The sequence below is a fragment of the Oncorhynchus nerka genome, linkage group LG27 (genome assembly GCF_034236695.1).
Source record: "Oncorhynchus nerka isolate Pitt River linkage group LG27, Oner_Uvic_2.0, whole genome shotgun sequence".
In the NCBI taxonomy this organism is placed as follows: domain Eukaryota; kingdom Metazoa; phylum Chordata; class Actinopteri; order Salmoniformes; family Salmonidae; genus Oncorhynchus; species Oncorhynchus nerka.
The window spans coordinates 60,436,004-60,580,182 of NC_088422.1; the positions used below are offsets into that span (position 1 = coordinate 60,436,004).

The 144,179-nt window shown below is 42.3% G+C and overlaps 5 protein-coding genes and 1 long non-coding RNA gene across 9 annotated transcripts; 4 read left to right on the forward strand and 2 right to left on the reverse strand.

Moving 5' to 3' along the window:
• Nucleotides 1–933: 933 nt before the first annotated feature.
• On the forward strand, nucleotides 934–20,994 carry LOC115112088 (hatching enzyme 1.2-like). The gene is made up of 9 exons (XM_065011850.1): nucleotides 934–1,002; nucleotides 1,113–1,152; nucleotides 1,878–1,955; nucleotides 2,044–2,193; nucleotides 2,341–2,461; nucleotides 2,624–2,802; nucleotides 20,189–20,270; nucleotides 20,451–20,575; nucleotides 20,835–20,994. Coding segments are annotated over exons 1-9 (846 nt in total). The 3' UTR covers nucleotides 20,837–20,994.
• A 7,603-nt stretch (nucleotides 20,995–28,597) lies between these two features.
• LOC135565343 (uncharacterized) lies at nucleotides 28,598–29,234 on the forward strand. The gene is made up of 2 exons (XR_010461556.1): nucleotides 28,598–29,046; nucleotides 29,144–29,234. It is a non-coding gene; the product is annotated as an uncharacterized LOC135565343 (long non-coding RNA).
• A 10,634-nt stretch (nucleotides 29,235–39,868) lies between these two features.
• Nucleotides 39,869–48,578, forward strand: LOC115112089 (high choriolytic enzyme 1-like). Its single transcript, XM_029638876.2, has 7 exons — nucleotides 39,869–39,979; nucleotides 40,074–40,220; nucleotides 40,325–40,442; nucleotides 41,232–41,410; nucleotides 47,758–47,839; nucleotides 48,024–48,148; nucleotides 48,406–48,578. Coding segments are annotated over exons 1-7 (744 nt in total). The 5' UTR covers nucleotides 39,869–39,888; the 3' UTR covers nucleotides 48,408–48,578.
• fadd (Fas (tnfrsf6)-associated via death domain) lies at nucleotides 48,557–50,195 on the reverse strand. The gene is made up of 2 exons (XM_029638877.2): nucleotides 49,768–50,195; nucleotides 48,557–49,321 (listed from the first exon to the last, which is right to left on the reverse strand). Exons 1-2 carry the CDS (start codon nucleotides 50,063–50,065, stop codon nucleotides 49,032–49,034), a joined length of 588 nt encoding a protein of 195 aa, XP_029494737.1. The 5' UTR covers nucleotides 50,066–50,195; the 3' UTR covers nucleotides 48,557–49,031.
• A 1,008-nt stretch (nucleotides 50,196–51,203) lies between these two features.
• Nucleotides 51,204–96,516, reverse strand: LOC115112091 (anoctamin-1-like). 2 transcript variants are annotated; one of them, XM_065011851.1, is made up of 25 exons: nucleotides 96,492–96,516; nucleotides 93,250–93,422; nucleotides 84,402–84,746; nucleotides 79,445–79,543; nucleotides 78,853–79,004; nucleotides 76,387–76,441; nucleotides 75,929–75,980; nucleotides 75,695–75,750; nucleotides 75,567–75,608; nucleotides 71,480–71,544; nucleotides 71,168–71,302; nucleotides 69,580–69,740; nucleotides 67,424–67,506; nucleotides 65,922–65,993; nucleotides 64,748–64,822; nucleotides 63,653–63,854; nucleotides 63,275–63,386; nucleotides 63,023–63,080; nucleotides 62,571–62,671; nucleotides 62,248–62,390; nucleotides 60,119–60,271; nucleotides 59,541–59,593; nucleotides 59,188–59,372; nucleotides 54,304–54,409; nucleotides 51,204–54,142 (listed from the first exon to the last, which is right to left on the reverse strand). In XM_065011851.1, the coding sequence occupies exons 2-25, from the start codon at nucleotides 93,355–93,357 to the stop codon at nucleotides 53,930–53,932; spliced, it is 2,826 nt and encodes a 941-aa protein (XP_064867923.1). In that variant the 5' UTR covers nucleotides 93,358–93,422; nucleotides 96,492–96,516; the 3' UTR covers nucleotides 51,204–53,929. The 2 variants fall into 2 exon arrangements, with proteins under 2 accessions (XP_064867923.1, XP_064867924.1); XM_065011852.1 differs by lacking the exons at nucleotides 51,204–54,142; nucleotides 54,304–54,409 and having other exon boundaries at nucleotides 59,286–59,372; nucleotides 60,114–60,271.
• Nucleotides 96,517–135,562: 39,046 nt separating this feature from the next.
• On the forward strand, nucleotides 135,563–139,914 carry LOC115112092 (apoptosis regulator BAX-like). 3 transcript variants are annotated; one of them, XM_029638883.2, is made up of 6 exons: nucleotides 135,563–135,902; nucleotides 136,577–136,625; nucleotides 136,721–136,882; nucleotides 137,803–137,935; nucleotides 138,060–138,164; nucleotides 139,350–139,914. In XM_029638883.2, exons 1-6 carry the CDS (start codon nucleotides 135,830–135,832, stop codon nucleotides 139,446–139,448), a joined length of 621 nt encoding a protein of 206 aa, XP_029494743.1. In that variant the 5' UTR covers nucleotides 135,563–135,829; the 3' UTR covers nucleotides 139,449–139,914. The 3 variants fall into 3 exon arrangements, with proteins under 3 accessions (XP_029494743.1, XP_029494744.1, XP_029494745.1); XM_029638884.2 differs by having other exon boundaries at nucleotides 135,566–135,896; XM_029638885.2 differs by lacking the exon at nucleotides 135,563–135,902 and adding an exon at nucleotides 135,911–136,426.
• Nucleotides 139,915–144,179: the final 4,265 nt, after the last annotated feature.

Here is a 144,179-nt window from a genome sequence, read left to right on the forward strand (position 1 = left end):
TAGAAAATCTTTGGAGGGAGTTGAAAGTCCGTGTTGCCCAGCAACAGCCCCAAAACATCACTGGTCAAATACTCCCATGGTCAAATAACATGCGTTTTCAAGCGTAAAACAACCTGCTAGCATTATGCCATAGTTTCCATGAAAACAATACAAGAACAAAGCAAAACATCAAGGGTAGTATTTCCTAACATAAACCACCTTTTGGGAGTTTGCATAAGTCTCAACCTGCCAAAGGCCATCTGTCTTGTCTGCTTAACGTTCACTGATACCTACGTAACCTGCAAACTAGACTGCAATAGAGTTTGTATATGATGTTAATGACCAAGTTCTTAAGTGACTATGTAATGAGACCCCATTATTTGTTTTTGAAAATGTATATAGCTGCCAGTAAAACAGGATCAAAATCACGTACAATGGCCAACTTCACTGCATCAAAACTCAGCATCCGCAGGAACTCTGTTTCTTCTGTCCAAGTCCAAATATCAGACATATGGAATGCCCACCTGAGAAACCAAGTAGGTTACTATTCTGTCCTCTTACAAGTAAAAAATAAATAAAATACACATCTCATTACTGTGTGACCTGAGTGCACTTATTCCTTTACGCAAGCACTTATTTCGTTTTCAATATTTGAGTTCAATGGCATTCTTACGTTATTGTACAGTTGGATAGTATTTCTTATTAATTACCAATGACATGTAGGCGTATGCAATATTATCACTCCCACTGTACATCAGAAAACCACACTCCCATATGTTTGAGAATTTGTTTGTTTTTGAATCAAGACTTTGGTTGACTTGGTCAACATCTGCTGCTTTTTTGTAATTGACCAATATTTTGAGGAACAACAGCATCTGTCAGCCTACAGTATATAAACTGCACATCTATCATGTTCACAACAGACTGATCCTAGGCATCCTGCAGTCATTTACCATGGCACCCGTCTTTGTGCCGACCATTTTCATCGCTGTTCTCTGCTCAGTTCAGAGCCGATCTACAGGGGTAAGGGTCTATCTGAGAATATTGGGAAAACCCTGTGCATGATGAATTATAGGAGTTTTAAATACATTTGAACCTTGTGTTGCATATTTCCTCCTGCTGTTGTCATACAGAAAGCTTCATTTGAAAGGAGTGAAGAGGACATGGAACTTGGTATGTTCATCCTGTCTTTATAAAAAATTTGAGTTGTTGACATTGTATCAAATTAAACCTGGTTTTATGAATCATTCATTGTTAGAATGTATAAGACATACAGTACCAGTCAGAAGTTTGGACACACCTACTTTTTCAAGGGTTTTTCTTTATTTTTGATGTCGTCACTATTATTTTTGTCACATTCGTTGAATGGAGGAGACCAAGGCGCAGCGTGATATGAATACATGTTACTTTTAATAAAGACGGACACTAAACAAACTATACAACATGACGCTATAATATAAATGTGCCGACACAGGCAACTAGACATAGAGAATAACCCACGGAATACCCAAAGAAGACAGCTGCCTAAATATGGTTCCCAATCAGAGACAACGATAAACAGCTGCCTCTAATTGAGAACCAATCTAGGCAACCATAGACATACATAAACACCTAGATAGTAAACAACCCCATAAACATACAAAACCCCTAGACAGTACAAAAAAACACATACATCACCCATGTCACACCCTGACCTAACCAAAACAATAAAGAAAACAAAGAATACTAAGGTCAGGGCGTAACAATTTTACAATGTAGAAAAGAGTAAAAATAAAGAAAAACGCTTGAATGAGTAGCTGTGTCCAAACGTTTGACGGGTACAATATATTATGTTATTGTAATATTAGGTATTAGGGACACAGTTGCATCTAAGAAATTGTTTTGATTCCATTCTGCAGACAGAACCAGCACGAACAGCGTTGAGGAGGAGGATTTTTCTGCTTCAACGCTCATTGAGAAGGCCAACAGAAACCTTGGTACGGCAGCCTGTATATTCCTACTCTGCATTTAATGACACCGAGAATGAAACACAGATAATAACCTTCACTTGGTGTTGTTTTCTAGGGAAAAGACTTGGCGGGGAAGGAATTTTTGGGGACATTGCAGTAAATACTGGGTTCATTAACGCTGACCCCTGCACAGCTCGCACCTGCAAATGGCTGAAGTCCTCTGATGGGAACGTTTACGTGCCCTATGTGATCTCTAACCCATACTGTAAATATTTTATTTTCTGAAATCATTTTATTGTGAGCCTAATGGTTTTGTTTTACGATACTATATAGAGTGTGTGTGTGTGTGTGTGTGTGTGTGTGTGTGTGTGTGTGTGTGTGTGTGTGTGTGTGTGTGTGTGTGTGTATTGAGTTTCGGACCGGGAGAGGTCCGTTATTGAAGGTGGGCTGCAAACCATTTCTGCATCAACCTGCGTCCAATTCCTTCCCCGAACCAATCAGAAGGACTTTGTGGACATCCAGTCTCAGGCAGGGTATGACCACTGCACATTACATTACGAGACCTGGTATACTTGTCTTCTGCCACTCTTAATTACTTTGTTTACATGACAATTTACTTTACTGCTACAAAAAAATTATACTTTATTGCTTTTAGAAAGGACCTTTATGTCTTCCGTATACACTCTTGTTTGTAGCTGTTTCTCGTATATTGGACGCCAGCGAAATGGCCAGGTGGTGTCTCTGCATAGGAACGGATGTGTCCATCTGTCTGTGGTGCAGCATGAACTGCTGCACGCCTTGGGCTTCAACCACGAGCATTCGCGCAGTGACGGTGACAGCCATGTTCAAACCCTGACTCTGAACATTTTGCCTGGTTAGTGCTTTCTACATCCATAGATGCTGAATTTATAATATATAATTTTAAAGAATTTCGTAGGTGAATAATAAATAATATTGTTTACAAGATATGTAAATATTTGTCCTGACCATTTTGAGGAAGACATATTAGTAAAACTTTAATAACTTGAATGTAAACTTTAGTGTACTTCCGTCTGATTATAATGATACATTAGTATTTCATTATTTGTAAACATATGACATATGAAACGCTGACATGGATTTATAAGCATGATAAGCTTTTCAATTAATACGCACTTATGACATTCACAATAGTCATTTTCCCCTTTCATAGTCTACTCAAAATAGTCTACTCTAATTTCAATTGATTGCGTGAGAGCTTTCTGCCATATGTTGTCTGGTTCCAGGTTTGCCTTCTCCAGGAACGAACAGCCCACCATTCTTCCAATCCCTGACAATAATGCAGTTATTGGCAGGGCAACTCAGATGAGCCCCATTGATATTCTGCGGATCAATCGTCTCTACAACTGCAGTAAGTGCCATTTTAAGAAGACCTGTTTATCATCACTGCAAAGAATAAGAGTTGTGATTAGTTTACCCGCCTGTAATCTTCACGATACCGTTGCTCCATCAATTTGAGATATTTGGGAATATAGTATTTGAATTGAATTTAGTGATATTCTGTTTTTACACTGTTATAAATGGGTGTACAGATTATTTTTTAAAGCCATCAACTCAAAAAGGCAGAAATACAGCATGTCAATTCTAATAATATTTTATTTTTCCGTTCTCTTTTATTAGGAAAGCAGCTGAACTGATTTGAGAAGTGCGATGGATCGCACTCAATGAATTGAGATGCAGATAACCATTTTTTTTGTTCAAGTCTATCTTTACGTCCGTGTATCAGATCTGTTATGGCTTATCATAGATAGAACATTGGTGTGGCAAAGTACTGTAGTCTACTGAAGCATTATCACAATAAACATGTGTAGCAACGTGTATTTGATAGCCCGTTCTACGTTTGTTATGGTTTATTTTTCTGATTGCAAAAGGTACATTGATGTTTTTTGTCATATAACGTGCGCAGGTGTGCAAGTGGATTAGTGGGTAAAACTACAACCTTTTTGTATTTTTTTAGGGGAGTTAACAAGGCAATCTCACCAAAGCCTACAGTAATAATACATGTCCCAACTCCCACACTCACAGAATATCCTGTATTATACAGGACACAGCAAATTTAACATTCTGTTACTTTTGCAATTTGGAAGTCTGAAACAATGACATGAGCTTAAATTCATTGTAGATTGAGTGTCCAGTACAGTCAAGGATAATAGCCTATTTTTTGTCTCTGTAATAGAGCTTAGATATACTGTACTTATAGGCAGTATTGGGTAATCATCACGACACACATGAGAGAAGATTCAACACTTTGTTAAACATATTAAGTCAGTGCACGATGGGTGTGATGACAAAAATATTCAACGTCCTCCACTGTTTCACCAACCAAAGGTATTAACTGTGTTTACATGATCTGGTAAGAGGTCATGTATTAGGAATGATTGAATAATGTACATTTGACCAGGGCATCAGGGTTTCAAAAGTGGGTCAAGACACATCATTAAAACCATCCTCCTCTGTTCATGGAACAGAACACCAATGCATCACACCCAAAACGATTTAACCTCATGGCTTGGTTTTTGCTCTGACATGCACTGTCAACTGTGGGATCTTATATACTGTAGACAGGTGTGTGCCTTTCCAAATCATGTCCAATCAATTGAATTTACAACAGGTGGACTCCAATCAAGTTGTAGAAACAACTCAAGGATGATCAATGGAAACAGGCTGCACCTGTGCTCAATTTCGAGTCTCATAGCAAATGGTCTGAATACTTATGGAAATAGGGTATTTCTGTTTTTAACCAGCTTTTGCGTTGTCATTTGGGGTTATTGTGTGTATACTGCTGTTTTTTTCACGTAATCCTGTTCTCTCCAGTCTCTGTTTTCTAGGGTCTTCTGGTTTTGACCATTCTGCCTGCCCTGACCCTGAGCCTGCCTACTGTTCTGTACCTTACTGACTCTGCTCTGGATTACTGACCTCTGCCTGCCCTTGACCTGTCATTTGACTGTCCCCTGTTTTGTCAATAAACATCTGCAATTCGAACTGTCTGTGTCTGGGTCTTATCCTAAGTACTGATACTAAAATGTAATTTGAGGGCACTTTTGGAGACTGCCAACGTGAATTTGATTACAAACTCCAAAATCCATCAGTACATTTTTACACTTATAACACAACTGTCACACCTCAGTGTATACCTATGATTTCTGAACATGAACAAATGCAATGAATAAAACCAGAAGGAAAATCTAACATTAAATATGAGGCTTCATTAATTGAATTACTTATATGAATCCTGAAAAGGAAGAATGACACACACAGAAGGGGACACTTGTTTGGAAATCGTCAAGGTCAAACATATTTAGCCATGATATGATGTCATGGTACAAAATGATAACATACACACATTGCATGTTTCACTCATGTTTCAAGGATTTCCTATAGAACTCCTACCTGATTTGCAGCAACCTCGACTCAAGTCAAAATGTCAGCATATTTTTTGTGCCCATATTCACTTATCTGGGGGTCCGTTATCTACTTGTATATGCCTGATGAAAGAGTATAAAAAACAAGCCTAGCTGCTGCCATTTCACCCATTCCTTGTCAGAGCTCTGAGGTAAGCGCTGTGCTCAGTATTCGTACTGCTTGTGTGTGAGCTGTAATGACTAACACTATGGCTGGTTTTAATGATTTTCCCTGTGTGTTTGTATTTATCCTACAGTCCTTTTGCTGTCATGTTTGTGTTCAAGTTCACTGTGGGTCTCCTGGCTCTGATGCTGGTGTCCTCTGCCTGGGTTGAGGAACTGACTGAGGTGAGTGACACAGGATACGAAGCAACCGTGCCATAAGATCACTGCTATGCTAAACTCAATCAAAGAGTCAATGCATTTTCAAAGTAACATAGGGACCTACTGGGACACCAGTAACAGTGGGACCTTGAAAATACTTCAAACAATAAATAGTGAGCTCCAAAAGTATTGTGACAGTGACTCATTTGTTGTTGTTTTGGCTCTGTACTCCAGCATTTTGGATTTGAAATGATATGACTATGAGGTTAAAGTGCAGACTGACAGCTTTAATCTGATGGTATTTTCATCCATATCACAAATATTATACCCCTAAGACATGCTAACGTCTCACCATTGCAATAATATGAGGTTAGCATTATTGGGGGGTGTATGATATCTGTAACTTTCTCACTCATCATTATGCCCGATTCATGCAGGATTATCCGTAATCACGGTAGCCTCCACATTAATGTAGAAGTTTTTAGAAACCTATTCTCCTCTTATTTAAAATAAAAGTAGCTCCAAAATGACAGATACATTTTTTACCATACATTTCTGCTGGCTACAGAAAAATGTGAAACACATCCATAACAAACTGTAAATGCATCCAACAAATGTGTCACAAGCTTGATGTAGTCATTGCGTGCTAGGAATATGGGACCAAATATTTGGACATGATTTGGAAAGGCACACATCCCTCTGTATAAGGCCCCACAGTCGACAGCAAATGTCAGAGGAAAAACCAAGCCAAGAGGTTGAAGGAATTTTCCTCAGAGCTCCATGACAGGATTGTGTCGAGGAACAGATCTGGGGAAGGGTACCCAATCATTTATGCAGCATTGCATGTCCCCAAGAACACAGTAGCCTCCATCATTTTTAAATGTAAGAAGTTCCTAGAGCTGACTGCCCAGCCAAACTGAGTAATCGGGGGAGAAGAGCCTTGGTCAGGGAAGTGACCAAGTGACTATGTTCACTCTGACAGAGCCCCACAATTCCTCTATGGAGATGAGAGAACCTTCCAGAAGGAAACCATCTCTGTAGCTATCCACCAATCAGGTCTTTATGGTATTGTCCAGACGGAAGCCACTCCTCAGTAGAAGGCACATGACAGCCTGCTTGGAGTTTACCAAAAGGCAGCAAAAAGACTCACAGACCATGAGAAACAACATTCTCCGGTCTGATGAAACCAAGATTCAACTCTTTGGCCTGAATGTCAAGCGTCTGGAGGAATCCTGGCACCATCCCTACAGTGAAACATGGTGGTGGCAGCATCATGCTGTGGGGATTTCTTTCAGAAGCGGGGACTGGGAAACGAGCCAGGGTCGAGGGAAAGATGAACGGAGAAAAGTACAGAGAGATTCTTGATGAATACCTGCTCCAAAGTGCTGAGGATCTCAGACTGGTGCAAAGGTTCACCTTCCAACAGGACAACGACCCTAAGCACACAGCCAAGACAACGCTAGAGTGGCTTCGGGACAAGTCTCTGAATGTCCTTTAGTGGCCCAGCCAGAGCCCGGAATTGAACCCGATCTAACATCTCTGGAGAGACCTGAAAATAGCTGTGCAGCAGTGCTCCCCATCCAACCTGACAGAACTTGAGACAATATGCATGGAAGAATTGTAGAAACTCCCCAAATACAGGTGTGACAAGCTTGTAGCATCACACCCAAGAAGACTCTAGGCCGTAATCAACATACATTTGCAAAAATGTCTAAAAACCTGTTTTTCCTTTGTCATTATGGTGTATTGTGTGTAGATTGGTGAAGGAAAAAAACTATTTAATACATTTTAGAATAAGGCTGTAACGTAACAAAATGTGGAAAACATCTAAGGGTCTGAATACTTTCTGAATGCACTGTAAGTGAATTTGTTCCAATACTTTATTGTCTCTTAAAATTGGGGGACTATGTACACAAAATGCTATAATTTCTCAACAGTTCACCCAATATTACCAAACAGGTAAGAACCAAATGTAATATAATACATTGGGAAAACAATTTTAATTGCAGTGATTCATAATCGTCATTCCGTTATTGGTATAGTGAGTATTCTAGCTAATTCAGACACACGGGTGTCTTTTTCTCCCCTTTTTAAGATTACAAGTCAGAATACAATTGACAGCAGATGAACTACAGTATTTAAAAATACAACATTAAACCTATTAAGGATCGGCACCTTTTTTTCAATTTTCGCCTAAAATGACATACCCAAATCTAACTGCCTGTAGCTCAGGCCCTGAAGCAAGGATATGCATTTTCTTGGTACCATTTGAAAGGAAACACTTTGAAGTTTGTGGAAATGTGAAAGGAACATAGGAGAATATAACACATTAGATCTGGTAAAAGATAATACAAAAGAAAAAAAATGCTTTATTATATTGTTGTCTGGATAGAGGAACTCTGCCTAGAAGGCCAGCATCCTCTTCACTGTTGACGATGGGTGTGATGCTTTGGTGCTCTGTTACAGGAACAGAAGAGGTTGGTTTTATGTGTCTTGAACCACCTTTGAAACCATGATGACCTGGCCAAATGTACACCCAGGACAGTATTACATTATTGTTCCTAATATATCACCCCTTACCAAATTCTATCAACCCACTTACCACTGATATGTGGTAGTGTAAGTATGGTGAATGCTCTGGTGTGAAATAGTAAACGTAATACCTGAAGAGGTGACTCCGAGAAGCTGGCCTTCTAGGCAGAGTTCCTCTGGCCAGTGTCTGTGTTCTTTTGCCCATCTGAGATATGGCTTTTTTTTCCAACTCTGCCTAGAAGGCCAGCACACTATTTAATGAAGCTGCCAGTTGAGGACTTGTGAGGTGTCTGTTCTCAAACTAGACACTCTAATGTACTTGTCCTCTTGCTCACTTGCGCACCGGGGCTTCCCATTCCTCTTTCTATTCTGGTTAGAGACAGTTTGCGCTGTTCTGTGAAGGGAGTAGTACACATCTTCAGTTTCTTGGCAATTTCTCACATGGAATAGCCTTCATTTCTCAGAATAAGAACAGACTGACAAGTTCAGAAGAAAGTATGTTGTTTCTGGCCATTTTGAGCTTGTAATCAAACCCACAAATGCTTATGCTCCAGATAATCAATTAGTCTAAAGAAGGCCAGTTTTATTGTTTATTTAATCAGGACAACCGTTTTCAGCTGTGCTAGCATAATTGCAAAAGAGTTTTCTAATGATCAATTAGCCTTTTAAAATTATAAACTTGGATTAGCTAACACAACGTGCTATTGGAACACAGGGGTGATGGTTGCTGATAATGGGCCTCTGTACGCCTATGTAGATATTCCATTCATAATCAGCAGTTTCCAGCTACAATAGTAATTTACAACATTAACAATGTCTACACTGTATTTCTGATCAATTTGATATTATTTTAATGGACTGAAAATGTGCTTTTCTTTAAAAAACAAGGACATTGCTAAGTGACCCCAAACCTTTGAACGTTAGTGTATGTCGTGATGACTACCCAATACTGCCTATAAGTACAGTATGTCTAAGCTCTGAGTGAACTCTCAAATCATCTGAAAATGATTTATCCACATACAGTGGGAAGAACAAGTATTTGAGACACTGCCGATTTTGCAGGTTTTCCTACTTACAAAGCATGTAGAGGTCTATATATTTTTTTATCATAGGTACAGTTCAACTGTGAGAGAAATCCAGAAAAAATCCAGAAAATCACATTGTATGATTTTTAAGTAATTAATTTGCATTTTATTGCATGACATAAGTATTTGATACATCAGAAAAGCAGAACTTAATATTTGGTACAGAAACCTTTGTTTGCAATTACAGAGATCATATGTTTCCTGTAGTTCTTGACCAGGTTTGCACACACTGCAGCAGGGATTTTGGCCCACTCCTCCATACAGACCATCTCCAGATCCTTCAGGTTTCGGGGCTGTCGCTGGGTAATACGTACTTTCAGCTCCCTCCAAAGATTTTCTATTCGGTTCAGTTCTGGAGACTGGCTAGGCCACTCCAGGACCTTGAGATGCTTCTTACGGAGCCACTCCTTAGTTGCCCTGGCTGTGTGTTTCGGGTCGTTGTCATGCTGGAAGACCCAGCCACGACCCATCTTCAATGCTCTTACTGAGAGAAGGAGGTTGTTGGCCAAGATCTCGCGATACATGGCTCCGTCCACCCTCCCCTCGATACGGTGCAGTCGTCCTGTCCCCTTTGCAGAAAAGCATCCCCAAAGAATGATGTTTCCACCTCCATGCTTCACGGTTGGGATGGTGTTCTTGGGGTTGTACTCATCCTTCTTCTTCCTCCAAACACGGCGAGTGGAGTTTAGACCAAATAGCTCTATTTTTGTCTCATCAGACCACATGACCTTCTCCCATTCCTCCTCTGGATCATCCAGATGGTCATTGGCAAACTTCAGACGGGCCTGGACATGCGCCGGCTTGAGCAGGGGGACCTTGCGTGCGCTGCAGGATTTTAATCCATGACGGCGTAGTGTGTTACTAATGGTTTTCTTTGAGACTGTGGTCCCAGCTCTCTTCAGATCATTGACCAGGTCCTGCCGTGTAGTTCTGGGCTGATCCCTCACCTTTCTCATGATCATTGATGCCCCACGAGGGGAGATCTTGCATGGAGCCCCAGACTGAGGATGATTGACTGTCATCTTGAACTCCTTCCATTTTCTAATAATTGCGCCAATAGTTGTTGCCTTCTCACCAAGCTGCTTGCCTATTGTCCTGTAGCCCATCTCAGCATTGTGCAGGTCTACAATTTTATCCCTGATGTCCTTACACAACTCTCTGGTCTTGGCCATTGTGGAGAGGTTGGAGTCTGTTTGATTGAGTGTGTGGACAGGTGTCTTTTATACAGGTAACGAGTTCAAACAGGTGCAGTTAATACAGGTAATGAGTGGAGAACAGGAGGGCTTCTTAAAGAAAAACTAATGGGTCTGTGAGAGCTGGAATTCTTACTGGTTGGTAGGTGATCAAATACTTATGTCATGCAATAAAATGCTAATTAATTACTTAAAAATCATACAATGTGATTATCAGGATTTTTGTTTTAGATTCCGTCTCTCACAGTTGAACTGTACCTATGATAAAAATTACAGACCTCTACATGCTTTGTAAGTAGGAAAACCTGCAAAATCGGCAGTGTCTCAAATACTTGTTCTCCCCACTGTATATAACTGCTAAAAGTATACCTTATTTTAAAGTGACAGACCTACAAACATATATGACAGTTATTAACTTCTATAACTGCAAAATTGTACCATATTGTAAAGTGACAATCCACTGACTATTAACAAATTAGTTACCAGCATTTAAAACTGCTGAAAAGAAACCTTTCAAGAAAGTGGAAACCTACTGACTATTTGTTAATGAGTTGCAAATATTTATAACATCATATAATCTCCTCAATCATGCAATACATAGTAAGAACAAATTGTAATTGAATTAGTAGAAGGATATATTGGTAAACAATTTGACAGTTTTTCCCAATTGTTTACACACTAAAATTGGAACTTGAGATGCAATCACTGAAACCTGAAACTCATGTACCAAATCCCTAAACCAAGTCTGCAAAATTGCAAGCACAATTCATGCTTTACACTCAGTTTTCAATTCCATATCACACGTTTTGATAAACACTACACATAGTTCTCTACATTAGGTACAACATTCAAAACTAATATTTCTTTAGCCCCTTTGGAAAGCAACGCCAATCACAATGCCAAGCTCTATACACCAGTTGGCAACACCCACTCCTCACAAGTGTGAACACTAGTTGCTGAATTGTTCACTTATGAATTGAGTATGAGGGAGGCTAACCTTGAGCCGCCACACGGTTACATCTATCATCTGTACATTTAGAAATGACAACCGATAAGTTACCTACCATCTACACTATGCTCTTTATGTATGTATACTGTAGTATACTGCAGTCCGACATATCAGTAGGCCTATGCTGCTCAGTGATTGTTGGCCAATGTTACAGTAATGCCATTTCATATGGAAAGAAAATAGATTATTTTAGCTTACTGTAACCAATCATATTATATTTGTGGATCTCCTGCAGAACTGAGAGACGGCCAGACCATGGTGAAAGACACTGGCTGTTCACACCAGAACAGGAGACCGCTATTGTGAACATGGTGGTGGCAAACAACACCATTAGACTACAAGAAATCGTGAACCACATAATTGCAGACAACACAATATTCAATAACATTCACCAGGTGGGCTTCTCTACATTGGTCCATGTATTACAACTCAACCGAATCCGGATGAAACAGGGTCTACAGGGTGCCATTTGAGTGAAACTCAGAGAGGGCTAAAGAACAGAGCTATGAATATGTGCAAGTACTATACTGTGCATTTACTATCATATCAGCACTGTATAGACACATTACAGTACTGTAATCCAGTGTATTGTGCCTCACCATATTGACTGCTCTAGGTCTATATTGTCTTGTTGTCTGTTTCAGAGAGTCTTGGTTTATATTTACATTTATGAGGCTGGTTTCAACCTAGCCAAAAGAAGGGGACATGGAAGGAACATTATTGGCCACGGTGCCATTGTGAATGTCCCTGGACAGCATGGAGGGTATATCAGCATGTGCACAGCCGTTAGCCAGGAAGGCGTCCTCCATCACCATGCCAACCTTGGTCCCTGTCTCATGGTCCCATTCTGTCTTCATTTGTTTCTTTCTTGTGAAGCATTTTCTCATCCAGGAGTGTGAGACTTTATGGGATATGTGAGAGAGAAGAGGAATATATGACAATTTAGCATAGACACTATCTATGTACTATACACATAACTCTATCCTCATTATCATGATTTATACAATTTAGGCTTAGCTAGTTATGTTATTCACTGCTAGCTAATAATAATAATATCTATCTGGTGTTTAACATTACTTGCTAAGACTAATATCTAGCTACCACAGATTAAAGGTGTTTGCTAGTTATCATAACCTTTGCTATTACACTAGCTAGTAAGTTAGTGTTTAAATTGGAACCACTAGTGTACTGTACTGCTGAGCAATTAACCAAAATGTTGGTTATTTTTTGTTTTTTCAACAACTAATTGACTAAAGTAGGTTATCTTGTTTTCTGTGAGCTTGATGTGCAGTTTCTGTAGAGATAAATCAGATGAAGTCTGAACTGTGCGTTTGTAACCAATGTGAAATGGCTAGCTATTTTGCAGGGTGCGCGCTAATAGTGTTTAGATCGGTGACGTCACTCGCTCTGAAACCTTGAAGTAGTTGATAGAGACCTTGAAGTACTTGCTCTGCAAGTGCTGCGGCTTTTGTGGAGCGATGGGTAATGATGCTTCGTGGGAGGCAGTTGTTGATGTGTGCAGAGGGTCCCTGTTTCGAGCCCAGGTAGGGGCGAGGAGAGAGACGGAAGCGAAACTGTTACACGATGTTGTTGTTTCCTACAGGCCAATATTATACATTTACATTTTACATTTAAGTCATTTAGCAGACGCTCTTATCCGGAACGACTTACAAATTGGTGCGTTCACCTTAAGACATCCAGTGGAACAGCCACTTTACAATAGTGCATCTAAATCTTTTAAGGGGGAGGGGGGGGGGGTGAGAAGGATTACTTTATCCTATCCTAGGTATTCCTGAAAGAGGGAGGGTTTCAGGTGTCTCCGGAAGGTGGTGATTGACTCCGCTGTCCTGGCGTCGTGAGGGAGTTTGTTCCACCATTGGGGGGCCAGAGCAGCGAACAGTTTTGACTGGGCTGCGCGGGAACTGTACTTCCTCAGTGGTAGGGAGGCGAGCAGGCCAGAGGTGGATGAACGCATACATAGTTTAGCACAGAAAACATAGTAATTAACTACAATGACCATAATCCATTGCGCTCCCATTTAAACTTGTCCTGTCTTTGCGGAGCAGACACGGAGACTGAGAGAAGAACAGGTGATCGAGAGGGATAGAAAGCAGTTGCTTCCTGATCCTGAAAATGCCTGATCTATGTGATTGATAGTTGGTATTCAGCAGTCATATACAGTGCTTTCACAAGGTATTCAGACCCCTTGACCTTTTCTATATTTTGTTAGTCAGCAGCATACCACCCTGCATCCAAATGCTGACTTCCTTCTGAAGCTTAGCAGGATGGGAGACCAGATCCTGCTGGATGTGGTGTTGGAGGACCAGAAGGAGGCACCCTTTCCTCTGGTCTAAAAAAAATATCTCAATCCCCTGGGCAATGATTGACCAGTGTAGGGTGCTGTCTTTTGGATGGGATTTTAAATGAGTGTCCTGACTCTCTGTGGTCACTAAAGATCCCATGGCACTTATTGTAGGGGTGTTAACTCTGGTGTCCTGAATAAATTCCCAATCTGCATCTCATATCATTATGGTCACTTATTCAACCCCAGCTTACAATTGTCTCATTCATCCCCCCTCCTCTCGCCTCTTAACTATTCCCCAGGTTGTTGCTGTAAATGAGAATGTGTTTTCAGTCAACTTAGCTGGTAAAATAAGGGAGAAAAAAAGATTACATTAGGTTACAGCCTTCCCTCATCAATCTACACACAATACCCCATAATGACAAAGTAAAAACTGAAATACATACATTTCAGTAAATTACACATTTACATAAATATTCAGATGCTTTACTTATACTTTGTTGAAGCACCTTTGGCAGCGATTACAGCCTCAAGTCTTCTTGGGTATGACTCTACAAGCTTGACACACCTGTACTTGGGGAGTTTCTCCCATTCTTCTCTGCAGATCTTCTCAAGCTCTGTCAGGTTGGATGTCGAGCGTTGCTGCACATCTCCAGGGATGTTCGATCAGGTTTAAGTCTGGGCTCTGGCTGATCATTCAGAGACTTGTCCCGAAGCCACTCCTGCGTTGTCTTCACTGTGTGCTTAGGGTCATTGTCCTGTTGGAAGGTAAACCTTCGCTGCAGTCTGAGGTCCTGAGAGCTCTGGAGCAGGTTTCCATCAAGGATCTCTCTGTATTTTGCTACGTTCATCTTTGCCTCGATCCTGACTAGTCTCCCAGTCCCTGCTGCTGAAAAACATCCCCTCAACATGATTCTGCCACAACCACGCTTCATCGTAGGGATGGTGCCAGGTTTCCTCCAGACGTGATGCTTGGCATTCAGGCCAAAGAGTTCAATCTTGGTTTCATCGGACCACAGAATCTTGTTTCACATGGTCTGAGATTATTTAGGTGCCTTTTGGCAAACTCCAAGCGGGTTGTCAAGTGCCTTTTACTGAGGACTGGCTCCCGTCTGGTCACCATAAAGGCCTGATTGTTGGAGTGCTGCAGAGATTGTTGTCCTTCTGGAAGGTTATCCCATCTCCACAGAGGAACTCTAGAGCTTTGTCAGAGTGACCATCGGGTTCTTGGTGACCTCCCTGACCAAGGCCCTTCTCCCCAGATTGCTCAGTTTGGCTAGGCGGCCAGCTCTATGAAGTCTTCGTGGTTACAAACTTCTTCTATTTTAGAATGATGGAGGTCACTGTGTTCTTAGGGACCTTCAATATTGCAGAAATATTTGGTACCCTTCTCCAGGTCTCGACACAATCCTGTCTTGGAGCTCTTCGGACAATTCCTTCAACCTCATGGCTTGTTTTTTTGCTCTGATATACACTGTCAACATTGGGACCTTATATAGACAGGTGGTTGCCTTTCCAAATCATGTCCAATCAGTGTAATTTACCACAGGTGAACTCCAATCAGGTTGTAGAAGCATCTCGAGGATAATCAATGGAAACAGGATGCACCTGAGCTCAATTTCGAGTCGCATAGCAAAGGGTCTGAATACTTATGGAAATAAGATATTTCTGTTTTAAATGTTTTATAAATGATATATATATATGCCTTATTTACTCCGAAGAACTAGGCAGCAGCTCTATAGAGATTAGACGACAAAGAAATGAAATCATAAAGTCATCAAATAAGTTTGATGGTTAAGCAAGTAATGTGAATAAATGATAGTTAATAAGTGATAAGCAGTAATGGACAGTCACTACCATCATGAGACTTTTATTAATTGTTCTATTCAATGTTCTTACAGCATTCAACCCAGATAATGCATAGTGCATTTAATGTCTAAAAAAATAATTGAAACCTAAATCAAAAACATGATTCTTTTTTAATAATCATAACCGAAACCAAACCGACCTCAAAGGGCACTCATCGCTCAGCACTACTGTGCTGACAAATGATGCAAACTAGCTAATTTACCAGCTACCTTAGCTAGACAGTACCTGACTTCACAGGTTAGATAATTTAGCTAGCTAGCGTGCTAATCCAAAAAAGTTGGATAAACAAATTGCATGGAAATTCTGTCATGTTGACGTTAGTTAGCGAAGCTACCTAGCCAGAAAACTACTTAGCTTGCTAACTGATTCATGCCAAAGATTATATCGTGCTAAATCGTCTAGCAGAATTTCTATATTCAAAAAAACGTTTCTGGTTTTACTTAATGCTAGCTAGCTAACTTTTCCGAGCTAGCTAGCTAGGTAAGTTTCTATCCCACAACTCTTCTGTCTGGCCTTTGCACACTAATCTCCATCCTTTCACAACACACTGTCACACGATGTCAGTGTCAACACAAAATTCGGGGCACATTTCAGGTTTCAAGAATGAATTTCAAGAATTTTTCATAGATGGGCAGATCTCACAAATTCGGGGTAATTTCTCCTAATCCAGCAAACCACACCAATAATATGCCTTGAAATCTTCAGATGAAGCCTTCCTTCCTGGAATAAGTAAGAGTACCAATGCATCGTCAGAGTTTCACATGTGGGGCAAAACACATCATTGGAGTTGACCATTGGTCTAAAAACCATCCATTTCTGTTCCTATGACAGCAACAATTCATCACACACAAAAGAGAGAAAAACTGTGCAACCATAGAAAAATAAGGTTGCATGAGGATACATAAGGGATACATATTATACGCATCTGTAAGTGCATTTATAAATTATTAATAGCTGGAGGTAAATAGTGACTCACTATTTGGCAAGCACTGACTGGCTTTCACACTATTTTGACCAATTATAACCAATTTATATAACCCATTTATTAATAGTTTATAATGCATTTACAAATGATTAAATAACTGTTAATGACATAATTACAAACCCTTTATAATCCCTTTTAAAATGAAACCTTATTGAAAAGTGTAGCGATTCTTTCTCACTACTTAGGTCTATTTCTTAAAAACCTCTGATAATAGTGTCGGTTGACCTTGCTGGAAACCATCACAATCTTATCCAGTCTGTTCTTGTTGAACACGTTCAAATGACTAAACCAGGCCACCATAGAGAAAGACTGAGTATATTATTTGTGAGAATTTGTGAGAGCTGCCCATCTATGAAACGCTCTTGAAATAAAGGCGAATAAGAGAACCCACTGACACGTGATGGAGTGTGTGGGCTACCAACAAAGATTTCCTAACAGCAGAGATTACATCAGAAGATTTCACAATGTGTTATTGTGGTCCCTTGTGGCTCAGTTGGTTTTACAATGCCAGGGTTGTGGGTTCGATTCCCACGGGGGACCTGTGTGAACAAAAAGGTATGCACTCATTACTGTAACTTGCTTTGGATAAGAGCATCTGCTAAATTACTCAAATGTAAACATTTTATTTGAGGGGCCTTTGGAAGATTGTCAACATGTATATATATATATATATATATATATTTAAAAAAAAAAATTCTGTTCAATGATGAAATCACAAAAAATGAATCAATAAATGTTAACACATGTAACAAACCTGTCACACCTCAATGCACAGCTACTATTTCTGAATATGAAAAAATGCAATGAATGAAAGCAGGAAAAAAACTTGAACTCTAACTTTAATTAAGAGGCTTCATGAATTGAATTACTTATATGCATCTTGAAAAGGAAGAATGACACACAGAGAAGGGCACACCTGTTTGGAAATCCTCAAGGTCAAACATATTTAGTCATGATATGATGTCATGGTACAAAATGTTTACATGCACACCTCCCACATGTCATGTTTCACACACGTTTCAAGGATTTCCTGCAGAATTCCCACCTGACTTTCAGCAACCTCGACTCAAGATAAAATATCCTTACCTGTCAGCATATTTTTGTGCCCATATTCCCTTATTTGGGGGTCCGTTATCTACGTTTATATGCCTAAGGAAAGAGTATAAAAAACGACCCTAACTACTGCTGTTTCACCCATACCTTCTCGGAGCTCTAAGGTAAGCGCTGTGCTCAGTATTCGTACTGTATGTGTGTGAGCTGCAATGTCTAACACTATGTCTGGTTTTAATGATTTTCCCTTTGTGTTTGTATTTATCCTACAGTTCTTTTGCTGATATGTTTGTGTTGAAGTTCACTGTGGGTCTCCTGACCCTGATGCTGGTGTCCTCTGCCTGGGTTGAGGAACTGACTGAGGTAAGTGACACAGGATACGGAGCTACCATGCCATAAGATCGCTAGTTTGCTAAACTCAGTCAAACAGTCTGCATATTCAAAGTAACACTGGGACCTTAAAAATCCTTCACACAATAAATACAGTGAGCTCCAAAAGTACTGGAACAGTGACACATTTGTTGTTGTTTTGGCTTTGTACTCCAGCATTTTGGATTTGAAATGATACAATGACTATGAGATTAGCATGCAGACTGTCAGCAAAAAGTTTAGGGTATTTTCATCCATATCGGGGGAACCGTTTAGAAATTGCAGCACTTTTTGTACATAGTCACCCCATTTTAGGGGAACAAACATGTATTATGTGTATTAAAGTAGTAAAATGTTAAGTATTTGGTTCCATATTCCTAGCACACAATGACCACATAAAGCTTGTGACTCTACAAATTTGTTGGATGCATTTGCTGTTTGTTTTGGTTGTGTTTCAGATTATTTTGTGCCCAAAAGAAATTAATGGTAAATAATGTATTCTGTCATTTTGGAGTTACTTTTATAGGAAATAGGAATATAATATGTTTCGAAACACTTCTACATTAATGTAGATGCTACCATGAATACGGATAATCCTGCATGAATTGTGAAAAAGACAAGGCTAGCTTTTTCAAGCATAAATTTGCTTCCTGCAACACAAACTCAAAAAAAGTTATTGGACACTGTAAAGTCCATGGAGAATAAGGGCACCTCCTCCCAGCTGCCCACTGCACTGAGGATAGGAAACTCTGTCACCACCGATAAATCCACTATAATTGAGAATTTCAATAAGCATTTTTCTACGGCTGGCCATGCTTTCCACCTGGCTACCCCTACCCCGGTTAACAGCCCTGCACCCCCCACAGCAACTCGCCCAAGCCTCCCACATTTCTCCTTCTCCCATATCCAGTTAGCTGATGTTCTGAAAGAGCTGCAAAATCTGGACCCCTACAAATCAGCCGGGCTAGACAATCTGGACCCTTTCTTTCTAAAATTATCTGCCGAAATTGTTGCAACCCCTATTACTAGCCTGTTCAACCTCTCCTTCGTGTCGTCTGAGATGTCTGTGGCAAAAGTACAGTGACGGAAACATCTGGGTGCCCTACGTCATTGCCAACCACTTCTGTAAGTGTTCACTTTCGTGTACATTTCATATCATATGTTGAGATATTGCACAAGCGATGCAACACTTTCACTATCGGTTGTTGTTCATTTGATCTCTACAACAGCATCTCGCGAAGTAGCCATCATCCTGCGGGGTCTTGACTCCTTCGCCGAAACCACCTGCATCCGCTTCTTCCAGCGCCAGAATGAGAGGGACTACCTCAGCATTGAGTCTCGCAGCGGGTGAGCCTGAATTTAAACAACATTATTAAACAAATGAAACATTATTATTTTATGGAACCTTCATTTAACTAGGAAAGTCACATCAATACATATGTAACTGAATTTCCCTTTGAAGATTATAATCCATACAAGAATAGTTGTTGATCCCCACCACCATGTATCTCTTATGAACCCATTACCCCGAGATTTCTGAAAAACCCTTACAATGAACTAGATGATTAGGTTAGGCCTTATTTCTGGCATTGGATTGGTGCACCTTGACTCTCCTCTGCTCTTCTTCCCAGATGTTACTCCTTTGTTGGCCATCAGGGTAATGCCCAGACTGTGTCTCTGGCCCGTCAGGGCTGCCTGTACCACAGCACCGTCCAACATGAGCTCCTCCACGCCCTGGGCTTTAACCACGAGCAGACCCGCAGCGACCGTGACAACCACATCCATGTCTACTGGGAGAACATCATTGATGGTCGATGCCATTCATTTATCCTGTTTCCCTTGAACTTACTTTCACTTTACATGATAAGAAACGGCCTCTATCTCTAACTGCTAATTCTAACAAAAGACTATATTTTGGGGGCTGCATAATGCTGTACTTGTCAGCATGCCTGCTTTTTGTTTTTCAAGCTGTAGTGTCATCTATAGTTCTATAGTTGTTCATTTCTGTTTAATATTGTAACTGAGTGATCTTGCTCATAAAGTAGGGTGAAACGCAGCCTATCAGCTCTATGAACATTTTGCCTTTAATCTGTTTATCCCAGACATGAAGTACAACTTCGACAAGATCGCCACCCTAAACCAAGGAACTCCCTATGACTACAACTCTGTCATGCAGTACGAGAGGTCAGCTATGTGATGTCTTTCGAATAATTACAAATATTTCTGGAATGGACCCCAATTATACGTAATGTTCCATCCCTTCCACAGTGTCCTTTCATTCAAGCCAATATATACTGTAGCTTCAGCAGTGACATTGTTGAATAGGCCTAAATTGTGTTGCATTGTGATTTGGTGTGGTTACAGGTACGCCTTCTCCAAGAACAACCGCCCCACCATGGAGCCCATCCCCAACAACAACGTGTCTTTCGGCGAGGCCACTCAGATGAGCAAGAACGACATCGACAGGCTGAACAGGCTGTATGGCTGCTGTGAGTACTGTCACACTGAACAACTTACTGTACTTGGGTTTGGATGATTCAATCTAGGTCAAGGCTGCTAGAATGGATCATACATCCTCATTACAACCTCCTGGATGCCTTTTCCCCAGAGCTAATATAGCTTGAATATATCTAGAGCTTAATAACTGTGAGAATTGTGACATTGAGGGTGGGAGGATATATTACAATGGACATAGCTTTATGTGTATGATTAAATAACCACTATTGTTTTCTCCTTTCCCCCCAATAGAAACCTGTGGTCTCACTTCCGATGGACTCAAGATCATTCCGCTGAAGGAGTAGAGTGACCTCTAGTGGTACAACTATTAGAATTCAATTTGCCTCAAAACATCAAGGCTGTGCCATCTCTAATAATCACAATAAAAATATGATCAACTGAAATCAAAAGATCGGTGTTGATTCCTTCCATTTCAATACAGTTCTCCAAATATGTGTCCATACATGCTTTACTCAGCATAAGTATTATAATGCTTTGAACAAGTATTACAGCTATGGAACATCTTCATAGTAACCCTAAACAGAAACAATTGTGGGCTGTGTTGAATAACAAATACAATCATAAAAGTATTTTGTGTTTACTTCTATGTAAGAAATGTATTATAACCAGTTTGAGGAAAACATCAAAAGTGACTTCTCCCTCAACATCCTACTCATCTCAACAGAGAAAACATCAATATAAAATTTGAATGCACAATATCATCTATAACAGTGTACAATATTCATAGTTTAGTTTTCCCTAATTCCCTTATACTACATAGTTGGAATTTAGACAGTGAAGCTATTATGTTTCATTTGGCTCTATACTCCAGCATTTTGGATTTGAGATCAATGTATTAATTAATATTAATTAATTAATTAATATGAGGCGACAATATGGAAATTCACATTTTATTTGAGGGTATTTTCATTCATATCTGTTTTACTGTTTAGAAATTAAAGCACTTTACGTATCTAGTGCCCCCGTATTCAATTTAGTCAAGTTCAGTATTTGGGCTCATATTCCTAGCATGCAATGAATACATCAAGCTTGTGACTACAAACTTGTTGTATGTGTTTCTTAAATTGTGTTTCTTAAATTCTGTCTGGTTAATCCCTCTTACTTCGGACGTGTCACTCAACAGACAGTCTAGGGGTTCAAACTCAATACGTATTGCAGAAGTCGCAGGTTATAACACGATTGAAATGTGAAAGTAATGCAGTCTCCGCAAACTCGGGAAAATTGACTTTTGATTATTATATTGCGCTGCGGCACGGATCTTCAGTGCTACGGACTGAATCGAGCCCTGGGTGATCTAGGAATAGGAACTCCAAAGTTGTCCTCCATGCACTTAGGCGTTTGTCCCATAAGGGATGCATCACCTGGCTTTCCCACAGTGCACGTAGTAGGATTCCTTTTCCTACCTTACATTGCCAACACACATCGTCTTGTGACAAACCCATCCTATTGTAACCTAAGGAGAGTCAAATCTAATTTATGAATAACTTTCAGCTGAATACCTTTTCCCTTGGCTTCTCTGACATTTTGTCCAATTATTGGATATAATATACAACCATATCTTCGCATCTATCTCACATTGTACATACCTTTGCCATACAATTCTCACATTTTCACGTGTCATTACTAACTTTGAAAAGCATTTCGTAACACAAGGGAGCTGATTGTACAGCGATGGCAGTGGGATTTTTTTTTTCTAAAACGTTGTCTTTTGACATTACTGCCCCTCCTAGTTGGTGTGTACCTGGTTGGGGTTATATTGTGCAGCCTAGAATTAGCCATTCAGGTGCGTACTTTTCCTCATTATTGTGGAATTAGTGTTGAGGGAAATCCGGCCTGTTGGAGAATATCTCTACAGTTTTCCAGAGAATAGATCATGGCATCCTCCAAAACCAACCAAACAGTAATCCTTTGTATTACGAGTAGTAATCAACAGGAATTAGCAAACACTATTCACATGAAATTCTAGGCTTCACAAAGGCTTTTAACACAGTATATAACCTCAGCCAGCTACATACCATCTAAAAACTCAGCAAAAAAAGAAACCTCTCACTGTCAACTGCGTTTACTTTCAGCAAACTTAACATGTGTAAATATTTGTATGAACATTACAAGATTCAACAACTGAGACATAAACTGAACAAGTTCCACAAACATGTGACAAACAGAAATGGAATAATGTGTCCCTGAACAAAGGGGACACAAAAGTAACAGTCAGTATCTGGTGTGGCCACCAGCTGCATTAAGTACTGCAGTGCATCTCCTCCTCATTGACTGCACCAGGTTTGACAATTCTTGCTGTGAGATGTTACCCCACTCTTCCACCAAGGCACCTGCACGTTTTCTGACTTGTCTGGGTGGAATGGCCCTAGACCGCACCCTCCGATCCAGCAGGTCCCAGACGTGCTCAATGGGATTGACATCCGGGCTTTTCGATGTCCATTGCAGAACACTGACATTCCTGTATTACAGGAAATTATGCACAGAATGAGCAGTATGGCTGGTGGCATTGTCATGCTGGAGGGTCATGTCAGGATGAGCCTGCAGGAAGGGTACCACGTGAGGGAGGAGGATATCGTCCCTGTAATGCACAGCGTTGAGATTGCCTGCAATGACAACAAGCTCAGTCCGATGATGCTGTGACCCCACTCCAGAGTACAGGCCTCGGTGTAACGCTCATTCCTTCGACGATAAACGTGAATCTGACCATCACCCCAGGTGAGACAAAACCGCGACTTGTCAGTGAAGAGCACTTTTGCCAGTCCTGTCTAGTCCAGCGACGGTGGGTTTATGTCCATAGGCGACTTTGTTGCCGGTGATGTCCAGCCTCCCTCAGTCTAGCCTCTTGTGGACAGTCTGAGCACTGATGGAGGGATTGTGCGTTCCTGGTGGAACTCGGGCAGTTGTTGTTGCCATCCTGTACCTGTCCCGCAGGTGTGACGTTCGGATGTACTGATCCTGTGCAGGTGTTGTTACACGTGTTCTGCCACTGTGAGGATGATCAGCTGTCCATCTGCAGTCCTCATGCCTCCTTGCAGCATGCCTAGGGCACGTTCACACAGATGAGCAGGGACCCTGGGCATATTTTTTTCTGTGTTTTTCAGAGTCAGTAGAAAGGCCTCTTTAGTGTCCTAAGTTTTCATAACTGTGACCTTAATTGCCTACCGTCTGTAAGCTGTTAGTGTCTTAACGACCCTTCCACAGGTGCATGTTCATTCATTGTTTATGGTTCATTTAACAGGCATGGGAAATGAAGATCTGTGAAGTTATTTGGATTTTTACAAATTATCTTTGAAAGACAGGGTCCTGAAAAAGGGACGTTTCTTTTTTTGCTGTATTTAGGATGCCAATACCAGCCAGCACCATGGCGAGAGGCATAAGCACTGTTTGTTTTAGTTTGTTTTTATGTTGTGTTATTGTCGTCCTATCCTCTGTTATTTTTTGCAAGCAAGTTATGCCTAGTAGCTAGGTACTGTGTGTAGCCTAACCTAGGTACTATGTTAATGTTATTTATTTATTTTCTGAACCACACCAAAAAGAAGTTCCCTTGCGGGAAAAATAAAGTTGTTCTATTCTATCTTATTTAATTCTGATGTCAATAGAATCTCAAGATACCTCATACCGGATTGCATCGACTTTAAATTAAAAGGGGTAAGTAACCATGGCTGATGCCATATTGTAGAAAATGGCATCTTCACTAACTCGTCTTTGCTCGCTCCTTGGAGTGTGGCGCCTCAACATATGGATTTCCTCCCCATCCTATTCTGGGCCAGGTCCCAGGCTGATCTGGTGCTGAGTCCAAGGTGGTGTAGGTCGTCATCCAACTGGTAGGACCATCTCTGGCTCTTGGTCTTCGTCTTTGGTGTGGCCATTTGGGGCATGGCTCCTTGAGGATAAGGGCAGGCTCCTAAGGTGGGTTAGATTGGCCAGGTGACCAAACAGTCGGAGACGTGAGAATCTAACCAGGATGGAGACAGGTGGTTGGTTGGTCTTTTGGAGTATTATAGAGTTTTGGATGTGGTCGCGCCATGTTCTACCCAGTACTCTGCGAAGGCCCTTGCAGTCAAAGGCGTCCAGGTGACATGTGAGGTCCAAGGTGAGAGTCCATGACTGATCCATACACCAGGATGCAGATGACCATGCTATTGTAAATGCAGAGTTTTGTTTTTAGAGAGAGGGCCCGTTGTTTCCAGATGTTGTCGTGGCTGGTCATGGTTGAGGATGCCCGGCCAATGAGTACTGTAGGTAGATGTCGGTGTTGCTCCTTCAGTTAGTTGTTAGGATTCTTCCAAGTTAGCAGAATTTAGGAACACATATCAATAGCAGGCTTGTTGGAGGGGTGTTCAAAATCACTTAAAGTTGCACTCTCAAACTTTTGTATAATTTCAGCCAGTGGTTTTGAAAGTGGTGTTCACGAGCCAGAAGTGGTCCCCATTTTTTGTGGATTATGTCATCCAGTTGTGTACTATGTCATCCATTTCATGGGATATTCCACAAATGTGTTGTGCTTAAAGATCCTGGAGTGCATCTTTAAGGACTAGATTTTTGTTTTGTCCAGGCTGATCATGTGCCTGAGCGGGTCTCCTCATCCATGATTTCAAGGGCAAGAGGTAACATGTCAATGAGTTTAGCCAGGATTGCAACGTGCATAGTCCAGGTCAGAGAAGCTGAGATTCCCATATCTGGTACCACACATACTTCAGGCGACAGTCCTTCCCATGACAAAGTCGATGGCTGTGTTGAAGATGGTAGGTGCTAAAATACAGCCCTGCCTCAAGCCACTGTTGATATTAAATGTGTGAGGGGTTCGGCCGTTGACGAGGACACAGGAGAGGGTACTCCTGTATAGCAGGGACAGCAGGCTTGTCAGCTTCCCTGGAACTTCCTAGGATCCTAAAGGATCCAAAAGGCTTCCCAGAGGGCTTGTTGCTTTGTTCACAGCACTGTTTTTGCAGAAGTAGGAGGTGTATGCGTATGTGGGTCAGTATTTTTCCTGGGATGCTGAGGAGTGTGATGCCTCCGTAATTGCGGCACTGGTCCTTGGGTCCTTTCTTCCAGAAAAGTAGAATGACTCCCAGGAGCCAGTCTTTGGGGATTGTCATCGTCTGCCAGATGGAGTTGATAAGGCTGGGAGAGGGGGGGGGGGGGGTGTTGTCTGCGCCTGCTGCTCGGGCCTAGCTTCAGTTTTCCTAGGGCCTTCTCAACCTCTTCTTCAGAAGGTGGCTCTGACTTGGCTGTGTAGTCTTCCACTGTGGAGAAGGAAAGCCCATCTAGTATTTGAGAGGGAGATTGAGGACTGTGGGGAAGTGTTTACTTCAGACCCATCGAGCGCCTTCACTGATGGACGCTCAAGGGTCAATTCATCAGGGTCAGTCTGAGTAGAACTACATTTTTGTCAAGGTTTTGTGGCAATGTCTTTTCCTGTGGTGGGTTGCTAGCCCAGTGCACAACCTCCCCATTCATTTATATTTCGCCCGGCGTCGGCGGTGCAGGTGCTATTAGCCAGCAGTAGCTCCTCCTGGATGTGGTATGGAATACTAGGGTCATTGCTGGGGTCATCGCTGGAGCCGTTGCCCGGGGAATACAGCAAGGAGGTTAGCACTCTGACTTCATCTGATTTAGTAGAGACGGGCATAGCCTTGTATTTATGCTATTATTTATGCCATCCAGAAATAACTGAAAACATCTCTACAGTTTTGAGCAGCGGTTGGATTGATGACATGGGGTTTTGAAGCAGCAACAGAATGTCACCATTATATAAATAAAGCACTAAACGCATTGTGAGAGCAATGAATGAATAGCGGAGACCAGGGTTGGTTATCACACGTTTTACTCTTCTGTGTATTTCTTCTCACCAGTATATCTTACAAGACTATTTTCAATATTAGGAGAAAGACCAAGGTCTTGTGTTGAAATGGGGACCCTTGTTTATCCTCATATCTTATTCCAACATGGAGTTATAAGCCATCAAACACACTCTGTCCACCTGTGACAACCAGCCCCATTGCCTTTTGTAACAGGAAATGAAGCAATATAGTATACAGTCTTAGAAATAGTCTTTCTTTGATAGAATGATATTCCTAACAAAATGCTGCGTTTTATGTCTCAAATTTGGTGTCAAATGAAAACTAAGTCTAGGCTATATTTTTTTTAAATGAAGGCGTACTGTACATACCGTTTTCAAGGAAAAAGCTTTGATTTCTGGTCTTCGAAAACAGTAGAGTATAGTTCAGTAGAGTACAGAAAAGTACAGTACAGTACAGTACAGTAGACTATAGTACTGTATAATTGACTGTATTGTACTGCACTGTACTCTACTCTATTTTGCTGTAATGTGCTGTGCTCCACTGTGATTTACTGTGCACTATTTGGATGTCCAAACCTGTGAAACTTAGACATCTATGATTGGTAAAGATTTGTTCCGGTCTGGGCCAACCAAATGTGGTCTTGTTTGGGGGCGGGGCTCATGAACATATTAGCCATTGTAGAATAATATCCAAACATGCAAAGGAAAATTCTAAAATATTCTACTTTGTGTACCTATGCAGGATACATCACCATGAAGAGAATGACATTCATAATTATGCATTTATGTATCGGGAACCCATGATGTCATTCTGTTACCAACATTATATTACTGTGGAATTGCCCATAATCAACCCCTAAAATTGTTAGAATGGAGTTGTGACAACCAACCCCACATTCCATGTGACAACCCCCCAGAAATAGTTTTGAATTATAGCTCTCCAGTTCCTCTTTTTAATAAACATAATTGCTGATGGATACTCCCAAAATGCATATATTACAAAGAAAGTACCTATAAAAAACACATTAATTCCTCTCACCCTCTGTTTTGTCATGCTGACATTAATTGACCAGTTGGAATAGTTCTTTCAAAGAATTCACACATTTCACCCTTAAAATGATTACACGGGAGTAATTAGGACTATGACAACCAACCACTGAGAAAACCAACCCCTGAGAAAACCAACCCAGGTCAAGCCTAACCCAAAGAGTAAACAACAAAATAAAGTTTTTCAAGTTCTGTCTGTATCAGATCAGCAGTTTAGTTCTGATCACAGGAGCGAAGGGCCTTTATCAAAGTGTCTGTTTTGGCCTCAGCTTTCTGCATTTTTCGCCAATCCTTCAAAAGCTCCAACACTTGCTCCTCCAGGAGATTAGGGTGCTTCTGTGCGATATGGTCCAGTTTGGCCTCTGGCAGGCCAAGTACACGGCCATGCTTGCCACCTTCTTTAATGTTGTCAGTGATCACTTTGGTTGCAATGTTGCAAAGTTTTTCTAGAAAAAAGAGAAGGTACCAACAATGTAAATGTACTGTATATCACCACCACAGAAAAATAATATTTCAGAGACATTCTTGATAAATTAATACAATTATATGTTCCATCTTTGTGTTTTCTTTTATTTGACAGGTGCTTTATTTACACGGGCAAACATTTACTGTATGTGAGATCAAATGGAAAGATTATCTCTCATAGTGGTTGTGAAAGGGTTCCATAATAGCAACTCCCACACCCACAGACAGAAAATCCAATGACATGAGGGGAGGAGGTTACAATCACTGTAGAGGGAGTGTCCAGTACAGTCAAGGATGGTAGCCTATTTGTTTTCCCAACTACTTAAGTCTATTTGTGAAAAACCTCTTATGATTGTGTCGGTTGCCCCTCTATGACCTTGCTGGAAACCGTTACAATCTTATCCAGTGTGTTCTTGCACACATTCAAATGACTAAACCAGGCCACCTTAGAGAGAAATAAAGTTGAACAAACCCAACAATAAGGATATAGCAAGCTACTTCTAGCCTCATCCATAGGCCTACCGTATAAGAGACAACATTTGATTACGCTAGGTGCACAAGAGTAATGAAACATCTATGTTGAATGAGAGAACACGCTGACACCTAATGGAGCGCGTGGGCTGCCAACAAAGGCTTTCACAGCAGCAGATATTACATCAGAGGATTTCACAGCAGCAGATATTACATCAGAGGATTTCACAGTGCGTTATTGGAGCAGCCTTTTGGAGATTGCCAACATGTTGTGTATTTTAAATATAAGTTGTATTCTGTTCAATGAGAAAATTACGAAAAAGATCCAACAACTTTTTGAGAAAAACATCAACCGTACACCTCAAAGTATAACTCCTATTTCGGAATATGAAAAAAGGCACCTGGTTTGAAGTCCTCAAGGTCGAACATAGGAACACAAAAAGTTGACATCCACACCTCACACATGTCACGTTTCACACCGGTTTCAAGGATTTCCTGCAGAATTCCCACCTAATGTCCTCAACTGTCAGCCTATTTTTGTGCTCATATTCCCTTATCTGGGGGTCCGTTATCTACGTGTATATATGCCTGAGGACAAAGTATAAAAAAACAACCCTAACTACTGCCATTTCACTCATACTTTCTCGGAGCTCTGAGGTAAGCAATGTGCTATGTATTGTGTGAGTGAGCTTCAATGACTAACACTATGGCTGGTTTTAATGATTTTCCCTGTGTGGTTGTATTTATCCTACAGTCCTTTTGCTGTCATGTTTGTGTTCAAGTTCACTGTGGGTCTCCTGACTCTGATGCTGGTGTCCTCTGCCTGGGTTGAGGAACTGACTGAGGTGAGTGACACAGGATACGAAGCTACCATGCCATAAGAATGACTGCTTTGCTAAACGATCGAAAAGTCAATGCATATCCAAAGTAACACTGGGACCTACTGGGACCCAAGGAACACTGAGACCTACTGGGACCCAGAGAATGGCAGTATTTCTGTTAAATGCATTTGAAATACGTACAGTATTTCCATTACCTTTGAGTATTTTGTAATATACAGTGCCTTCGGAAAGTATTCAGACCCAATTACTTTTTCCCCTTTTTATTACGTTACAGCCTTATTCTAAAATTGATTAAATATTATTTTCTCAGCAATCTACACACAATACCCCATAATGACAAAGTGAAAACAGGTTTTTAGAAATTCTGGGAAATGTATTCAAAATAAAAAAACAGAAATACCTTATTTACATAAGTATTCAGTCCCTTTGCTATGAGACTCGAAATTCAGCTCAGCTGCATTCTGTTTCCATTGATCATCCTTGAGATGTTTCTACAACTTGATTGGAGTCCACCTGTGGTAAATTTAATTGACTGGACATGATTTGGAAATGCACACACCTGTCTAAGGTTCCAAAGTTGACAGTGCATGTCAGAGCAAAATCCAATCCATGAAGTTGAAGGAATTGACCGTAGAGCTCCAAGACACGATTGTGTTGAGGCACAGATCTGGGGAAGGGTACCAAAAACGTTCTGCAGCATTGAAGGTCCCTAAGAACACAGTGGCCTCCATCATTCTTAAATGGAAGAAGTTTGTAACCACCAAGATTCTTCCTAGAGTTGCCCACGCCCGGCCAAACTGAGCAATCAGGGAAGAAGGGGCTTGATCAGGGAGGTGACCAAGAACCCGATGGTCACTCTGACAGAGCTTTAGAGTTTCTCTGTGAAGATGGGAGAACCTTCCAGAAGGACAACCATCTCTGCAGCACTCTACCAATTTTTTATTTTAAATTTTTATTTCACCTTTATTTAGCTAGTTGTTCTCTTGTTCTCAAGCTAGTTGAGAACAAGTTCTCATTTACAACTGCGACCTGGCCAAGATAAATCAAAGCAGTGCGACACAAACAACACAGAGTTACACATGGAATAAACAAGCGTACAGTCAATAACACAATAGAAAAAAAATTAAGTCTATATACAGTGTGTGCAAATGGCGTGAGGAGGCAAGGCAATAAATAGGCCATAGTAGCGAGGTAATTACAATTTAGCAGATTAACACTGGAGTGATAGATGAGCAGATGATGATGTGCAAGTAGTGATACTGGTGTGCAAAAGAGCAGAAAAGTAAATAAAAACAATATGGGGATGAGGTAGGTAGATTGGGTGGGCTATTTACAGACGGACTATGTACAGCTGCAGCGATCGGTTAGCTGCTCAGATAGCTGATGTTTAAAGTTAGTGAGGGAAATGTAAGTCTCAGGCCCTTATGGTAGAGTGGCCAGACGCAAGCCACTCCTCAGTAAAAGGCACCTGACAGCCCACTTGGAGTTTGCCAAAAGGCACCTAAAGATTCTCAGACCATGAGAAATAAGATTCTCCTGTCTGATGAAACCAAGATTGAACCCTTTGGCTTTAATGTCATGCAGCACATCTGGAGGAAACCTGGCACCATCCCTACGGCGAAGGGTGGTGGTGGCAGCATCATGCTGTGGGGATGTTTTTCAGCAGCAAGGACTGGGAGACTTGTCAGGATCGAGGCAAAGATGAACTTAGCAAAGTACAGAGAGATCCTTGATGAAAACATGCTCCAGAGAGCTCAGGACCTCAGACGGGGGTGAATGTTCACCTTCCAACAGGACAACAACCCTAAGCACACAGCCAGGACAATGCAGGAGTGGCTTTGGGACAAGTATCTGAATGTCCTTGATTGGCCAAGCCAGAGTCTGAACTTGAACCCGATCGAACATCTCTGGAGAGACTTGAAAACCTGAACTTGAGAGGATCTACGGAGAAGAATGGGAGAAACTCCCCAAATACAGGTGTGCCAAGCTTGCAGCGTCATACCCAACAAGACTCGAGGCTGTAATCGCTGCCAAAGGCACTTTAACAAAATACTGAGTCTGAAGGGTCTGAATGGGTCTGAAAACTTACGTAAATGTGATTTTTCAGTTTATACATTTTTTTATTTGCAAAAAATACATGTTTTTGCTTTGTCATTATGGGGTATTGTGTGTAGATTGATGAGTAAAAAAAATATTTCATCCATTTTAGAATATGGCTGTAATGTAACGAAATGTGGAAAAAGGGGTTTGAATACTTTCCGAAGGCACTGTATATTTCATTTACCTGAACAATCCAATGTATTTTGTAACAAAATACTTTCGAGAGCTACCATTTTTATTTAAAAAAAGCCAAAATACTTTTCTATAAAAAATTGTTTTTGTAGTGGTTCACAATTTAGTGACCCCCTTTCAGCCTGCGTTGGTATCCGAAGTCTGATCCCCGCAAACCGTGAACATTTACAGAACATTATCTTAAGATGCCTATTAAATTCTAGTTAGGGTTTTATCTAACATTAGCATGATAACATCACAAAAACATTAAAATAATGCTTTTGATAATTTAAAAAATATATTTTTATGTTTTAAATCAAATGTCCTTGGAATGCTCTAACATTCACTAAAATATTGTGCACAACATCTGTAACATCAATGACAAAACATTCCCCAAAATGTCTCATTAGGTTTCCAGGTAATCTAATAACACTATGTTCCAGTAAGGTTTTTCCAGCAAACAAAATTTGGTTCTGTAAAAGTTCCCAGATCATTTGTTAGGCCACAGCAAATAACACAAAAACTGTACAGTCGTGCTGATGATTATACACTGGTTGTATAAAACATTCACCTGATGTTGCAAGAATGTTCTACGAACACATTTTGTATGTTCTTTAATGGTTCCCAGAATGTTTCATTAGGTTGTGGTGACAGTCTGGTGGGAACATTGTGGGGACATCACAAAAAATATGTTTCCAAAACATAATAAACTGTCCAGTTGTGCGAATCATTTTACCATGTATATTTTAGTGCAAATAACATTCACCTGATTTTACAAGAACGTTCCCAGAACACATTTCGTCTGTTCTTTAAAGGTTTCCCAGAATATATCTTTAGGTTGTGGGAACAGTCTGGTGGGAACATTGTGGGGACATCAGAAAAGACATGTTCCCAAAACACAAAAACTGTCCAGTTGTGTGTAGGATTTTCTTTTAGTGTACAAAAAACATTCACCTGGTGTTTTTTAAAAGTTCCTAAAATGCCTCCCGAGTGGCGCAGCATCACAGTGCTAGAGACGTCACTAAAGACCCGGGTTGGATCCCGGGGTGTATCACAACTGACCGTGATCGGGAGTCCCATAGGGTGATGCACAATTGGCACAGCGTCGTCCGCGTTAGGGGAGAGTTTGGCCGGGGGGGCTTTACTTGGCTCATCGTGCTCTAGTGACTCATTCTGGCTGGTCAGGCGCCTGCAGGCTGACCCCGGTCGTCAGTTGAACGGTGTATCGTCCTACACATTGATGCGGCTGACTTCCGGGTTAAGCGGAAGAAGCACGGTTAGTTGAGTCATGTTTCAGAGGAACCATGACTCAACCTTCGCCTCCCGAGCCGTTGGAGAGTTGCAGCGATGAGACAAAATAAAAAAAGGGGGTAAAAATATTTTTAAAATCGACAAAAAAAATCCTAAACATATCTCTTTAGGTTGTGGGAATAATGTGAAGTTGTGACAGGAGATAGGTTCCCAAATCACAAAAACTGTTCAGTTGTGCGAGTCATTCTACAATGTTTATTTTAGTGCAAAAAACATGCCCCTGATGTTACAAGAATGTTCCCGGAATACATTTAGTCTGTTCTTTAAAGGTTTCCAGAATATATCTTTAGGTTGTGGGAACAGTCTGGTCGGAACATTATGGGAACATCACAAACTATATGCACCCAAAACACAAAAACGGTTCAGTTGTGTGGATGATTATACAATGTTTATTTTAGGGAGACGCTGTAACGGAGGAGTGTAAAATGCTTTTTTTTAGGCCCCATCATGTTGTTGTGTTGTATTGTTGTATGTTTTAAATATGTAATGTATTGATTGTTGCTGCCTCCTTGGCCAGGTCTCTCTTGAAAAAGAGACTCTGGGTCTCAATGGGCTTTTCCTGGTTCAATAAAGGTTACATTTTAAAAAAGGGTGCAAAAAAACATTCACCTGATGTTCCAAGAACGTTCCCAAACAAATAATGTGTAGCTATGACAAGAGATAGGTTCCCAAAACACAAAATATGCTCAGTTGTGATGACATTCATACAATGTTAAAGTTAGGTTGCATAGGATATTACGCTAATGTTGTAAAACTGTTAACAGAACACTTGGTCTAAGTTATTTAAAAGTTTGCAGAAGATTTAATTAAGTTATGGGACTTGTCTGGGATGTTGCAAAAATATGATTGTGCTATTCACAAAGGTTGCACGAACATTACCACAATGTTCCACAATTTTCAAACAAGTCATGCCGTTTTTATGATGTTCATAGCATATTTGTTTTAGGTTTAACATAATATTCTATTGATGTTCACGCAATATACATTTTACTTTGTCTCGGATGTCTTCAGAACATTTAGAAAATGTTATATTTACCACAGCATTCTCAGCATTCAAATTTGTAGCTCCTTAAAGCTTGTTGGAATATCAGTGGTGTAAAGTACTTAAGTAAAAGTACTTTAAAGTACTACTTAAGTAGTTTTTTGGGGCATCTATACATTACTTGACTATTTATATTTTTTGACAACTTTTACATTTACTCCAATACATTCCCAAAGAAAATAACGTACTTTTTACTCCTTACATTTTCCCTGACACCCAAAAGTATGTGTTACATTTTGAATGCTTAGCAGGGCAGGAATTCACACACTTATCAAGAAAACACCCATGGTCATCCCTACTGCCTCTGATCTGACAGACTCATTAAACACAAATGCTTTGTTGGTAAATTATGTCTGAGTGTTGAACTGTGCCCTTGGCTATCCGTAAATATAAAAACTTGAACATCGAGTCATTTAGTTTGCTTAAATGATTTATACTTTTACTTTTGGTACAACCAAATACTTGTAGTCTTTTACTGGGTTATTTTCACTTTTACTTGAGTCATTTATTTGAAGGTATCTTTACTTTTACTCAAGTATGAAAATTGGGTACTTTTTCCACCACTGTGGAATACATTCCCATTAAGTTTTCTTTAAAAAAAGAAAAACCTTACATGTTGACAATCTGCAGCTTATTTAATTCATAGGACATAATTTGGGCTCCCAAGTTGTGCAGTGGTCTAAGGCACAGCATCTCAGTGCAAGATGTGTCACTTCAGTCCCAGATTCAAATGCAGGTTGTATCACATCCGGCTGTGATTGGGAGTCCCATAGGAAGGCAGACAATCGGCCCAGTGTCGTCCGGGGTAGGCCGTCATTGTAAATAAGAATTTGTCTCAACTGACTTGCCTATATATACATTTTTTACATCATACAAACACAATCATATTTTTTGCACATATTTTTTGTTGACAATGTGCACATGTGAGGTTTCTTTCCCAAGCCAGGTCTTTCAGCCTCTGCACCACCAGGGAAGGTCTCTTACATCTTCTTTTTCAGTATATAGCCATGGCAATATGTGACCCATTTCAGGAAACTATGTGTATGTCGCATGTAACTACTTCGAGGGGGGGGGGGGGCATTTGAACTTAATAGATATATTTTCTTTTTTAAATCAAAATGCATTTTTTTGGCAAACTTGTATGCCATCTGTAAATAAGAATATAATTGTTAAATTACGAGCCTAGTTGGTTCAGCCCCTGGAAAAAGACTGGAACCTTCCCGCTAGTTATGATTGGCTGAGATAATAGCTGGGCTGGACATGCCGAAAGATGAGTTTGGATTGGTGGTCAGCCTCAAGATCACGATCCCGCACTGGCTGACTGTGTGCAGGCTCATTGATTTAACGTTACATTAGCCTACATGTTACACTAGTAAAGTTATAAATTATATAGCTGTTGGCTATATTAGCTACGACTTACCGTTCTTTGTGCAGCTTCAAATGTCAAACAAAGTTGGAAATTGTTGGCCTCCATCTGTAATTTTCTTCCCGCATGTTTTGCAAGGTGCAATTAGTTTTGTTGTTGATACAGCGTCGTCTTTATATCCAAAAATAATAATTTGGGGTATCATCTTTCCAAGGGCTCCATCTGAATTCACCCACCGACGTTCCTCTGCACTGCCACACACAACTTTTTCTCAGCTGGCACAATTTGATTGGCTGCTGTCCGATTCAAACTGTAATCCGTTAAATGAAGAGTCGATGTGCTGCACACTTTTTAAAATAGCATTATTTATAATATTTGGGCTTGGGGAGGGTATCAAGTCAGGTCGAGTCAAAAGGCTCAAGTCCAAGTTAAGTCACGAGTCATTGGTGTTAAAGTCAAAGTCGAGATGCAAGTCATGTCAGGTCTAAGTCCAAGTCATGTGACTCGAGTCCACACCTCTGGGAATTAGCACTGCCAGACACAGAACACCACACGGGCATGATGACAAACGTTAGTGGAAAATAAACATTAAAAAAAATATATTGCCAAGAGAAGTTCTGAGATGATTGTGTTGGTCGTTTGAAGTAAACAATTATCCAAGGTTGTGGGCACCCCCATCTATCTAGCAGGTGGTATCTGCATTCACTATGATTGCTAGACTGTGTGGTACACTATGAGCAGAAGATACAGAAGAAATTGTAACTTCCCGATTCTACCAGAGAAATGTAGAAATGATACATATCAACATATCAACTTTCCCACAGTAAATTTAAAAAAATGCTGTGCCATTATGCAGAATTTTTATTGAATGACCTTTTAACTTGTAGGGATGGGCACTCTCGAATGTCTTATTTATAGGCTACCCTGAGTTCCTTTGTTTCATATTTCTATCATATTAAATATTAGCCACTGTCAATATTGACACTCTGTAGGCCTAACCACGCATATTCAACTGCCAATTTACTGTTAGTTCCCTTCAGCTGTATTGCCCACATTATCATTCAATTTAATTACATTGTTTGGTTTAACTTGATTTGTTTCCTTGCTGAGGACCATTAGTAACAGTTGATAATATAAAAAAAGGCATGTTGTTTAATGAAATCATTTTCGAGCAGAGCGCAGACCAAGCCGTAACAGTTTGAACCCTACTCATGGTGCAATACTTGCCCTTGTCATCACACAGTACCATGGTTAGTGTAGGCAATAGACAAGGGTATAGCCTTCTATTGTACACTATTATCCCTATTATAATTCTATGTACACTAATCTTCCAACCAGGGGTTGGAACCGGTTCAGGGAACAGAACAGAAAACCGTAACAGAAAGACATTTTCAGAGGAACAGAATCACAACCTGGAATGCAAGTGATCTACAGTCGTGACCAAAAGTTTTGAGAATGACACAAATATTAATTTCCACAAAGTTTGCTGCTTCAGTGTCTTTAGATATTTTTTACTATGGAATATTGAAGTATAATTACAAGCATTTCATAAGTGTCAAAGGCTTTTATTGACAATTACATGAAGTTGATGCAAAGAGTCAATATTTGCATTGTTGACCCTTCTTTTTCAAGACCTCTGCAATCCGCCCTGACATGCTGTCAATTAACTTCTAGGCCACATCCTGACTGATGGCAGCCCATTCTTGCATAATCAATACTTGGAGTTTGTCAGAATTCGTGGGGTTTTGTTTGTCCACCCGCCTCCTGAGGATTGACCACAAGTTCTCAATGGGATTAAGGTCTGGGGAGTTTCCTGGCCATGGACCCAAAATATCGATGTTTTGTTCCCTGAGCTACTTAGTTATCACTTTTACCTTATGGCAAGGTGCTCCATCATGCTGGAAAATACATTGTTCGTCACCAAACTGTTCCTGGCTGGTTGGGAGAAGTTGCTCTCGGGGGATGTGTTGGTACCATTCTTTATTCATGGCTGTGTTCTTAGGCAAAATTGTGAGTGAGCCCACTCCCTTGGCTGAGAAGCAACCCCACACATGAATGGTCTCAGGATGCTTTACTGTTGACATGACACAGGACTGATGGTAGCGCTCACCTTGTCTTCTCCAAACAAGCTTTTTTACGGATGCCCCAAACAATCAGAACGGGGATTCATCAGAGAAAATGACTTTACCAGAGTCATCAGCAGTCCAATCCCTGTACCTTTTGCAGAATATCAGTCTGTCCCTGATGTTTTTCCTGGAGAGAAGTGGCTTCTTTGCTGCCCTTCTTGACACCAGGCCATCCTCCAAAAGTCTTCACTTCACTGTGCGTTCAGATGCACCCACACCTGCCTGCTGCCATTCCTGAGCAAGCTCTGTACTGGTGGTGCCCCGATCACGCAGCTGAATCAACTTTAGGAGACGGTCCTGGTGCTTCCTGGAATTTCTAAGGAACCCCGAAGCCTTCTTCACAACAATTGAACCGCTCTCCTTGAAGTTCTTGATGATACGATAAATGGTTGATTTAGGTGCAATCTTACTGGCAGCAATATCCTTGCCTGTGAAGCCCTTTTTGTGCAAAGCAATGATGACGGCACATGTCTCCTTGCAGGTAACCATGGATGACAGAGGAAGAACAATGATTCCAAGCACCACCTTCCTTTTGAAGCTTCCAGTCTGTTATTCAAACTCAATCAGCATGAAATTGATCTTAAACCTTGTCATCGTCAACACTTACACCTGTGTTAACGAGAGAATCACTGACATGATGTCAGCTGGTCCTTTTGTGGCAGGGCTGAAATGCTGTGGAAATGTTTTTGGGAGATTCAGTTCATTTGCATGGCAAAGAGGGACTTTGCAATGAATTGCAATTAATCTGATCACTCTTCATAACATTCTGGAGTATATGCAAATTGCCATCATACAAACTGAGGCAGCAGACTTAAAAGCATGGAAAACAGTTAATAGCGTTATTTTCCGTTTCTTGCATTTTTTTCCAGTCCCACAAAAAACACAACAAAGCTTCCATGCAAAGCCCTTACTCTTGTCACTCAAAAACGTATTCCATTGTCTGCCTATCAGCTGAAAATCTTTGCCAGTGGGTGTGTGTGTAGGCTACCTTCCCCTCCCCCTCTGAAGCATAGGCTACTGTAGCCTACTGACATTACAAGTGTGATTCAGAAATTAGGGAGAGAGATATTTAATTAGAGTTTTTAATGCTAGTTAAGGATACTATCGTTATCATGTTTCACACCTCCTCCACCCTCTCTTGCTTTCTCCCAACCTGCAAAATTGCAGCCGCATCTCACACCCTACACTTGTCTGTCCAATGCATGTAAACAACTATAGCTTGCCCACTCCAGCAAGCTGCTCTATCCGTACTGATTGGTGAAGAAATATAATGTTGAGCTAAATGTAAAACTATATATACTTCAGAGGTTTAAAAAGGGAACAGAAACTAATCATATAAACCATTATATTTTTGGGGTTCAAACGGTTTCCTAACTGTATTTTGCTGGTCGGAATGTATAAAGACTGACTCCTTAAAGTAAACATCCCAGACAACTCCCATAACTTAATTAAATATTCTAAGAACATTTAAAGAACAGGTGTTCTGTCAACATTCGTACAACCTTATAGGAATGTCTTGTGCAATCTAACTTAAACATTGCATGAATATTATCACAACTGAGTATATTTTGTAATGTACCCACACGGTTCCCACAACCTGATTAAATGTTCAGGCAACCTTTAAAGAGCTCAGAAAGGCTGTTCTGTTAACATTCTTGCAACATCAAAGGAATGTTTTGTGCACCCTGATATGAACATGATCTGAATGTCAGCACAGCTGCAAAATAACATATAATTTGTGATGTTCCAAAAATCTTCTCACCAGACTGTACCCACAACCTAATAAAACATTCTGGGAACCTTTACACAACAGATAAAATGCGTTCTAGGAACGTTCTGGCAACATCAGGTGAGTGATTTATACAAACATTCTATAATTATCAGCACAACTGGACAGTTTTTGCGTTATGAGAACTTGCACAGAGCCAGTTTTGGTTTGCTTGGATGACACTATATTGTGGGATGTCTGTTAAATGGCCAAAATGTTCATGTTGACGTAGAAATGAACACTTGCAAAGCATACCTAGTATTATTCTTCTGAGCTTTGCCCTGAAACAAGGCCAATACAAATACGGTTTGCTTTTCAGTTGTTCATTTGTACATTTACATTTGAATTATTTAGCGGACACTCTTATGCAGAGCGACTTACAGGTAGTGGATTGAACTAAGGCAGATTTAAAAAACACAATCACAGTCATAGCAAGTAAAACATTTCTGTAACCATTAAGGGGCTACTTGCTAAAATAATGCAAATATTTGTTGTAATTTATTTGGTCTTTAGGGTATTTTGTAATTGTATTCTGTCATTTTTGTCCATCCCTGCTGTGACCTATATTCATGCTGTGTGTTCTTTATAAAGTTCATACACTTTACATTCATTTCATTTGTATTCTACTTTGTCATTGTCTGTCTTGTTTCGTGTTGTTCCCCGAAGTCTAAAGGTGAGATGAACTAAAACTATTTTGGCACTATCACACATTTCCAACCATATGACAAATATTAACAATGTCATGTCATGATTTAGCAGACTTAACGGATCCGATGTTCTTTTTTACAGAGAATGTTGCTGAGGAAGACACTTCGGCTGAGCTCTCTGTTGGTGAGCTGCTGGCCAGAGCCAACAGAGATCTCAGTAAGTTGGCAGTATGTTCAATGCTCAAGGATTAAAGAGCTTTGTTTTTTTACTAACCCTCAGAGTAACCTGTTCTCCGTGTTCTTTACTCAAGCCCCCGAAGCCGATGAGCCTACTCTGATGGGAGACATTGCCATGCCCTCGGAGAAGAACGCTGACCCCTGCACCGCCCGCGGATGTCTGTGGCAAAAGTACAGTGACGGAAACATCTGGGTGCCCTACGTCATTGCCAACCACTTCTGTAAGTGTTCACTTTCGTGTACATTTCATTTCATATGTTGAGATATTGCACAAGCGATGCAACACTTTCACTATCGGTTGTTGTTCATTTGATCTCTACAACAGCATCTCGCGAAGTAGCCATCATCCTGCGGGGTCTTGACTCCTTCGCCGAAACCACCTGCATCCGCTTCTTCCAGCGCCAGAATGAGAGGGACTACCTCAGCATTGAGAATCGCAGCGGGTGAGCCTGAATTTAAATAACATTATTAAACAATTAGAATATTACATCAACACATTATTAATTGAATTTCCCTTTGAATATCATCCATACAATAATTGTTTTTGCAAACCTGCCCGTTTCCTTTATCCTTCATGATTTACCTTTATCTTTCATTAGCCTGAAGTTTTCTGAACGTTATGCTGCGTTCATAACCAAGTGGGAAGTGGAGACGACAAAAAACTTATTTATAAAAAGCAATCTATGAATATGGTTTTTGAACACTATAATTAGTTTACAAGTACGATAGCTGCACTTTTAGTTTATGGTTTACACAAGATGTTGGCCATTAGCCAATCAGGGTTTCTCAACGAGTTCAAAGCCCGTAAATGCATCCAACTGGTATTCATGACCTCACAACTGGTAGATTCCCACCTCCCACTTGCTTATGAACGCAGCATTACAGAACTGACTACATACATAATTAGGATATTTTCTGACATTGGATTTAATGGTCTGCCTTGATCCTCCGCTGCCTTATATCATCAGCACTAGAATTTCAATAACATCCTTAAACAATTATAATGTCACATCAACACATAGTTAATTGAATTTCCCTTTGAAGATCATAATCCATACAATTATTGGCTTTGCAAACCTGCACTGTCAGGTGATCCCCACCACCATTCATCTCTTATGAACCCATTACCCTGAGGTTTCCTAAAACCTTTACAATAAACTAGATGATTAGGGAAGGCCCTATTTCTGGCATTGGATTGGGGCACCTTGACCCTCCTTTGCTCTTCTTCCCAGGTGCTACTCTTATGTTGGCCGTCGGGGTAATGCCCAGACTGTGTCCCTGGCCCGTCAGGGCTGCCTGTACCACAGCACCGTCCAGCATGAGCTCCTCCACGCCCTGGGCTTTAACCACGAGCAGACCCGCAGCGACCGTGACAACCACATCCGTGTCGTCTGGGAGAACATCATTGATGGTTTGATTCCATGCCTTTATTCTGTTTCCCTTTAACTGACATTCATTTCTAATGATAAGAAATGGAGCGCCTCTATCTCACTGATAAGTCTAACAATAGACACTGGGGTTTTCAATGTGTGACTTCATTGGGGTTGCACATGACTTGTCAGTATGCCTGCTTTTACTTTTTGTTTGTCCAGCTGTAACATTAGTGTAATCTATAGACTCCAAATTTGAGGCCTATCGATGATATTACAGTTGTTGTTCATTTCGGTTTAGTACACAGGTAGCTGCTGAAGCCGTGTCACCACACTGCCAGGTCTCTGACCTTCTCCTTATAGGCTGTCTCATCATTATCTGTGATCAAGCCTTTCAAATGAACAGTCTTTCGCTGTCTGTGATCAGGCCTTTCCCATGACCAGCCTTTCAAAGCACTTCATGGCTACAGACGTGAGTGATATGAGTCGGTAGTCATTTAGGCAGGTTACCTTGGTGTTCATGGGCACAGGGACTATGGTGGTCTGTTTGAAACATGTAGGTATTACAGAAAATGTCAGTGAAGACACTTGCCAGTTGGTCAGCGCATGCTCCGAGTACACGTCCTGGTAATCCCTCTGGCACCGCAACCTTGTGAATGTTTACCTGTTTAAAGCTCTTACTCATATCGGCTATGGAGAGCGTGATCACACAGTCATCTGGAACAGCTGGTACTCTCATGCATGCTTCAGTGTTACTTGCCTCAAAGCGCGCATAGAAGTAATTTAGCTCAACTGGGTATCTCGCGGCTGGGCTTCACTTAGTAGTCCGTAATAGTTTGCAAGCCCTGCCACATCTGACGAGCGTCAGAGCTGGTGTTGTAGGATTCAATCTTAGTCCTGTATTGAAGCTTTGCCTGTTTGATGGTTCGTCGGAGGGCATAGCGGGATATCGTATTAGCGTCCGCACCTTGAGAGTGGCAGGTCTACCCATTAGCTCAGTGCGAATGTTGCCTGTAATGCATGGCTTCTGGTTGGGGTACGTACAGTCACTGTGGAGACGACATCATCAATGCACTTATTGATGAAGGTACTATTGTATAGTTTTTAGCCAGTACACTCAGGAAAAAAGGTGCAATCTAGAATCTAAAAGGGTTCTTTGGCTGTCCCCATAGGAGAACCCTTTGAAGAACCTTTTTTGGTTCCAGGCAGAACCCTTTTGAGTTCCACGTAGAACACTTTCCACAGAGGGTTCTACATGGAACCCAAAAGAGTTCTACCGGGAACAAAAAGTGTTCTACCTGGAACCAAAAAGGGTTCTCCAATGGGGATAGCGGAAGAACCCTTTTTTCTAAGAGTTCAGTTCTTAAACTAGCACTCAGGAGCCAAAAGTGGGACCCGAAAATTGCTTCCGATGTCACATATGTGCAGATATGTGAACCATGTCATATCTCTCTCTCTCACCCCCCCTTGTGTCCACTGAGCTGTTGTGCAGCCCTGCAACCTCATTGGATAATGGTGGGCAGGCCACTGAAGCTCTTTTGTAAATAATAATGGTAATGTATTCAATAATTTTCTTTGTTATTGTTTCGCCGTAATACTACTAGCCACCTAGCAATTTGGCTTCAGCTATCCCAGATAGGTTCCCAATCTCAACCGCAAAGAAAGACATGAACTTAAGGGTACTTGGTGAATTTACGAGGCATTCAAGACAAGACATTGCGAGATACAAATGACCAAGACATGAGCATGGTTCTTTCTGCTTGCCCCCTTCCACTCTCCCTCACGCTGGTTCACCTGCTCTTTCTCTTTGCTAATGATGGGAGCGTGTGTTCAGTCTTCGGTCTGTTGCATGTAGAATATCCTAGCCTATTCATTGATGATAGGCCCTGCTTTATTGAAGTTGCGAGAAGTTGCAAGCCAAGAAATTGCAAGATACAGCATTCCATTGCGAGATACAGCTTTTTATTGATGATAGATAGGCCTAGTGAACGGTTCTGACTGTCTGCCTGGTGACCAACCAGCCTATAGTGTACCCCTCAGAAGTACTGCAACTAATCAGTCTCCTCCCTTTCAAAAATGCTGAATCTCAAGAGTCGATTCCTAGCAGAATCGAATCTTGACACTCAGAAATGGTGGTCAAGGAGTTGAGGAATCAACCACAGTACCAGTCAAAAGTTTGGACACACCTACTCATTCAAGGGTTTTTCTTTATTTTATTGTTTTATACATTGTAGAATATAAGTCAAGACATCAAAACTATTAAATAACACATATGAAATGATTTAGTAACTAAAAAAGTGGTAAACAAATCAAGATCAAGACAAATTAGATTATTCAAAGTAGCCGCCCTTTGCGTTGATGACAGCTTTGTACACTCTTGGCATTCTTTCAACCAGTTTCATGAGGTAGTCACCTGGAATGCATTTCAATTAACAGGTGTGCCTTGTTAAAAGTTCAGTTGTGGAATTTCTTTCCTTCTTGATGCATTTGAGCCAATCTGTTGTGTTGTGACAAGGTAGGGGTGGTATACAGAAGATAGCCCTATTTGGTAAAAGACCAAGTCCATAATATGGCAAGAACAGCTCAAATAAGCAAAGAGAAACATCAGTCCATCATTACTTTAAGACATCAAGGTCAGTCAATCTGGAAAAATTTCAAGAACTTTGAAAGCTTCTTCAAGTGCAGACGCAAAAACCATTAAGCACTATGATGAAACAAGCTCTCATGAGGACCGCCACAGGAAAGGAAGTTACCTCTACTGCAATATATAAGTTTCATGTATGCATGCTCAGTCCCCTCCTGTACTCCCTGTTCACCCACGACTGCATGGCCAGGCACGACTCCAACACCATCATTAAGTTTGCAGACGACACAACAGTAGGCCTGATCACCTACAATGACGAGACAGCTTATAGGGAGGAGGTTAGAGACCTGGCCGGGTGGTGCCAGAATAACAACCTATCCCTCAACGTAACCAAGACTAAGGAGATGATTGTGGACTACAGGAAAAGGAGGACCGAGTACATCACTGGGGCTAAGCTGCCTGCCATCCAGGACCTCTACACTGGTGGTGTCAGAGGAAGAAAAATTGACCCCAGCCACCCCAGTCATAGACTGTTCTCTCTACTACCGCATGGGAAGCAGTACCAGAGTGCCAAGTCTAGGAAAAAAAGGCTTCTCAACAGTTTTTACCCCCAAGCCATTAGACTCCTGAACAGGTAATCAAATGGATACCCAGACTATTTGCATTGTGTGCCCCCCCCCACAACCCCTCTTTTACGCTGCTGCTACTCTGTTTATCATATATGCACAGTCAGTTTAACTATACATTCATGTACATATGTACATCCTACCTCAATTGGCCCGACTAACCAGTGCACATTGGCTAACCGGGCTATCTGCATTGTGTCCCGCCACCCGCCAACCCCTCTTTACAATACTGCTACTCTCTGTTCATCATATATGCATAGTCACTTTAACCATATCTACATGTACATAGTACCTCAATCAGCCTGACTAACCAGTCTCTGTATGTAGCCTCGCTACTTTTATAGCCTCGTTACTGTATATAGCCTCGCTACTGTTTTTCACTGTCTTTTTACTGTTGTTTTTATTTCTTTACTTACCTATTGTTCACCTAATACCTTTTTTGCACTATTGGTTAGAGCCTGTAAGTAAGCATTTCACTGTAAAGTCTACATCTGTTGTATTCGGCACAGGTGACAAATAAACTGTGATTTGATTTGAAGTTACCAGCCTCAGAAATTGCAGCCCAAATAAATGCTTCACAGAGTTCAAGTAATCAACTGTTCAGAGGAGATTGCTTGAATCAGACCTTCATGGTCGAATTGCTGCAAAGAAACCACTACTAAAGGACACCAATAAGAAGAAGAGACTTGCTTGGGCCATCACACATGAATAATGGACATTAGACTGGTGGAAATCTGTCCTTTGGTCTGATGAGTCCAAATTTGAGATTTTTGTTTCCAACCGCTGTGTCTTTGTGAGACGCAGAGTAGATGAACGGATTATCTCTGCATGTGTGGTTCCCACCGTCAAACATGGAGGAGGTGGTGTGATGGAGCTGGTGGTTATCATGAAGCTGGTTGAAAGAATTCAAAGAGTGTGCAAAGCTGTCATCAAGGCAAAGGGTGGCTACTTTGAAGAATCTAAAATATAACATGTATTTTGATTTGTTTAACACTTTTTTGGGTCACTACATGTTTCCATATGTTTTATTTCATAGTGTTGATGTCTTCACTATTATTCTACAATGTATAAAATAGTAAAAATAAAGAAAAACCCTTGAATGAGTAGTTGTGTCCAATCATTTTACTGGTACTGTACATGTAGGTAGGGGTAAAGTGACTAATGCATGCATAATAGATAATGAACAGTGAGTAGCAGCAGTGTAAAAAAAAATGTGTGTGTGTGTGTGGGGGGGTCAATGCAAATAGTCCAGGTAGCCATTTGATTGGCTGTTCAGCAGTCTTATTGCTTGGGGGTAGAAGCTGTTCAGAAGCCTTTTGGACCTCGACTTGGCGTTTCTGTACTGCTTGCCGTGCGGTAGCAAAGAGAACAGTCTATGACTAGGGTGGCTGGAGCTCCCAAAAACACTTAATTGCTCATGAAACATACTCCAAAAAGAAACGAGGGATTATTAGACTACTTATCTTCATCAACAACATGGATCCTTTTTTGCCACTTCCCTCTTTATCTGCTGACAAGATAACCACTCTGACCTACAGTGGGATGGGCCAGAGTCCAAATTTCCATTCAGACATGCTGATTGGCTGAAAGGAATGGCTTTTTCTACAAATGAGGGGATTCAATTAAACTAGCCCGGGTTGCACCAGGCTATGGCCAGACACGTTACTGGATGAAGCCGGTTGGGGAGGCCAGAGATGAAGAGAAGAGTCTTCTCCTGCATGTGGCGAGTTCTTGTATGGAGGTCAATGAGAGTGTCGAATTTGGTTAACAAAAATGTAATTTCTTATTTGCTATGCGTGGCTTATTTGATCAAATAGAAGTTGTGTAATGTTTAGGTTGTTATTAGTGTAATGATATACGTAGGGACACATGACATCCTGGCAACTTTGAGAAAAAACACTTTATATCAGAGTTGTCTCTGTCACACTTGTATCTGCCTTCTCATTGGCTAGAATGGCAGCCTGGTCTCATTGACTAGGCGTAACATAGTGAATGCAAATCAGGGACACTCAAATTAGTATGATATGTTGTGTTTGGTATGGTTACATAAGATAGAAGGTACTTAATGCAAAAATGAAAAGAGGGTGTTTGGTCGGGTGGATGGGGTGGGTGGGGTGGGTGTGTAACGCGAACGTCTAGCAACCCAAAGGTTGCATGTTTGAATCTCCTCACGGACAACTTTAGCATTTTAGCAACTTTTCAACTACTTATATTTAGCTAATTTGCAACTTCTTAGCATGTTAGCTACCCCGTTCCCTAATCTTAACCCTTTTAGCTAACCCTTTTCCCTTTTTAAATCCCTAGCGTAGCTAGAGTTAAGAGAGGCTACTCTCTAGTTAAGAGGGGCGGCAGGGTAGCCTAGTGGTTAGAGCGTTGGACTAGTAACCGAAAGGTTGCAAGTTCGAATCCCCGAGCTGACAAGGTACAAATCTGTCGTTCTGCCCCTGAACAGGCAGTTAACCCGCTGTTCCTAGGCCGTCATTGAAAATAAGAATTTGTTCTTAACTGACTTGCCTAGTAAAATAAAGGTAAAAATAAGAGAGGCCAATCTGGTCAATATAATGGATAATCTGTGGGGTGGTGTGACCTGCTGAAATCTAACCATAATCTGAGCCTCTTGATTGATTGTCAACAAGGCAGCATGATGCATTGTTCAGAAACATAGGCCTACGTCTCTTTTCTATAAAATATATGTTTGACTTGTCAAACTACTTTTCATTGGGAAGGCAGATCTTGGCCTCTAGTCAATCTGTGTAGCTGAAGCATAATAGATTGATTGATAGAAATGTCAAGGTAATTTCCGATTGAGCCGACATATGTGAATCCAGTCTCCGCTAAACACAAGAATATTGCCTTTACATTTAAATGATCCTGTAATGCTGAACTTCCGCAATACGGACTGACTAGAGCCCAAAACGTTTTTACTAAAAGCAATCACATTTGCATGTTAAAACACAGAATCCTACAGTACTCCACGTGCTTAACATGCTTGACTTTTGATTTGAGCCCAAAACGCCATTGGCCAGAGTAGAGGCAGCCCGTTTCCAAAATGAATGCAATCACTTTAGACCTGGGCACCAGGGTCATCTTAATCAAATCCCCTTACTGACCTTGCTCATGAAGTAGATTGAAACACAGCCTATCAACTCTGTGAACATTTTGTCTTGTGTTTTTCCAGAGTATAAGTACGCATTCGAAAAGATTGCCACCCTGAACCAGGGAACTTCCTATGACTACAACTCTGTCATGCAGTACCACAGGTCAGCTATGATGTCTTTATAATCATTACAAATATGTCTGGAGTGGACACCTATTGTATTGCAAGTGCTAATACACCATCCATCCCTGTGAGCTTTCATTCAGCCCAAGCTATATTGTACCTTCAGCAGTGACATTGTTGAGTAGGCCTAAATTGTGTTGCATTGTGATTTGGTGTGGTTACAGGTACGCCTTCTCCAAGAACAACCGCCCCACCATGGAGCCCATCCCCAACAACAACGTGTCTTTCGGCGAGGCCACTCAGATGAGCAAGAACGACATCGACAGGCTGAACAGGCTGTATGGCTGCTGTGAGTACTGTCACACTGAACAACTTACTGTACTTGGGTTTGGATGATTCAATCTAGGTCAAGGCTGCTAGAATGGATCATACATCCTCATTACAACCTCCTGGATGCCTCTTCCCCAGAGCTAATATAGCTTGAATATATCTAGAGCTTAATAACTGTGAGAATTGTGACATTGAGGGTGGGAGGATATATTACAATGGACATAGCTTTATGTGTATGATTAAATAATCAACAAAATTATAATTTCCCCCCAACAGAAACAGTTGGATACCTGTGGTCTCACTTCCGATGGACTCAAGATCATTCCGCTGAAGGAGTAGAGTGACCTCTAGTGGTAGAACTGTTAGAATGTAATTTGCCTCAAAACATCAAGACTGCAACCTCGAATAAATCACAATAAACATCTGATCAACTGAAATCAAAAGCTTAATCTGTATTGATCCTTCCTTTCAATACAGTTCTCCAAATATAAGTATTCTAATGCTTTAAACAAGTATTACATAAGTAGACAATTATTTTTTACCAGCTTGAGGGAAAGACTTCTTTCAACAAAATTTTACTAATCTCAACAGTGGATACATCAATATCACATTTGAATGCACATTATCTATACAATTTCATAATATCCATAGTTCAATCAAGTTTCTCCCAAATTCCCTTACAGTACGTAGCAGGAATGTATGTACCCAGAGTGCACTTGGCAACTCTGTATAAAACTATACTGGTCCATGAGAATACTGGTATACCAATATTGCAAACAAATTGTGGTGATTTACTGAATCTTATAAAAGTACCAACATCACTGGGAAAGCAATGAATAAATAATCCATTGAGTAAATAACAAAATAAGAGGCCTGAGAAGAGATGAATGTTTGTCACACTTTCAATGTCTACCATTGGCTTTAAGTTTTTCAAGTTCTGTCTGTATCAGATCAGCAGTGTAGTTCTGATCACAGGAGCGAAGGGCCTTAATCAAAGTGTCTGTTTTGGCCTCAGATTTCTGCATTTTCCGCCATTCCTTCAAAAGCTCCACCACTTGCTCCTCCAGGTCATTAGGGTGCTTCTGTGCGATATGATCCAGTTTGGCCTCTGGCAGGCCAAGTTTACGGCCATATGCTCGCCACCTCCTTCCAAGGTTGTCAGTGATCACTTTGGTTGCAATGTCAAGCTTTGCTGGGAAGAGAGAAGATACCATGGAATGTAAATAAGTCTCCTACAAAAGTCATATTTCCAACACACTGCACTATATACAGTATACATTATCTGAGGCATACAGTTGCATTTTATATTTGCCCTCAGAGGAAATATTCTATTTACACTGGCAAACATTTACTGTATGGGAGATCATGTCAGAAAGATAGTGACAATGTAGCCTAATATCTTTCATAGCAATTGTGACAGGGTTCCCCATATAACATGAAGTCATGTTCTCTGAAATATTCTTACATTCAACAAGATATAGGGCACTTCCTTCCCTCTGTAGAATGACTAAGCAACACCTCCCTTTTACCTCCCTTTTAACTATTGAAACAGGCGTCACAGCCCAATAAAAAAATGGCCTATGCTTTGTCAACATTTTGCCATCAATATTTGGGAGTGGGGATAACCGCTTAATTTACCTTGCTCCTCATCGTTAGGAAGATCATTCGGTGATCCAGCATATTGACTTTCACAGTTGGTAATGTTGTCTGCAAGATCTAGGCGACCAATGTCTTTCAAAAGCGAAACTAGAAATACCGTGTTGTCAGGTCCAAGTTTATTTCTTTCCATTAAACCCGTGAAAAGTTGTAAACCACTGGTCATCTTCTCGAGGCGACTTTTCCCTATTTCGTTAATACAAAGGAACTTCATTTTCTCCAATTGATCACCAACAAGTTCGCCTGAAATCTTCAGCAAAAAGCTGTTAAATGCGCTCATCTTGGCTGTAGTGGAACCAAGTAACTTCCTCACACACGACGGCCCGTCTTCTTTGGGATTGGGTTGGCGGATCGCATTCAACTTTCAATGCGTATACATCGCCACCTACTGTACTGGATTGGGAGGCCAGGCACGGCCAAACTACATTACATTTTCTTCATTAGTCCCGTTCCTCTAAGAAAGTGAAATAGACCCCTAGACACCACTTCCCTCCTCTCGTCTCCCCCCACTACACCACCCGAACACGCCTCTCTAACCCTGTCACACAACCTCTGTCTACCTCATTCTGGTAAACACTCATCACACATACCCGTTTCATGTCTCCCTATCATCCACAAGGTGGCATTCAAACCTGTGTGCCCAAATCGTAGTCTACTCCACACAACTTCATCTCTCCTACATCCCATACTCCCCACCTCTTCCTTTACCGACCAATGCATGCCATAAAATTGCCTCCCTCTACTACTAGCATCGCACTCCTGAATACCTACCCCCTCTCCTCACAGCACTCTTAGCCACCACATCGGCCTTCTCATTACCCTCCACCCCCACATGGCTGGGAACACAACAAAAGATGACCATCACTCCCATCCTCTCCAATCCCATTGACAGCACCATCTCCACAAACAAGTCTCCCAAATTAAAAACTTGCACTTCTTCACACTATTCAACACTGCAGCTGAATCAGAGTGGACCACCACTGTGTGGTTTCACCTCCTCCACCCATCTGAAACCTACAATCATGGCCATCATCTCTACCGTATACACTGACGCAATCAGTTAACCGCTTACATACTCCAACATTACAATCTGGGATATATACCCAAGCCCCCACCCTTCCACTCACTGGATCCTTTGAACTATCTGTATATATTCTTAAATACAAATAAAACTGATTCTCTCTATATCTCTCCTCACACCTTCTCACGTCCCCACCCCATTCTCTTCTGGCCTGTCACGTCCCCATAGGCCCTCTGCTCACCCCCTCCTCGCTACACACACACACGACAGCCCTTGCCAATGTTTCGCTTTTGATTAACACTAGTGGCGCTTTTGTTCCATGTTCAGGGTGAAAACATTGTATTGCTAACGTGAGGCATCAATTATATAAAGAACACATGACACGCATACATACATATACTGTACACTTCTCATAACTTGTATTCTTTTATTGGAATTCAAAACATCCAAAAATGTTAACTTTAGCCTGACAGACCTCTAGTGTAAATATAAGCCCTGCTGTCAAAATTAAAATAAAATCACAACTGAAATAAATGTAGTACTATCCTAATCAAATATAGTTGTAATGTTGCTGTACAATTCAGGTAAATATTTAATACACCAAGATGTTCTCCACTGCTCCAGTTAAATCTATATCAAGAGGAATATCAAGGACTGAAATACCTAAGGATCAATTGGGAATAAGATGCCACTCGAATCAAAAACAAGGTATTGCGGCTGCCATTCAGCGTCGGCCTATAAGTCGTACAATGAACAAACCATATTAAGTCGATTAGTAGTAAAAAAAAAAAAAAAACATGTCCTTGCATCAGAAATTACAATATGAGGTAATGCAATATTCTGCAGTGTCCTAACAAATACATTTTAGACTATGTTAATGGTCAGAGTTCTTTCTATAAGCAAAATGAAAGACATCTTATATAAATCAGTATCAAACACCTGGTTATGCGTAATGTAATATTCCAAACATATTATATTGCAAGAGGTCGATGTTGATACATTTCAATACCGCAGACACACAAAACAGAAGTTTAAGACAGTTAAATATTGTACAGATCATTGAAAATAAAATATCATAATTGTGACTAATGTAATTCATTCAAACAGTCTTGGGGGGGGGGGGGGGGGCAGGTTCCATGTCATTCCATTGAAGTTAAAAGTTGATCCTGTTTTACAAATCATATACATTGAGTCTACAAAACATTAGGAACACCTGCTCTTTCCACAGACTGACCAGTTGAAACCGGGTGAAAGCTGTGATCCCTTATTGATGTCACCTGTTAAATCCACTTAAATCAGTGTAGATGAATGGGAGTAGACAGGTTAAAGAACCATTTTTAATCCTTGAAACATGGATTGTTTATGTGCCATTCAGGTGAACGAGCAAAACAATAGATTTAAAGAGCCTTCGAACAGGGTATGGTAGTAAGTGCCAGGCGCACTGGTTTGAGTGTCGCTGCTGTTTTTGTTTTTTTACACAACAGTTTCCTGTGTGAATTAAGAATGGTCCACCACCCAAAGGACATCCAGCCTTTTTGACACAACTGTGGGAAGCATTGGAGTCAACATGGGCCGGCAACCCTGTGGAATGCTTTCAACACTTTGTAGAATACATACCCTGATTCATTGAGGCTGTTCTAAGGGATAAAGAGGGTGCGACTCAATATTAGGACAGTGTTCCTCATGTTTTGTAGACTGTATATTAATTGGATTCAATATTGACTGTGTCATGGATATGCATTAAAAAGTATAGTTTACTTCCAAACAATATAGAAAATGAGCTGACAAAATACATTCTTCCTCTCCTTGGAATAGTTGTCTGTGCATGGGAGCCAATTCAAATTTTTGTTAATCAGAAAATAAAAACTCCAAAATAATTTGTGCTTTTCAAACAAAAATGTAGGCCACTGCCCCCTTCTAAATGTTTGACAGAGCATTGCTAGAATTTTATTCACAACATGGCTATTGTACATTTTCTGTAACCAGGTGGTTCCATCCAACCTTTTTATGCTAGTAAAGTACATGTCAGTGTAAAAAATGTGACAGGTCTGATGGAAACTGTCAAATGTTTAGTAAACTTTGCAAATATCGACAAGGTGGGTTATTTTTTGTGTAGGTAAAATTAATTATGCGAGATATCGGTGGAATAACCATCATATCAAAGTTAATTTGGGAGTGACGCGATGACGTGTTGCCCTGCCACTACGAATCGTCGGAAAAGCAAGCAGTTTCTAGCCATTATGATGAACTTCACATGGTGGTGAAAGTGATAGGTGATGAGTTTGATGCTGCTTTCCAATAAATATCGAGGATCTTATTCTGGTGATATGATCGTCGATACTTGGCTGCTATTTGACAAATTAAAATCATCTTGCTCTTTTGTCCATAATGTCATCATCAGGTAGGCTATATGCGCACTCTAGCCAACAGCGCGCAGATACATTGGCTAGAGCGCACTTGCCAATACCAGTGGGCACACTCGCTATATAATGTAACATTTTTTGTGAGAAAACTATCAGTAAATTTGAAAATGTGATGGAAACCTTTAACTTGTAGGCTATTTTTATATTAGGTAAGTGGGAATTTAACTGCAAACAGTATTTTTACGTGTACTACGTCATCATGGACATACTTTTATCTGCAACATGTCAATTTGATGGGAAAATTTTAATGAAAATCTGTCCAATTGGATGGAAACATTGTTATTATACTAATTCATAACTAACAGGACATAAAAAACATGACATAAGGGCAAATTGGCATGGTAAACAGGCAGAATGGCAAGCTCCTTTACCTGATCTCAGCGTCGTAAAAAGGCAAAAGTTACAAAATAAAAACATTAGCTAGCAAAATTGCATATTCAAAAAAGATCTACATGTTTTCCTGCATTGTACTATAAAAAAACACTCTGAGCCTTCTGCCTGATACCTGGTTCACCAAAAAGATGGGCAATGACTTGCTACAAGTCAGAAGGGGTGCAGATGCAGAAGCCTGCCAATAAATGCCTCCCTCGTTTCTTGAGTAGGCCGCTGTGTGTGTGTGAAGTGTGCAAAGCCAGACAGAGGGACTGAAGGTTTTTGAACAGACTAGATGAATGGACAGATGGAGCCGCCCCCTAGGGCACTAGCATTTAGAAGGTGTATGCGAGGCAGGGCGAGAGCGGGGCTGAAAAGGACTTTGGTTGGTGTGGTTGTCTCGGAGGAGCTTCTTGCCCTCTTCCTCCTTCATGAAGAGCTCCACCATGAGGATCTTCTCCTTGTGGATCTGCAGACTGATGTCCTTGGGGATGTCTGGGATCAGCCAGTCAACAAAGTCGCTCATCAGCATCACCACATTCTAGAAGGGAAAACAGACTTTACGGAGCGAGGCATTTCTTTCACAATTCCTTCAATACAATTCCAAAACAGTCATTCAAAAGCATATGATAAAACACTTTCAGCAAAGAAAGATTGAACCCTCAAATGACTCTTGGGTTTGTTTTTGTGTAGGCATCTGACCTGAAAAACAATGACAAAGGCCAGCCGGCAAGCCAGTATAGCCCAGAACTCCTTGGAGAGGTCATAGGGGGTGTTGGACCATAGTGTCTCTCTGTAGTCTTTGTATCTGGAGAGAGGGTAGAATTGGCAAAATGATTTACTATAAAATGACAACGCATCCAACGACCCCCCCCCCCTTGGGACAATTAGTGGCAACAATTCAAAAACGGGAGAGGCTATCCGGACACGCCTGGTGCACAAATTGAGAGTCGAGTGGAGACGAACGGATAGCTAGCTGGCAACAACAGCAACATGGCTCTAGTTAAAACTTGTAAAATAAAGTGATTATTTCGATGGGCGAGGGAGAAATAACTTGTAGTATTGGTCACCCTCTGGATGTCACCGTGACATGGCAACAAGCTATCGCAATGACAAGTCGGTGTGAATGACAAGTGCAACGTTAGTATCGAGAGTGTTTCCCAGTTACCGATGTTGCTTCCCATTGGGCAGCAGTTGCTTCACCGGGCAGCTGTATCACATGTCGCTGGCGGTAGCTACGTTAACTACTTTGTTTAGCTCACATAATACAATTTAAAAGTACGCATTAAGGTGTCATGTCATAAACATGGAAAAACTAAATTTACGCATTTTTTAAATATGTTTTATAAATGGTGGGTTAGCGCCAAGACGGACGAATGTGCGGTGGCTAAAAAACAGCGCACTCTGTCAGTCATCTAGTGTACGCAATGAACAAACTATTTAAACGCAACATGCAACAATTTCAAAGATTTTACTGAGTTACAGTTCATAAGGAACATGAAATAAATTCATTAGGCCCTAATCTATGGATTCCACAACTGGGAATACAAATATGCATCTGTTGGTCAAATATACCTTAAAAAAAAGTAGGGGCATGGATCAGAAAACCAGACAGTATCTGGTGTGCCTCATGCAGCGCGACACATCTCCTTCGCATAGAGTTGATCAGGCTGTTGATTGTGGCCTGTGGAATGTTGTCCCACTTCTCTTCAATGGCTGTGTGAAGTTGCTGATATTGGCGGAAACTGGAACACACTGTCGTAAAAGTCGGTCCAGAACATCCCAAACGTGCTCAATGGGTGACACGTCTGGTGAGTATGTAGTCCATGGAAGAACTGGGACATTTTCAGCTTCCAGGAATTGTGTACAGATCCTTACGACATCGGGCTGTATATTATCATGCTGAAACATGAGGTGATGGCTGAATGGCACAACAAAGGGCCTCAGGATCTCATCACGGTATCTCTGTGCATTCAAAATCCCATCGATAAAAATGCAATTGTGTTCATTGTCCGTAGCTTATGCCTGCCCATACAATAACCCCACTGCCACCATGGGACACTCTGTTCACAACGTTGACATCAGCAAACCGCTCGCCAACACAACACCATACACACTTGTCTGCCATCTGGTACTGTTGAAACTGTGATTCATAATTTGCCCACTGAAGTCGGTTACGACGCCGAACTGCAGTCAAGTCAAAACCCTTGCGCGGACTCCAAGTATGCAAATAAATATTCCCTGAGACGGTTTCTGACAGTTTGTGCAGAAATTCTTCAGTGGTGTGAACCCACAGTTTCGTCACCTGTCCAGGTAGCTGGTCTCAGATAATCCTGCAGGTGAAGAAGCTGGATGTGGAGGTTCTGGGCTAGCGCGGTTACACATGGTGTGAGGTTGTGAGGCCAGTTGGACATACTGACAAATTATCTAAAACAACAGAGAAATTAACATTGAAATATCAGGCAACAGCTCTGGTGGACATTCCTGCAGTCAGCATTCCAATTGCACACTCCTTCAAAACTTGAGACATCTGCGGCATTGTGTTGTGACAAAACTGCAAATTTTTAGAGTGGCCTTTTATTGTCCCCAGCACAAGGTGCACTTGTGTAATGACCATGGTGTTTAATCAGCTTCTTCATATGCCAGACCTGTCAGGTGGATGGATTATCTTGGCAAAGGAGAAATGCTCACTAACAGGGATGTAAACACATTTTTGCAACATTTGAGCGAAATAAGCTTTTTGTGCTTTTGGAACATTTCTGGGATCTTATTTCAGCTCATAAAACATGGGACCAACAGTTTACATGTTGCATTTAGATTTTTGTTCGGTGTATATAAATCATTGGGCAGCGTTTCCTTCGCTCCCGCTTGCAGAGCACTGCTGGGGGAAGTAGCTCGATGGTGTAGCCAATCTCATCACGCCAGTGTGACAGCTAAAACACATTCATTGGAGTGATTTTCACCCACAATGTACAACTACGGCATTAACATCTATATTTTGGGAGAAAAAAACAACTATTACTCTGCTAAAAACAGAACGATTCTGAACACTCTCCCAAGTCCCTACTAAGGTAGACAAGTTTTAAATCCTCACTGAATCTTCTAGCCACAAGAATAAACTAGCTAGTTGGAGAAGGCTCATTAGGATGACTGATGGAACTGACTGAAACCAATCCATTTGTCCCCACTCAACTCTCCCTGCATGACATAAGTCATCAACATTGGGAAGCAGGCATGTCCATATATCCTCTCCCAATTCAACCTAGACTATACTGAAAGTAACAAAACATGTGCCCGTTATAGTGCCATTGTGTGGTCGATATGATTGCATATGTTGAGTCTTCAGAATGGTTGCAAAGGGACGATATATTACTGGAAACTTGTGAAGTTTACAACTAAACAACCAGAATTTTGGTTTCTTTCAAGGATTTTATGTAATCTATCACAAGACAGATTATTACAGGTGTCTGTAATTATCTTTGGCCCACTGTGTGGCCTTATCACATGTAAAATATATGAAATAATATAGAATGTCAAAGCTGTAAAACATCCTAAACCATCAACTTTGTGAATACCATTGGTATGTAGGTGGACACCGTATGTGGGCACCGCTTCAAATTAGTGGATTCGGCTATTTCAGTCACACCCATTGCTAACAGGTGTATAAAATCGAGCACATAGCCATCCAATCTCCATAGACAAACATTGGCAGTAGAATGGCCTTACTGAAGAGCTCAGTGACATTCAACGTGCCACCGTCATAAGATGCCACCTATCCAACAAGTCAGTTCGTCAAATGTATGCCCTGCTAGAGCGGCCCCGGTCAATTGTAAGTGGTGTTATTGTGAAGTGGAAACATCTAGGAGCAACAACGGCTCAGCCGCAAAGTGGTAGGCCACTCAAGCTCACAGAATGGGACCGCCGAAGTTCGTAATGCGTAAAAGTTGCTTGTCCTCAGTAGAAACACTCACCACTGAGTTCCAAACTGCCTCTGTAAGCAATGTCAGCAGAATAACTGTTCGTCAGAGCTTCATTAAAAGGGTTTCCATTTCCGACAAGCCTAAGATCACCATGCCAAGCATCAGCTGGAGTGGTGTAAAGCTCACCGTCATTGAACTCTGGAGCAGTGGAAACGCGTTCTCTGGAGTGATGAATCACGCTTCACCATCTGGCAGTCTGACAAACAAATCTGGGTTTGGCAGTCTGACAAACAAATCTGCGCAGATGCCAGGAGAACGCTACCTGTCAGAATGCATAGTGCCAACTGTATAATGGTCTCGGGCTGTTTTCCATGGGTCGGGATAGTTCCCTCAGTTCTAGTGAAGGGAAATCTTAACGCTACAGCATACAATGACATTCTTGACTATTCTGTGCTTCCAACTTTGTGGCAACAGTTTGGGGAATTCCCTTTCCTGTTTCAGCATGACAATGCTGACAAGCGAGGTCCATACAGAAATGGTTTGTCGAGATCGGCATGGATGAAATTGACTGGCTTGCACAGAGCCCTGACCTCAATGCCATCGAACACCTTTGGGATGAATTGCAACGCCAACTGTGAGCCAGGCCTAATCGCCCAACACCAGTGCCCGACCTCACTAATGCTCTTGTGGCTGAATGGAAGCAAGTGCCTCCAGCAACATCTAGGATGTTTCCAACATCTAGGCTGTTATAGCAGCAAAGGGGGGGGGACCAACTCCATATTAATGCCCATGATCTTGGAATTAAATGTTTGACATTTTGGTCTTGTAGTGTATTTGTTGTCAATGTATTGTTGTCAAACTGGTGGAAGTTGTGAAAAAAGTCAATAGTTGGAAGAGTTGCAGAGTTTATTGAAAATAATGCCATTGTTGATTAGATGCTTTTTTCATTAATTAGATTATATGGTTCAAGAGAAAAATAGCCTATCTAATATAAACTCATGGACACAACAAATAAAAGTTATTTAAGTATAAATGACAAAAGTTACCATAGATTCTGTGACTCAATTATGTAATCACGCAAACAAAGACCAACACATTTGTGAGGGACCTGTGTTTTCAGATGGGAAACTCCTGCAATCTAATTCAATTTGGTATCTATTGTGTAGGGTCAAGTCGAAGACTCCGGTTACTATGATAAATTACCATTAGCTTTGGTCAATAGCGGCCATGTTGTTTTAATTACTAGTCTGGAAAATATTGCACTGAGACCTTTCGTGCAGATGGATAATTCGGTACCAGAGTAGCGTTTGTGTTTTTCACAACATTCAAAATGGCGGAAAATCCATCATGGTGGATCTTATGGGTCGCTGAGGCAAACTTGTTCTTTGTGAGGAGAGGGACCTATGTAGTGAATTTCATGACATTATGTCAAACAGAGTGAGGAACGTGACCTTTCAAAGTTGTAATTTTCTATCGCTTCTTATAGAACCACCATCATCTGGCCAATCAGTGTAATTTTGTAAATGCCAGACCTCTATGGCAAGACATCATTCTCCCAAGTCAAAAATCGGGACAGTGGTGACGTACACACATACACACGGAGACAGATTCATAGTCCACTTCCTGATTTCATCGTGGGGGGGCAATAATATTTTAACTGTCTTACCTGCATATCTGCACTTCATACCCCAGGTGCATAGGCTGCAGAGGGGCAGTGCCAGGCTGGAAGTCACTGACGTTGAAGTAGGACAGAGTGTGGTTGACAAAGCCGTGCATGGAGCCATCAGGGCTGTACATGTACTGGTAGACTAGTCGAGGGATGAAGTCGGACGTGAAGGAAATCACAAACGCCTGGAGAGAGCAGACAGAGGAGAGGGGTGTGGTGTGATGACCAAAATGATTTTCAAATGTCCACTAATGCAAATGACAAAATGTCAGCATTGTATAATCTTGATGACAGATCTGGAAATAATGAACACTTTTAAGATGTTTTTTATTCATGTGAAGGTATGCACTTACATTTACAATGACTGCTACTTTGCTGAGCCCTCTCAGAAGATTATACCAGATGCCTGAGAGAACAAATAAGATATAGAGATATGCCCGAAACACCAATAACTGGGTAGACAATCAGGCTTCATAACATGTATCTATTTTAATTTAAAAAATGGTAGATGCAATGGTTGATTCATTGGTTAAAAAAAAAGTAGAATGGTCACCATAAATGTGCACCACCAGAAAAACATTAACACAAAATGGATATCCCACTGATATACTGAATGGATATAATAAGGGCTTTTAAGGATCATTAGATTTTACAGCATTATTGTAGGCTAAAAATGTGCTGCATTCAAACCAAATAGCCACAGTATTTGGTCAAAGTCAGAGACTGACTCAATTATGTAATCACACAAACAAGACCAAAACATTTATGAGGGACCTGTGTTTTCAGATGGGAAACTCCTGCAATCTAATTCATTTTGGTATCTATTGTGTAGGGTCAAGTCTAGGACTCTCCAATTAAGTAAAAATGTTCCTTTTATTAGAGCATCAATAGACCAGTGCTGTTAAAGTGTGGAGATGGAAACCTACTGTACCAATGTCTTTTGCTCTGGCTGCGATGGGCCGCCTGACCTCTGTGACAAATTTCTTAGCATCCAGACGGATCTCGATGATGTTGTTGAGCAGAGCAAAGAGTGGTGCCAAGGGAAAGGAGGCCACAAACAGGGTCACCATTCCAAACTGGATGACTGCAAGTTAAAAAAAAGAAAAGAAAAAAAAGATATTCAAATGGACATTATAACCACAAGGAAATCAACACAAAGCATGCTGGGTAGATTAGATAACTGGAGCACGAGTATAGAGGGAAGTGGAAAGAGGAGCACAAGCCTATAATAGTCTGCTCTTAATTCCAGACTACACTAGATATGCGTTTACATTTAAAATACACAGTATTAAACTACAAGGAGAACATATGAGAGATGAACATGAATGAGATGGTGGAGTGAGGACACGCCATGTTTCTGCACTCGCTTTCCGGGTGGCCAGTCAGAAACTTTACTGAAATGTACTGGGTAAAACTTCCAGAGATCCAAGCAACAAAATATATACAGAAATTGCCCACTTCACATTCTGAATGGGTACAAACACTCTGGTCTTTTGTGCCTGTGTGCAGGTTTCATGTCTGATGCATCCATATATTAAACCTAGCTGGTTTTCAGTCGAGTACCCTTGGAAAAAGCCACTTAAAAACAGGCATGCCTACCAACCTAAAGATGGACTGAATCTTTGAGTCATTGTATATAGGACTGCTATGCTACAACAATATGACTGTGCTTCTATAGCTGCTACCCAGAGATGAACTATTTCTAGTTGATAAAGTTGTACAGTATAACTAATAACTAGACATATTGATCTAACCCTGGATTCATTACCATAATCCTTCTTTATGGCTTCTATGTATCAGGGTATGGAACTGCATTATAAACACTTTAGTTCAAAATACTGTGAATGAATTCCATAGAGTAATTATTTATGGTTTATCCACTGCACGGATAGTGAGCAGTAAGATCTCTTATGGTGTGGGAAAAAGAAGGGAAAGTGGGATACCCCATTCAGTTGTACAACGGAATGCATTCAACTGAAATGTGTCTTCCGCATTTAACCCTCTGAATCTGAGAGGTGCGGGGGGGCTGCCTTAAAATCGACATCCACGTCATCGGCGCCTGGGGAACAGTGGGTTAATAACTGGGGCAGAACAACAAATGTTTCCCTTGTCAGCTCGGGGATTCGATCCAGCAACCTTTCGGTTACTGGCCCAACGCTCCTGGTATACAGTAAGTACTATAGTAGTATCAGTATGTTATGGCACAGATGTACGGACGTTAGAGGTCCCCCCCCCCATCTTACACAATGTGTCTTTTTAATGAACATGCTTTTGAGATTGTCCAGTTATTCAGTCGGATGCTGCAATTATGAAAGAAGCCACTGATAAAGACATCTAAGGACTAAAGTAAAATCAGGTCAACTAAATCCACTTGCGTTGATTACGTGGGCATCATAGACAAAACAGTTCTCTGCTTCTCCAATAAAGATGATCTCAAGCAGAGAATATGCATTTTTAGAAAGGGTTCCACATCGGAGGTTTTACAACTAATCAGGCTCTAATACCGTGAGCGGCATGAAGCAACATTTCTCATCATTAAATCAAATGTCAAGCTATGCCGTCGATAAAGTGATTACTGGAATTAGCAAGCAAGAAAATGTTATCCTCGGTAACACCGCTCTTTACGCCGTAATCAGTGACATTTATAGAAGTTGCCAATTTCATACAAACATGGTTGTGTCGTCCCTGCATAAACACACACAAAGACCTGACCTCAATAGCAAGAGCTTAAAAGCTTAAAATAATTGGTCAACTAATGTACATTAGTTGACCAATTATGTATGTAGTGCACAGTACATTAGAAGTAATTCATCGGCAGTAATTGGTTGACCTTAGAAGGGAAAATCCAATCAGACATGCTTATCACACCCCCTAGAATTAAATACTATATCTATGATCTCTATGTTCCTTTGCTCCAAATCTCTACTCACGGCACACTGCAGTAGTTCATTTCCCTTCTGTCTCGTGTGATAACGAGCATTTGGTATAGGGTGGGCTGAGGGCGGCTGATCCTCAGTAAGCTGTCAGGAGCTTTACTGGACAGACTGACATATGACTCACTCATCTCCATGTACTCTGGGCTGAGGCCCACAAAGGGACCCAGGAAGTGGTCCTTCTCATGACGCTCGAGGGTCATGTTATAGTCCTCCTGCTGCTGAGAGTCCATGTCAGACTTCCGACGCCTGATCAGCTTCTTTATTTTACTGTTTTGAGCAGAGAAAAGAAATGGTAGTAATATGAGTCTAGCCCTGAGCATCTTTCTTTTAGTGCTTGGGTGTGTGTGTGTGTGTGTGTGTGTGTGCCTGCATGTGTGAGAGAGTGGGTGTGTGATTATGTCCTAGTTTCATCCAGACAGAATGGCGCCTGCTCTCTACTGTACTTACGGGATGCCGATTTCAAACAGGTTGTTCTGGATGAGTTGTTTGCCAAGCATGGTGATGCAGAGCTGAATACACAGCTCCATCAGGCAACCTGCGTGGGCACACTGGTGTGCAGACGAGACAGCAGTCAACCCCGTCAGACACACAGATAAGAGGTAATCTCAATCTAACAGGTTTGAAGGTCGGCTAGCTTTGATTTGATCTACAAAGCAACCTGTCTTTAGGATAGGGCTCAAGGGCACCCGGCCTGGAACCTACACAACTGCCCTGGGATACCTACAGCGGATCTTGCCCCTGTTACTTCGTAAATAAGGGAGGGTTATAACCATTACAGCATATGGTAATATTTCCATGAATTATCCAGCATTGAATCATTAGAACTTATTTTGGTCAACATTTAAAAAGGCATTCTGGTCAATGTTTAAAGATAAACAAAGATGAACACAGTTGATTACCTCCTCCATCCTGTATGACCCGATAACATACACATAGTCCCCAGGACGCCCAACCATTCTGTGGACATACAGGTTGAAAAAGGTTCATGTTCATTGGCCACCATCCTTAAGAGGCGTAAATAACACTACAAAACAAGTGATTAAACACAAAATCAGGTTTCATGGTGAAAGTGTATCTATGGTCGAATATCTGTTAAGATGTTTGAGTTGTGGAGAAGCTTATTAGTCAAATAGAGTAGAGGAGAGTTCAACCTGCCCCTGAAGAAGGCGAGGTAGACGATGGGGGAGAATGCATTGGCAAACTTCAGAACAAAGGTCTTGATTATCAGCCTCTCTTCAAAACTCTTGTCAGTCTTGGGCACCTCTGAGAATAAAAACACAATGAGTTTATATCACTTGACTGATGAAGAACTGAAGAGGTTTCAGTGGTCAAGGGGGTTATCATCCAGAGCTGTAGCTTTTGTTGCAAACACCAAAAAGTAGTTAAAAATGTAGTTTTAAAAAATTTGGTAAATACAGTCAACACAGGTAGCACTCCCAGATAGACTGTAGGGTCTAATACAGGGAGAGCTTTGCTAATATGGTACAGTTGTGTGATCACAGCATCCTTTTCATATTTGAGCGACTAACCAAGAACAGTGAGCCAGCGAGCTACGGCACCATAGACCTCATCCATGATGATGATAATAACCAGGTTGATGACAGCAGCGGTGCCCTTGACAGTTGCCCGGATGTTGGAGCGAGCCGTGGGATTGGAGCTCATGTGTAAGGCAGCCCTGATGGAGATTCTGTACAGGATGACCCCGAACACTACAGCAAAGGTCACACCAATCTGCAGAGGAAACGAGAGAAGAAAAACAGCTCATGAAGTCAAAGGTTAAGGCCAGGCACCACACCCTAATAAAAAAGGTATATATATATATTTTTTTATCTTGATCATATCACAAATCAACTTTTACCAGTTGAATGTAAACACAAATTAAATACTTTTTGTATTAAAATGCTTCGGAAATATTATGTTAAAATATGCTAATTAGGTTATATCTAATTAAACATGCACATATTAGCATACCATGCAAATGAACTTTTCTGGACACTGGATGAAGTCAACCTAAATATTTTTGTTTCCTTTTGTCAGGACACTCCAGGACCGGACTTGTCCACAGCTGCTTTCAAAATACTTTGTATCCCTCATTTACTCAAGCGTTTCCATTATTTTGGCAGTTACCTGTAGGCCTAATTGTGTGTGTGTGTGTCCAGAAGATCTGCATTGCTTTCAACTGCTAGACTAATGATCAAGAGCACTCACTTCAACTTAGCTAAAGTTTCCCGGCCTAATTGTGTCATCCAAATATACAAATGAAGATTCAGTGAAAACAAAAAACAGACATTGATTGATCAAGACGAGTTCCTGTGCTTGTCTCAAATGGTGCTGAAATGACCATCTAGTTGACCACACACACGGCAATTGCTTTCCGTTTTATTATAACGCTTGGATGACTTTGGGAAAATTCACGTAACCCCCGGCTCTACGAACTAAGCGACGCATTCAGTTGACTTTAAAACAACAACCAAAATGTAACACCATCGCAGCAACGCAAAAGCCCTGGGGCTAAACCCAATCATCATTCAAGGCTAAATCTCTGAAAGCCCGATCCTAGTGACGTCCCTGGATCTAATACCACAGACTAACATGCTGTGTGGGCCCTGGGCACATCAACTTACCATAAAAAGCATTATGAAAAGTCCCATCATATATGCTGGTGCACGGTCTGTACATGTCAGTTTCACTTTTTTATCCTGAAACAGAGTAATTAACACACAACCGGGTGAGAAATAGGAGCAAACCTAAACAACTACCTGACAGCAATGTGTCCTCGGCCGTGATTGCTTATGCTGACAGCCATTTCCAAACGAGTCAGAGCGACTCTCGCCCCGAGCGGACTGATGCCGCTCCAGCCAAGCACACATAATCTGAGCTCCTGGACACGAAACTGTGCAGTCAAACCGCATCTCAACGTGTAAAAAAAAAATACAAAAAAATACAAAAATAAATAAAAAGAGGGTCAGCGACTTCAGACCGTGGTTCCAGATGAGCAAGGGAATGTAATGACCCCTTCGTGGTCCAATGAGAAAGGAGCTGATATGCACGAGCTGCAGTTCAGAGGAAGCCAGACATAGACAACCACCCTGGCATGTGTTGACATCCAACATGTGCTAACTATTGTTGTGCAGCAATAAACAGACACAGTGAAGGTTGTTCAGCTTACTATAGACTGCAGAGCATCTAAGACTAATAAAATAGCTGATAGGAGTACCTGAGGGTGGTGTTATGGGTTGTGGACAACTCCAGGATACATTATATTTTAGAGCCTAGGAGAAGATGAGACGTGCATGTGGAGACAGTGGCAGTGGAATTGAGGTAATATATATAGGAGTCTAACTTTAGATTGGCATTCTTCGGTGACATTGAATACAATTCTGGACTGTGACTACGTCGATAACTTCACAACGGTGGAGTTCACGAGAGAACAAAAAGTGGGAGGCGAAAAACGCCATGTGTTACGTAACGGTGCCTTTACTCATAGCGCATATGTGTTCGCGAATGGGAAATGTCACCCAGAGACAAGAGAGAGGGGAGAAGCAGTCTGTGGTGCTTCCATTAGGATGGTCCCAGTCCCCATCTCTGACACTATAAGTCAAGAGCACCAGTGCAACAGACACTTGATGCAGCAAAATAATAGAGAGAGAAACACTGAAAACCATAAATAATCTTCAACAATTAATTTATTCTATGCATGGATGCATACATAGAATGAAATAAATGATGTAATAATATTTATGGTGTGTTGTTTGACAGCCCACCAAGAGGCACATGAGTGATAGGAAAAAGGCCTACCTTGGGAGACATATCCTGTTTCTTCAGGGTCTTCTGCATGACTTGGATCTCATACTCAGCCCTATGGTGGTCCTAGAGGGGACAGATGCACATTAATATACACGCTCGTCCAGCGGTATCACCTTAGCGGTATCAACACATTTTTACTCAAAACGGAGGAACTAACAGGTCAAATGGCGTTTTTACCAGTTGTCAAGAACATAGCAACACCCACACAAAAAAACTTGGTCATCTGCTAAGTGTTTCAGCTCAGTGCGGTTCGGGTACACCACCAACATTTCTAGCATACAGGAGGAAATTTGTGACAGGACAATGTTAGGAGTACCGTGTCTGTTAGAGGGGATGCAGGTTTTACAAAATGGGTTTGGCATTCATGCATTTGGAAATGTTTACTTCACCCTCATTTTGATAAGGACACCTACTAGAATACCTTTACGGGTTATATTCATTATCTTGCCAGTCTACTTAACAACCTTACCCCCATCTACCGGTAAACATAAACGGTCATTGCAGTCATTTGATATTAAACAGAAACAAGCCCATAACTGTGCGAGCAGACAGAAACGGAGAAGGCTAAGCAAGTGTCTTTTAACCATCTCTGACATGCAAAGAGCCGAGGGAGAACCGGGGCAGGCAGTCATGAAGCACAGTTTACCAGACACCCTGGTGGTAAGGCAGGTATGAGGGAAACAACTGTCAACTCTGCTAACATCAGTAGGTGATGCCTAGTGACTAAACTTCTTTTTTTAAAGGACAGGGGATATTAAGAAGCACCTTAGTGAGAGAGCGAGACAAAAAGTGAGAGAACAGATATTCCTTCCATATCTAGACAAAAAGACACTTTCTTTACACTGCCTCTTCTTTATATTTAAAAAGGGGTGGGTCTAAAACGTGGTACATTACATTCCGTCTCAAGACCTAGTCATTGTTGCGGTATTGTCTTGATCTTATCTCATATTTCTTGTGTTTTTATTTGTTATTTCATATCACTACACTGTTGGGAATGAGCTCACAACTAAGCATGCCACTGTATGGTTTTACATCCGCTGTATCCTGTGGATGTGGTGAATAAACTTTGAAACTTGAAATGATGGCCAGATTGCCACTAGGCTACTCCCACCCCTCAAAGTGGCAAATAAGGGACTGTTTGAAAGGGGGTCATATAAACAATGCCTTACTTTTTATTATTTTTTTTACAAGTAACATACCATGAATTCTGTCTGACATAGATAAGAATGTCAGAGTGAGGGAGAGTGATATAAACCTTGTCGGGGGAAGTTGGTTAGTATTGAGTAACAGCAGCTGTAGAGAAAGCTGCGAGAAAATTAAGTTAATAAATAAAATCAATCAATTTCAAACCTTGTGTGCCTGCGTCAGGAACCACCATAATATAAAACATAAAAAACATGATTAAGAAAAAACATGATTAAATAATATCTCATTGTATTAGACGTTCATGTCCAAATTGGCCAAACAGGTCCAAAACAAAGGCATAGGCTCACCTCTTCCTCTTCAAAGCCAGTCAAATCCCAGATGTAATTGAGTCTCATTTGCCTTCTCTTCCAGTGCTCCATGAACATGGTAGCTGGGAAACAAAACACAACCCATCCTTAAAAATCAGTCCCTCCAGGATTTTGCGATCAAAATTAGTTTTTGCAAAATCAACAATAGCCAGCATATTATGCATAGCCTCGAAAACCAGACACTAGGCAACAGTGACCAGGGTCTGGCTTCAACGATGGACTCTTTTGGCATAGAGGAACTACATCTCTGCCTACATCACTACTCTATCCAGGGTGGGTCCTATTCAGACAGAAAACTCAACCAACATATCACGAGGCAGACATGCCAGGACGTCGCGATTCAAACCAAAAGTTTGAAGGCAAAACCTTTGCAGTGGTTTTAGAAAGGTAATTGATGTTAAACTAGCCACTTGTGAAATGCAATCATTAAAAATAACCTCTGATCTCCATCTTGCTAGCTACTATTTTGTATTTTATTAAAGTGTACTGACTGACGTCGGCAATGTTGAAGTTCCTCTATGCCGGGGTATTCAACCTTTTCTTGCCCAGGGATCCCCTCCCAGGCAAACCGGAGGCCCAGGGACCCCCTCCCAGGCAAACCGGAGGCCCAGGGACCCCCTCCCAGGCAAACCGGAGGCCCAGGGATCCCCTCCCAGGTAAACCGGAGGCCCAGGGATCCCCTCCCAGGCAAACCGGAGGCCCAGGGACCCCCTTCCAGGCAAACCGGAGGCCCAGGGACCCCCTCCCAGGCAAACCGGAGGCCCAGGGACCCCCTCCCAGGCAAACCGGAGGCCCAGGGATCCCCTCCCAGGCAAACCGGAGGCCCGGGGACCCCCATCATATGTTAGCAAAAAATAATAATATAGCAAGGAGAAAAAAATATCAATATATTAAAATGTATAGATTTGGTAGATAGTTAGTTATTCATTATTTTGATCTCCCAACATAATTGGAAGAGACTAACATAGCCCATGAGCTAGAAAGGTAACTCAGAACTCCTAAGAGCAGCTGTTTAGACAAAGGTTAGCCATGTGTTGGCAACAATGTATATCCAAGTCAAGAAAGCTTACCAGCAGCCACACTGTAGTCTATTCGCAGATGATTTTTTAAAGTCTGTCAGATACTCCAGTTAGTGTAATTGGCTCCAATGAGTGTTATTTGCTCAACATTAGGAGTTGAGAAATAAAGTTGACACCATTAGATATAAGATATTGTCCTATTTTCAACTATAGGTATGTAATTCAAAATTCCTTTATTCTGTTGGTGCTAGCAATACATTTGGGAAAAACGCGGATCCCTGCAGTACCCCCCACGGACCCCTGGTTGAATGCCCCTGCTCTGCCAAAAGAGTCCAACATTGAAATCAGACCCTAGATCTAGTTACTGCCTAAGGTTTGGTTTTCAAAACTATTATGCAAGGGCTTGCCAATTTGACCAATTACTGCACTATTACCACTTAAAACAGTCAACTCATTGCAGTAATGTATCATTAAAACTGACCGATCACCGCATAACAAAGGGGACTCACAATTTCAACCAATCACGGCACATTTACCGCATAATATGGCTCAATCAAGCAACGCAGCAAACTTTTTCCCTCAGCGTATGTGACAAATTGGACAAAATCCATCGCATTTTGCAATGAACAGTATCAGAATTGCCACAATATTTTTTATAGTCACCCCTGCTTAATGAGTACAGTACGAAAAAGAACCAGGGACCAGGGTTTATACTTTATAAATATAGTCAAAAAGATCAACATCTCTGAAACTCAAACAGGTCACGATCTTATCTCCTCCAAATATAGGAACCTATAATCCAAACCATTATCACCATTTGAACTCAAAAGACTGTCTTCTAATGGCAACTGACACTGGTCTCCCGTGGCTCCTGTACTTCCTGGTCTCATAGACTAGACGTAACATAGTAAATGGAAATCCGGGACACAAATTAGTATGTTATGTTTGGTATGGTTACATAAGACAGATAAGACAGGTTATTTAAGTCATAAACGAAAGTAGGGTGACTCTGAGACCAGGTTGCTCTGCAGGACTCTGCCTGGTCCTGTGGTCTGTAGCAGATGGCATTGTTTTATTGGTAGTAGATGGGGAGAGAACACGGGAGGGACGGCTCACCCCAGAGGGCCATGAAGATGGAGAAGAAGACGGTGGCCGGGTTGTCAAAAAGATGGCTGGCCCTGGCCGTGCCGCATGCAGTCTTCAGCTTCCAGTAGCTGCAAGCGCGGTCACACAGTGGGCACATGGTGATGTTGTTTCTCGCATCACAAATCTCCATGCTGCGCGTGGGAGAAAAACGTTAGTGGAAAGCCTCAGTAAAAAGAGATTTAACCAGAATGGTCAGCATAAACTAAATTACCAGTTTGAGAGGCTATAGAGTCCAAAAGCAACCAGGAATGAAAGAATGTTTAAAAAAAAAAAGACTAAACCTTGCATGCGCCAGTTCCTGCAAAAGGTTGGTATTTATCAAATGTTGAACTTGACGGGAAAGTGTGGGTATCTCCACGCAAATCTCGTACGCACAACTTCTAGTGGTTGATCAACTGTATTGCAAGCAAACACTGTCATTTTGGGAAATGGAGGTGGTTGATGAACAGTAATTCTAATAAGGCTAATAAAAACATAGGTCTAGTGATAAAACGGATGCATTTGCCATTGGTAAGAAGATGGCATAGCAGCATTTATTTACTGATACACAACAAATATTAGGCTACCATTCCATCGCTCATTTAATAGCCAACCATGCTCGAAAGTAAATACACCGGTAGCCTATGACAGTATGGGTAGGCTACAGTATTGCTGTGCAATAGGAGCGCAACACAATGGCCTGTTTAAATCTCAGAGCCGATACCAAGGTAGGAGACAGAAACACAATCATGTACTGATGAACAAAACATTGAACGGCAATTCGTATTTTGATTAGAAGTGTTGGCTGTAGGCAGCATTTACTTTTAAACTGTTCAATAGACAATCAATCTTGTAGATTGTGCGGCCAGTGTTTGGCAGTGTTTAGCGCAGTGTTTGGCGGGGTTGTAACGCTCTGTTAACGAGCGCAGAACTTTTATAAACTGGGTCTGAATTATCAATGAAAACGTGTATATGTCGCATGCAACAGTTTGTTGAGCACGCAAATCCTAGAATGTCCACAGACGCCAGAATCTAGTGAGAAATGTATGCATGGTTGACATTCGAGGCCGCTGGAGAGCTACCGTACTGCAGGTTTAGCCCTAATCTAGCGCACCGGATTCTAATAGTTTGCTGGTTGATTAAGCTGAATCAGGTTTGTTACAACTGGGGTTGGAGCAAAAACCTACAGGAGGATACGTGATCAGAAAGTGGGTCTGCCGCCCAATCGTTCTGCTCTAGGTAGACTGTGTGGTGGCAAGGTCCACAGGAGCATTGGTTTATGGCCAAGGTGACATACTGTCCTAACTGGCAGAGTCTCTTCACTCAGACCAACAGACTGTTAGAAGGCGCTACACAGGTAGGGTCGCTTATAGATACATACAGGGGAGAGAAAAAACCCACCAAGAACGCACAGACTCAAAATGAAAAGCAAATAGCAAATCACAGCATGTCTGTACAGTACTGTGTTCAGCAGCTCTTGGGTTATTGATAAACCATCACATGTGCTTCCATGCCGTTAGAAATCGAACCATGCAAGTGTAGTTGTGGATTTAACTGTAGTTGTAAGATGTCATTGTACCTGGGAATGTCATTGTCCACAGTGGCACAACCGTACAGGAACACTATGACCCCCACTATGGCAGCAGGGATCAGCATCTGGGTGTAAACCCCAAGCCAGGCAAAGTACAGGCCAATCTTCTCCCCAAAGTACTTCCTGCATGAGAGGAAGGAAAGCAGCACTGAGTACATACATCAGGAATCAGTTCAGATATGGTGATTAACTCAAGACAAGCCAATGATATAATGCTTTGTCTTTTTGATTGCTACAATACAGTATAGCATATAGTCTCTGCATTATCATGTCTTAGAGTTTAGAGCAGGATTCTCTCACCTGATTAACCCAATTGGTTGGTACTTGTAGAAGACACTGTAGCTTGCCCATTCTTCATACAAGATCTGATGAGACAATAACAGATAAAACAACATCTTAAATTAAACAATACTTAGAGGCAAAACCATGATGGAAGACTACATTTAATATATCTTCTTATCTTAATTATGAGTCTCATTATAGAACAGAGGAAAAGTCAGTTTGGCCTCATAAATGATTGAAATTCATTATGCAAATTATTCATTTAAACAATGCTGACAGGAAAAGGTAAGTCCCATTACAAAGCCCTTATGAAATATCGCATAGCCCGTTACTAGTCACAGCTATGCTGTGATCTCAATTGTAACGATGTGCCCTGAGAGTCGGGAAGCAAATTCAGAGACTGAGTGTTTTAATCAAATAAACAGGACATAATACAAAAACAAGAAACACAGACATGAAACAGAAACAATGACGCCTGGGGAAGGAACCAAAGGGAGTGACATGTATAGGGAAGGTATACAGGGAAGTGATGGAGTCCAGGTGAGTCTGATGACACGCAGGTGTGCATAACGAGGGTGACAGGTGTGCGTCATAACGAGCAGCCTGGTCACCTAGAGGCTGGAGAGGGAGCACACGTGACATCACAATGCTATATTTGCTGCCTGAGTTTTGCCAAAGAAATCAGTGCCATTAAGGCCCAGGGGTCGGTTGCATAAAACCCCTTAAGTTTATTTTTCCCTGATCTTTTCCCTTAAAGTTTCCTTAAAATGTGTACTGCACCTGATTCAAGTTAAGGTGAAGTCCCCCTTAAATTAAGTAAAGAAGTTAAAGGTAAAAATGAAGCCCCTTAACTGCTTCCTTCAGTGTGGATATCAATGTAAACCGCATTTGTGAAGGTGAATGTTGCATTTATCTGCCCTGGTTACAATAGGAGAACATCAACCTGCTAAGCTACCTAGCTAAACAATGAAAGATGCACAATCCATAGCTATCCTCCCAGAGCGCTAAGAACCTTGGCGTGATCCTGGACAACACCCTGTCGTTCTCAACTAACATCAAGGCGGTGGCCCGTTCTTGTAGGTTCATGCTCTACAACATCCGCAGAGTACGACCCTGCCTCACACAGGAAGCAGCGCAGGTCCTAATCCAGGCACTTGTCATCTCCCGTCTGGATTACTGCAACTCGCTGTTGGCTGGGCTCCCTGCCTGTGCCATTAAACCCCTACAACTCATCCAGAACGCCGCAGCCCGTCTGGTGTTCAACCTTCCCAAGTTCTCTCACGTCACCCCGCTCCTCCGCTCTCTCCACTGGCTTCCAGTTGAAGCTCACATCCGCTACAAGACCATGGTGCTTGCCTACGGAGCTGTGAGGGGAACGGCACCTCAGTACCTCCAGGCTCTGATCAGGCCCTACACCCAAACAAGGGCACTGCGTTCATCCACCTCTGGCCTGCTCGCCTCCCTACCACTGAGGAAGTACAGTTCCTGCGCAGCCCAGTCAAAAAACTGTTCGCTGCTCTGGCCCCCCAATGGTGGAACAAACTCCCTCACGACGCCAGGACAGCGGAGTCAATCACCACCTTCCGGAGACACCTGAAACCCCACCTCTTTCAGGAATACCTAGGATAGGATAAAGTAATCCTTCTCACCCCCCCCCTTAAAAGATTTAGATGCACTATTGTAAAGTGGCTGTTCCACTGGATGTCTTAAGGTGAACGCACCAATTTGTAAGTCGCTCTGGATAAGAGCGTCTGCTAAATGACTTAAATGTAAATGTAAATGTATACAGCTAGTAGAAACGAATAGAAACAATTTGAGAAAGAAGTTACTACAAGAAACGTGGTTCATTATCTTCTGAAGCAATTTGGCTATCCTGTCTTGATTGTAGAAGTTCTAGTTTGCTAGCTCACAAAATAAATGTGAGCTCTTTGATGAGATGTTTAGTCAGTGAATCAGCTCTTCTCCATGGTAACCAGATACTATTTCTGCAGTACATACCTTCAAACTACCACAAAACCCCCTTAACCTGTTAAACTCTGACCCTCTCTGGTGGCATTTTCTAAATTATGCATAATCCTGTATACTACCCTCATTACGTAGAAAGGTAAGAACTGTGGGATTCCGATAAAGGTGTCAGAAATAATGTTACTGGGCCTCCCTAGGGGACCCGGGTTCGATCCCGGGCTGTCACAAATGGTCGTGATCGGAAGTCCCATAGGGAGGCACACAATTGGCCCAGTGTCGTCCGGGTTAGGGGAGGGTTTGACCAGGGGGGCTTTACTTGGCTCATCATGCTCTAGCGACTCCTTGTGGCGGGCCGGGAGCCTGACCTCAGTCGCCAGTTGAACAGTGTTTCCTCTGACACACTGGTGCAGCTGGCTTCCGGGTTAAGTGGGTGGGTGTTAAGAAGCTCAGTTTGGCGGGAGGACGCATGACTCGACCTTCGCCTCACAAGCCCGTTGGGTGAGTTACAGGGATGAGACAAAATCGGGGAGAGAAAAGGGGGTAATAAAAAAAAAAAAATCAATAATAATAATAATAATAATAATGACTACTACAAAGCCCGAGATACTAGCTAGCTAACAAGACTACCTAGGTAGCTCACTCCCTCACAAGACTAGCCAAGTTATCGGCGTTGTTGCTTGCATGCGATTGGCTGTGGTCTTTGGGGTGGCACTCGGCCTGGGAGACAGGGCTGCCCGTCAGGCATCATTCAGGGCTTAAATACCCCACGAGCTCAGAAGCTCTTAGGTCGAGGTAAGGAACATTTAGCTTGCTAACGTTCTAACTTATAAACTGACCATGAGCGCCAAACACAAACGAAAGCATGATGTTAGCATGAAATGTACCATCCCTTATTGTAGCAATCAATAAAAACGCATGCGCCGATCCACTGTGGATTCTGCCGCCCATCCATACTGACAATCTATCATCATTACGTCCACTCCTATTTATAGAGTTTCTCGGGATCTCGACAAAACAACTTTTGTTATGTCGTGATCATGGGATAAATAAGTAGTGATCTCGATAACGAGGGAATTATTTTATTCATATGTCCACTCTGGACTTTCGTACTTAAGGGAAACACTTACGATGTTTTATGCAACCGGGCCCAGGATCAGCATGTAGGGACAGGGTGCTGTGGTCTGTGTCGTCTGACAGGTCAAGGTCATCCTCCAGCATCAAATGTTATTTAGATTACACTTAGATTGCCCCTCGGTCGTTCCTAGAGTGTATCTGCATTAAATAATATAAGTGAATTTCACTGTTGGTCTCATGTTGCACTCCTCTGCCTGTCATACATGAGGTTTCACTAATGAAGTGCCATCACTGTCAGGCAGGGAAATGGGCACCCAGGGGTCATGCCATCAGAGCCTCACAAATATTTTTTTCTTACTGAACACTGAACAGTAGTCCCAATGGCACAGCACCAAACAGAGCTTCGGTAGGTTACTATCCTCCAGCCAAATGGCCCCGTCTGTTCCCAAACAGAGCTCCCACTTTGCAAGACAAATTAGTGATGCTTGTGACTCATCATAGACCAGTCTAGCGTAACAGAACACAGGACTGGAAAAACAACAAACCATGGAACAACTCATAACGACATAGCCTCTGAAATGTAATCATGCCGTCATATCAAGGACATAAGTCATTTCTGTGACAGAGGACTCAATTTGCTCTGTGCACGGACTACACCAGATGGGTGGGGAAAAAATACCACTGCCATATCACAGCTTGGGAATTGAGTATTTCTCTGAGACTTTAGATTTTCTTTGCTCTGGGCTTAAATCGCTTAGATTCGACCAGACTCGTTGTCGTACAACGCTTGAGGATGGTGAAAAGGGATTAAGCCTGTTGCCGTGGTGACACTTTCAATACATACAGTATAATTATTATCTAAGCCAAAGGGGGCTTTTCCTCTCCAACGTTGCTGACGGCTTGTGTTTAGAAAGCGTTTTGAATTCTGTGCTTTAACCTTTTCGATATGCTCCGACGCCAGCGACAAAACTCTCCTGGTTTATGATAATCGCTAACAGCGACACAAATAATGGATGCGTTTGTGGTTTCATTGATTGCTTATTGACCAATGATTTGCTCGCCTCACCTTTCTGTCATTGGCCTCCGCCCCCATGCCGTCAACATCCCCCTGCAAGGCAAGTAATGACAGAATTATATCTGGTCACAGAGTGCCTGGCTTCGCATGGGTATTGATATGTGTGGTAATATACTCACATCGTGAAGAGGGTACGCAGCAGTGTAAACACCGTTGCCAAGGAGACTGGTGATTCCTGTAAACGTCATTTTCAAGAGATCAAATTTACTATCAAGCAGACGGCACACAATAGCAATCATATTCTACCACAGCATACTACATGCAGTGCAGTCTAGAAAGATAAGACAGACACCCCTAAAGGATCCACATTCATTGTAATATCCCTAAGAGATAGGGGACATGGCTTGGCTTACCCATGGTGTATTTGGCTTTCGTGCATCTTGTACGTTTCAACACTTCATATACCTAAATGGGTAAAAAAACAAACATGAAAATAAGTACAAAAATACTTCTGCAATGTATGAAGATGATCTCAGGTGAGAATCACATCCAAATAGGGCAGAAATCGTTTCTTGTGCCATGAATTTGTTAAGAAATGGACCTCAGCTCCTGGCCATTAATGAACAACTCTAAATGCATTGATGGACAAGTTGTTTTCAAACTTCACAGCAATCTTCCAAAAGTCATTTTAGCTCAGCAGTGATGTTTCTGTTGAGCAGTAAAGTTCTACACCATCTCCACTGCGAGCAACATACTGACTGAGAAAGGATCCAGTGAAAAGTCAATTACATTAGCAAATCATACACTTACTTGTGGTGCGAAGGGCTTTTCATTGACTTGCCCATCATTCAAGCAGATCTATAGTACTTACTATTGAGGCCCTGGTTTTGCTGTCGAAGAAAGACGCTCTGTCTGAGAGATCAAACCTGTTAATAAAGAGGAGCCTTCTGTCAGCGGTTTATTTAAAAGAGCCATGTACTCAACCAGGAGGAAAAATGTTAGTTTTCTAGGTACGTGGAGAGGAATGTTTTTTTTTTTTGTGTGTGTGGCCAAGATGTCACACACATTGTCATTATTTAGACCAAACATACAATACAGGGTGGCTACAGGGATAATACTGGTTGCAACATGTCTTGGTAGCTAGTGTTAGTCAGACGCCTGGCCTACACAGTGTTCATTGAGAGTCAGGAGCTCAAAATAGCCTGTAACCTCTATGCCCACTCTCTTGAATAAAACCCTGCTTGTTGACTAGCCTCACTCAAAACACATTCAAATATTGTGCTTTTTACAATACATAATATTCTAACATCCAAACGCAGATGAACTATTCCCGGAAAATCAGAGGATAAGTCTCGGATTAAAAATAATATTGAATAGCAGTGTGGATGTCTTCCAAACGACATCTCGGTTCAGATTTAGTTTCTGTTGATTTTGTATCCGTTGGTTTTGTGCCTGGTGATTTTGGGCCTGTTGATTGCAACTCTACATTATTACTGTCAAGGCACAGTGGGGACATTAGCCGTGTCAAAAATGACAAAGAGCTCAAGACTGGTGAAGACTGCGGGGGTAGATGAACCATTTCAATTCCATTTATTTCAGCTCAGCCAGATCACATTATGGGGAAATGCACCTACTGAGATGAATAATTACAGGTAGCAGCCTGTATCATTCATACAGAATCACATCTTCTACACATAAAGCATCCAGCTCACTAATTAAATTCTTTTAACATTAAAACCACTGGGCCTTGTGGGACCCCCCCTTCAAGCTAAATGAGCAGTCATTTTTACTGCAACACTAACAGTGTAATTCATATATTTCATATATGCGATCGCCAAAAATTACAATTTGATTGTGCTTATGAAGGTCTAACGTAACAGAATACTCTTTATTTTATTTCAAATAACAATTGCTTTTTCATTAGATTATGTTACTGTAGGCTATACGGTATGTAAAGAAAATTATAAAATAAAAACACAAAAATGTAAGTGTTCAATCAATTTTATTAGTGGAGTGCCTTTGTAACAGCTATGAAACAGAAAGCATACAGTATGTCCATTGAACACACTAACAGCTTATTTTTTAAATAAATGACCCCCCCCCCCAATTTTTTTAAATAATAATAATAACCCAACCACCAAGGCGCGCAGTCAGCAAGACGCGCAGTCTAATGATGAAAACATCAGTAGCCTAAACATCATTATAAGCCCAAATGTGCTTAATAAATAGTGAAAATCAGCACATAAGCAATAATGGCATTATAAGAAGTGTCGATATGACAGCGGCGAAAAATAGTCCATTATTTATACGTTGGATACCATGGCAAATGTGTTTGCTACTTCGTTATCAAAATCTGAAGTGATCCCGTGACATGTTTTATCCAAATAAAAGTATGCCATACAAGTCTGACCAGAAGCTCTCCATATACACACTCTGACCACTGAATGCTCCATGGACATACAGGATTCAAATGAACGCGTTCGGCTCAACAGACAGATCCCAGGCAGTGTCTCCTTACCCCGTAATGACATTTTGAGTTAATCATCGCCATGTAGCAAATGTCATTGTTCTATCTAAATGGTGCCATTCTTTCCGCTCTCCTGTCTCACTGTTACATTTGGTAATGGCGGGGGGGCACCTACGCAGTGCCCACCATTCTGGCTTTTTTTGCTCTTAACTCTAGAAGGCGTAGGTTATTCAGACTGAGGCTCAGAATCAGAACAATAATCATCAGAGATGTCACGATTCATTTCTTCCCGCCATCCGAGTTGTTTTCAATCGGATCTTGCAGCGTCGCAAACGCAACATGTGCATCCATTCATCTTGGTCGTCTTGCCATTGTAAATTACGCACGCTCTCACTGTGTGCTCCCCCCAATTATTATAATATATGTTTTAAATGGCATGTCCTCATAAAACTGGTTATAACTCCAGTTCTGTTTGTCCTATTGAGATTCTAACAACGGCAGTGTGTTATATATACTTATTTAGGAATAAGTAAAGGACTGGCAGAGTAATAATTGTTTTAAACTCAAGAGCAGTCAGAATGACTGCTTTAGCGGTTATAGTGTTAAAAACGCCACAACCAGTACTGTAATCATTTCAATAGCTATACTCTTGCATTGTACCCATGTTTTGAATTGCAAATACTTTTCTTTCCTATCGCATTACAAACATTTCAGGCCGCTTTGAATTTCTCACATGCATGGTACTGGAAGTAGACCCATTAACCTTTGAGCTCTGCATCCTTGATCACTTGTCAGAACGTGCTTAATGTTCAATGATGAGCCTAAACCCTGAACCCATGCCACAGGTCTCAGTGCTACTACTATACTCACAGGTGCTGCTTTTCCCGGGAGAATGGGTGGGAAAGATGCTTCACATTTTGGGGTCTATTTGGCTCCACTTTAGGATGAAGTGGCGCAGTCACTTTGTGGATGAACAGATTGATCCTCTCCACCACATTACTTCCCTGTTTGACCTCGTACACCTGAAGGGAAAGGGAAAACAGGAAGAAGACATGTTGAGAAATTAGTACATGAAAGGACTATCGGTTACATTATTGTTTTTTGTTTTTTTTTAAATACAAAAATTGTCAATTAGCAGACGCTCTTATCCAGAGCGACTTACATTTAGTGCATTCATCTTATGATAGGACATGTTCCCTCAACAATGTGTTTATCACCAATGTCAGTGCTAGTAGAAAAAGTCCCTTTTTTACATTTTTGGGGTGGGGAGGGTGGCGTCGGGGTGCTGTGAGAGTTATTTAAGATGTTTTTGGAAGATCTGCAGGGACTTCGCTGTCCTGACTTTAAAGGGAAGCTTGTTCCACCATTGGGGTGCTAAGAGAGAGAAGAGCTTCGACTGGGCTGAGCGGGTATTGCCCTCCCATAGAAACTAACCAGTGATCCATCTAAAGGCAGGCCATACCTTTTTGGTGGGCATCTTGAGCTTCATGAATTCTGCCTCCCGACAGAGCACATTCCAGGGAGCATGGATCTTCAGGAAGCCAATTCCTGGGATTTTGTTCTGGAAAAAAGAGAATGTGATGTTGAATAATATAATCAAATCAGGCAAAAGGTTTTCATGGATATTTTGTGTGTGTTGAAATAAGTTTCCCCTGTTTTATCTGCGTGAAATATGCATACCTAGAATAAAGTTACCTCTAAGGGACTACAGTAAGTCTTTCCAAGGTAAAGCACAGAAATGCTACTGCAGCATTGCAACTGAAAAGAAGTCGCAATGCTACAGTAGCAAGGATTGTTGTTGGTTAGTGTCAGCCAAAGGCTGTGTCCACTTGAATAGAAAACAAATGTCTGATAGTCGAATATATACCGGACAAACGTTCTCTCTCCACAATCTCCTCTATAAAAAAAACAACAATGGTTGTTGTTGTCAGCCCACTTCAGGGTCCTGGCCCTGTCTGTTAAGAACACCGTGGCAAACTACACTTTCCACAGCAATATCAAGCAGAAAAGATCCTGCCAATTCTATTTTGGGGCTCTGGTTCGATTATCCACAAACAACCCTCATTCATGGACAAAGTAAGTTAATAAAAGAAAACAAGGAGGGTTGAATAAACTATGTTCAACAAAGCATAAGGATGTTGTCAACAAGGATGAAATCATTTTTTGAATTTGCCTTAATATCACTCAAAACAAAACTTCTCCCTTGTGAGCAACACTCACTAAATGGTAAGAGACCTCTTCATACATGCAATGGGAAACCAACTCCCACAGAACCACATGCCTCCAACCATTTCTCTGCGAAATGTCGCGTAACAGACATTACGAAACACATGTCAACGATAAAAGAACAGTAAACACATGTCAACGATAAAAGATAGAACAGTAAACACATGTCAACGATAAAAGATAGAACAGTAAACACATGTCAACGATAAAAGATAGAACAGTAAACACATGTCAACGATAAAAGATAGAACAGTAAACACATGTCAACGATAAAAGATAGAACAGTAAACACATGTCAACGATAAAAGATAGAACAGTAAACACATGTCAACGATAAAAGATAGAACAGTAAACACATGTCAACGATAAAAGATAGAACAGTAAACACATGTCAAATCTTTTCTGACGTGGTTTCAGTAGTGGTCTGCAAAATGGAGTGGTTAGGACCTAGGCCATGGATTTTAAAAACCAAGTGTGTTTCACACACACTGTACACTCTCTAGGGTGTACAGTATGTAATTACCTATGACAATAGGCCTCTTTTTGCTTGTAAGGCTGAAAATAATTACTCCCATTTTAGATCAAATCTATTGCTCATTATGGTGGCAAAATTGCAAGATTATGTTATAATACTTTTATTGCATCAAATGGTTGTTTTATGCAACAGAATAGAGTATTCTTAACAATTGTGTGTGTGTTGGGCCTCTGGGAGATAACACTGACAGGAGATTTACCATGTCTTTTGGATGATAAAACCTAAAGAGCATTTAGGGAGAGATGGCTCCAGTTTGGAGTCGGAGGGCCAGACACTGGTCTTTACAATGAATTCTGTTGACACAGCAGATACTGTCTGCTATGCATTATAGGTATCTTTCATACAAATCTTAACCTTGTGACCCATTCTATATATCTGCTGTTTGTCATGTAGGTTGAAAGGGGTGTATCTTGGCTATAAAAGACCTTTGTACTTTTGTCTTGGGGCTCTCAACAAATCATCAAAGACGTTGATTCGTCAACCAGCCATCGCTATTGCAAAGCTCTCACTAATATAGATTCAGTTTAAGTATAACTCTATCTTGTGTAATAAGTTTGTCTCTCCTCATTTGATACAGAAATTAACAGAATTAATTAACAGAAATTAACAGTACAGAAATTAACCACCACATTTGGCAACGAGGATGGGATGTGAATCTTCACTTGGTGACCGCTCCTAATGACATGGGTAAATCGTGCACGACGGATCCCTCAAATTTGGGATCTCAGGGAGACCACACTACAGGAATGAAGCAGATGGACCCACTGTTGATCTGATACCACATCTCAAACATAGTTTTTTTTTTTTAAGAAAAAAAAAGAGGTGAGCGAACAGCATGCGAAGTTGAGTTTTTAAGAAAAGCCTCTGTTACGTAGGCCCTGAGTGTGTATTCCTGTGTGAGGGGGGCACCTTGCAGGTGTAAACAGGGCAGAGTCAGTGGAAGATGATCTGAGAGTTTGTCGACTCAAAGACACCTATCATTGGTCAGTTGCGGGCGACCTAGAGCCGCCCTGACACTGAATTGATCACAGAGGGGATTGGTGCGGTCCATAGAGGTGAGGGGCCAGGGTGACTGTGGGTTCTGTGTGAAGCACGGTACCTGGTGAAACCCTATTGGAAGAAGAACCTCAATCTGAAAAGTGTCTGTGTGACTGTTTAACTGACCCTCAGAAGTGGTGAATTCCAATTATTTTAAATGTGCTAGCCAGGTAAGCCCTGGGTTTGGTAATTTTGCACGCCCAATTTTTCAGTTTTTGATTTGTTAAAAAAGTTTGAAATATCCAATAAATGTCATTCCACTTCATGATTGTGTCCCACTTGTTGTTGATTCTTCACAAAAAAATACAGTTTTATATCTTTATGTTTGAAGCCTGAAATGTGGCAAAAGGTCGCAAAGTTCAAGGGGGCCGAATACTTTCGCAAGGCACTGTACGTTGTCTGTTGCCTAAATGGTCTGCTGGAATAACATATTGAGAATGGAGTCGTATTTAAATAACTGAATCAAAGAAGAGACAGTTACCTAAATCTAATTAATTCTAATAATAGCGGATAGGTAATTGCGATAGAGTTGTGCCCACCGAAATGTGTTTTTTATTCTTATGGATCGACTGATGTATTTTATACATTTGGCGCATTACATGTTATTTTTAAAGTCTTGGACATTTCATAAGTGTGAAGCTGAAAGAGAAGAGAAAGTAATCTTACGATAGAGGTAAAGCAGAACGTTGTTTGAGAATGGGTTATAGTTGGTTGTGCTCGCTGGGCTATATTGGGCTGGAAGGGATTCAGGTCTGAATAGTTGAATCGGAAATGTTGTGTGACAGTTTCTGATTATTGTTGCTTGGTTTTATAGTTTAGGTAACACCAGTTACTAACTAACGCTATAATCTGTTTCCATTACGAAGAACAATGTTAGGTCATTAAAGTGGATTGCCGTTTGAGTTTGACTTTATATTTACAGGGACAGTGCACATTAATCACAGTTGTGTGTATCTAAATGGCAGGGTATTCCAGACATGGGAAGCTCTCACAGAGTAAGCAGATTGACTAAAGGTGCTTTTCCATAAGGGAACTATACAGTCACCTCTCGTGGCGGACCTTGTGGATCTGCTGCCATAAGGTTTGGGTTTTCTGTTTAACAAAAGTACTGAGTGCAGGGGGAGCCTGGCCATTTACAATCTTGAATACAAGACATGCGTCAGTGTACTGCACAAGATTTTTCCAACTCAGGAGCTCATGCTTTCTGAGAATGTAACAGTGATGATAGTTATTGGTCTTCCTATCAAGCATTTTGAAAGCCTGTTTGCAGACAGACTGAATGGGTTTTAATGTTGTAAAGCAAGCTTGGGCCCAACTAGTCAAGTATAATGTTAAGTTGGGGAGTATCATAGATTTTAAGTACAGTTTTGTTACCTCTGTAGTCAAACAATTTCATATGTTTTGGAAATTAGCTCGGTTGAATTTGGTTATTTGAGTTACCTTTTTCATTTGCTTTTTAAAAAGAGAGGTTGGAATCAAGTATGATGCCAAGGTACTTAAAATCGGATACCACCTGGAGCTTTTCCCCTGACACATAAACATCTGGCTCAGTGGCATCAGTCTTTGTGAGGAACATGCAAACTGTGTTGTTTTTTTAAAACATTTGTTAAACAACAGGTTTGTTTTTACTAAATGTATGCAACAGTTTGAAATGATTAGATTACTGGAAAGGGGTTATTGTTTATTGTAGGTGTCAATTTCACTTAATGAAACACTGTATTATCTGATCTGTTTTGAGTAGGATTCCTCCTTCCGGGACTGAGGGACATCACCCAAAGTACGTATGTTAAAGGAGACATAGGAGAACACGCCTCAAACAACATTTTATTAAATATCACCGATTCCTTACGCTGAGAAATGTACTACGTTTGCAACATATTTTTTTTTTTACATTTAGAGGGGTAACAGGAACAATCTAAGGAGAAACAGCTATCACATATTTGTTGGACATTGGTCTAGTAACGATACCAGGATAATTGTATCTAAGGGCAGCGCATGCTAAATTAAGCACATCAAAATTGAGGAAGTTTGAAACTAATGATTCATGATTTGAGGGAGTACAGTGGACTTATCATTATTATCAGGTTTTGTTTGTAGTTAAAACTTTTGGATAAAATGCTGTCCTTTCTTATCAGATATATATTTGGTGAAAGCTGTTCTTTTGATACAGATCAATAACGTGACGAATGCAGGTCTATTATAGATTGGAAAAATCATAATGGATCACAGTAAACTCTCAACGCCTTGTTCCAGTATTGAAAAAGATACATGATACAATCGCTACATGAAAAATAGATGGACAAATGTCAAACAGTAAGGAGGAACGGAGAATTAAGTCGTGTTCAATAGAACAACCTGACGTCAAAGACAACATCTGAACATTGATTGCCAAGATGTGAAAGAATGCAGCTACAAGCAAGCATTTAGTCTAAATGCACCAACACACCAGGGCTTGAATATTACCCCAGAGTCTACTACAGAATAGTTTGATCAACATTTTTGTATCAGTTAGGTTAAGGAGTCTAATTGCTAGGTTATTCCAAAAAGACCTTGAGATGTTCTACTGTTGAGGTTTTCCAACGTGTGGGGAAAACACACAGTCCAAGGCCACTAAACTCACCCCCTCATCCTTCTCTAGCTCCAGTCCCACCTCTCGAAGGTTATCCTCAAACTCAGTCTGGCGGAAGCGCTTGTCATCCTCATGGTAGTCAAGGCGATGCTTGTGGGCAGCAATCTCAGGGTCTTCTTTGGATGGTGGCGTGCCCCCACTTCTCATCGTGCTCAGACTGCGGCGCAGGCTCCTGAGGATGCGGTAATCTGCAAACCGGGATGTCTTGCGGCGAACACTCTGGGGTTTCTGGACATGATATGTGAGAACATAGTCCACCCGCCGCTGGCCATCCTGGAATGTAGGCCCCTGCTTTGGGCTTGAGGCTGCCTCATCTGACTTGAGAGAGTTCAATGGCTGAGAAGAGAGAGAAAGGGGGATTGTAGTTTTAAATGGAGACATGTTGGCAGATCACGAGGAGAAGGCGTGTGTATTCTAGCCTGTGAGAGTTTGTCGTATGAACATCTTTTAAAATTGCAAAAGCTTAAGCCTTGTGGATAGTCAAATTGCCCCTCTCCACCGTGATAAATCAGTGCATTCAACCCCATCTCTGCTACTGCCTTCTTCAAGGAGGGGGAATTTAAATAATTCTGTACAGATTAAAATGATGCCCCGCAAAAGATGACAAAATAATCTTTGCACCCTTCAACACATTACGTTAGACTTTCTCATAATACTTCATGTCCTAATCCAACTCATAAGGACATACTGTCCCGGAAGACCAGTGACCAAATCAATGAAACGCTATTTGACAGTACGACTCATAGAGGAAGATATGGTAACAAAGTGACTCTGGTGTTTATCTTCGCCTGTGACCTAAAAACGTTTTTGCTCCATTATCCTTAAATACATGATTTGCTGTAGTGTGAAATGGGACTTGGCAGCAAATTGAAGTAAGGCTTTAAGTTAAATGTTGTTTAAAAAACATATATACACAAATAAAAACGAGCATCAAAACATACATCTAAAACTATATCTAAAAATGCAAACAAACAAATACAAACAGGGCAGATCCGAGTTCCCCTCCCACCTCGAGCCACCGGCCAGGCGAGGCCCCCATCCCTGGCCCAACGGGACACTAAAGGATGAATGTTGTAGTTCAAATTGTCCCCATTGACAAAATCGAAAAGATGTTTGTTTTTACAGATGAGGATTTGTGTAAATGACACATGGATTGTATTTCATCTTTCAAAAATGGGACTGCACTTGTCCACATTGAACTCATGACCTTGTCAAACTAAATTTACTGCATCTGATAACAGCTGATATGTGAAAAGCTACACTTGTGCCATATAGCAGGTTATAAACAAACACCACAACTTTGACTCTGAAATAACCCTACTCTGCGGGGAAGGGTTCCTGAATACAATCGTGTTTACACATTCATATATTAAGCACAAATATGTTCCCCTTGTGATATATAGATGTGTTACTGCAAAATAACTGTTAGGTATAGTGACACACATTGATATATAATAGGGATATAGGTATTTTTTACCTTAAAATTCAAAATGGATTGTACGCATTAATACAAACTAAATGTGTGTAGATCTAGTTTGAATGGCCTCACCTGTATGTTCTCTCTACTGGTACGGCACACCCAAACACAATATTTGCTCTGCAATCGTCTGTTAGACATTCATCGCGTTTGTTGAGAACAAACAGTCGCTTTCTTATGGAAAACAAACCTATTTGATAAATCGAGAGACAAAACAGCTATAGTTGTGGGAGAAACATCTCAGTCCAAGCATCCCACTGGACGACAAGCCTCAGCCCCCTCAGAACAGGAAGTCACAGCAAAGGTCACTCCTCACAGGGAATATAAGGATGTGGTTACGGCATCTTGCAGATAAAGGAACGGAGAGAACCAGTAACCTTCCTTCAGCCACCCACCTCCTAGCTCCTGTGCTGTGAGCAAAACCAGCATGCATATCAATCGTGTTATTACTCAGCCACAGGCCCCCCTAATCTAGAGAGGCATGCATCACTTCTGACACATTTACATATCAACTTTTCCAGGTGTATGGCTACTGAAGCTAAGCCACCTAATTATCATGCCCATTCACTATCAGCTAAGTCCCGTGGGAGAGGGTTGAACATAACATCCGTAGGGTCACTATAGGATAGATGAACAACAATACTGCATCATTTTAATATCCTAATGAATACATAAACTAATTCTGGAAATAGGTCCTCATAACAACAAGAAAAATCCATCAGTGTCTGTTTAAGTAGTCACTTGATACATAACAATACATCCACATTCCGCACTGATTTAATTGACTCAGTGTTTTCGAACAATGTACTTGACCTTTCTTAACGGCTTTAGATACATACATCAGCTTGCTTAATCATTCCAGTGTGTCTGTGATTAGATAGTCCAAGACCGCAATTACTGTCCAAATGACCCTCTGACCCAATGGAAGGTCCACAAGTTTGACCTAATGCAGTCTTCACAGTGATGGGGCAGTAGTCCTCATCAAGAGAGGAACACCAACTCTGACTTTTTAAACCTTCTACACCGCTAACACAGGGCAGTACATGAGGGCGACTTCCTATGAGCATTCATTATTTGCACCATTTCTTTCTTTAAAAGCCAGTTGAACAGTGCTGAAGGGATTATTTTGAACGGTTTTAGGTTATTAACATACAGTAATTATACACAGAAGTTCATCTTAGTGTGGTAAAAATGATGACTGAGGATCAAAACAAAGATTCCACCGGGGATTAGATGAGGTTGAAGTCGGAAGTTTACATACACTTAGGTTGGAATCATTAAAACTCCCTTTTCAACCACTCCACAAATTTCTTGTTCTATAGTTTTGGCAAGTCGGTTAGAACATCTACTTTGCGCATGACACAAGTAATTTTTCCAACAATTGTTTACAGACAGATAATTTCACTGTATCACAATTCCAGTGGGTCAGAAGATTACACACACTAAGTTGACCGTGCCTTTAAACATCTTGGAAAATTCCAGAAAATTATGTCATGGCTTTAGAAGCTTCTGATTGGCTAATTGACATCATTTGATTCAATTGGAGGTGTACCTGTGGATGTATTTCAAGGCCTACCTTCAAACTCATTGCCTCTTTGCTTAACATCATGGGAAAATCAAAAGAAATCAGCCAAGACATCAGAAAAAAAATTGTAGACCTCCACAAGTCTGGTTCATCCTTGGGAGCAATTTCCAAAACACCTGAAGGTACCACGTTCATCTGTACAAACAATAGTACGCAAGTATAAACACCATGGGACCACGCAGCCATCATACCACTCAGGAAGAAGATGCGTTCTGTCTCCTAGAGATGAATGTACTTTGTTTGAGAAAAGTGCAAATCTATCCCAGAACAACAGCAAAGGACCTTGTGAAGATGCTGGAGGAAGCGGGTACAAAAGTATCTATATCCACAGTAAAACGAGTCATATATCGACATGACCTGAAAGGCTGCTCAGCAAGGAAGAAGCCACTGCTCCAAAACCGCCGTAGAAAATACAGACTACGGTTTGCAACTGCACGTGGGGAAAAAGATAATCGTTTTTGGAGAAATGTCCTCTGGTCTGATGAAACAAAAATAGAACTGTTTGGCCAGAATTACCATTGTTATGTTTGGAGGAAAAAGGGGGAGGTTTGCAAGCCAAAGAACACCATCCCAACCATGAAGCACCGGGGTGGCAGCATCATGTTGTGGGGGTGCTTTGCTGCAGGAGGGACTGGTGCACTTTAGAAAATAGAAGGCATCATGAGGATGGAAAATGATGTGTATATATTGTAGCAACATCTCAAAGACATCAGTCAGGAAGTTAAAGCTTGGTCGCAAATGGGTCTTCCGTATGGACAATGACCCCAAGCATACATCCAAAGTTGTGGCAAAATGGCTCAAGGACAACAAAGTCAAGGTATTGGAGTGGCCATCATAAAGCCCTGACCTCAATCCCATATAAAATTTGTGGGCAGAACTGAAAAAGTGTGTGCAAGCAAGGAGGCCTACAAACCTGACTCAGTTACACCAGCTCTGTCAGGAGGAATAGGCCAGAATTCACTCAAATGACTGTGGGAAGCTTATGGAAGGCTACCCAAAATATTTGACCCAAGTTAAACAATTTAAAGGCAATGCTACCAAATACTAATTGAGTGTATGAAATCTTCTGACCAACTGGGAATGTGATGAAAGAAATAAAAGCTGGGGGGGGAAAAAAATCACTCTCTCTACTATTATTCTGACATTTCACATTATTAAAATAAAGTGGTGATCCTAACTGACCTAAGACAGGGAATCTTTACTAGGATTAAATGTCAGGAATTGTGAAAAATTGAGATTAAATGTATTTGGCTAAGGTGTATGTAAACTTCCGACTTCAACTGTATGCCCATCAGCTGTTTATACACTTTGAACTACTTTATTAAATGCTTTGATCTTGAGGGCGAAAGAAAGTCACATTATTTTGAATTATATCCCACAAGACATGCCATCTGAGGTCTCTTCACAATTCCCAAGTCAAGAACAGACTATGGGAGGTGCACAATAGCGCATAGAGGCATGAGTACATGGAACTCTATTCCACATCAGGTAACTGATGCAAGCAGTAGAATCAGATAAAAAAATATATACAAATACACCTTACGGAACAGCGGAGACATACATACACACAGGTACTGTACAGACATGCGCATACACACGCACTCTACACACACGTACATTGTAATCTTGTTGTATGGTGTTATTATACATGTTGTATTGTAGATATGTAGTGGTGTAATAATGTTATATGATGTACTGTTTTATATTTTGTTGTAGGTGTAATGTAAGTGCCTTAACGTGTTTGGACCCCAGGAAGAGTAGCTGCTGCCTTGACAAAACTAATGGGGATCCCTAATAAATACACATTCCCAATGTAGAGTTGGAGCGAGCGGTCGCATCTGCACTCGGTCCGCAGGTAGTATTACATATTACATTTCATTACATTTCATTATAGTACAACGGTTTGATTTGTCTAATCTTATCAATTTCTTCTTAGCTAGCTACACAGCCGTCTTTGTTTCATAGATAATTGCGTAATTATCGTATTTCGTCGTCCTAACGCAGTCTACACTGCCCTGCAGCTAGCCAGCTAGCTAACGTCCACCGTTAGCTAGTCCACCGTCTACCGATTAGCAGCACAACTATTACACTCAACTGAACGACTTGATTAGTGTAGTGTTAGCTAGCTACATAGTTGTCTTTGCTGTCTTCGTACCCAAGATAATTGTGTAGTTTAGAGTGTGTAGTTTTATGTCGTCCTTAACATAGGAGACTCTGCTAGCTAGCCAACAGCTAGCCAACGTCTACCGAACAGAACTTCTGCACTCAACAATCCGGTCGCATTTCGCTACAGGTAGTATCACATTTTTCATTTCATTTCATTACAGTACAACGGCTCGTAGCTAGCTACATAGCTAGCTACACAGCCGTCTTTGTATCTAAGATAATTGTGTAGTCTAGAGCGACTTCCTAGGTTAGTTAGCCAGCTATTGTCGTTCTTTTAACGCAACGTAACGTAATCAACACTGCTAGCTAGCCAGCTGCCCCGAATAGCAGCACAGTAGAAACTATTACACTCAACGGATTAGTGTAGTGTCAACAACGCAGCCAATGCCAACTAGCCTACTTAGTCAACAACGCAGCCTCTGCCAGCTAGCCTACTTCAGCAGTACTGTATCATTTTAATCATTTTAGTCAATAAGATTCTTGCTACGTAAGCTTAACTCTCTGAACACTCGTGACGTATAGTCCACTTGTCATTCCAATCTCCTTTGCATTAGCGTAGCCTCTTGTGTAGCCTGTCAACTATGTGTCTGTCTATCCCTGTTCTCTCCTCTCTGCACAGACCATACAAACGCTGTGGCCGCGGAAATCTGGTGGTCCCAGCGCGCACGACCCACGTGGAGTTCCAGGTCTCCGGTAGCCTCTGGAACTGCCGATCTGCGGCCAACAAGGCAGAGTTCATCTCCGCCTATGTCTCCCTCCAGTCCCTCGACTTCTTGGCACTGATGGATCACCACAGACAACACTGCTACTCCTACTGCTCTCTCTTCGTCTGCCCACGTGTTCTCGCACACCCCGAGAGCTTCTGGTCAGCGGGGTGGTGGCACCGGGATCCTCATCTCTCCCAAGTGGTCATTCTCTCTTTCTCCCCTTACCCATCTGTCTATCGCCTCCTTTGAATTCCATGCTGTCACAGTTACCAGCCCTTTCAAGCTTAACATCCTTATCATTTATCGCCCTCCAGGTTCCTCGGAGAGTTCATCAATGAGCTTGATGCCTTGATAAGCTCCTTTCCTGAGGACGGCTCATCTCACAGTTCTGGGCGACTTTAACCTCCCCACGCCTACCTTTGACTCATTCCTCTCTGCCTCCTTCTTTCCACTCCTCTCCTCTTTTGACCTCACCCTCTCACCTTCCCCCTACTCACAAGGCAGGAAATACGCTCGACCTCATCTTTACTAGATGCTGTTCTTCCACTAACCTCGTTGCAACTCCCCTCCAAGTCTCCGACCACTACCTTGTATCCTTTTCCCTCTCGCTCTCATCCAACACTTCCCACACTGCCCCTACTCGGATGGTATCGCGCCGTCCCAACCTTCGCTCTCTCTCCCCCGCTACTCTCTCCTCTTCCATCCTATCATCTCTTCCCTCTGCTCAAACCTTCTCCAACCTATCTCCTGATTCTGCCTCCTCAACCCTTTCCTCCCTTTCTGCATCCTTTGACTCTCTATGTCCCCTATCCTCCAGGCCGGCTCGGTCCTCCCTCCCGCTCCGTGGCTCGACGACTCATTGCGAGCTCACAGAACAGGGCTCCGGGCAGCCGAGCGGAAATGGAGGAAAACTCGCCTCCTGCGGACCTGACATCCTTTCACTCCCTCCTCTCTACATTTTCCTCTTCTCTCTGCTGCTAAAGCCACTTTCTACCACTCTAAATTCCAAGCATCTGCCTCTAACCCTAGGAAGCTCTTTGCAACCTTCTCCTCCCTCCTGAATCCTCCTCCCCCTCCCCCTCCTCCCTCTCTGCAGATGACTTCGTCAACCATTTTGAAAAGAAGGTACACATCCGATCCTCGTTTGCTAAGTCAAACGAACCGCTGGTTCTGCTCACACTGCCCTACCCTGTGCTCTGACCTCTTTCTCCCCTCTCTCTCAGATGAAATCTCTTCTTGTGACGGCCGGCCGCCCTACAACCTGCCCGCTTGACCCTATCCCCTCCTCTCTTCTCCAGACCATTTCCGGAGACCTCCTCCCTTACCTCACCTCGCTCATCAACTCATCCCTGACCGCTGGCTACGTCCCTTCCGTCTTCAAGAGAGCGAGAGTTGCACCCCTTCTGAAAAACCTACACTCGATCCCTCCGATGTCAACAACTACAGACCAGTATCCCTTCTTTCTTTTCTCTCCAAAACTCTTGAACGTGCCGTCCTTGGCCAGCTCTCCCGCTATCTCTCTCAGAATGACCTTCTTGATCCAAATCAGTCAGGTTTCAAGACTAGTCATTCAACTGAGACTGCTCTTCTCTGTATCACGGAGGCGCTCCGCACTGCTAAAGCTAACTCTCTCTCCTCTGCTCTCATCCTTCTAGACCTATCGGCTGCCTTCGATGTGAACCATCAGATCCTCCTCTCCACCCTCTCCGAGTTGGGCATCTCCGGCGCGGCCCACGCTTGATTTGACAGGTCGCTCCTACCAGGTGGCGTGGCGAGAATCCGTCTCCACACCACGTGCTCACCACTGGTGTCCCCAGGGCTCTGTTCTAGGCCCTCTCCTATTCTCGCTATACACCAAGTCACTTGGCTCTGTCATAACCTCACATGGTCTCTCCTATCATTGCTATGCAGACGACACACAATTAATCTTCTCCTTTCCCCCTTCTGATGACCAGGTGGCGAATCGCATCTCTGCATGTCTGGCAGACATATCCGTGTGGATGACGGATCACCACCTCAAGCTGAACCTCGGCAAGACGGAACTGCTCTTCCTCCCGGGGAAGGACTGCCCGTTCCATGATCTCGCCATCACGGTTGACAACTCCATTGTGTCCTCGTCCCAGAGCGCTAAGAACCTTGGCGTGATCCTGGACAACACCCTGTCGTTCTCAACTAACATCAAGGCGGTGGCCCGTTCCTGTAGGTTCATGCTCTACAACATCCGCATACGACCCTGCCTCACACAGGAAGCGGCGCAGGTCCTAATCCAGGCACTTGTCATCTCCCGTCTGGATTACTGCAACTCGCTGTTGGCTGGGCTCCCTGCCTGTGCCATTAAACCCCTACAACTCATCCAGAACGCCGCAGCCCGTCTGGTGTTCAACCTTCCCAAGTTCTCTCACGTCACCCCGCTCCTCCGCTCCCTCCACTGGCTTCCAGTTGAAGCTCGCATCCGCTACAAGACCATGGTGCTTGCCTACGGAGCTGTGAGGGGAACGGCACCTCAGTACCTCCAGGCTCTGAAGGCCCTACACCCAAACAAGGGCACTGCGTTCATCCACCTCTGGCCTGCTCGCCTCCCTACCACTGAGGAAGTACAGTTCCCGCTCAGCCCAGTCAAAACTGTTCGCTGCTCTGGCCCCCAATGGTGGAACAAACTCCCTCACGACGCCAGGACAGCGGAGTCAATCACCACCTTCCGGAGACACCTGAAACCCCACCTCTTTAAGGAATACCTAGGATAGGATAAAGTAATCCCTCTCACCCCCTCCCCTGAAAAGATTTAGATGCACTACTGTTCCACTGGAGGTCATAAGGTGAATGCACCAATTTGTAAGTCGCTCTGGATAAGAGCGTCTGCTAAATGACTTAAATGTAAATGTAAATGTAGAGAAGACCACTTACGATGGAGTCATACTTGCTATATTTGCTAACGCCACCATCCTTAGTGTTCCCAAAGTCAGCGGCCTTCTCCTCGCCGGATACAGGGATATAATAGTCATTCCTCCTCATGGTGCCTTGCTCTTCCAACTCAGGAAGAAGACTACCAGAGAGGTCGTGTACTAGGAAAGTTGTACCTGTGTGGGAGGAAAGAGATATGATTAGTATGGCACAATATACTGTAAGTATTTGATACTCTGGGATGAGCTTCCAGGTCAAATGGTGCTAAGAGGGTACTGTCCAGCTCAATGGCATGAGAAGCATCCCACCATTGTGTACTCTCTGATGAGGTTCTTGACAGCCACAAAAAAAATAACCAACATGCTTTGGGTATTCATTTCTAGGGTAAACCAACAATGTGGATGAGGAAGTACCCATATAGCTGACTATAATCACTGAGAATCTGACCGTAGTTGAAATCGCACTCAGCATCTACCCCACATGCCTGTATGACAATATTTCTATAAATATTTTAACATCTGAGCATTCCTAGACAGCGTACAGATCTGGTCTTTGATTAAGAATCCTTGAGATGCCTTTTGCAGTACATTGAGAAAATCTTCTAGAGGGAATAAAATGGAACCCCACCAAGTATCTGCCTTTTCTTGGGCAATGACTCACAAGGATTCCCCTACCCTAGGCAATGCTAGGGACAGCTTCTGACAGTCAAAGACTCCTATATACTGTAAGTCAAATCATTGTAATAACCTTTCACAGATAATGGGCCTTGGGTACACTTTAGGGAAAAAAAGGAGTGTGTGATGAAATTTGGAGGAGCCTGATATGGACCATAATAGGCTTAAGAATTACATGATATAATTACACTGACAGCTCCATTCAAATCAAAATCTGTGACCTGATGTCTTGCACTGCAAAATTCTGTGCTGGAATTTACAATTCAGTAATGATAAAGATGCTATAGATGGTCAAATAGTCAAGTGAATCTATTCTGATTTAGAAGCTTGATTTGCTATATCAACATGAAACAAGTTATTGAGAGGTGAAGGAATATGATGTGATAGAGTAGCTAATACAAAATGAAATTACACCAATTCGATGGACATTTCCCAACTATGAACCAGCCAACTATGAACCAGCCTTCATGCTTATCAGGAAAAAAAAACCTTTCTATGCTAATTCCATTCCTCATCCCATTCAACATTAGAATAATTCAATAGCAGTCTAGATAGATACTGTATATACCAAAAGCTGTCAGAAACATATTTCTTAACATATTTGTTTTTACGAATTCAAGCTGGAATGGTTTGAATGGTAGTATAAGGCATGCTTGAATAGAGTCGTGCTTACGTAAATATATCTGTCTGTGCTTATCGCTCTATCAGCTACTGTAGCCTAGCGTAGTCCAACTGGTTCCACAATGAACACTTGTCTCAGAATACTGACATCCAGGTAGACAAACCTCTCAAAGCTACATTATAGTGAATGGTCATGATGACAAATGTGTAATAAATCGTTTCAAACCCCCCAAAATGCCTAAAATATAAACATGCACAAATAATGTGTTAAAGCTAAATCGAGTGGGCTTATATATAGTTAAAGGCTACAGCCTGCCTGCCTTCCTACACTTTACATTTACTTTAGTCATTTAGCAGACACTTATCAAGAGCTTAGACTTAGATGATCAATTAGGGTTAAGTGTCTTGCTAAAGGTCACATGGACATATTGTTCGCCTACTCGGGTCGGGGATTCTAACCAGCAACCTTTCAGTTACTGACCAACGCTCTTAACCGCTAATCTGCTGCATATTCATCCATCAAATAAAGCTCTACTTTATGCAACCATAGACTACCTGTGGTGCGCTTTTTATTGGAGTTTATAGCCTACATTTAGAAAATAAATTCTAATTAACCATTATTCAAACAGCATTAACTTACCAGATACTTTATCATGATTGTTTATGGTTTGCATCGGATCATCATCACCATGTCTCTCCATTTGAACAGACTATTTAAACCAGTGATCACAACATATTTCCTCTCTGTCCTCCACGCTCTGAAAAACATCTATCTAGACGATGCCTTCACTGCGCCCGTGGGCTCAATGCTATGGTGTGGCAAGGAAACCTCGGGTTTCCCACAAACGTCCCACTGCTTCCCCGCGAAGGCTAGCCTACTACAGAGGCTCGCTCTCTCTAAACAAGACATCTATAATCCATACGCGTTAAGAACTATATAATGTGCATTATGTGCCCTCCCACAATACGTCGCGCAAAATAGCTGTAATATATTTCAATGCAGTTCATCACTAGGATGGTAAAAGTGGTGGTGAGAGCACCAGCAAAAGACAGCTGGTGCCGCCCACGCCACGATATGATGTCTCCTCCAACATGGGTAGGTGTGAGGGTATCCGTCAAAATCAGATGTTTCATTTGACTGAGCAACGCGGCAACATATTACATATGGTTCTATGATTTCTAATAATATAATGATTTGACCTGCACCGGCATGCACTCGGCTTTTCATCCCCGTATCAAATGATTGATTGCTTGATTTGGTGAACCCAAAAAATGAGCTAATTAACTTAATCAATGGATTTACTTTTTCAATTAAAAAACAAACAGTATATAGTAGTTCGAATGAGGGCATTTCACCAAGTCAATACCTGGAGGCGACAGTCCGAACCAAGAGGGACAGTCACAGATGAAGCAATCATCAGAAGTACCCTAGAACATATACAGAATGTAACATTTAGATGCCCAGTCGCACACTATATCTAACTTTTATGGGGGACATTCTGGATACCTGCGGAATTTGAATTGTACGTAGCCGGCGTGGGAACGACTTAGTTCTGCACGATGCTTACATTTGTCAGGAGCATGATCATAGTACAAAATGTAACTATCCATAACAAAATATTTAAAACCGTGTTTTTATATGTAGAAATATTTCATATGCCCATATTTACATGTGCATAATCTGTTTTTCGAAACATTCTGGAAAATATACTCTTTACGATTGGGTTACCGGGATGCCACAGAGAAACACCAGGGAAACCACCACCGCGACAACGAAACGCACCTGGGCTTTGAATTAACTTGGTAAAACGAAACAATATTTACTGAAATTACTGAAAGACAGCAATTAGGTTTACTTTAGTTCAGCACAATAAAGCAATAATGTCCAGACACACACAAGTTTTAAATTAAAAAAAAAAACTGCACTTTACCACATGGTTCCAGTCTCACCTTTTTCTGCGACTCACCTGTGTCGAAGATTGTATGTTATAATGACAAGATAGCCGACTAGAAATACGTGTCCGTGTCCTCAATGTTTAGGGTCAAACAAGATCAGGTGGGACCATTCTAGCCAATGAGAGGGCAAAACAACAGTGAAACAACGAAGTCGTTTTTCTCAAAGTTACCGGTATGCCATTTGCTTCCACTTATGTCAGTACATTTGTAACAGCCTAAACATTATGAAACTTATATTTGATGAAATATGCCTTACGTAATTCGACACTCTCTTATAGACCTCCATTCAAAAAATGTCTCATCTCACATGGACAGATTTTGGGAAGAGTAAAGCCTGTCCCTTCGCTTCTTCCTCTCTGCCCGTGTCTACCTGCTCAACGACCTCCCTGCTACTACTCCCTCCTCGAGGATGAATCAGGAAAATGTTATTGTTGTCCTCACCTTAGTGCCACAAACAATAGCCTACAGAGTTTGGCATTGGATTACCATTGAAGTTTACAAATAGTCTTGCAAGTCTGTGAATCAGAATAATAATATATCAATATCAGGTAAGCCTAGGATTACAATAGGAAATGCAATTCAACACATTAGGAATGCTTTCAAAATCTCTGCACACACATTCCAGCCTGGGCGTGTGGGGACTGGTATGCAGCAGGGAATAAGGTCCAACAGGATGGCACTCTCAGCTGTTTTCAGATCAGAGCCAGACAACCTGAGACTTCTAAATGCAGTAGGAAAGTGACAGTGCATGCATAAAAAGTATTATATTGTGCATCATTCACATCTGGATTCAACCACCTGTTCTGTCACATCTTTAAAAAGTAGTCTGTGTCTGTGCATACAGTCTTGTTTAAAATGTTGAAAACACAGATGGGAAATGGAATAGAAATACCTGTTGAGGGGATGGATGTAATTAGGTAAAAAATAAATAATCATATTCAGTTGATGCACTTTTTTAATGCAAATAATCAATGGACAGTGAAAGGCCATCTGAATACATTTTCCTACCAAATGCTTTTGCAACAATAGTGACTTTACATATGTAAAATGTTTCCTACAGTGCTCTGGACAAATAGGTATGTTATTCTGGGCGGTATACAAAAATAATTTCTCCTTCAAATTTATCCAAGCATTGGTATCCTTCTATTGTTAATTTGATGAGTTGTCTGGAGCCTTTTCATGATGTAAGTCCTTTGATAGAGGCTGTGGTCTTCTCAAACCACAATCCCAATGAATATATCCATGCAGGGTGTGCAACTACTCAGGAATTCTTCTTCATTCACTTTAAGTAGTAATCAACTGTGTAACAATCTATGTGTGTTTTGCCTTCAGCTAACATTTTGGTATGGTGGTCTTCTTTCAAATACTAATTTTGGTTTCTCACTGTGGGGCCACACCATTTTAGGCAAAGTCACAGGAAGCTCCAATCATACAACTCTCTGTCAGAGAACCCAACTACTTATAAGGCACCCCAGCACCCATCCTCTACTTAATGATTAATGATCTGGTAAGAAGAGGGGGGGGGGGGCGTATGCTTTATGGTTAACGAGACGTGGTGTGGTCACAACAACATACAGGAACTCAAGTCCTTCTGTTCACCTGATTTAGAATGCCTCCCAATCAAATGTCGACCGCATTATCTACCAAGGGAATTCTCTTCGATTATAATCACAGCCGTATATATTCCCCCAAGCAGACACATCGATGGCTCTGAACGAACTTTATTTGACTCTTTGCAAACTGGAATCCACACATCCTGAGGCTGCATTCATTGTAGCTGGGGATTTTAACAAGGCTAATCTGAAAACAAGACTCCCTAAATTGTATCAGCATATCTATTGCGCTGACCATGACTCCATTTTGTTGCTCCCTGCCTACAGACAGAAGCTAAAACAAGAAGCTCCCACGCTGAGGTCTGTTCAACGCTGGTCCGACCAATCTGATTCCACGCTCCAAGACTGCTTCCATCACGTGGACTGGGATATGTTTCGTATTGCGTCAAACAACAACATTGACGAATACGCTGATTCGGTGAGCGAGTTCATTAGAACGTGCGTTGAAGATGTCGTTCCCATAGCAACGATTAAAATATTCCCAAACCAGAAACCGTGGATTGATGGCAGCATTCGTGTGAAACTGAAAGCACGAACCACTGCTTTTAATCAGGGCAAGGTGACCGGAAACATGACCGAATACAAACAGTGTAACTATTCCCTCCGCAAGGCAATCAAACAAGCTAAGCGTCAGTATAGAGACAAAGTAGAATCGCAATTCAACGGCTCAGACACAAGAGGTATGTGGCAGGGTCTACAGTCAATCACGGATTACAAAAAGAAAACCAGCCCAGTCACGGACCAGGATGCCTTGCTCCCATGCAGACTAAATAACTTTTTTGCCCGCTTTGAGGACAATACAGTGCCACTGACACGGCCCGCAACCAAAACATGCAGACTCTCCTTCACTGCAGCCGAGGTGAGTAAAACATTTAAACGTCTTAACCCTCGCAAGGCTGCAGGCCCAGACGGCATCCCCAGCCGCGCCCTCAGAGCATGCGCAGACCAGCTGGCTGGTGTGTTTACGGACATATTCAATCAATCCCTATCCCAGTCTGCTGTTCCCACATGCTTCAAGAGGGCCACCATTGTTCCTGTTCCCAAGAAAGCTAAGGTAACTGAGCTAAACGACTACCGCCCCGTAGCACTCACTTCCGTCATCATGAAGTGCTTTGAGAGACTAGTCAAGGACCATATCACCTCCACCCTACCTGACACCCTAGACCCACTCCAATTTGCTTACCGCCCAAATAGGTCCACAGACGATGCAATCTCAACCACACTGCACACTGCCCTAACCCATCTGGACAAGAGGAATACCTATGTCAGAATGCTGTTCATCGACTACAGCTCAGCATTTAACACCATAGTACCCTCCAAACGCGTCATCAAGCTCGAGACCCTGGGTCTCGACCCCGCCCTGTGCAACTGGGTACTGAACTTCCTGACGGGCCGCCCCCAGGTGGTGAGGCTAGGTAACAACATCTCCACCCCGCTGATCCTCAACACTGGGGCCCCACAAGGGTGCGTTCTGAGCCCTCTCCTGTACTCCCTGTTCACCCACGACTGCATGGCCATGCACGCCTCCAACTCAATCATCAAGTTTGCGGACGACACAACAGTGGTAGGCTTGATTACCAACAACGACGAGACGGCCTACAGGGAGGAGGTGAGGGCCCTCGGAGTGTGGTGTCAGGAAAATAACCTCACACTCAACGTCAACAAAACTAAGGAGATGATTGTGGACTTCAGGAAACAGCAGAGGGAACACCCCCCTATCTACATCGATGGAACAGTAGTGGAGAGGGTAGTAGGTTTTAAGTTCCTTGGCGTACACATCACAGACAAACTGAATTGGTCCACCCACACAGACAGCATCGTGAAGAAGGCGCAGCAGCGCCTCTTCAACCTCAGGAGGCTGAAGAAATTCGGCTTGTCACCAAAAGCACTCACAAACTTCTACAGATGCACAATCGAGAGCATCCTGTCGGGCTGTATCACCACCTGGTACGGCAACTGCTCCGCCCACAACCGTAAGGCTCTCCAGAGGGTAGTTAGGTCTGCACAACGCATCACCGGGGGCAAACTACCTGCCCTCCAGGACACCTACACCACCCGATGTCACAGGAAGGCCATTAAGATCATCAAGGACAACAAACACCCGAGCCACTGCCTGTTCACCCCGCTATCATCCAGAAGGCAAGGCCAGTACAGGTGCATCAAAGCTCGGACCGAGAGACTGAAAAACAGCTTCTATCTCAAGGCCATCAGACTGTTAAACAGCCACCACTAACATTGAGTGGCTGCTACCAACACACTGACTCAACTCCAGCCACTTTAATAATGGGAATTGATGGGAATTGATGTAAAATATATCACTAGCCACTTTAAACAATGCTACTTAATATAATGTTTACATACCCTACATTATTTATCTCATATGTATACGTATATACTGTACTCTATCATCTACTACATCTTTATGTAATACATGTATCACTAGCCACTTTAAACTATGCCACTTTGTTTACATACTCATCTCATATGTTTATACTGTACTCGATACCATCTACTGCATCTTGCCTATGCCACTCTGTACCATCACTCATTCATATATCTTTATGTACATATTCTTTATCCCTTTACACTTGTGTGTATAAGGTAGTAGTTTTGGAACTGTTAGCTAGATTACTCGTTGGTTATTACTGCATTGTCGGAACTAGAAGCACAAGCATTTCGCTACACTCGCATTAACATCTGCTAACCATGTGTATGTGACAAATAACATTTGATTTGTATTCTTCCTTACGGCAAAGGCAAGAGCGTAGGATAACAGCATGCCGTCGTGAAGTTTGAACACACTTACCAAAAAATGTACTTCTCAGTCTCCAGTCGAAGATAGCACCACATCCTTCACCCCTCTAGCCTAGTTAGCTACCCGCTTCATGCTGCTTTTTGTTAGAACACGCTGCAAGGCTAACCTAGCTAGCTCACGAAGAACATGCTTTCTCTCCAGCTAACGGAGTGCTAGCAATAGCTAGGATATTAGCCCAAAGTGTGAATGCTAGCTAGCTAATGCCAGGACTAGCTCTACAGCTAATGTTGGCCAGCACACCATTAGAGTTCACTCTTTCTGCTTCCCTTTTTCTAACTACACTTGGTAGCATTACTTATCTGCTCGTTTAGCTTATCAGCACCCGCACTGGCTAGACGAACTGGTTTTGCCTCTCCATACTACAGTTGTGGGAGATTTTCAGCCTTTAGAGTATCACCCTCACGCGGTGCTCTCCGGCTAACGAAGTGATAACTACAGCTAAGTGTTTAGCCCACTAGGCTTCTACTAGCTAGCTAAGCTTTACAGACCCCACGATCAGGCTTTGAGTAGTACCCACATAACCTGGCTGACAGAACAGTCTCTCTCTGAGTTATGTCTACTGATTTCACCGTACTGGGCGAACTAAGCCAAGCACTCAAATTTCTGGAATTACTCGTTACGGATAAACTGACCAGTTATAGAGCAGGGAAGTATGGTCAAAAGAGGCTCTCTAGACCGAATAGCAACATGGTTCTCTTCAGCTAACACTGTGCTAGCTATAGCTAAGCTAGTAGTCCACTGGGTGACCACTTAGCTAGCTAATGCCAATTACAAGAACTTCACAGTTACGCATCGTCTAGCACACGCATGACCCAGTTAACATGCTCAGGCAGTTCTCGGCGACCCCTAGTCCTTTGAGTGTTGTACAGTGTTATGTAGAACTGGTCTGTGTCAGCTTAAGCCAGACCACAAGCTTAAGCCAGACCACAAACTTAAGCCAGGCTACTGGCTTACTAGCACTTGCGGCAAATTCCTGCTGAATATTAGCTACCGTCTGGCAAATTGCTAGCCTAACTCTCGTATATAGTTCACCTAGCACCCAGTTGCTTGTGCTTACTTTTTGAAATGGTCCGACTACTTAGTGATTTAGTCCACGAGACAGCATTAAACAGGATAGCTAACCTGGCAAGGCTAGTGTTACCACTGCTAAACTGAGCTAGGTTAAACTCTCACGTGGCGTACCTCAGCTAGCACGTGGCTAGCTTAGCTCTCCTGCACAGTTGACCTACTTTCTGTAGGTCGTCCTTGCTTACTTAACTGATCACACCTACGCAGTCCTCCGGTCCGAGAGACTATAAAACCAAGACAGCTACTGTGTCAAGGCTATTTTTTACAACCTCTAGCCAACAAAGCTGGGCTAAAACATGGTCGTTCTGGTCACAAGTGCTCTCCAAGCTAAAAGCTCACTCCTCGGTACCACTTTAAATTCAAGCCGACGCTGGACGGCTAAATATCAGTTGCCACCTAGCACTGTCTCCACTCCATGCTTACAGTGCCCTTTCTCCAGAAATATATAACTTAATGTTCTTTTGCCAAGGGGTACAGACTCTTGTTATGTCTATAAAATCTTACCTCTGGTGTGTGTGAGTCATCAGGCTTGTGGACAGGTCTCAGCATCCAGGGACTCCAGATCCCACCCACGCAGTCCTGGGGCAAGCGGTCCTTCACTGCAGCCTCTTCAAAGTCCTGACCTAGGGGTCCATCCCCAGCGGCGGCGAGGAGCAGGGCACTTCTCTTAGTGTATGGCCCTGCCCCTTCTCAGGCAGAAGACAGACCACCCCCAAAGCGGAGGATGGGTGCATCTGCTTTCTAGAGTTGGGATTGACACGTGAACTGCTCTCCCTGTCTCCTAGGTGTCGCCCTAAAGGGCAGGACGCCTCTCTCTCCTCCATTTAGTTTGCACTGGTAGGCTACCCTGGTGAGTCTTGAGGGTTTCTTTGCTACCATGTTCAGGACCACTCAAGGTTATCGCTTGCAGCACCTCTGTATAGAGACTTATTATCCGGTACGTTGGTTACCCCTCATTTGTTTTTAAGCTTCTACAGAATACATGTCTTTGCCCCTGCTCGGCGCATATGTCTCTTAGTTCGGGGCCTCTGAGAGATGGTTCTGTCACGACTACCTAGCTTCGGGGGGCTATATCGCCATAGTGAGAAAACAAAACAATTATTTTCAAGCTAACTTAAGGTTACTTGCGTAGCCCCGGTTCTCTGACAATATGAGTGAGGTCTCTCACCAAGTTTCCCTTCACGCTTGCTTAAGGAAGAAAACATATGCTTGATAAGTTGTGCACAATTTTTGGGGACCTATTTTGGCTCGTGAGCGCTACTTTCAAATCTACCGGCTGAAATATAACAAAACCATTCATGCATCTTTCAGAAGGTTGAATTATCCTTTTTACATCCTACAAAAAAAGAAGATATATACACTGAGTATACCAAACATTAGGAACACCTTCCTAATATTGAGTTCCACCCTCCCTTCCCCCTTTGAACAGCCTCAGTTTGTAGGGGCATGAACTCAACAAGGTGTTGAAAGCGTGCCACTGGGATACTGGTCCATGTTGACTCCAATGCTTCCCACAGTTGTGTCAAGTTGGCTGCATGTCCTTTGGGAGGTGGACCATTCTTGATACACAGGGGAAACTTGAGCGTGAAAAACCGAGCAGTGTTGCAGTTCTTGAATCAAAATGGAAAACTCATTGAATTTGAAAAACGTCATCTTCACCCAACTTTTAACCTAAATCCAATGACACGGTGACATTGTTTGTTAATTTCTAGTTGAATTCACGTTAGTTGACAACTCAACCAAATGAAAATCAAAACTAGACGTTGAACTGGCGTCTGTACCTAAGTGGGGTGTTTCGATTACTGAGAGAATATTTAAAATAGATAAGATAGTGGCGTGTTGTATTACTTCATGGAGAAAAACAAGTATTTATTTTAATAACGTAACACCTGCATCTGAACACAAACATTTTAGAAGATATATGTTTGGCCGAATCAAGAACGAAGATAGTATTGCCAAGTTAAGATTGGTCTAAAATTCTCTGCTTTACCCCAAACAGTACCTATCCTGTAACAGCTATTGACACATCACATTAGCCTGTTAGTCTGCTAGCTACCCTCCCCCTCAACTACACACACAGCCCCAGGAGAATGTTCTGCACTCAATGGAAGCAGAAACACATCCTTAAATATATATATATTATTCGATAAAGGGTGTGTCAAGAAAAACATCACACAAGGATGTGTAGGGAAATGCGACAGAGACCAAAGGAGTGGCAATGTTTGATTTGTTTAATGCAGGGATAAGCAACTCCAGCCCTCGGGGGCCTGATTGGTGTCACACTGTTTTCCCCATCCCTAATAGCTAACACACCTGATAAAAGTAATTGCATTCCAAACGGAAGACCATGATTAGTGGTCTTCAATTTATTGGAGTTACAGTAGATGTGTTAGCAGGGTCTGGGGCAAAATTATGTCACCAATCAGACCCCTGAGGAATAGAGGTGCCCATCTACTGGCACACACTGGTTGAATCAAAATTGCTTCCACATAATTTCAATTAAATTACGTTGATCCAACATGGAATAGACTTGGAATAGATGTTGAATGGACGTCTGTGCCCAGTGGGCAGCCCTGGTTTAGAATTCTGACTGCAAGGTTCCTGCACAGTGCCTATACTCAGCGCACACCTTCAGCTTGGGAAGCATTACATTTCAACCCCCAATGGTCAAAGTATACCTGACTTTTTTGAATTACTCTAGAACAATTTTATAAATGGCAACATTTTCTAGATCTCATAAGGTACAACTAGAGCTCAATGGAAGATAGTCATCAAAACATAGGAATATAGCCTCCCGAGTGGCGCAGCGGTCTAAGGCACTGCGACATCACTACAGCCTGGGGTTCGAGGGTTTGGCTGGGTGGGCTCATCACACTCTAGCGACTCGTTGTGGCGGGCTGGGCGTCTGCAAGCTGATGGTTGTCAGTTGAACGGTCTTTCCTCCTTCACATTGGTGCAGCTGGCTTCCGGGTTAAGTGGGCGGGTGTTAAGAAGTGCGGCTTGGCAGGTCCTGTTTCGGGGACGCATGGCTCTACCTTCGCCTCTCCCGAGCCCGTTGGCGAGTTGCAGCGAAGAAACAAGATCGCAATTGGATATCTCTGTTTCAGAACGCATGTGTAGATTTAAAAACAATCAGATATTTCACAATATGTCGTTTTAGGGAAGTTTTCATGATCCCTAGACACTCATGGAAAAATAGGTTGGAGAACCTTTACGCCAAGAAAAGGGGGGGTTTGATTAATTCAGTTCTTTAACCCAAGGTAATGTTGGAAGATTATTGTACATGGAATTATAATAGGGAGAATGGTGTGCAATAAACTGGTCTGTTGTCCACGGAACTGTGATGACACGTCAAGTATTGCGCTATGCGCCACATTCAAACTGCTTGGTCTGTGCTCCACTCCATAATAATTTAATTAGCCTACATATATTTTTGTTGTTGTTGTACTTTTATCGCTTTTCATGATATCCAATTGGTAGTTACAGTCTTGTCCCATGGCTGCAACTCCCCTATGGACTCGGGAGAGGCGAAGGTCAAGAGCCATGCATCCTCCGAAACACAACCCTGCCAAACTGCACTGCTTCTTGACACACTACTCGCTTAACCTGGAAGCCGGCCGCACCAATGTGTCGGAGGAAACACCGTCCAGCTGGCGATCGGAGTCAGCTTGCAGGCGCCCGGCCTGCCACAAGGAGTCGCTAGAGCGCGATGGGACAAGGAAATCCCGGCCGGCCAAACCCTCCCCTAACCCGGGCGACGCTGCGTCAAATGTGCGCTGCCTCATGGGTTGCCCACGGTCACAGCTGGCTGTGACACAACCTGGGATCGAACCCAGGTCTGTAGTGACGCCTCAACCACTGCATGCGTAACATTACTCAGTAACATTATGGCCTGCAGTGCCTTAGACTGCTGCACCACTCGGTAGGTTACATTTATTTTTTTACTTTACATTAAATATTTTCAACTGTTAGAGATTCTCAGGAACAACCAAACGGCCGTGACGTCGTTTACAGAGGAAGCAAATTAAGGCAAAGAAACAAATATTTAAATGGAAAGCTATACCAACTGAAGGGAACTAACAGCCAATTGGCAGTTAAATATGTGTGCTTATTAGGCCTACTGACGTTTGATTCTGATAGAAATAGGAAACAGAGAAAGTCAGCGTATGTAATTGAAACTTTGGAGAGTGCCCAAAGATCAAACTTGCCGCAATGCTTTGCATTTACATTTACATTTAAGTCATTTAGCAGACGCTCTTATCCAGAGCGACTTACATCTTCAGTACCTGCACCAAATAGAGAATGATAGAGGCCTCTAGTGGCCTAAAGGCCATTTTAGCAATGGCAGTGCCACGGAGAGCTTCCACCATTTTAATGTTGTCAACTACATCATCAGGAGGGATCAGCCAATCGTGAAAAAGAAAAATGATGACTTCAAAATGGAGATTGCCTCAATGGCACTGCCATTGCCCTCACAGACCATAGTGGGAAGTATACAGAGAAGCACTCTCTATCATGCTCTATGCTATACCCATATGGCTTGTGTCTCCAAGTTTCAACGAGGGACGATGTGAATATATTTTCCTACTAAATGGTTCTGCAACAACAGTGACTTTACATATGTAAAATGTTTCCTGCAGTGCTCTTGACAAATGCTGGTGCATAGCCTACAGGCCTATCTCAATTGATAACCACTAACATTAAACACATCAGTTTAATCCACAAGTGGAAAATAGAATATTAGGGATGTCATTCTGGGTGGTGCCAAAAATAATTTCCTTTCAAATTTATCCAAGCATTGGTTTCATTCTATTGTTAATTTGATGAGTTTTCTGGAGCCTTTTCATGGTCAGTTCATTGGTAACCTGAGCTAGGCTAAACTCTCACGTGACAAACCACAATCCCAATGACTGTATCCGTGTGAGTGGCCAACTACTCAGGCATTCTTCTTCTTTCACTTTAAGTTACAACTGTGAAACAACCCATATGTGTTTTTCTTTCAACTAACAGTTTGGTATGGTGGAAGTGGGTTCTCTTTCAAATACTAATTTTGGTCTCTCACTATGGGGACACACCCTTCTAGGCAGAGTCACAGGAAGCTCCAATCACACAACATCTGTCAGAGAACCCCACTCCTTATAAAGCGCCACATTTCCATCCTCCAATTCAATATTAGTTTTCTTCCTTGCGGAGAAGGCAAGCTCTTCATGAGGATTGAGCACACATACCGAAAAATGTAAGTCTCAGTCTCCTGTCAAAGCTAGCACCACAGCCTTCCCCCCTCTAGCCCACTTAGCTTCCCGCTTCGTGCTGCTTTTTCACACCATTGTGGAAGGGAGAAAATATCATTTTTGAGATTACGCTTCAGGGCAAAGCTAACCTATCTAGATCGTGAAGAACAAGCTTTCTCTCCAGCTAGCAGTGTGCTAGCAATAGCTAAGATATTAGCCCAAGGGGTGAATGCTAGCTAACTGACACCTGGACTAGCTCCACAGCTAACGTCGGACAGCACATGATTAGAGCTCACTCTTTGTGCTAGCTATTTCTACCTACACTTTGTAGCGTTACTTCTCCCCTCGTTTAGCTAGCACACGGCTAGCTAAGCTCTCTTAAATATAGTTTACCTACTTTCTGTCAGTTGTCCTTGCTTACTTAAATGGTCCCACTTACACGGTACTACGGTCCAAGAGACTCTAAAACCAAGCCAGCTACCACGTCAAGGCTAGTTTTTACAACTACTCACTGGGCTAAAAGACAGTTGTTCTGGTCACAAGTGTCTTCCAAGCTAAAGTTGTCCCCTCTGTACCGATTTAAATTCAAGCAAAGGCTGGACTGGTAAATATCAGTCACCACCTCCAGAAATATATCACTCTATGTCCCCTTGCCAAGGGGTACAGAGCCCTGTTATGTCTATAAAAGCCTAGGGGCTCCAGGGGCTCCAGACCCCACCGACGCAGTCCTGGGCAAGCTGTCCTTCACTGCAGCCGACCTAAAGGGTCTGTCCCCAGCGGCAGAGAGGAGCAGGGCACAGCTCATACAGTGTCCGGCCCTGCCACTTCTCGGGCAGAAGACAGACTCCCCCAAAGTGGAGGAGGGGTGCATCTGCTTTCTAGAGTTGGGCTTGACACGAGAACTGCTCTCCTCGTCTCCTGCCGTCCCAGGAGACAGGGAGGACACTTCTCTCTCCTCTCTCTCATCTATACCAACTGAAGGAAACTAACAGTAAATTGGCAGTTAAATATGTGTGGTTATTAGGCCTACTGAGTTATTAGGCCTACCTAAGTTATGCATAGTTCATGTTAATATTCCATTACACTAGGTCCTCCATTCCCGAACATGAAGCCGCCTGACCCTAGCAGGAAGGACCAGAGAAAAGTGTTGGCTTAATTAAAACTTCTTCAGGATTGGTGGGTCCCCTGCGGGACGGTTGAGCTAACGTAGGCTAATGCTATTAGCATGAGGTACTCAGTAACAAGAACATTTCCCAGGCAGAAAGCTTACATTCTTGTTAATCTAACTGCACTTTCCAAGTTACAGTATCTATTATAGTGAAAGAATACCATGCTATTGTTTGAGGAGAGTGCAAAGTTTTGAACATGAAAAGTTATTAATAAACAAATTAGGTACATTTGGGCAGTCTTGTTACACCAGAAATGGTTCATTGGATCAGTCTAAAACTTTGCACATTCACTGCTGCCATCTAGTGGCAAAATCTCAATTGCACCTGGGCTGGAATAATACATTATGGCCTTTCTCTTGCATTTCAAAGATGATGGTACAAAAAAAATGTTGTTCTTTTCATTGTATTATATTTTACCAGGTCTAATGTGTTATTCTCCTACATTCCTTTCACATTTCCACAAACTTCAAAGTGTTTCCTTTCAAATGGTACCAATAATATGCATATCCTTGCTTCAGGGCCTGAGCTACAGGAAGTTAGATTTTGGCATGTCATTGTAGTCAAAAAGTTATGACTTAGTATTGAGTAAAATTAAGATCACTCATGTTCATATTTAGATTTAGAGTAACTGACAAGAATTGGATCATGACCAGCCTTAGTTTACACTCAGGTGGAAAAACGGATATGTAATGCATTTGTTGTGCCAATTAATGCATACCACAACGGTCGAGAAGTGCGTACACACTGTAATCTACATCCGTTGTAAACTTGAGTGATGACTAAGCCCAAGAAGATTTGTAACTTCACATGATTAAGCCTATGTCAATACAGATCTGACCAGGGATTGCCAGGGAGGATACACTGAGCAGTCTGGAAAAGCTAATATTGTGCATTTTGTGACTGAATGCAACAAAAAAGAAACAGCACAGCGACATGATCACACAGTTCACTCTTTGCCTCTCAATCACAGACTCACTCATTTACTCTAACTAACTCATTCTGTCACACACACACACACACTTGATTTAGTTTAATGTATAGTAAAGACTTTGTCATTAAAATAATGTTGTGCCTCGTTCAGATCTTCCAAGCACACCTCTGCCAGCCATATCACCACTGCCATTGACAGCTTCTCCACTGGACCCATCAAGAGATGAGGTTGCCTCTTCATTTTGGACCACGACCGATGGACAGAGACCATTAAAGCTGCCAGTGATGTCCTACTGGCCAAACACCATGGGGAGGAAGAGATCCTGAAGTGGGTAGATTTGCTTTGCTCTCAAACACCAGCCCAGAGAAGCTCCTAGAGACACACAGCTGTGGCATTATTTTACTGCAGAGAGTAAAATGGTCAGTGTCCCAGTCACGTCCCCTACAACCTGCACTTACACAGCAGAAAGCCTCACCCAATTCAAGGATGCCATTTCAGTATTTTGCTGCCGCTGCCTTCTTTCAGTGGGAGCTGGAGGCCTCGAAGCAGAGGGAGGCAGTGAGGAAGGAGAAAACTGAGGAAAAATAAAATCCTTAGCGCAACACCCCTCTCTACATCTGTACAGGTTCTGCCACCAGTCGCTGAAACAAGACTCCAACAGCCATCACAGATTTACCGGCTTTCCTTGAGTGGCAGGAAAATATCTACTGCCTAACCTAAGTTTTTTCTCTGTAACTGATACAGGGCATTGGCGGATGCGCCAACAGTCTGCCTTTTATGAGACTGAAAAGTAGAGATGGATGGTGGGGAAGGGAGAGTGACTGAAATAAATAGGAGCTGAAAATGTCCATTGATGGAAGTGGTTTGTTTGATTTGTATTTATTTTACAGGTACTGTCCATTCTTTTACTTTACTGTACATAAATTGCTGGATATCACTGGATATAATGTATTATCAGGGCTGTAAAGTACTTAAGTAGTACTTTAAAGTATTTTTACCTAAGTATTTTTTGGGGGGTGTCTGTACTTTACTAATTATATTTTTGACAACTTTTACTTTTACTTCACTACATTCCTAAAAAATATATACATTTTCCCAGGCACCCAAAAGTACTCATTACATTTTGAATGCTTAGCAGGAAAGGAAAATGGTCCAATTAACGCACTTATCAGGAGAATCTCTACTGCCTCTGATCTGGCGGACTCACTAAACACAAATTCTTCCTATGTAAATGATGTCTGAGTGTTGGAGTGTGCCCCTAGCTGTCTGTAAATTTGAAGAAAAAAACACATTGTGTCGTCTGGTTTGCTTAATATAAGGAATTTGAAATTATTTATACTTTTACTTTTGATACTTAAGTGTATTTAAAACCAAATACTTTTAGACTTTTACTCATGTAGTATTTTACTGGATAACTCACTTCTACGGAGTCATTTTCTATTAAGGTAACTTTACTTTTACTCAAGTATGATTTCGTTAAATTAAACCTCAACGTACAGCAAATCTTCTCTTGTTTTTCCATGTTGTCTTTATATATGCATTACAATGGCAAATGCAACGTCCTCCAAATGCAAGATGTCCTCCAGCAATGTCTGAAGTTTTACTTTTGAGCAATATCCCAACTATAAATAGAGTAAAGTACACAGGTTACAAAATACATTTTTAACGAAATAATGTTTTTTTTAGACAGAACGTTTCAGTCATTCATGGTGTTGGTCTGATGGGAATTTGTGATTTAATCTTGCTTGAGGAACAATAGGAAACAAAAGAGGAAAGCCCCCACTTTCGTTATGTCATGACTTACCTGGAACACCTATTGAGATGTGCCTCGTGCCTTGTTAAGTAAATCAGGTGTTACATGAGGTGTAAAGGAGTGCCATTTTTAAGAAAATAAAAAGCTATGTATTTACATTCCCATATCAAACCGTTTACACTAAACAGACATAAAACAACTATCTAGGTTTGTTGCATGAAGCAATTAATAAATAGGTGTTGATCATGAAGCATGTAACTGCCAAGGTAGAATATTGAAAGTGTGTTTAACTTCAGATTTTTTTTCTTTACATCTCACAGGATATAGATGCCTTGCTCTAAAGAGGCACTCAGTTAATCACAGTGGGTCCACTCCTCTTCTGTAAAACTAGTTCATCACAGTGGGTCCCCGCCTCTCCTGTAAAACTAGTTAATCATAGTTGGTTCCCTCCTCCTGTAATTCATGTGTCCTTGGGTGGGATTGAACCATGTCTCAAAACACGACAGAAAAGGTCAAATAAGGTCACCAATATCGTGTTACACGACTGGCCGGCCCCCAAGGGCTGGTGTTGCCTATCCCTACTCTAAACAAACCAAACTTTCTTTGCCACTCCTTTTGTCTTTGTCATATTTCCCTACACTTCCTTGTGTGACATTTGTTTGGACACACCCTTTATTGAATGATGGGGAAAAAAAGAGGCATTTCTGCTTCCATTGAGTGCAGAACATCTTCATTGGAGCTATGTGTGTAGTTGTGGGGGAGGGTAGCTAGCAGATTGTAACAGGCTAATGCGATGCTCCATTAGCCCGTTACAGGATAGGTACTGTTTGGGGTAGCACAGAGAATTTTAAACCAACCTTAACTTGGTGATACTATCTTTGTTTTCGATTCGGCCAAACATATATCTTCTAAAATGTCTATGTCCAGTTGCAGGTGTTTCGTTAGTAAAAATAAATAAATGTTTTGCTCCATGAGTAATACCTCCACTTTGAGGTGCACCCAAATGGTAAATACTTAATACTGTCATTTGCGCATGAAGGGCCAGATTAAGAAATCATAGGCCCTGGGGCTTTGTTTCTTTTTCCGTCCCTGAAAGTTATAAGGCCATCATTTCATAAACTTCACTGTGGAAAAGTTGATATGTATAGGAGAGGAAGACAAGCATGAGAGGAAGTTGTTTACACTTTATGAACCCCCCCCACACACACACACACACACACACACACTCCCATGAGAATGCTGGACAAACAGAAGATTGGACAGTTTCACAAACGCTTTCTTCTGGTCAACATCTGTGTGTCTTGCTAGACATAGACCCACCCAGCCTGAATTACTTTCTCCTCTAACTATCTCTCTCTCTCGCTCGCACGCACGCACAAACACACATACACACAGACACATCAATGAATACAATTAAGTTCACCAGCTCCGCTTCCACTTTTACCCATGCCCTGTGGCCTTTTGATTAGTGTAAGGGATCTCTTTGCATGGATGATCGTACTTCTGCTAAACTGGTCAAACAAAGAGACGGGTCGGGATGGAATGTTGCATGCTACCAGTGTTCCTCCTTTTTATACTCTGGTGGTTGACATTCACAGATGGCAAAGAAATGTAAACATAACTGGAGTTTGTTTGAGAAGGAAGATCTATGTTCATATCTTATTCTGATTATCAGCTTATTTAGGTTTGGCTGAGAACAGCTTGAATGTGTTTTCAAGCCTATCTTTCATCATCAGTAAAACATTATTTATGTGACCTCAGAGTCAATTACAAAGTCAAAACAAATGCCCTAATATTTTGATTGTGGCAAAATCACCAGCCATGGTTTTGCAAAACATGGGTTCTAATTCTCCATGGGAAGCGTTTGAAGTGTCCTCTTCACACCAGCAAACACTCCAGTCTGAAACAAGTGCATTAACCATTTCCCATGCACCGTCATTTTCCTGTTGCCCCCTACACATCCTGTCATGACAAGGCTGAAATTAAAACAAGCTGGCAGATCCAATACCTTAGAACAGACAGCAAGAACATTTTCTCACAGATAAAGAGAGTAGCAATCGAGATTGATAGAGCACCGCTGGATGTTGGAGTGATTTTTTTTTCAACTGGAATGGAATGCTGTGTGTTTTATGTTATTTTTAAATCATCACTCTGTGTCTAATAAATCACAGTGTGTATTTATTTCATGAAAATAACATTTATTTCCCTGAGCCTCCTTTTGCCATTGAAGTGCTCAGTCTGATCGTCTGGGCATAAAAAATTGAAATATATTTACATACAGTACACAGCCCGGATTGGCTGATAGGATTGTCTAGACTCTAGACTAGAGCCTACCCCGCTTACCCCTTGAAAGTAGGAGGATACATAAGCAAATTAAAGATGACTGGTCATTGGTCAGAATAATGAGATCAGATTGTGATGTCATGCTGTGGGCCAAAATCCCACCTGAACAGGCTGAAATTCCAGTCGTTTTTTTTTATTTTTTAAAGCTCTTACACTAAAAGGGCATTATCATAATATTCACATTTTGAGAGTATTATTTCGACCACATAGTGTGATAATGTCATCAAAACACTGCACTGCCCCTTTAATAGAAACATATTCTACAAGCCTCTAGTACAGGGGCAGTGTCATGCATTGTGGCTATGATGCTTTGACTCTCTCATTTCTGGATACTTGGAGGCAAATATCACAGGCTAATTCTCAGACACGACTTACTCGCTTTGGTTAGTGTGATGCCCTAAGGGCAAGTGAAGTGTTATTTTATGGGGAAGCAGTATGTCTACTCTGCACAGTAGCCATACATGCCTTTCCACAAATTGCCAGACATGGTGTTTTATGTTTACACAAAGTGATAATGTTAGATAAAGCCGTGCCCTAACATGTGGGAGGCACACTTTTCAGGTTATTCGACCACAGTGCCTCTCAAAGTCCTTTTGCAGCCATAAAGGCAGAGGAAAAACAAATACTCTAAAAGGCAACAACTGTGGGTGAAATCAGTACATTTTAAACACTTCCCTATTGGAAGATAGTCTGTAAGAGACATCATAGTGCCCGGGCATTATGAATTAAGGTAACATTTTGACATACATTTTATTTTTGCCATGATTGAGCCCAGTATGTTAGGGGTCATTATTAAATCATATTATCTACTGTTGTTAAGGTTTATTTACGAATGCATATTTGAATAACACACAGTTACAGTATGACTATTTTCAGCTGCTATTCAAACCTCTGTCCATTTTAACATAACTAAACAAGCTTATGTTTAGTTCACTTAACACCTCCAGTGGGGCAGTTAAGCTGATAAATCATTCACTTTTTGATAAAAGCACCAAATTTGGCAGAGATGCTGTTTAATGTACCCTTAAAATAATTAAATATGGAGCCACCACATATTTGGCCCCTATTTCACATCAGAGAGACTGCTTTGAGGTAGTGGCACCAAATATGTCACAAAGCTTGATTTATGTACCCCGAAAAGATAGAGAAACCACAGATTTGGCCCCTGGGGGCTGTGGCAGCACTATTTATTAGTTCAGAATATTTTTTTGTGACAAACACACCAAATGTGTTACAGAGCTATATTTATGTAGCCTGGAAACATTTAGATATGGAGCCACCACAGATTTGGCCCCTGGGAGCCATGGCAGCCATCTTACTAAATGGCCACAGACTGGACCACTATTTTACAAACCTTTAATATACTAAAAGTTATGGCCTATACTTCTTGGCCTTCTCCGGAAAACCAAAAAATTTAGCAGTTACACACAGTATAAATCAACGAGGGTCAGACGGAAATACAGCAATCGTGTAGGCCAAATTGTAGACACATTATACTTATGGCGCCGCCACAGGTTCCCCTCGCTTCCTCTCGATTCCAAGATGGCGTAGAAGTTCAGACGTCTTTGTTTTCGTCTTGTCGTGTCCCGTGTATATATCTGTTTTTAACTTCGTATATATTTTTAAAATATTTTTAACCACAGTTTCAACATAATATCCTGGAACCTGCCTCACCTAATGTGGTATGGATCTGCTATTTTCTATACTTTAGAACCGGAACCACCAACAGAAGCTAGCCAGCTAACTAGCTACTAGCTAATAGTCAGTTAGCCACGGCGAGCAGTCATCAGCTAATCTTAGCCTGGTCAACTCCTGCCAGTCTGCACAGCGCTTTTCAACCCAGAGCTTACCGGGCTGCTCTATTTCCACATCTCTGGTTTCCTACTGCAAGCTCTGAACTTTTTCACCTGGATCATCGCAGCTAGCTAGCTGCTATCTGAGTGGCTACTCCCTGGCTAATGTCTCTGTCCCAAAGCAAGCAGCAGTAAGCCTGGGAACTAGCCTCGAGCTAGGCCCATCCCCCGGCTAGCTGAAGAGGTCCATCAGCCACTCCTTGGGCTACAATACATATTTTGCCAATTGGCCTGGACCCCTTTTACTGCCGACACGGAGCCCCGCTGATTCCAGCACGACTCGTCTACCGACATAATCTGCCCTAGGGGTGTCAACAGGGTCCTCCGTGGCAGCGTCCCCAGAAGTGCCATAAGATAAGATAAATAACTGCCTTAGTGGAGCACGTAATAACACCTTTTATTGGGATCGATTTCCCTGTTTGTGGGTGTTTGAAGGATCTACATTTATAAGTGCCATTGCATTGAGCACAGCCATTACATTTGTCATTTCCATCCAGTAGGGGCGCAAATAGACGTTGTTCAGGAATATCTTGGGGTGGTAATCAGAGTTTACCAATTGGTCTCTGAGATTTCTGCCCCGCGAGAATACGACCAAGGGAAGGTCCGAAAACACATTACCGAGACTATCATCGGATTTTAGGATGTGCCAATGTTTGTGAACAATTCCCTTAATTTGTTCAGAGCACTTTGAATAGCGGGTAGTTAGAACGCAAGAATGCGTCTTTTTGCGAAAAAAAAGACTCCATCCACCCTACTCATAGACTGTTCTCTCTGCTACTGCATGGCAAGCTGTACTCGAGCTCCATACCAAAATCAATGTTTGTATGTATTTCTTGCCTCAATTTGATACACATACCACCACTAACCAATTACAAACACTACAGTGTGTGTGTGTGCATGTCTGTACTTGTTACTTGTTCTATAAGATATACTGAACATGAAATTTATATCAAAACATTTCTCATTCTGTTCCAAAATTGACCTAGTTATGACACCCCTTTTTTAAAACTAAAGTCACAGACATACAAGAAAGTATGATAGTCCTGATCATCTCAATTAACAGTAAAACAGACTTAGAGGATCTATCGGCTGCCTCTGTGGCGGTCTTGATGGAATTCCGCCTGTTGGCCCCTGCGATGACCACACACACACACACACACACACACATTCTCAGGTAACACTATACTTGATTATAGATAGTCATTCATAGCACCTTTATGAAACCAGTCATGACATCATTGGATAGAGATTTTCAACAAACAAAAAAAGTTTCAATGTACAACTGGAACTTGTATTTTTGATGTCACATTATCCAACCCCTGACACACCAAACACAAAACAGGCTGTGTATCATGATGAGTAACCTTGCTTGAGACCCGGGTTAGAATCGAGTCTGTACCAGGATGGGTCTCTTCTAGGAAGGGGAAGTCAAATGGGGGTGAAGTGTGACAGAGGTGGTTTGGTAGTTTCATGTTGAGTGCATGTTGACCTGAAGACTTGCGTTAGTTCCCCCGAGATTAAGAAGATTACACCGTGGAACCATTTTGTGGTTGTACCTTGCTCAAGGGCACAACATTTTACATATTTAGCAGACATTCTTATCCAGAGCAAATTACAGTACTGAGTGGATACATTTTCATATATTTCTTTTAATGGTCTCCATTTGGAATTGAACCCACAACCCTGACATTGAAAGCACCATGCTCTACCAACTGAGTTACAACGGCAGGAGATAGCATCTAAGATTGGATACCAGCAACCTCCAGTTGCAGGGTCACATTCACTAGATTTTTCCCATCAGACCCAGAATTTAAACCAGCATAGTTCAGCAAGGTAACAAGAGGCCCCAGGACACCAGCAACTGTCTGGTTCACACACCCCAGATTGTTTCTGTCAGTCCTGGGATTCAAACTGGCATCCTTCCAGTTACTGGCCTGCCACTCTATCCTCTTTAGGTATCAAGACATGTTACTCAACACAAAAGCATGTTTTACGCTCCACCACTCATTTCACCTCCTCCTCACAAATCTGGGTCACGTCACCAACAGGACAGACTGGTTTCTAACGCAGGTCTTCTTCAAGCCACAAGACTGCATCACGCTGATAAGCTTAAGTATAGGCATAATCTAGGTCTTCAGTTCTAAGCTCTCAGACAAGTTTACTCCACACCTACAGTCGTGGCCAAAACTTTTGAGAATGACACAAACATTAATTTTCAAAGTCTGCTGCCTCAGTTTGTATGATGGCAATTTGCATATACTCCAGAATGTTATGAAGAATGATCAGGTGAATTGCAATTAATTGCAAAGTCCCTCTTTGCCATGCAAATGAACTGAATCCCCCAAAAACATTTCCACTGCATTTCAGCCCTGCCACAAAAGGACCAGCTGACATCATGTAAGTGATTCTCTCGTTAATACAGGTGTGAGTGTTGATGAGGAAAAGGCTGGAGATCACTCTGTCATGCTGATTGAGTTCGAATAACAGACTGGAAGCTTCAAAAGGAGGGTGGTACTTGGAATCATTGCTCTTCTTCTGTCAACCATGGTTACCTCCAAGGAAACACGTGCCGTCATCATTGCTTTGCACAAAAAGGGCTTCACAGGCAGGGATATTGCTGCCAGTAAGATTGCACCGAAATCAACCATTTATCTGATCATCAAGAACTTCAAGGAAAAAAATAAAATAATAATAGCCAGTCAGCATTGAGCTAAACTGAGTGAGCTCAACTGTGAATGGTCCTGGTGCACCAAAAGAAAGGGTCAAGGGAAGCCAGATTGAATTTGTCTTCACACCAATCACATCAAAAGCAAAAATTAATTGACAGAAAAAACTTGAATTGTTGCATCCCATTGTGTTGTTGTCCTCTGGTGACTAACTAGGCAGATACAATTGTCCCTTTCCTAAATTAGCCATGGATATGGATGGAAATAGGGATTTGGACTTGTGGCTTTACTTTAATTCTCCATACTGGCCAATGATCATAATGGGCGGCTCTAATCCAACCATACATTCATACATTGTGTCCCTGGCCTGAGAGGATGGAAGTTCAATATGTAGCTAGATGTAGTAGGCTAATGTTAACTAGTTGGCTCATCGTTGCCCATGAAGCTAGGCTATTGATCAAGCATTTTAGCCAGGTAGCCCAGGACAAAAGAGAGTCATTGACCCTTTTATCAACATGAAAGAGAGGAGGATGGCATTGGCAATTCTCTACTGGCAAGTAAGTGTTTGTAATACATGTTGAGTCTGTATGTGTTGGTACCAGTATGTGTGTTTTGGTAAACACTTTAAATGAAGGGGGTATACATAATGCATACAAAACACCTTCATGAAACCATTTCAAACTCCTTGGTGAATGTTGCAGTATCATTCATAATAACCTCCATAACACATGTATACAACATTATTCATATGTAACTGTCACACACAGGGGCGAAAATCTGATATCAACTTTGGAGGGGACAATTACAGGACATTTTCTCAAGAGCAATTCCTGAGGGGGACACCAAAAGTACTGCTGTAACACAGCCTACGTTGTAATATGTTCAAATGTATATTGAGGAACCATAATTACTACTACTGGAAAATTGATAGGTACAGTAGTTAACTGAAGGGTTGTCCCAACTTGTTCAAATGTTTAAATAATTATAATACTACTACTAATAATAGTTATAGCAGTGTTCCTTATCAGTCCAGTATGTATGCATGTATTTGTATTTACAACCAGCAATACCAAGAAAGGCCAGTAGGTGGCAATGGTACTGTATGTGTGCAGTTTTCGTAAATACAATGAACATGGTGTGAGCTCATCTAAAAGACTCTCCATTGAGAACCATCAAAGTTGGTCTCCGTATTGAATTTACCTTTTAATTTGACTTTTTCTGATACATTTATAAAGTCATTAAATATGTGCCACTGGCCTGAGTGTACTACAATAGCTTTACAAGAGCAAAACATTCAAAATAAGTACAGTTCTAAAAGCGAAAGAACTACTTCAATGAATAACCCAAACAAATCAACAAAAATATCCTTCAAAAATACGTATTTATTGTTCAGTCAGTGTCTCAACACTTCAAACAGCAGCTATGGACAAGTATGTCACAAAGTATGCAATTGTAAATAAAATAAGATAAAATAACAACATGTACTGTCATGTACTAAAAACTACTAAACAAAAGGACAAATATTATACACCAGGGGTCCGTGGTCCCTGGTGTAATTGCAAGGGGTCCGTTAAATAAAAAAGTGTAATGAACGTATTCAGCACAAGGATTTCAGTAACTTTGCATATAATAGAGGGAGTGGAGGTTCCTGAGGACCACTCAAAACCTTGCCCGCCTTGCCTTAATATATGCAGGGGTTCCAGTACCCAAAAAAGGTTGAGAACCACTGCTATACACACTACTGAACAAAAGAACCGAACATGTTTGCGGGTTTCAATGAATCTAACAAATTGCTCGCAGATATTTCCCTCTAGACCATCCAGTCTGCCTTTATGTACATTACAGACAACTACGCCGCTCAGTTTATCTTAGCACATCCTGGTCCATAGACAAGTCTTTAACCTGCGGAGTGCACTGAAACCCCTCTCAGCCTCACATGAAGACACTGGCACCACAAAAACAAATTCTGATCAGCACCTCAAATTGGTCAACCAACCCCCGCAACTCCACTGGAATCCTCCTGAGGACCACTGCTGCTACAGGGGTATTTGTTGCAAAAGAGAGGCAACTGCACTGAAAGAGAATCCATGTTCAGCTCAGGGTACTGATCTAGAGACTCATCCAACTCCCCCGTGCGAAGCGCTCTTTCCAACTTTTGCAGGACGTTTAGACTGTCCTGGTCAAAACTGTCGCCAAACTGAACCTCCATGCCATCCAACACTTAAAATAATTCTGCCCTATAGTGATCCACTGCTTTGCCAGCAAAACGTCTTGAGTGTATCTCAATGGATTCAATCATTGTTGTTGCTTTCTCATACAGTGCAAGGTAGCTTTCATAATTTCGGATAACTGGGCACTGATTGGATTTAGCTGGTGTGCTGTTACAGTTACACAGTGGCGGTGGGTTTGGCCGTTTTGATGTGCTGTGAATTTTACAATGGCTTTTCTCCAGTTCCTAAATCCTGCACTAATGAAGGCAGCATCCGCTCTTTGGCCAAAAGATGGCTGGCTATGAAAACCCTTGGCTACAGTGAAAACACAACACTCCTTTTATTGATGGATTATAATGTAGCCAGGGGAAATCGAGAAACCTTCTCTCTTGAAACGTCAACACACACAGAGTTTGCGGGTTCTATAAATTGTGGGTGTGGCTGATATGGTTATGTGTCATCACTGAGGTAACTGGACAATGCTGTGCCACTGTCCCCAATACCGGTGCTGCTGGCAACAAGGTTGACACCTGGTCCTGCCGTGGCTGTGACACTGTCCTCTGAAGTCTCTCTCCCTGGCTCTTTCCCTTTCACCACCCTCACTGACTATCTCCTAGAAAAGAAATAAGGTGTTTGCCACACTCCTAACTACCGGTACCCAAAACTACTCAATTAATCACAACAGCAACACCATTGCCTTAAACCAATCTTAGTTCAGTCACCAGTTTAAGTTGAGAGTGGGGGTATCCCTGACATTTTCCAATTATGTCCCAATTTTCCAAATCTAAAAAAGAGAGAACCTTTCATAATGTTGCCAAACAAAGACTCAACAAACTTACCTGAGACTCCCTGTCCCTGCCCATCTGTACCCAGCTCTGCTGTCTGTATGCCATCTGTTGCCTGCTCTGCCTGATGACATCATTGTGAAACATTTCTCTTCATTCTTATGAACATTTTAGTCTGAGATATTAGTCTACTAGGGGGTTCTTACTTTGCTTTTTGGTGTACTGAAAAATACTCTAATGTCCATATTTTTCTGCCATTTTTCTACCTGGCTGGCTACACACACACACACACACAGTGTGCAGGTTATTTACAGGAGGATATAGGCTTCTATCATCTATTATCTTCTATCATTCTATATGGGCTTCAATCTAAAAGGTAGCCAGCTAGTTAGCTAGCAAATGTGAAACGGATTGCAGTGACAAGGGTTGACAGCTGTATGAGTTCACCATTTACACAACGTATGCTCCAACCTTTTGTAATTTTAATATAGTTTGTTTTATATTGGCTGGCTTCCAACAATAGCTGAATTTGCAGAGCTAGCGAGCACCAATTCCGTTTCTGTGGTGTTTGCTATAATCTTTGCTATCGTCAGTTTACTCTAAGATTGGCACACAGGTGCTTCAAAGTCCCCTACCGAAAATTTAGCTTTTGCAACGATAACATTAAATATATTTAAGACAATGGTAGAAGAGTGTAGTTCTGTTCAGTTTGGAGTTCAATTTATTGCTAACCTGAGCACAGGGGCTTCAAAGCACTACAGCTGCATGCTGATCTTGGAATAAACTGACGATAGCAAAGATTCCATCTTTGACGACGCCATATAAATGGAATAGGTACTAGCTAGCTAGCAAACGCTTGCTTTAGTTTGGGCGCCAGCGCTGCAAATTCAGCTATTCTGTGTGAACCCTGCCAACATCAAACAACATCGCTATGGTGCGATTGACTGGATTAACCTTACGTTAGTTACAGTGGGGAGAACAAGTATTTGATACACTGCCGATTTTGCAGGTTTTCCTACTTACAAAGCATGTAGAGGTCTGTAATTTTTATCATAGGTACACTTCAACTGTGAGAGACGGAATCTAAAACAAACATCCAGAAAATCATATTGTATGATGTTTAAGTAATTAATTTGCATTTTATTGCATGACATAAGTATTTGATCACCTACCAACCAGTAAGAATTCCGTCTCTCACAGACCTGTTAGTTTTTCTTTAAGAAGCCCTCCTGTTCTCCACTCATTACCTGAATTAGCTGCACCTGTTTGAACTCATTACCTATATAAAAGACACCTGTCCACACACTCAATCAAACAGACTCCAACCTCTCCACAATGGCCAAGATTAGGAAGCTGTGTAAGGACATCAGGGATAAAATTGTAGACCTGCACAGGGATGGGATGGACTACAGGACAATAGGCAAGCAGCTTGGTGAGAAGGCAACAACTGTTGGCGCAATTATAAGAAAATGGAAGAAGTTCAAGATGACGGTCAATCACCCTCGGTCTGGGGCTCCATGCAAGATCTCACCTCGTGGGGCATCAATGATCATGAGGAAGGTGAGGGATCAGCCCAGAATTACACGGCAGGACCTGGTCAATGACCTGAAGAGTGCTGGGACCACAGTTTCAAAGCAAACCATTAGGTACACACTACGCCGTCATGGATTAAAATCCTGCAGCGCATGCAATGTCCCCCGGCTCAAGCCAGCGCATGTCCAGGCCCGTCTGAAGTTTGCCAATGACCATCTGGATGATCCAGAGGAGGAATGGGAGAAGGTCATGTGGTCTGAAGAGACAAAAATAGAGCTTTTTGGTCAAAACTCCACTCGCCGTGTTTGGAGGAAGAAGAAGGATGACTACAACCCCAAGAACACCATCCCAACCATGAAGCATGGAGGTGGAAACATCATTCTTTGGGGATGCTTTTCTGCAAAGGGGACAGGATGACTGCACTGTATTGAGGGGAGGGTGGATGGGGCCATGTATCGCGAGGTCTTGGCCAACAACCTCCTTCCTTCAGTAAGAGCATTGAAGATGGGTCGTGGCTGGGTCTTCCAGCATGACAACGACCCGAAACACACAGCCAGGGCAACTAAGGAGTGGCTCCGTAAGAAGCATCTCAAGGGCCTGGAGTGGCCTAGCCAGTCTCCAGACCTGAACCCAATAGAAAATCTTTGGAGGGAGCTGAAAGTCCATATTGCCCAGCGACAGCCCCGAAACCTGAAGGATCTGGAGAAGGTCTGTATGGAGGAGTGGGCCAAAATCCCTGCTGCAGTGTGTGCAAACCTGGTCAAGAACTACAGGAAACGTATGATCTCTGTAATTGCAAACAAAGGTTTCTGTACCAAATATTAAGCTCTGCTTTTCTGATGTATCAAATACTTATGTCATCCAATAAAATGCAAATTAATTACTTAAAAATCATACAATGTGATTTTCTGATGTTTTAGATTCCGTCAATCACAGTTGAAGTGTACCTATGATAGAAATGACAGACCCCTACATGCTTTGTAAGTAGGAAACACTGCCGATTTTGCAGGTTATCAAATACTTGTTCTCCCCACTGTACGTGCATTGAATGCCTTTCAGACGGTAGACACGAACCCGCTGTTACCTTGCCAACTAAGGAACACTACACTGCATTGCATTGCTATCTTCCCTCAATGCAGCTATTTGAATTTGAGTCAAACACTGGTTGATGTTACTGTAGCTGGCTAGCAAGCGAACATCAGCTAACTGCTAGCTAACACAGAGAGTGACCTGTAATTTAATGCAGCAAAAATTAAGACTGGTGGCCGTTGTGTCTGACACACTATGTAAGATTCCCACACATGCACAGTACCTGCATCATGTGCAGCTGCTGGAGGCAGTGGATTAAACCATTGTGAGACAAAAGGCGGGGGGTCGCAATCTTTTGAAACTTAAAAACGTGCTATTAAGAGCCTATAATCAGCACAAGTGCTTTCATTGCGTATTAATATTATTGAAATTACATAGTTATGTTTACAGTGATATATTGGGGGGGACAAATCATATATGCCCCAGGATGGGGTGGCCGTGTCCCCCCTTGGATTTACGCTTATGGTCACACCCTGATCTGTTTCACCTGTCCTTGTGATTGTCTCCACCCCCCTCCAGGTGTCGCCCATCTTCCCCATTATTCCCTGTGTATTTATACCTGTGTTCTCTGTTTGTTCATTGACAGTTCGTCTTGTTTGTCAAGTCAACCAGCGTTTTTTGTTATCAGCGCCTGCTTTTCCCAGTCTCTCTTTTTCTTGCCCTCCTGGTTTTGACCCTTGCCTGTTCTGACTCTGAGCCCGCCTGCCTGACCATTCCGCCTGTTCCAGATCAAAACTCCAGACCTACAACCTAATTATGACCAAAATCAACCGGAACGATTACTGCTACTAAATGTTCCTTTTCCAAGCTATATGGAGGGTGCTCTAGCAAATAAACAGCAGAGACCTGAGGACACCATCCAACCTGGAACTGAGTGAGTAGTGTTTGGTCTGATGCTATTTTGAAAGCCAATACGAAAAAGGAAAAAAAAGTACATTACAATGATATATTTTACTTTATTGGGACTGAAGACTGAGTTAAGGCTGCAGGGCTTGCAAGGACAGACCAGATACAACTTCAATTAGCACTGAGGTATGAAGTAAAAGATGTCGAGGCCTTTGGGCCCAACAAGTGGCAGGAGTCTTTGAAGCACCCTTATGAAGACCCATCCTGCTGTTCAAAGACTGGCATTTTCTACAAGAAATCTCCCTCCAGATATAAAAGCTTCTCCCAAGTGGGTGTGACACCTACTCCAGTTGCCTGCTGCACTGCTGCTTGGATTCCACATGGCGATCTGTTCACCGTCTGCCCTGGCCTGTACCCCCCCCCCCCCCCCTCTCCCAAGCTTTCACTCGCCTCCACAAGCACTGTTGGGGCAAGTGACTGAACTTACAATGGCTAGCCCCAAGTCGTTATATATTTCTTGTGCGTTTTGCTATTTGCCTCATGACTCCTGCATGCTTTGTTAACTACAAACTGTATTTACCCAAACATGGGATAGACTATGTTTGTTCCCACACTTGGGACTCTGACTCTCTATTGGTTACAGACTTTTGGCCTCCCATCCTATTCTAACCACCTCTCGACAGTTTTGTATTCATGTTACCTAATGAAATTCCTGTACAATATGATCTTGTTGCCATCTGATGCACATTCAGATGTCATAAATCAGCACTGCAGAGCTCTCCCTGTGCTATGTCGTGCCTTGATTGTATTACTGTTGATGATATCTGGAAATGTGCATGTACACCCTCGCACACCTACTGTTGCTAGCCCCAATTCTGACTTGTGCTCTGATATCTGCATCACTGATTTCTGCTCTCGTAAAAGCCTGGGTTTTCTGCACGTTAAACACTAGAAGGTTATTACCTAAAATGGATCAATTGAAAGTGTGGGTTCACAGCTCCAATCCAGATGTGTTGGTCATTACTGAGATGTGGTTAAGGAAGAGTATTTTGAATACTGATGTTAGCCTTTCTGTCTTGCTGATCAAAAGGTTATAACCAGATCTTCCAAAGGTGGGGGAGTGGCAATCTTTACCAAGGATCACCTTCAGTGCTCGGTTGTCTCCACCACGTCTGTCCCCAAACAATTTGATTTGTTGGTTTTAAACATTACACTTTCAAATAGCTCTGTTGACTGTTGCTGGGTGCTATAGTTCTCCATCAGCACCGGCCTGTACCTACCTGCCCTAAGCTCTCTCCTGGCACCTTACACCAAGTCTGAATTTGTCCTGCTAGGTGACCTAAACTGGGACATGCTTAAACCACCTGACCAAGTTCTGAAGCAATGGGACTCCCTAAATCCTTCTCAGAGTATTACCAATCCCAAAAGGTATGTCTCCAAACACCCAGTTAAGGCTATTCTCCTTGCTGTTATCCTCACAAATAATCCTGAAAGGTATCAGTCTGTTTTTTTCTGTAATGACCTTAGTGATCACTGTTTTATAGCCTGTGTTCATAATGCCTGCTCAGTGAAATCGACCTGTCCTGATTTGTCATAGACGCCTGCTAAAAAACTTTAATGAGCATGCCTTCCTTCATGAACTGGCCTCTGTAAAATGGTATAGAATCAGCTTGATCCCTCTCTGCCGAAGACGCTTGGACCTTTTAAAAAATGTATTGTTAACAAACACACCCCATCCAGAAAATGAGGATTAAAAACAGTTACAGTCTCTGGTTTCGACCGTGATCTTGCAGAGTAACTCCACCTCAAGAATTGCATTTGGCAAAAGGCTCGGCACACGCATACTCAGGCTGACTGGCTATCGTTCAGGCAAATGAGAAATAAGTGCACTCAGGCTATCTGGAAGGACAAATTTAGTTACTTTAAGGAGCAGTTCTCTCTGTGGGTGTAACCCCAAGAAGTTCTGGAAAATGATTAACGACCTGATGAATAAACTCTCCTCCTCACAGCTGCCCATGTCCCTTAATGTTGATGTGGTTGTTACTGACAAGATGCACATTTCTGAGCTCTTTAATCACCACTTCATTAAGTCAGGATTCCTATTTGACTCAGCTGTGCCTCCTTGCCCGTCCAACATTTCCTCATCTCCCACCCCTTCTAATGCGACTATCCCCGATGCTTCTCCCTCTTTTTCCCCTTCCCTGTTACAAAGTTTATCCCTGCAGGCAGTCACTGAGTCTGAGGTGCTAAAGGAGATCCTTAACCTTTTCATACATGAGTTCCAAATATTTCTAATGGTCGCCCCAGCGTGAGTTGTATTACATCAGAATGCACTCACTGTTCCAACAGGACAGTAAACACGCACTGCCTGCTAATTATCTATAGGCTACATTTTCTTATTTTCTGTATATCGTGTTGTCGTTTCTACTGCAGGCGCATACAGTATGTATGTATGGAACATAATGCATTTACAGTTATATGCATGTTTTTAAGTACTGGTGACAACTAATGCATTCTGATATTGCATAGATTGTAATGGACACCTACGATGTGTGTGAAATACTTTTTTGAGGGTTGTACTGATTATAATGAGCTAATGCTAAGCTATTTGCCAGCTATGTGTGCTGTCAGACCAAAGATGTTATAATGAGGTGAAGGAATGGTTCACTCATCTTTCGGGTAAACTTCATCACAATTTAAAGCTGCAGGCTAAAGCTCTATTTGGACTTGGTTTCCTCTATCGTAATCGCTCCTCTTTCACCACAGCTGCCAACTAACCCTGATTCAGATAACCATGCTAGATTACGGAGACATCATTTATAGATCGGCAGGTGAAGGTGCTCTCGAGCGGCTAGATGTTCTTTACCATTCTGCCATCAGATTTGCCACCAATGCTCCTTACAGGACACATCGCTGCCCTCTATACTCTTCTGTAAACTGGGCATCTCTGTATACCCGTTGCAAGACCCACTGGTCGACGCTTATTTATAAAACCCTCTTAGGCCTCACTCTCCCCTATCTGAGATATCTACTGCAGCCCTCATCCTCCACATACAACACCTGTTATGCCAGTCACATTCTGTTAAAGGTCTTCAAAGCACACATCCCTGGCTTTTTCAGCTCGCTGCAGCTAGCGACTGGAACGAGCTGCAACAAACACTGAAACGGGACAGTTTTATCTCAATTTCTTAATTCAAAGACTCAATCATGGACACTCTTACTGACAGGTGTGGCTGCTTTGTGTGATGTATTGTTGTCTCTACCTTCTTGCCCTTTGTGCTGTTGTCTGTGCCCAATATTTGTACCATGTTTTGTGCTGCAACCATGTTGTGTTACTACCACATTGTTGTGTTGCTACAATGCTGTGTTGTGTTGCTGCCTTGCTATGTTGTCTTAGGTCTCTCTTTTATGTAGTGTTGTCTCTCTTGTTGTGATGTGTGTTTTTTTCCCCTGTATTTATATTTTATTGTTAATCCCAGCCCCTGTCCCCGCCTTTTGGTAGGCCGTCATTGTAAATAAGAATTTGTTCTTAACTGACTTGCCTAGTTAAATAAAGGTAAAAAAATAGAAGCTGTTTTTCAGTCTCTCGGTCCCAGCTTTTATGCACCTGTACTGACCTCGCCTATGGCTGGTAGCGGTGTGAACAGGCAGTGGCTCGGGTGATTATTGTCCTTGATGATCTCTTTGGCCTTCCAGTGACATCGGGTGCTCTGTGTCTTGGAGGGCAGGTGGTTTTCCCCCGGTGATGTGTTGTGCAGACCGCACCACCATCTGGGGAGCCTTGCGGTTGATGGCGGTGCAGTTGCCGTACCAGGTGGTGAAACAGCCCGACAGGATGCTCTCGATTGTGCATCTGTAAAAGTTTGTCATGGTTGTTGGTGACAAGGCACATTTCTTCAGCCTCCTGAGGTTGAGGCGCTGTTGTGCCTTCACTGCTCTGTGTGGGTGGACAATTTCAGTTTGTCTGTGATGTGTACGCAGAGGAACTTAACTTTCCATCTTCTCCACTACTGTCCCTTCGCCGTGGATAGGGGGGTGCTCCCTCTGCTGTTTCCTGAAGTGATGCTCCTAAACATTACATTTACATTTAAGTCATTCAGCAGACGCTCTTATCCAGAGCGACTTACAAATTGGTGCTTTCACCTTATGACATCCAGTGGAACAGCCACTTTACAATAGTGCATCTAGGTCTTTTAAGGGGGAGGGGGTGAGAAGGATTACTTTATCCTATCCTAGGTATTCCTTAAAGAGGTGGGGTTTCAGGTGTCTCCGGAAGGTGGTGATTGACTCCGCTGTCCTGGCGTCGTGAGGGAGTTTGTTCCACCATTGGGGGGCCAGAGCAGCGAACAGTTTTGACTGGGCTGAGCGGGAACTGTACTTCCTCAGTGGTAGGGAGGCGAGCAGGCCAGAGGTGGATGAACGCAGTGCCCTTGTTTGGGTGTAGGGCCTGATCAGAGCCTGGAGGTACTGAGGTGCCGTTCCCCTCACAGCTCCGTAGGCAAGCACCATGGTCTTGTAGCGGATGCGAGCTTCAACTGGAAGCCAGTGGAGAGAGCGGAGGAGCGGGGTGACGTGAGAGAACTTGGGAAGGTTGAACACCAGACGGGCTGCGGCGTTCTGGATGAGTTGTAGGGGTTTAATGGCACAGGCAGGGAGCCCAGCCAACAGCGAGTTGCAGTAATCCAGACGGGAGATGACAAGTGCCTGGATTAGGACCTGCGCCGCTTCCTGTGTGAGGCAGGGTCGTACTCTGCGGATGTTGTAGAGCATGAACCTACAGGAACGGGCCACCGCCTTGATGTTAGTTGAGAACGACAGGGTGTTGTCCAGGATCACGCCAAGGTTCTTAGCGCTCTGGGAGGAGGACACGATGGAGTTGTCAACCGTGATGGCGAGGTCATGGAATGGGCAGTCCTTCCCCGGGAGGAAGAGCAGCTCCGTCTTGCCGAGGTTCAGCTTGAGGTGGTGATCCGTCATCCACACTGATATGTCTGCCAGACATGCAGAGATGCGATTCGCCACCTGGTCAGAGGGGGGAAAGGAGAAGATTTATTGTGTGTCGTCTGCATAGCAATGATAGGAGAGACCATGTGAGGTTATGACAGAGCCAAGTGACTTGGTGTATAGCGAGAATAGGAGAGGGCCTAGAACAGAGCCCTGGGGGACACCAGTGGTGAGAGCGCGTGGTGAGGAGACAGATTCTCGCCACGCCACCTGGTAGGAGCGACCTGTCAGGTAGGACGCAATCAAGCATGGGCCGCGCCGGAGATGCCCAACTCGGAGAGGGTGGAGAGGAGGATCTGATGGTTCACAGTATCGAAGGCAGCCGATAGGTCTAGAAGGATGAGAGCAGAGGAGAGAGAGTTAGCTTTAGCAGTGCGGAGTGCCTCCGTGATACAGAGAAGAGCAGTCTCAGTTGAATGACTAGTCTTGAAACCTGACTGATTTGGATCAAGAAGGTCATTCTGAGAGAGATAGCGGGAGAGCTGGCCAAGGACGGCACGTTCAAGAGTTTTGGAGAGAAAAGAAAGAAGGGATACTGGTCTGTAGTTGTTGACATCGGAGGGATCGAGTGTAGGTTTTTTCAGAAGGGGTGCAACTCTCGCTCTCTTGAAGACGGGAGGGACGTAGCCAGCGGTCAGGGATGAGTTGATGAGCGAGGTGAGGTAAGGGAGAAGGTCACCGGAGATGGTCTGGAGAAGAGAGGAGGGGATAGGGTCAAGCGGGCAGGTTGTTGGGCGGCCGGCCGTCACAAGACGCGAGATGTCATCTGGAGAGAGAGGGGAGAAAGAGGTCAGAGCACAGGGTAGGGCAGTGTGAGCAGAACCAGCGGTGTCGTTTGACTTAGCAAACGAGGATCGGATGTCGTCGACCTTCTTTTCAAAATGGTTGACGAAGTCATCTGCAGAGAGGGAGGGGGGAGGAGGATTCAAGAGGGAGGAGAAGGTGGCAAAGAGCTTCCTAGGGTTAGAGGCAGATGCTTGGAATTTAGAGTGGTAGAAAGTGGCTTTAGCAGCAGAGACAGAGGAGGAAAATGTAGAGAGGAGGGAGTGAAAGGATGCCAGGTCCGCAGGGAGGCGAGTTTTCCTCCATTTCCGCTCGGCTGCCCGGAGCCCTGTTCTGTGAGCTCGCAATGAGTCGTCGAGCCACGGAGCGGGAGGGGAGGACCGAGCCGGCCTGGAGGATAGGGGACATAGAGAGTCAAAGGATGCAGAAAGGGAGGAGAGGAGGGTTGAGGAGGCAGAATCAGGAGATAGGTTGGAGAAGGTTTGAGCAGAGGGAAGAGATGATAGGATGGAAGAGGAGAGAGTAGCGGGGGAGAGAGAGCGAAGGTTGGGACGGCGCGATACCATCCGAGTAGGGGCAGTGTGGGAAGTGTTGGATGAGAGCGAGAGGGAAAAGGATACAAGGTAGTGGTCGGAGACTTGGAGGGGAGTTGCAATGAGGTTAGTGGAAGAACAGCATCTAGTAAAGATGAGGTCGAGCGTATTGCCTGCCTTGTGAGTAGGGGGAAGGTGAGAGGGTGAGGTCAAAAGAGGAGAGGAGTGGAAAGAAGGAGGCAGAGAGGAATGAGTCAAAGGTAGACGTGGGGAGGTTAAAGTCGCCCAGAACTGTGAGAGGTGAGCCGTCCTCAGGAAAGGAGCTTATCAAGGCATCAAGCTCATTGATGAACTCTCCGAGGGAACCTGGAGGGCGATAAATGATAAGGATGTTAAGCTTGAAAGGGCTGGTAACTGTGACAGCATGGAATTCAAAGGAGGCGATAGACAGATGGGTAAGGGGAAAGAGAGAATGACCACTTGGGAGAGATGAGGATCCCGGTGCCACCACCCCGCTGACCAGAAGCTCTCGGGGTGTGCGAGAGCACGTGGGCGGACGAAGAGAGAGCAGTAGGAGTAGCGGTGTTGTCTGTGGTGATCCATGTTTCCGTCAGTGCCAAGAAGTCGAGGGACTGGAGGGAGGCATAGGCTGAGATGAACTCTGCCTTGTTGGGCGCAGATCGGCAGTTCCAGAGGCTACCGGAGACCTGGAACTCCACGTGGGTCGTGCGCGCTGGGACCACCAGATTAGGGTGGCCGCGGCCATGCGGTGTGGAGCGTTTGTATGGTCTGTGCAGAGAGGAGAGAACAGGGATAGACAGACACATAGTTGGCAGGCTAGAGAAGAGGCTACGCTAATGCAGAGGAGATTGGAATGACAAGTGGACTACACGTCTCGAATGTTCAGAAAGTTAAGCTTACGTAGCAAGAATCTAATTGACTAAAATTATTAAAATGATACAGTACTGCTGAGGTAGGCTAGCTGCGTTGTTGACACTACCCTAATCAAGTCGTTCCGTTGAGTGTGAAGTTTCTACAATGCTGCTATTCGGGGCTAGCTGGCTAGCTAGCAGTGTTGGTTACGTTACGTTGCGTTAGGAGAACGACAATAGCTGGCTAGCTAACCTAGAAAATCGCTCTAGACTACACAATTATCTTTGAAACAAAGACGGCTATGTAGCTAGCTATGTAGCTAGCTACGATCAAACAAATCACACCGTTGGGACTGTAATGAAATGAAATGAAAATGTGATACTACCTGTGGAGCGAAGCGGAATGCGACCGGAATGCGAAAGTTCTATTCAGTAGACGTTGGCTGGCTGTTGGCTAGCTAGGAGTGTCTCCTACGTTAAGGACGACAAAATAGCTGGCTAGCTAACCTCGGTAAATTAAGATAATCACTCTAAGACTACACACTCTAAACTACACAATTATCTTGGATACGAAGACAGCAAAGACAACTATGTAGCTAGCTAATACTACACTAATCAAGTCGTTCAGTTGAGTGTGATAGTTACTACAGTGCTACGGTAGCCGGTGAACGTATGCTAGCTGGCTAGCTGCTAGGCAGATAGGAGGACGACGAAATACGATAATAACGCAATTATCACTCTAAGACTCCACGCTCTAAACTACACAATTATCTTGGATACGAAGACAGCAAAGACAACTATGTAGCTAGCTAACACTACACTAATCAAGTCGTTCAGTTGAGTGTGATAGTTACTACAGTGCTACGGTAGACGGTGAACGTGTTGGGCAGATAGGAGGACGACGAAATACGATAATTACGCAATTATCTTTGATACAACGACGGCTATGTAGCTAGCTAAGAAGAAATTGCTAAGATTAGACAAATCAGACCGTTGTACTATAATGAAATGTAATGAAATGTAATGAAAAAGTTATACAACCTGCAGACCGAAGGAGACCGAAGCGCGGATGCGACCTGCTCGCTCCAACCCATGTGATATACAAACATGTGATACCTCTAAACATAAATGACCAAAACACACCACATTATTACATTAGGACAGGCCTAAAGTGGTATACTGAACCAGTCTGGTGTCCAGTAAACCAATAGGCTCTCCCCTAGCCACAATAGGCAACCTGCTTACACTGGCAGGGAAAATCTATCAACATCACACCATATGGCAATGTGGGAGCTGGTGGTAGAGCCTAATAGCCCACGTGTCTTCCATGAGGGCATAGTGAAACAGTCCATTGTGCTTTTGTTATGTGGTAGAAAAACCAGACAAGCAAGATGGCTGGGGGGAAGCAGGTGGAGTGTGAAGGAGGGGGGGTTGGGACACTAAAATCCCATGTCTGCTCATCAAAATAGAAATGACACAGCACCACCTAGGGCTAGGCTATTAGAGACCATGTAACAATGCTGTGTTTAATTTGGTGCTGCTCTGTGTCGGTGTCCTCCTACAGATTGCCTCCTTGATAGTCTATTTCTAGTAGAGGAGAATTCCATAGGGCAACAGCGACATCCCCCTAAGAAGTTGGTAGTTTGAGTAAAAAACATTGTGAAAAGGTAAATCCCATGAATGCAATGTATTAATTTAGTTCAAACTAATAAAGCACTGCAGTGTCTGCATAAACGCAAATTCACAACTTTGTTAACTAAAATGTTCATTTAAATAATGTGCGTGAATGTTCTGTCTGTTATTGTGTAATTTAATTAAGTTAATTTAAGGATGTGAGTCTCGGTCAATGTAATGCCTGTACCTCTTAAATCATGAAAGACAATAATTTAGCCTAGGCTACACCAGGGCTTTTCAAACTTTTCCTCCACAGGGACCCCTGCCCAGGCAAACCGGCAACCTATCACATGTTAGAACAAAAAGTAATGTCTTGTCAAGTAGAAGTAATCCGTTTTTTAAATGAATAGATTTGTTAAACAGTTTCATTATTCTACACAGTTTCGCATGGAGCTGAGAGACAATTTTGCGGTTTGTAAGCTAATTTCCTGCAAATCTCTGCATTTTACCATAGCTAATGCTGTGTTCCTCTGCTCAAACAACAAAATCAATGAGCATGTGTCATGAATGCCCTTTTTTTTTCATTTTCGATTCTCCCTGACTGTCTAGTCATTATTTGATGGTTAGTTCTCAAAGATGGTAATCTAAAATATATATATATATATATATATATATATATATATAGTTCAATATCTTTACTGCATGCTTTCTATCTGGCCACAATGTAGGATCGGGAAGGGAGCATGGCAGTACCAGTGGCTAGATACTGAGTTTCCCGAAGTCCCACATGGAGATGGAATTCATGTTGGAGGTCCAGGTAAGGAAGAGGGCAGATGGCGAGAAAAGCAGAAAAAAGGGTGCGAAGTGCAAACCCAAACCGAATGCGAAATACAAGCCGAAGACATTCTCCTTTGGGTCAAGTTCAGGAGATAAAATTGCATGTTACACACTTGAAAACACTGAGCAGTCGACGGACAGTGAACTTGAAATTGAACCTGACAAAAGTGAGGAGGAAGAACCTGCGTCGCCAGGTCACCCCAATGATCAGGAAAATGCCCTGGATGACTCTGGCCCAGTGGGAGTACAATTCATGGAGAAAGTGGATCCATTCCTTTTGGATGATCCGTTTATGGAAGGAGTTGGGTTCGGTCAATTCAATCAAACTATCCTGAGGGGGATTTCTTGTGTGTCTGTTGCTCAGAGGGAGAGGGGGCGTTTCAAGACTCGGGATGAAAGCAGTGTCATGCCACCGGTCCTGTGTTGCTCTCCGGAGCAGAGCGCCGCTGAAAGGAGTGATAACTGGGTTGGGGTTGAGTGTTAAGTTGGCTCAACGGAAGTTGGGAATCCCCATTGTCTGTGATGCGTTCCATTAATTGGTGCGACGCAGATGTTTGGTGCAACTTAGTTTTGGTGGACAAAAATGTAGTGTTTCAATTATGGGGGTGGCAATGTTGCTGGAGATCAGAAATGTTCGAGTGAGACAGATTGAAGTTTCCAGGGTGAGAGCAGTGCAGAATGTGTCATATGCTGAGGCAATGAGGAAAGTAGAGGATGGTGGGCAAAGGGTGAGGGAGTCTGAGAGGATCCCTGTGAGTAGTAGACCAGTACAGAGTGACCTGCACAGTTTCTTGGTGTTTATTACTATGGTCATTATTTGTACCACACGGATGGAAATGAGATCCCAGGAGATTGAATTGGTAGTAGCAGCAGTAGAGAAGTTTTGAGGTGTCAGATATTTTAGTGCAGAAGAACTACATGGAGTTTTGAGAGAAGGGGTTCCAGCCTCCCAGGCCGACGGACTGGTGTAGGATCTGCTTGGGCCAAAGTAGTGGGAAGGGGTGGTGGGGTGTGTTGGGGATAGTGGTATATACACTGAGTGTACAAAACATTAAGGACACCTGCTCTTTCCAGGATAGACTGACCAGGTGAATCCAGGAGAAAGCTATGATCCCTTATCGATGTCACTTGTTAAAACAACTCACTATTAGGAAGGTGGTCTTAATGTTTTCTACACTCAGTTAGATCAGGTCCTCTGGAGCCAGAGAGGTGTCACAGTTTTTTTCCCACCCCTAGAAAACGCAGCTGATTAAACGAATTGCATTCTAAACTGAAGATCATGAATAGTTGATTATTGGAGTTCCGTGTGTTATCTGGGTCTGGGGCAAAAGTGACACCAACCAGGCCCCCGAGGACTTGAGTTGCCCATCCCTGGGTTAGATGGTGGTGCAATTTGTTTATTTTTTCAATTCCCTTTTCTTTGTGAACGAATGCGCAATGCACGTTCCAAACTTTGAAAGGCAGCAATACGCAACATAGTGTCTACTCTGCCGGAAAGTACACGAAGAAGAGGCGCAATTTAGACACACAAGCAGCCCTGGGCACTTGCACAACCCACAGTTTATTTCCGTGTTACTTCCTTGTTCTGTCTAGTCTCTGGTGTTTTTCCGGAGAGAAATATGTAAACAGCGGTAACATTTTTAGATTCGACTACATATCAACGCGAGCGACACAAGTCTAATCGTTTTTTTTCTTTAGATCCCCGGTTTGCGGTTACAGATTGGGACAGACTCGTTGAGGAGATCAGGAGCTGTAGGACTTCTTCGCCCCAGTATTTCTCGTCGATGGCAGACTCCCGAGAAAGAAGGAAAACTGGCGAAGATGAGCCTCAGGGTGCAGTCGGGGGTGACGGTAAATGTGAATAGGCGCATGAGACTTTGAAAGGTCGTCATCTAAAATATTGTCAACTAACAAACTATAGTCTCCCGTCAGAATCCTTACATGCGGTCGAAGCTAGACTTCATGTTCTCTGATCTTTCAGCATGTAGGCCTAGTTCTAGACTAATTAGCGAAATTGTGAAAACAGTCTTAGTGAGGTCGGCTATTTCAAAAATAAACAAATCTAGCACTAACATTCTAGAATTATTTTGGCCTACACACTTTGGGCTTGGAAGTCCATAGGAATGTCCTCTGAGGTCACTTCACTGTAACACATGTGAAACAAAAAGTGTAATACGAAGTCGGGAACTCTAGAAAGGGGCCAGAGTTGGAATTCCGAGTTGTATGACTGTTCAAATACATTTTTTTCCCGAGTTCCCAGTGGTTTTGAATGCACTGAAGTTGGAAGTCAGAGATTTTCGAATTCCCAGTTGTTTTGAACGCGGCATAACTCTAACCCCCAAGAACAGTGAAGTACAAAGTCTACATCATGAAGTAAACATGTAGGTCCTGGGTGTGAGGAAAAAGTATCTACCAATTGAATTGGAGCACAGCCGTGTTTATCACGCATTATCTAATCACCCCAATAAACTGTTATGTCATTAAACATTGATAATAAAAACATAAAATCACTAACAAAATCTTTGTAACAGATGTCAACGACGAGAGAATTATGGAACAAGGAGCTATTGTTTTAAGAGGGTAAATAAACATAGCACTATTACCATTAGTATTCATCCTGATTATCACATTATCCATTTAAACAAGAAAAATGTTTTTTTTTTTCATCCATGAAGGTATGTCATAGAGAGGATCAGTGCAGAAAACCCAGGGAGGCATTTGGCTCCAGAGGACCTTGGTGGCAGACCCAACGAACAAGAGGACCACCAAGTCAAAAACATGGTACAACAGCTGCTGCTGATCGCTGATGACATGAACAGAAATGCTGAGCTACAACAGTATGACATTATTTTCTTCTGAATTAGCATATTAGCTACAGTGCCTTCTGAAAGTATTCATACCCCTTGACTTATTCAAAGTGTTGTGTTTCAGCCTTAATTCAATATGGGTTAAATTGTTGTTTTTCTCACCCATCTACACACTATATACCGTAATGACAAAAGTGTGTATATATATATATATATATATTTTTTTTTAATATATATATGTTTGCAAATTGATTGAAAATTAAATACAGAAATAGCTCATTTACATAACTATTCACAGCCCTGAGTTTTTGAAAAACACAATTCCACTTTGACGTTATGGGGTATTGTGTGTGTGGGCCAGTGACCAAAACAAATCCAAATGTAATCCATTTTAAATTCAGACTGTAATACAACAACATGTGGAAGAAGTCAAGAGGTGTGAATACTTTCTGAAGGCACTGTATTTGTCTGGTCTATGTGTAACCGATGTGAAATGGCTAGCTAGTTAGCGGTGGTGCGCGCTAATAGCGCTTCAATCGTTGACGTCACTCGCTCTGAGACCTTGAAGTAGTGGTTCCCCCTTGCTCTGCAAGAGACGCAGCTTTTGTGGAGTGATGGGTAACGATGCTTTGTGGGTGACTGTTGTCGGTGTGTGCAGAGGGTCCCTGGTTCGAGCCCGGGTAGGGGCGAGGGGACGGACTAAAGTTAAACTGTTACATATGTTATGGTGGTGGTTTTATGCACTTATTTTACTCAAACAACAAAGGTTGTAAGCCTGGATGTGAACACAAATGAGTATATTCCCATATCCTATCGTGGTGGTCTGGCAAATTTCCATCGAATTAAGAACTTTATTATTTCGTCATTGTTTCATTTTCTTGACAACAAGAAACATGGAAAAAGAAACTCTTCCTCAGTTTCTAATTATTTGTCTCTCCTTCCTCTTACAGCCTAATAAACAGAGTCCAGGTAAACTGTGCCCAGGATGTGTTCTTCTCAGTGGCCAGGGAAATCTTTGCAGATGGTATCAACTGGGGCAGAGTGGTCTCCCTGTTTCACTTGGCCTATAAGCTTATTTACAAGGTAACACCCAGAATGTGCATGTTACTGAATATGAAATCATTGAAACGTTCAAATGTAAAGCAGAATAAATCTCCCCTCACTATATAGATAAATAAATTATATATTTGTTATCCCCCTTTCCAAGGCACTGACACAGAACCACTTAGAAAGCATCAAGATGGTTATTAACTGGGTATTACAGTTCATCAGGGAAAATGTCTCCGCTTGGATCCGACAGCAAGGAGGATGGGTGAGTACCCTGCTGGAGTATGCCAACATACCCACCCATGAAGACTCCCCTGACAGATTTACAAGAAGACCGTATTTTATTTATTAATAGCACAAGAGCAGAGACACTGTCACAATCAGTACATACCTGCAGTAAAGAGCTCCATTGAAAACAGACCGTGGGGGATGGAGGAAGGACGCCATCATTGATGCCCGTTCAAAAAGGAAAAAGCTCATCTAACAAAGTGGATATTCGTCAAATCTGTCATGATGTCCTAAATGTTAACCGCCGTTCGGATAAGCTGATAGCATAGCTAGCCATATAGCAATCAGTGGTGGTATTTTAAGTTGTTTTTAAGTGTAATGTAATTGATTGGTAAAAATGACGTGAACATGTATTGCGGTTTCCATACAAGCGTTGTCCAATTTTTTTTCAATATTCTTTTTTTTACCCCAACATATAAACAATAGCCTAAATGTAGGCTAACTTTGGGCGGTAGTGAGGAGATTCTGGATCTATCCACCACAGCGTTTCCATGGCCTGTCCATTGTTTTGGACAAACTCTTAACTGATCTATTCAAGAATGCACATCTGACACATCTGAAGTATAGACATAAGTCACACGCCCATCTGGCAAAACAAAAATGTAAAGGATGCTAGTTGATACGTTCTTGTACATACTGCGTATGGTGACTCATATGCACATGCATATCAAGAGGAGGAAGCACTCACTCCTACTCAAATACGACCATGAACAACATATGTGTACTCGACAGCATTGTGTGCACATGTAATGCGGAGGCTCCGAAAGGAGGTCTTGCTTGGGGGGGGGGGGTTGTCAGTTTTAAAACACAGATGGAGTTATTAAATGAAGCTGCACCAGGGGTTGGGGGGGGTGTTAGAGAGAGACTTCAAACGCCGCACAGCACATTGGCGCCATTGGCCAATGCAGGCAGGTAGTTCCGATGTGGGCAGCACCGAGTGCAACTACCTGGGCCACGTCGCAGTACTGTCAGTTCATAAAGCTAAGCCTGTTTGATGAATAACCTTGCCTCACACATAAAGATCCCAGAACAAGCACGAGGCTTTAGCTCAGCAGGCTGAATGGTATTGAGTCCAGCCCATGACTATGGTTCAGTACGGACAATGTAATGGTTCCACTGTTGCACGTGACTGTGTGGTTGACTTTTTCCTTTTTGCTCGCAGGAGGCGGTTATTAGCACCGTGTCACATTGGCGTACGGTGTCGCTTGTGGCTGCAGTGGCTTTCGTGACGGTCATGGTTTACTGGAGGAAAACACGCTGACATCTCAGGAAGTGCCCTTGGTGAAATCAAAGTGCTCTTAAAATGTGTACATTTCTCTGGGAACGGGTTAATATGTTATGTCCTGTGCAGTAGATTTGACTTTGGGGTAATGGTGACATAGTAATCTTGTTTTATATGTTGAATTGATCTGAGAAGGAACAGTTGGTGCCTTTTGGTACAGTACTCCACACTGAGAAAGTATTTATTAGTACCAATGTGAAACTGTATTTTTCTAAAAATGTTTTTCTATTGCTCAAAAAAATTACCTTGTAAAGTGTTTTATTGAACATTAGAGGTTTTATTGAAGCCCTAATCTTCTATTGATTTGGAATTAAAAGTAAGCCACTACAATTTTTTCACAGCTCTAAATATATATTATTTTTATGTATCTGAATGGAACAATTGTCTTTTTAAAATTGTGGCAAACATGCACACATGTTTAATAAAAATACTTTTGCCAAAGCAATATTGAATTTGTAATTTACTGTGTTTGAACTCCACTTCTCGAGTAAAGTTTAGCGTTGTGCCCTGCTTCCTTTATCATTGTTTGGCCAGACCCCTCTTTCACTAATATGTTTTATGACAAAAGTTTAGGTTCCTTCTCATTAAGCCTGAAAGAATTGCCACATCCCAGGGGTGGGCAATCTTACCCAGCAAAGGCTGGCGTGGGTGTAAGCTTTTATTCCAGCCTAGAGGTAACACACCTGATTCCACTAATTAATCTTGTATAATAGAATGACATGCAGTACTATGCTTAAACCACAAGATGTCCTAGTACTCTTATGAGAAAGATGTCGGCGTATTCTAAACAAAATTGGAATTGTACATTAGTTTAGAATATTTCACAAACTCAATTTAGTCTGCAATATAAATTGATAGAAGCCTTTCACCCAATTCTTTCTTACTACTTCTAACCAAGGCTATGATGACCATTGTAGATATGTTTTATAAGTTTACCTGAGATGCAGGTGCAAGACTAACCCAGACACTAAAAGCAAATTGAGGTTCAGGTGGAATTACAGATATTTTACCCCCCCCATCACTGTTTTATTGTATTGATATTACCAAGAATATGTCATTTTTTAAATTTGACCTTTATTTAACTAGGCAAGTCAGTTAAGAACAAATTCTTATTTGCAATGACGGGCCTACCCCGGCCAAACTCTCCCCTAACCCGGACGGCGCTGGGCCAATTATGCGCCGACCTGTGGGAGTCCCGATCACTGCCAGTTGTGATACAGCCCGGGATCGAACCAGGGTATGTAGTGACGCCTCTAGCACTGAGATGCAGTGCCTTAGACCGCTGCGCCTCTCAGTCGTCCCAGTGTTGGCACAGCTGTGAAAAACTGCTGGTTGATCCTCAATGCGAGTGACAACGATGAAAGTCCTGTAGGGAAGGTTGTCTGACCGCTGGTTGTCACATGTCACAGGTGTGGCATAATTTGTAGTATGTTGCACAGTAAAGGGGTGTCATCGAGGTACGGCACATTTCCTCGAAAACATACAGTAAGGCAAACTGCCTTCATACAAGATGTATCCTTAACGTCTGCCTCGCCAGAACTGTTGGACCTTTTAGGAGCTTGTGAGTGCAACCTATCCTGGCCAGGACTTAGAATGTTTTCTTTATTCTGCTCTGCAGTGTGTATGCACTGTTAGTGATTCTGTTAGTCCTTACCTGTCTGACGAAATTAATCTGCTGAGTTATGTTGAACATGATCACTGATATTACATAACAAATGCCTCTCAATGAACCTTATTAAACCGCTCTGATCGCTAAAAGGAAATGGTGAACATCTATTCATCGTCTCAGTATAAGTGTAATTAGCTTCATTCTCAACCAAGGGCCGGATTCAATCAAAACCGCAGGAGACGAATGAAACATTCTGTTGTTCCCTGCTCAAGGGAAGGTTTATTTACGATGACGGCCAAACCCGGACGACGCTGGGCCAATTGTGCGCCGCCCTATGGGACTCCCAATCACGGCCGAATGTGAGCCAGCCTGGATTCGATTTCATTGTGTAAACACTCTCCAATAAGTGTGTAATTCATTTTTATTTTTATGGCACTGGTGCAATGTGATTTTTATTCAATGCAGGTTCCTGCGGTGTGAGTCTGATTTGAATTCTTCAAAGCCAAGTATTTTCGATTTCGTCCCATTGGCAGTGTCCCTTGCACGTGATGATTCTCCACGGTGCACCTGTGTCCTGCTTTGCCTGGCCCAACTCCAACAGACACAGCTGTGCAAATTGAACCAGTCTGAGCACAACATACAGGGAAAAAAGCGTGGGGATATGATAGAGCTCCCAAATGTTGCTCAGCAGATCAAAGGGGAACTCCTCCACAGTGGTTACACAATGTGTGAGTGCCTGACATGTGCATGGCATCCTCCTCTTCTACAACGTTCATTATTTGGGCAGTATTATTTACAAGGATGCAGCATTCAATGATTTTGAAGAATATTGGGTGTGCATGTTTTTTTCTACCTCATGATCAATATTTTTTTTTACAATTAGTCATCGACTGTCCAACGGTAACCGGGGTGCTGATTTCTGGGCCCGGGGAAAGATTTCACTTTAATTTCCCCCCTCCCTATTGGTAACATACATTCTGCATCAAACCATGAAACACCTGCTAAATCACATGCTTGATGAGCGTCTGTCATCTCACTCTAATTAGCCGACATCTTTAGGCAATCTGCTGAAAATGGCTGTCGCTTTTGGTAACATACACTCTGCATAAAACCATAAAACCCCTGCCAGATCACATGCGCGACAGGCGTCTGTCATCTCGCTCTAGTTTGCCGACATCTTTAGCCAATCTGCTGAGCATGGCTGTCACTGGAAATCTCAGCCACATGGTAAACATGGGGCTAATAACCAGTGATCCACACAACCTCTAAAAAGTGAAGGCAACCAAATAACACTCAGTGGTGCAGTAGATACAGAGGAGAAACCCTGAGTGGCATCAGCCCAGTCATCACTGCGTCGTCAGCGAAGCTAACACACTGACAGTGGACTGGTCGCTGCACTTTACTAGATCTCACAAAACATCCTGCTGTACATGCCCCATTTGTAAATGGATGGTCGTTTATGATGTAGGTCATTTCTATAAAATATCCTTTAGTACCACTTGTGAACTTTGAACCACAGTTCACCAGCCCTCCTATGACATCAGAGGGTTAAGAGTTATCATGTGGTGGCAGCTAAAGCAAATTGAGAACTTCTAAAGACTGCAATAGGGAAGGTTTGCTCCATGACACTGAACAAAAGTCGGTGTGATCCTATGTGGTCCTCTGTAGCTCAGTTGGTAGTGCATGGCTCTTGCAATGCCAGGATAGCGTTGGGAGCACCTAACCATCAAAAATGGGTGCACGCTTGACTGAGTTCGCTTTGGATAAAAGTGTCTGCTAAATGGCATATATTATATATTATCATGGTATCTTATGGCACACTGATGTAAGTAAGGAAGCAAATACCATTTCATGAAGTGCCGTACTTCAAGCTTCAAGGTCCCCAACTCAAAGGTGAATGGCATTGCTGTGATAGTCAAAGCAAACAGAAATGGGCCAATTCTATTTGCCTGTTTCTCTGACTTTTAGTGCAGATACACATCTTAAGGGGTTATTTAGGATCACTTAGTCACCGTGGCGAGAGTCAACCACCTATGGGTTCCCTTCTGCACCTGTTCAAACCCCCAGGGTCTCCTGACCACAGTGGATACCAGGGGGGAAGAACACAACGCAAAACACCGGCACGTAGTGAGGGCAATGTACTGGGAGAAAACAAACACAGAAAAGGACAGAAAAGCTGAGCACATGTTTATAATTATATTATCTGAAAAGCTGCTTTACTATGAACAAACTTGCCAACTTTGCCTAAATTCCAACTGGACAATGTCATTAAGACAATTCACTCTACAATCGTCTCCATGTGGACATATTACATTAAAGCAGTATCCTTGATCATCTGAATGTATAGCTCAACAACATTGAAACAAGCTTGGCGATGGAAGAGTACGCTGGGGATAGCTAACCTCTCCATTAGGAAAAACTCAAATAGAATGAGATTGTGCAATTTAGTAACAGATAGTATTAGAGCATCATAATGAGTGTCTACATCAAAGGATGTTGTAAGACTGTTGATAAGGTGATATTTTTGTGCAAAGAGAGAAGACTTTTGGTCTGATGCCCAGTATGTGCCCTGTGTTTGTGTCACAGCACCTGGCCATTCATTTACCCTTTTTTTTTTCAATGGATAAAATACCCTTTTTTTTGTGTTAAACTTTTTTGTAAGTTATATTTCTCCAAACTTTACACAAAGAGCAAAGTAAATTAGGTCCCACTTTAAACAAACAACAGCACCAGGCTTAATTGAAGCATTCATAAACTGTTTTTTAAGGCCTATGCATCATATCGTTTATAAGCATATGTCATACTCTATAGAGGGTAAGTGGATGAGACTATAAAGGGTGGCAAAAAGGCTTGTGTCACATTTGGAAAAGCAGCAGATGTGAGAGGACTTTTTATCACCCGTTATGCTCTATACGTTATAAATGATTTGTGAGGCATATGCATATAGTGCCGATGAACACTTTATGAATCTACTGTAATGGACATTAGACTTCTTGGAAGTATAAGGGCAAAAGTTTCCGAGAAAAAAAAAAAAATGTGTCCCTCTGACATTTCTTTGTAGTTAGATTCTATCCCACCAGATGTCAGTATTCTTTGTTTGT

Coding starts and splice junctions, on each gene's coding strand:
- fadd (XM_029638877.2), bottom strand. CDS start 50,065: ATGAGCGCATTTAACAGCTTTTTGCTGAAGATTTCAGGCGAACTTGTT. Junction 49,322..49,767: donor TCCTAACGATGAGGAGCAAG/GTAAATTAAGCG, acceptor CTCTCTTCCCAG/CAAAGCTTGACATTGCAACC.
- LOC115112089 (XM_029638876.2), top strand. CDS start 39,889: ATGTTCTTTTTTACAGAGAATGTTGCTGAGGAAGACACTTCGGCTGAG. Junction 41,411..47,757: donor CTGGGAGAACATCATTGATG/GTTTGATTCCAT, acceptor GTGTTTTTCCAG/AGTATAAGTACGCATTCGAA. Junction 47,840..48,023: donor TCTGTCATGCAGTACCACAG/GTCAGCTATGAT, acceptor GTGTGGTTACAG/GTACGCCTTCTCCAAGAACA.
- LOC115112092 (XM_029638883.2), top strand. CDS start 135,830: ATGGCAGACTCCCGAGAAAGAAGGAAAACTGGCGAAGATGAGCCTCAG. Junction 136,883..137,802: donor AGAAATGCTGAGCTACAACA/GTATGACATTAT, acceptor TTCCTCTTACAG/CCTAATAAACAGAGTCCAGG. Junction 137,936..138,059: donor CCTATAAGCTTATTTACAAG/GTAACACCCAGA, acceptor CCCCTTTCCAAG/GCACTGACACAGAACCACTT.
- LOC115112088 (XM_065011850.1), top strand. CDS start 934: ATGGCACCCGTCTTTGTGCCGACCATTTTCATCGCTGTTCTCTGCTCA. Junction 2,194..2,340: donor TGTGATCTCTAACCCATACT/GTAAATATTTTA, acceptor GTGTGTATTGAG/TTTCGGACCGGGAGAGGTCC. Junction 2,462..2,623: donor GACATCCAGTCTCAGGCAGG/GTATGACCACTG, acceptor TCTTGTTTGTAG/CTGTTTCTCGTATATTGGAC.
- LOC115112091 (XM_065011851.1), bottom strand. CDS start 93,357: ATGAGGAGGAATGACTATTATATCCCTGTATCCGGCGAGGAGAAGGCC. Junction 63,387..63,652: donor TCGCTGGCTCACTGTTCTTG/GTTAGTCGCTCA, acceptor TTTTATTCTCAG/AGGTGCCCAAGACTGACAAG. Junction 59,373..59,540: donor AAGTAGCAGTCATTGTAAAT/GTAAGTGCATAC, acceptor TGCTCTCTCCAG/GCGTTTGTGATTTCCTTCAC.